This window comes from Geotrypetes seraphini, chromosome 14 (assembly GCF_902459505.1).
Source record: "Geotrypetes seraphini chromosome 14, aGeoSer1.1, whole genome shotgun sequence".
Lineage (NCBI taxonomy): Eukaryota > Metazoa > Chordata > Amphibia > Gymnophiona > Dermophiidae > Geotrypetes > Geotrypetes seraphini.
This window is the reverse complement of record NC_047097.1, coordinates 62,675,038-62,819,216: the sequence shown is the minus strand read 5'-3', so window position 1 is coordinate 62,819,216 and position 144,179 is coordinate 62,675,038. Positions and strand designations below refer to the sequence as shown.

The 144,179-nt window shown below is 44.0% G+C and overlaps 3 protein-coding genes across 11 annotated transcripts; 1 reads left to right on the top strand and 2 right to left on the bottom strand.

The window, feature by feature from the left end:
* Positions 1 to 26,924: 26,924 nt before the first annotated feature.
* Positions 26,925 to 50,254, bottom strand: TSEN2 (tRNA splicing endonuclease subunit 2). Of its 3 annotated transcripts, none has more exons than XM_033920932.1 (12): positions 50,117 to 50,254; positions 48,025 to 48,230; positions 46,899 to 46,980; positions 46,433 to 46,469; positions 44,273 to 44,804; positions 39,290 to 39,367; positions 38,454 to 38,504; positions 36,917 to 37,055; positions 34,551 to 34,587; positions 31,841 to 31,952; positions 29,696 to 29,785; positions 28,256 to 28,407 (listed from the first exon to the last, which is right to left on the bottom strand). In XM_033920932.1, exons 2-12 carry the CDS (start codon positions 48,211 to 48,213, stop codon positions 28,348 to 28,350), a joined length of 1,407 nt encoding a protein of 468 aa, XP_033776823.1. In that variant the 5' UTR covers positions 48,214 to 48,230; positions 50,117 to 50,254; the 3' UTR covers positions 28,256 to 28,347. The 3 variants fall into 3 exon arrangements, 2 of the variants coding, with proteins under 2 accessions (XP_033776823.1, XP_033776822.1); XM_033920931.1 differs by having other exon boundaries at positions 50,057 to 50,194; XR_004537010.1 differs by lacking the exon at positions 31,841 to 31,952 and having other exon boundaries at positions 26,925 to 28,407; positions 50,057 to 50,194.
* MRPL16 (mitochondrial ribosomal protein L16) lies at positions 50,255 to 62,320 on the top strand. Its single transcript, XM_033920941.1, has 4 exons — positions 50,255 to 50,391; positions 52,644 to 52,715; positions 57,117 to 57,271; positions 61,486 to 62,320. Exons 1-4 carry the CDS (start codon positions 50,328 to 50,330, stop codon positions 61,969 to 61,971), a joined length of 777 nt encoding a protein of 258 aa, XP_033776832.1. The 5' UTR covers positions 50,255 to 50,327; the 3' UTR covers positions 61,972 to 62,320.
* A 424-nt stretch (positions 62,321 to 62,744) lies between these two features.
* On the bottom strand, positions 62,745 to 137,312 carry STX3 (syntaxin 3). Of its 7 annotated transcripts, XM_033920940.1 has the most exons (12): positions 136,883 to 137,019; positions 112,104 to 112,181; positions 102,734 to 102,833; positions 93,486 to 93,560; positions 91,132 to 91,199; positions 88,657 to 88,765; positions 85,527 to 85,600; positions 84,178 to 84,312; positions 79,829 to 79,939; positions 79,608 to 79,718; positions 73,347 to 73,456; positions 69,230 to 69,368 (listed from the first exon to the last, which is right to left on the bottom strand). In XM_033920940.1, exons 1-11 carry the CDS (start codon positions 136,916 to 136,918, stop codon positions 73,367 to 73,369), a joined length of 987 nt encoding a protein of 328 aa, XP_033776831.1. In that variant the 5' UTR covers positions 136,919 to 137,019; the 3' UTR covers positions 69,230 to 69,368; positions 73,347 to 73,366. The 7 variants fall into 7 exon arrangements, with proteins under 7 accessions (XP_033776830.1, XP_033776827.1, XP_033776824.1 ...); XM_033920939.1 differs by lacking the exons at positions 69,230 to 69,368; positions 73,347 to 73,456; positions 79,608 to 79,718 and adding exons at positions 62,745 to 63,082; positions 64,356 to 64,454 and having other exon boundaries at positions 136,883 to 137,016; XM_033920937.1 differs by lacking the exon at positions 79,608 to 79,718 and having other exon boundaries at positions 69,224 to 69,368; positions 136,883 to 137,003.
* Between the last annotated feature and the right edge of the window lie 6,867 nt (positions 137,313 to 144,179).

The window sequence follows — 144,179 nt, the reverse complement described above, 5'->3', positions numbered from 1 at the left end:
GAGTCTCTATAGGTCAAAATTCCTGGAACAAATGGACTAGAAATGAAGATCGGCATCTACTACCGACCCCCAGAGCAGTCTGAAGAAATTGATGGAGAAATGACGGAGGAGATTAAATGCAACTGCAAGGGAGGCAACGCAGTTATCATGGGTGACTTCAACTATCCAGGGATAGACTGGAGCCTATGCATCTCCGGCTGCATTAGAGAGACCAAGTTCCTGGATGCTATAGGCGATTGCTTCCTGGAACAACTTGTCAAAGAAAATACGAGAGGAAATGCAATTCTGGACATAATTCTAAATGGATTGCGAGGACCGGCACAAGGTGTAGAAGTAGAAGAGACACTGGGAAACAGTGATCACAATATGATCCGCTTCGACCTGGACGCAGGGGCGAAACATCAATCTAGAATGACGGCCACGGCACTGAACTTCCAAAAAGGGAATTTACGAAGGGATGAGACTCATGGTGGGGAAGAAGATTAAGAAGAGGATAAGCACTGTAATAATGCTAGAGCAAGCATTGTCCCTTTTTAAGGATACAGTCACCAAGGCACAAAATCTATATATGCCATGTAACCGGTGAGGCTCACTGTAGTGGTGAAGGAAGCGATCAGAGACAAGAAAACTTCATTTAAGGAATGGAAAAGGTCATAAATGAATGAAAACTGGATTAAGCACAAACAACATCAACACAGGTGCCCTAAGGCGGTAAAAGGGGCCAAAAGAGACTATGAGGAAAAAATAGCCAAGGAGGCGAAAAACTTCAAGCCGTTCTTTTGATATATCAAGGGGACACGACCCACGAAGGAAGTGGTGGGACCGATGGATGACCATGGAATAAAGGGAGTGCTAAAGGAGGAAAAAGCCATCGCCAACAAACTGAACACATTTTTTGCGTCTGTATTTACCGAAGAGGATATACACAACATACCGGAACCCATCAGGCTATATGTCGGAAACGAAGATGGGAAACTGACAGGGTTGACGGTCAGTCTAGTAGAGGTATGCTGGAAGATTGATAGGCTTAAGAGTGATAAATCCCTGGGATCGGATGGCATCCATCCGAGGGTCATCAAGGAACTGAAAGGGACTATAGCTGAACTGCTTCAACTAATAGCCAATCTGTCGATCAAATCGGGAAAGATTCCGGAAGACTGGAAGGTGGCAAATGTTACGCTGATCTTCAAAAAAGGTGAGTCTGACCGTGGTACCGGGAAAGATGGTAGAGGCGCTGATAAAGGACCGCGTCATTGATCACTTTGATGGACACAATCTGATGAGGACCAGCCAGCACGGCTTCAGCGAAGGCAGATCCTATTTGACGAACTTGCTGCACTTCTTTGAGGGAGTAAATAGGCAGATAGACAAGCGTGACCCAGTCGACATTATATATCAGGATTTTCAGAAGGCATTTGACAAGGTTCCACCTGAACAACTACTTCGGAAAATTTCAGGCCACGGAATCGAGGGTGAAATACTCACGTAGATTAAAAACTGGCTGGAGGATAGGAAACAAAGAGTGGGGGTAAATGGACAATACTCGGACTGGAAGAGCGTCACCAGTGGGGTGCCGCAGGATTCGGTGCTTGGACCCGTGCTCTTCAACATCTTTATAAACGATCTGGACATTGGTACGACGAGTGAGGTGATTAAATTTGCGGACGATACGAAGTTATTCAGAGTAGTGAAGACAGAGGGAGATTGCGAAGATCTGCAACGTGACATAATCAAGCTCGAAAAATTGGCAGCGACATGGCAAATGAGATTCAACATGGATAAGTATAAAGTGATGCATGTCGGTAACAAAAATCTCATGCACGAATACAGGATGTCTGGGGCAATACTTGGAGAGACCTCCCAGGAAAGAGACTTAGGAGTTCTGATTGACAAGTCGATGAAGCCTTAATACATTAAACAAACATTTTCCCCACGCTCCTCCCAATTATTAATACAGTAAGACATATTGTGTTATTACAAGATTATAATTAAATAATTTTAATCTTCAAAATACATTTCCCTCCCCCACCCGGGTGTGTAAGGCAATCTAAGAAAAAGAAAGAAAGATACATGACCATTATTGTAAGTTAACAAATGTAGTCAATGGGCTCCAGACTTTATTAAATGCATTACTAAAGCCCAAACATTCCGCATTCATTCTTTCATATTTATATGTGGTACACACATTTGCCCACCAAAGTGTGTAATTAAGTCTGTCATGACACTTCCAGTTATGCGTGATCATTTGGATAGCTATTCCCGTCATGATTGTGTTTGAACTTTCAGGTATGGCGGTATATAAAAATAAATTATTATTATTAATAAAATGTTAGTGCAATGAGCTCTCTGTCATCGAAAGGTGATTCTCCAAAGAAGCACCTGCTTTTAATGAACAAAAATCATCAGCTGGTCCAGGGGTGCTGGTGCTGTGATAAGTGTAACTCGTAACATAACATAGCTTTATTCTTCTATACCGCCACAATCGGACGATTTCTAGGCGGTTTACACTGAAGAGAACTGGACAATCGGCAAATTCAAAATTACAAATAGTAAAAGTACAACATATTTCTCAAGAATAGTCAGAATAAACTGATTAAATTTAGTATGACTTCTACAGTCTTAATTTCTTTCTGAAAAGCGCCTAAGGTCAACCTGGCACCACCTCCATCAGGAAGGCATTCCAGGCATCCACCACCCTATCCTCGGGGTGTGCTGCGAGACGCCAGCCAGGAGGAGAGGCGCCAGCACTGATTAACTATGAGAGGCACATCCTGTATTCAGTCTACTGGTACCGGCTCCTCTCCTCCCAGGTTTAGCAAGTTCAGGGCCCCGTCTGGACCTCTGCACTGAGATTTTTTGTTCAAAACTAAGAGTTTGATCAATGATAGTGCTTGGGTATCTAACACGCATCACCAATTTTATAGGGGTACTCAGTGACAGGGCTTGGGCACTTTCTTGTTTGGATTGAGGATAAGACAATTCGGTTGCAGTCATGCACAGATGACATCATGTCTGGATTGAAACCAAGAGAGTAGGCAGAACCCTTCCCACTTGACGTAACCCTACCCCTGTGCGCCCCTGCAACCGGCCCCGCACCAATCACTGCATGACGCCGACCTTCTCTTCCCCAGCGCCGGCGATCGCAAGCGTCGACAAAGCCTCGGTCTTCAAGCGCCGCGGAGGCCTGCTCCTCCCACCAACAGAGCCGGCACACACCTGCTCATCCGGGTCCTCCACCGAGTCCCTGGCCCGAAACAAGATCTCCGCCTCACCGCCGGACGAACTCTCCTCCTCCGCCGAACGCACCGCCATGTTACACCATCTCCACAGCACAGGACATGCCGATGCACCGTAAAACCGCCCTGGAGGACCTCGGAAGGAGCTGAGTCCTCCCACATCCTGGCTCTTAACACCTCGCCTCCCCCGCCCATCACTGCCTCCCCCAATCAGTTTAAACATGTTATTTCTAATCGGTCCCATGCCCAATCCTCTCCCCTAGCTTATTTACTTCCTAACCTAACCCCCAACCCCACACCCCCGCCAATGGGCGGCACGCGGGCCCTACCAGCCCCGTGTTATATTCTGCCCATCAACACAAGGTCTCAGGAAGTACTGAAGGACCAGTTCCGGATGCTAGGAAGGAAACTGAAGACCAGCACACAGAGGATAGCATTCTCGGAGATCCTGCCTGTAAACAGGGCCGATGAGAAGAGGCAGATGGAGCTGCAAGAACATAAGATAGCCATACTGGGTCAACCCAATGGTCCATAAAGCCCTGTAGCCCGTTCTCACGGTGGCCAATCCAGGTCCCTAGTACCTGGCCAAACCCCAAAGAGTAACAACATTCCAGAGCTGAGATTGTGATGTCATAATGCCTCAGAACATCATTAGTGATGTTACAATGGCTTAATTGCCCTATACTTGACTCAGGGAAGAACATAAGAATAGCCATATTGGGTCTGACCGATGGCCATCAAGCCCAGTAGCCCATTCTCATGGTGGCCAATCCAGTTCACTGGTATCTGGCCAAGGAGTAGCAATATTCCATGCTACCGATCCAGGGCAAGCAGTGGCTTCCCCCATGTCTTTCTCAATAACAGACTATGGACTTTTCCTCCAGGAACTTGTCCAAACCTTTCTTAAAACCACTGAATGCCAGATGATCAGCCATTGTGATATTAGGAATCCTCTCTCCATTCGTAATATCATCCCCTCCTTTGTGGTTTCCAAATGCCAGTACAGTTTTCCCTGCAGAGAATCCAGAAAGCCTGTGTAGTTGGAATATGAGGCTAAGTTTTCCATATACACTTTATAGCAAATTTTCAACTAGCATAAAGCACCTATGCCAGAGATGTTCCCTTAGATTCAAACATGCTAGTTCAAGAAAAGCCAGGAATGTATGTGGTTTATTTCCCCAAGTGAATTTCACCAATAGGAATGCCTCTCTTAAATGCAACAAAAAAAGATCATCTGTGAACAGTAAGAGCTGGATTAAATGGTTTTAAGTGGCTCGATAATTGGTTGTACAATTAAAAAAAAATTAGGTGCTGCTGGTCAGCCTCCTAGACTGGCACATAGGTCCATGGCGCTTAGTGACACCAAAGCACGGAAGAGGGCGTGTTTAGGGGTGGTACCAGACTTTGACGTCACTGGGCGCCTCTGGCCACGATTCTGCAAGAACCCTAGGCGCCGGAAATTGTTGTTGTCAGGTGACATTTCCGGCGCCAAGGGGCCTTGCTAGCCACGATTCTGTAAGTGGCGCCTGTCCGTGATTGGCACGCGGCAGGCACTCGCTTACAGAATCAGCCTGTAAATGGACCTTTTAAGTGATCTGAGGAGAACAATTTTCAGACAGAGCAGTTGGTAAATGGCTTCGAAAATTCCACTTGTACTGATCGAGTTTCGAAACGTTTTAACCAGCCAGAAATGGCCGCTGACCAGTTAAATCGCTCGTTCGAGCCTATCTGCTCAGCGGCACTTTACAGGTTACCGCCGCTGGAAATGAGCAGTTAGTCCTTAATTGAAAACTATCACTTTTGGGGAGGGCTCCACACTTAATTGACCAAGGAACCGCATACATGGGACCTCATAACACAGAGTCCTGTTTCCACGGTAGGTTAAGTTCTGAATAGCGACTTAACTGGGTATGAGTTAGCCAGTTCTGCATAAACCAGATATTCCAATATACCCAAATAGACTGACTCCAAAAATAGAAAGCTGTCTACAGAGAGTGGTCAGATCATATATACTCCGCTCAGAGATATGAAACTCAAAACAGGAAGGCTAAAAAGCCACCTTTGTAAGAAGAGTTCACCTTCCAGTCATTGCGATGTTTACAACGGATCACTCTCTGAGACTAGATGGAAATTTTGTATCAAATGTTTCAATAAGTTAATTGCAACTGTTTCAATGGGCAATATCTTTAGAAATTCATCAATTGCTTCCAACAATCATGGTATGCATAGGATACATTGTCCAAAAATAGATGCATGCCTTTATTTATATCTTATGCATACTATGATTGTTGGAAGCAATAGAAGAATTTCTAAAGATATTGCCCATTGAAACAGTTGCAATTAACTTATTGAAACATTTGATACAAAATTTCCATCTAGTCTCAGAGAGTGATCCGTTGTAAACATCGCAATGACTGGAAGGTGAACTCTTCTTACAAAGGTGGCTTTTTAGCCTTCCTGTTTTGAGTTTCATATCTCTGAGCGGAGTATATATGATCTGACCACTCTCTGTAGACAGCTTTCTATTTTTGGAGTCAGTCTACTTGGGTATATTGAACTATTTTTCTGATCTCCCATTATAAATTGTTCCCTGGTTTTCTAAGGAAATAAACCAGATAATTCAGCACTGAACCCGGACATAGCCCAGCATTGAATATCTGCGAATAATGGTGGTGTCAATCAACAAAGCACTGATACCATCTGACTATTTACTCCTTAATGTTTAAACGCTGTGCGGGAGACTTTAGTGCATGTTCTCTCATCAGCAGTAGTCCAGCCGACTGTTTATTTACCATAACCTGTCCTTCTTTGCTGATGTAAGACCAAACAAAGATCACATGTGTGTAGGGTGCTTGGTATTTAAAGAAGTCACAGGTATTCTCTAGATCATCATTTCTGAGCTGAGCTGTGCTGTGCTGCAAAGGCTGCCACCATGTCATCCTTTACACTTTGTGTCCTGCTTGCGCTTGCTGTAAATGTTTGGGGACTTGATGCAGCACCAGTTGAGGGTGAGTGTAACGAGATAAGAAATAGGTATATTAAAATCAGAAAGATAGAAGATAGTCTGAAATATGTACCAGGAGAACAGAAAAAGCATAGGACAATTGACATCAGATGTCGTTATCTTGCCATTAAATTTGCTGCAGGAGAATGTGATAAAAGCAGTTAGCTTAGCAGGGTTTAAAAAAAGGTTTGGATAATTTCCTAAAGCAAAAGTCTATAAGCCATTGTTAAGATGGAATTGGGGGAATCCACTGCTTATTCCTAGGATAAGCAGCCACATTTTCTTTGCATATATGCTTTTCTTTTTCTTTTTTTAATTCTTTATCTACAACTTATTTCTTATTACATTCAAGTATAATTATAACTTGAAACAGATCCATAATTCCAAGGAAAATAAACAAAAAGAAGGAAAAGGTAAATAACTTATCCATTATTTAGTCCACCATAGTGAGAGAAATCAACAGGAAAATAGTCAGTGGAAATATATATAATCAAACAAACAAAATAAAAAACAGCAATACTCTGCATATCCTACAGCCAGTTTTATTTTGTTTTTTGTTGTTTTTTTTAACATTTTTAATACATTTAATTGAAAGTAACAAAATATTACAAAGAATACACTATCTCAAACAATAATATTATAGAATCATAGCTATACCCAACCCCTTTCCATCAATTATTAATATTGACAATATTAAACATCTTTAATATGAAGAAGTAATATCCATATTTTCAGTACCTTTTTTTATTTTGTTTTTTTAATATTGTTTTTATTGAGAATGGCAAACGGTCTAGACAGGCAAATACTTACCGTTGCCTTTCTGGCTCTTCCTGTATTGTTCCTGTTATTTTGCTGATTGTTTTTGCCTACAACCAGTTTTACGGGGAAGAGTGTGGCGCAGTGGTTAAAGCTACAGCCTCAGCACTCTGAGATTGTGGGTTCAAAACCCTCGCTGCTCCTTGTGACCCTGGGCAAGTCACTTAATTCCACACACCCCCCCCCCCCCATTGCCCCAGGTACATTAGATAGATTGTGAGCCCACTGGGACAGACAGGGAAAAATGCTTGAGTACCTGAATAAATTCATGTAAACCGTTCTGAACTCACCTGGGAGAATAGTTTAGAAAATTGAATAAATAAATAGTGTGAAAAGTTACAGCCTCTGAGAACCAGAGCAGGTACTGTGATGTCATAATGCCTCATTCCACCAATGCCTAACAGCCAGCCTCATCAGTGATGTCACAATGGCTGGATTGTCCTTCACTTGGATCATTTTTGCTACATTTTGATTTCTAGAGTGGTGCAGTGGTTAGAGCCACAGCCTCAGCACCCTGAGGTTGTGGGCTCAAATCCCATGCTGCTCCTTGTGACCCTGGGCAAGTCACTTAATCCCCCCATTGTCCCAGGTACATTAGATAGAGTGTGAGCCCACCGGGATAGACAGGGGAAAATGCTTAAGTACCTGAATAAATTCATGTAAACCGTTCTGAACTCACCTGGGAGAACGGTATAGAAATTTGAATGAATAAATAAAATACACATTATCAGGTATGGATACTGCATGCTCTTTTGAGTCTATAAATTCTAACCGTTGCCTAGGTTAAAAAAAAAAAACAAAAAACAGATACAGTAATTCTTATTCTGGTATGTAATAAAACATTTTACAGGAAACTTAAACAAAAATATCCCTCCCAGGCCAAGGACTCCTTTCTCTGCCTCTGAGATTTCTGAATGAATTCCTATGTAAGGCTTGGATGTATGCAATCTTTTATAGAAGGATAAATTCTATAACGCAGTTAAGGGGATGGTGTAGTATAAACCTCCCCTAAGTACCTTCTATACCAAAGTGGTTTGTCAAAAGAATTTTCCAGGCCCTCAGAGGTGCCGCCAAAACTTCAATAGACTTTCATGACTTCTGGCTTTATGCCCCCTATCGTCATCGGGTCTCTGGTGTATTAGTATTAGATGCACTATGCTTACCTTAATATATTTTCACTGAATTAGATGAATAAATTATATAGATTATAAAGTATAATTTACTTAATTGAGTGGTTAGCCAAGAGGGACAGAGTCGCCAACATGTTTCACTATTTTGGGTGGCCACGTCATGAAGAGCATATAGTTTTGAGGGATTGTGCCCTGAGGAGACCCGAACAGGGTGAAACATGTTGGCAACTCTGTCCCTCTTGGCTAACCACCCAAGTTAAGTAAATTATACTTTATAATCTATATAATTTATTCATCTAATTCATTGAAAATATATTAAGATAGAAACATAGAAAGATGACGGCAGAAAAGGGCCACAGCCCATCAAGTCTGCCCACTCTACTGACCCACCCCATTAAGTCTGAGTGCTAATGACCTAGTTCCTTAACTCGACCCTCGTAGGGATCCCACTGGATGTCCCATTTTTTCTTAAAGTTGAGCACGCTGGTGGCCTCGATCACCTGCACCGGAAGTTTGTTCCAGTGATCTACCACCCTTTCTGTGAAGAAATACTTCCTGGTGTCACCACTAAATTTCCCTCCTCTGAGTTTGAGTGGGTGCCCCCTTGTGACCGAGAGTCCCTTGAGAAAGAATATGTCGTTTTCCACCTCGACACGACCTGTGACGTACTTAAATGTCTAATACTAATACACCAGAGACCCGATGACGATAGGGGGCATAAAGCCAGAAGTCATGAAAGTCTATTGAACTTTTGGTGGCACCTCTGAGGGCCTGGAAAATTCTTATGACAAACCACTTTGGTATAGAAGGTACTTAGGGGAGGTTTATACTACACCATCCCCTTAACTGCGTCTGAGATTTCTGAGACATGTCTGGAAATATTCAAACATTAGAGCCTAAGAACTGATCATTTATATGACGAAAGTACATACATAATACATATTCTCTATCACTTTCCAATGCAAGAATAATCAATAAGGTTTTCCTCTCTGTTATAACTTCCAAAGAGTTCTCCAGGAAAGCTGATAAATTCATATCCATCACATTTTCTCCTTGAATCTCATTAGGATTAGGATTCTCTACAGGTGTTTGAAGTTAATTAGCTCTTACAATAGGAGGTAAATTTTCTGGTGGAATAGCCAAAATTTCCTTGAAAGATTTCCTTGCCATCTCCATAGGTGAAATCGAGGGCATTTAGGAAAATTCAGGAATCTCAATTAGATTGAGAGGCGACATGATCGAAACATTCAAAGTACTGAAGGGAATAGACGTAGATAAGAGCAGGTTGTTCACCCTCTCCAAGGTAGGGAGAACAAGAGGGCACTCTCTAAAATTGAAAGGGGATAGATTCCGTACGAACGTAAGGAAGTTCTTCTTCACCCAGAGAGTGGTAGAAAACTGGAACGCTCTTCCAGAGTCTGTTATAGGGGAAAACACCCTCCAGGGACTCAAGACAAAGTAGATAAAGACAGGTTGTTCACCCTCTCCAAGGTAGGGAGAACGAGAGGGCACTCTCTAAAGTTGAAAGGGGATAGATTCTGTACAAACGTAAGGAAGTTCTTCTTCACCCAGAGAGTGGTAGAAAACTGGAATGCTCTTCCGGAGGCTGTTATAGGGGAAAACAGAAAGTAGATAAAGACAGGTTCTTCACCCTCTCCAAGGTAGAGAGAACGAGAGGGCACTCTCTAAAGTTGAAAGGGGATAGATTCTGTACAAACGTAAGGAAGTTCTTCTTCACCCAGAGAGTGGTAGAAAACTGGAATGCTCTTCCGGAGGCTGTCATAGGGGAAAACACCCTCCAGGGATTCAAGACAAAGTTAGACAAAGTTCCTGCTGAACCAGAACGTACGCAGGTAGGGCTAGTCTCAGTTAGGGTGCTGGTCTTTGACCAGAGGGCCGCCGCGTGAGCGGACTGCTGGGCACGATGGACCACTGGTCCGACCCGGTGGCGGCAATTCTTATGTTCTTATGATTTTCAAAGCTTTCCATTTTTCTTGTAATAAAAGTTCTTTTTTTTAACCAATTCAAATTCTAAAGCTTTCATTTCACAAAGTTTTTCTTCCTGCTTCTCCAACTTTTCATTTACTTTTTTAAGAGCCCAATCCTGTTGCTCAGCTTAATCAGTAGTCCCATAATCAGTACTTAATGTGGAAAAAGACCATTTGAGATTTGCATCCATAACTGATATGGCCTGCCATAGGGCTTCCATATCTATCTTTTCAGGCTTCTCCAACACCGCAAATTTGATGTTAAGTCTTACTGGAAGCACCTCTCACCTCTACCCTGGTGTGGCTTAATTGACGTAATTCTCCAACCGCTCCGTCTCCTAACAAAGTTGGTGCAGCGGCCCTCCGTTGCTGAGGTCCGAAATCTCCTCTGGGCATCGGCACCTCAGACACTCCCTCTATTGGCTTGCTTCTGAGTTGGGGTAGAGCCAGCCTCTGCTCCGGTCTCAACAGCGCCCGATCCTGTTAGCTGAGTTCGCCCGAAGAACTCGGGCTCTCTCCCGAAGTAGGCAACGCAGGTTCGCCTGATCTTGCAAAGGCTCTTGCTATGGCTGTCTGCACCAATCGTTGCGGGGCTGCCACCACCACAGGAGGGTTGATAATATGAGGGGTTCCCTTCCTTTTCCCCATAATCAGGTATGGGGAGTGCCGTAAAGCGACGACGGCAGATCCAAAATAAAGGAGCCTCCCTCTCAGGCGTCCAATCCCGCTGCCATCTTCAATTCTTTCCCAGACACTCCTGCTTTTCTTTATATGAGAATAAAAATTCAAAATCATTTAGAGGATGTTGGCAGAAAAGAACCATTTGGTTTACCCAGTCCAAATGGCCCTGTTCTGTGTGATGCAAAAGGTTATACAGGTAAACTGACTGTATCCACCTTTTTGGATTTTCAGCTGATCAATAGTTCAAATGTTATTTTATAAGACGTGTGCATTTGGCTGATTTTTTTTAACAGATATTCTCAGACATTCGCTAGGTCTCAAAAACAAATCGATGCCACCTTACATAAAACTTAAGACGCTGGTAGGAATATAATGGGTATCTTAGCATTTAACGTACGCCAATGCGGATAGCGCATGTTGAATCGGTTAGCACCTCTTGATGAATTCTCCCCCCCCCCCCCCCTTTGTTATCACACACTCATTTTTGCACAAAGTTGCTACTGAAGCATGAGATGCTGATTAAAGAATGACACGGGGACAGATTTGTCCCTGTCCCCACAGGAACTCAGTTTTCCCATCCCCACAAGATTTTTCCCTGCCCCTGTCTTTGCCCCATTCCTGCAAGCTCTGCCTTAACCTCACAGGCCTTGACCACTTATGATGTTAAAGTGTTTGAGGCTTGTGCAGATGAGGACGGAGCTTAGGCACTGGTGGAATGAGGCATTATGACATCACAGTCTGAGTTCTAGAATGTTGCTACTTAGGATTTTAAAGAGTTTGAGGCTTGTGCAGATGAGGACGGAGCTTAGGCATTGGTGGAATGTGGCATTATGACATCACAATCTGAGCTCTAGAATGTTGCTATTTATGGTTTCAAAGGGTTTGAGGCTTGTGCAGATGAGGACGGAGCTTAGGCATTGGTGGAATGAGGCATTATGACATCACAAGCTGAGCTCTAGAATGTTGCTACTTATGATGTTAAAATGTTTGAGGCTTGTGCAGAAGAGGATGGAGTTTGCATGAATGGGGCAGGGACAGAGACAGAAATCGCGGGGACGGAACAGGAAATTGTGTTCCCACGAGGACGGGGGCATGTGTGTCCCCCATGTCATTCTCTAATGCTGATACCCCTCACAACTTTTTGTGTACTGATTTTGCAGTGAACCTGCAGCACCTTGCAGGGAAACGGGTTTAGAAATAGCATCTGTGGTAACGTTTCCCTTTATCTTTCTCCCCAGATGGCAAAATGTTTCCGTACAAAATTGTTAATCATTTAGACGGAATTCGACATAATTTATCCATCCATTCCACAGTGCCAAAGGATTCTAACCTGACGGAGCTGATAAAAAAAGCTGGTGAAATGGACCCCAGGTAAAAGATGGGGGAAATAGTCTTGCATTGAGCCTTAAAGTGGGAAAAGGATACAAGCAATATTCAAGCAATTTTAATTATTGGAAACAATTGGGGATTTCTGTGATCTGCTACCTGGCGGTCGACACACAGATACCGCTTCTGCTCTGGAGATCGTTTCTGACAGTGCATCGCAGCTTTGTGGCGCAGTGGTTAAAGCTACCGTGAGGTTGTGGGTTCAAACCCACGCAGCTCCTTGTGATCATGGGCAGGTCACTTAATCCCCCCATTGCCCCAGGTGCATTAGATAGAGTGGGAGCCCTCCAGGACAGACAGGGGAAAATGCTTGAGTACCTGAATAAACTCATGTAAACTGGTCAGAGCTCCCCTGGGAGAATGGTATAGAAAATTGAGTAAATAAAAAATGATTCAATGGCCAAGTGAATGTAGCACCGGTTTTAATGCCAGGAGTGACGGTAACTGCTCAGACGCTCATACGAATTCTATGAGCGTCGGCGCAATTACCGCCGCTGCCAGCGCCAAAACCCGCGCTACACTTTAGTAATGGAGGGCGTTAGTGATGATTCTAATCATTAGCATATTGGGCTCCTTTTACAAAGGCGCGCCGGCCGCGCTAGCCGCTACCACCTCCTCTTGAGCAGGCGGTAGTTTTAAGGCCAGCGTGGGGGTTAGCGCGGGACGAAACGTCTCGCGCGCTAGCGCGGCTTAATAAAAGGAGCCCTTTGTCTTTTTCAAAAAAATCTTTCTTCTTTTAATTACTTTTACTTCCTTTTTTTTTTTGGTGCCGCACTCGCTCCAACGCGGCCTGGCCGCACCTCCCGGCGTCAGGGATAGAAGGAAGCCCCGTAGGGGGCCGCCGTAGCACCCAGAGATAAAGGCATGGGGAATAACGGCCGGCGCCGGGCCATGTGGTGCCGCACTCGATCCTTCGCGGCGGCCCCCCCCCCCCACTCCCCCTCCCGGCGTGAGGGATCGAAACAACAAATCAATACGGGGGGGGGGTTTTTTGTATTTGTGGCCGCGAGTGCAGCGGTATGGCCCTCCGCATGCTACTTGCTCTCTTACCGGCACGGAGATGCGGATAAAGCTTATCGGCAGCACACAGGGAGGGTGACTTGAAGACGCTAGTCAGCCGCTCAGCCGAATATGCTGTGTAACAAGGTTAGGCGAAGTCGCTGGAGGTGGGCTGATGATGAGTACTATAGGAATATTCCTGCAGGTAAGAGAAGTCGCGTCAGTCTCCCTGGATCGCCGTAGGGAAAAGGGGCGACCTCCCTTCCGCTTCCCCTTCTTCTCCTAACCCCCCTCCCTCCCCCCGGCTTCCCTTGCTGATTGGTGTCTCCTTCTCCTCCTCCCTACCCCTTCCCCCCTCCCATCTTCTCGCTCCGGCTTCGGCCGATTTGGCCTCGCTCCTCCCTATACGGGATCGGAGCTTGTTCTTTAATTTAAGAAGAAAATCTTTTTACTGATGTCATAAATGCAAGTACAGGCAAAGAGTTAAACTAGATTAAGCAATGCATAACTTTTTTTACAAGTTTCAAGTTTCAAGTTTTATTCAATTTGATAAATCGCTTATTGCATACTAAGCGAGTAACAATTAAAAATATATTGTATACAACCTTAAGAGGGGGGTAAGAGAACACTAACTGACAATACAGATGAACTTGGGTACTTAAGGGAAAAACAAAGGTGGGCAAAAAGTTGCAAAATTGCTGTTTTTCAGGAGAAAAAAGAGCAAGAGCCAGGTGGAGGAAAAAACATTAGGATTGGGATAAAAATGAATAGAAGGAATTATTCTAAAGATTAAAAGAAGCTTTAAAAAGAAATATTTTAAGTTGGTTTTAGAATTGAGATAAAATGGATAAAAAGAATTATTTTAAAGATTAAAAGAAGCTTTGAAAAGAAATGGTTTTAAGTTGGTTTTAAATAAATTAAGATCTTTAACTTCTCTTATGTATAAGGGGAGAGTATTCCAGGTAAGAGGGGCCATAACTGAAAATATGTCGTGACGTCTGGTTCCAATGATTTTCAAGGACTTTACTCCACAAGATGGACAAGCCAAGAAAAGGAAAATATGCTTTTGAACAAGTTCAAATTTTGATATACCGCCTATCATACTTCTAAGCGGTTTTACAGAATAATAAAATCATTACATAATAGGGTAACGAACATCGGACTAACAGGGACAACAGGGTTAGAGGCAGGAAATCCATTTTAAAATAGTAAAGCAAGCCATGAAGGGGAAATACAAAAAAAAGGGGGGAGGGGAAATTCATCTGCAGATCAGAGCAAGAAGGACTCGTAACGTTAAGCGAAAGGGGTATTTTTTCAGTTCAAATATTTTATTCATTTTATAAAATAAATAAACAAAAGTATACAAACATTAATACAAATAATTAATACAAATATTAACTGCATGAGACAGTCCAGTTGAACAGACCTTAAGTAATATACAGGAAAAGAGTAATTATTATAAGACATTACAACCAGTATCTCATGTCAAACATATACGAGAGTTTATTATAAACAAACACTTTCACTAAAATGAAAAGATGTCACAAACAAGAAGAAAGCAGCACTGCTATAGTTCCAAAAGGCCTGGAAAGGCTCTAAAAGTGATTTGGATGAATTTTTTGAATGGTTGAACTCTAGACATTGTAACATTGAATTTAGCATGACCTATCACTCCAGTCATATTTCTTTTCTTGATGTTTTTGTTATCAAAGAAACAGGTTCCATTAAAACCACAGTATACAGAAAAGACACTGATAGGAATACTTTTTTGGATTTTTCAAGTAACCATCCGAATCCTCTGAAGCGAAGTCTGCCTACCTCTCAGTTTTTTCATTATCGTCGGTTATGTTCCGACATGGGAGATTACAAAACAAAATGCAAACAACTATACTCTCATTTAAAGAGCAGAGGATATCCTACTGGTGTTCTGAAAAAAGCATACAAAAGGGCGAAGTTCATTAATAGAGACCTTCTTTTCCTACCTCGTGAACCTGAATCCAGTGACAACATTGTCACATGTATTCTAGAATATTCCCCCAACATCAACATCATCTCCAAGATACTCAGACGTCACTGGACTATAATGGACTTTCATCCTTCATTGAGAGACATTCATTTCAGAATAGCGTACTCACGCCAAAAGAACTTTAAAGAACTTTTAAGTCCATCTGACATAAGAGATCCTTGTCCACCCACCACACTTTCAACTGGTCATTTCAAGTGTGGGAAATGTTCCATTTGCACTATTACTAAAGAACTGTCCAACGCCTTCATTCATCCATCTACCAATCAGAGTTTTTATCTGAAACATAGAACGTCCTGTACATCCACTTTTGTGGTTTATGTGTTCATGTGTTCATGTCCTTTAATCCAGTGATTCCCAACCCTGTCCTGGAGGAACACCAGGCCAATCGGGTTTTCAGGCTAGCCCTAATGAATATGCATGAGAGAGATTTGCATATGATGGAAGTGATAGGCATGCAAATTTGCTTCATGCATATTCATTAGGGCTAGCCTGAAAACCCAATTGGCCTGGTGTTCCTCCAGGACAGGGTTGGGAACCACTGCTTTAATCTACGTGGGTCAGACCACTCGCCCTTTTAAAACTCGAGCCATTGAACATAAGAGTTGTCTGAAGAACAATAGATTACAGGCACCTATGGTCACACATTGTTTGGAATTTAACCATCAGTTTACAGATATAAAATGTTGTGTGATTGACCACATTAAGGAGGGCGTTCCGGACAGACAGCGGCGTTTACTAAGAGCGGAACAACAATGGATCCACAGATTGAAGAGTGAAGACCCAGATGGACTAAATTCGAAACTGGAATGGAGTGCGTTCTACTGATTATTTTCAATTTTCAATTTTTAATTTTCAATTTCTGGATCTACTGACACAAAACATCAAAATATTCAAACATGAAAGTTCTATTTTTAGATCTACAGAAATATAAATATTTTCTTCATATATACAAAATCAAACAAAAGAATTTTTTCATCACAATATAATTTTGTTCTGTAAGCGCTGGTTTTCCAACAGTAATAACCTTTTGTCTATTGTCACTTCCGGGTTCACCACCCGGCAGTGTTATATAAATCCCAGTTCTGTCATGGTACGGCCATCTTATGATTTTGAGATGCAGTTGCGTCCTATCTTAAGGTATGTCATTAAGGCTTCTTTTAGTTTCTTTGGAAGCTGTGCATTTTCACCAGTTTACTGATTGAATTTTTGTTCTGATTCTGGTTTTAGTTTTGATCGGATTTCTTTACACCCTGAGGCAGCAGGCGAGTGAAACGCTGGCCATCGTCGGTGTACCGATCTACTAATCTAGATAAGTGGATTGTTATCCTCTATCTTTTGCACCGCCGCCCTGCTTTAAGTTCTTCACTACGGGGAGTCGGTCTGGAGGTTTTTTGCCAGTGAGGTGTTACGTCCAACCACCTTGGACCACCATTGTGGTGGTGGAAGGGCTCCTATCTGAGGCTTTTTCCTCCAGTTAGCTGAAACTCCCCTTTTGGAACTATAGCAGTGCTGCTTTCTTCTTGTTTGTGACATCTTTTCATTTTAGTGAAAGTGTTTGTTTATAATAGTATTGAGTTTCACAATTCCGAGTTTTTTCTTGAAACATATACGAGAGGCCAGTCCATACTACAGTGATGCCTTGGAATCCGAACTTAATCCGTTCCAGAACCCCGTTCGAGTTCCAAGGCAGTTTTTCCCATTGAAATAATGGAAACTGGATTAATCCATTCCTGGGTCCCACAAACTCAAATTTTTAACAGGAAATACACCGTGCAGGGCGTTCGGATTCCAAAGCAGAGTTCGGCTTCTGGGGCAAAATTTACTACAAAGAAAAGTTCGGATTCCAAAGCGTTTGAGTTCTGGGGCGTTTGGATTCCAAGGGACCACTGTATTTCAGTATAGAATATGCATGCGAAGCATGGAAGAGAATTTCCAACAAGCATCACTGAACGGCTTAAATAATAAAGGGGGGTAGGGAAGGGAGGAGGAGGGAATTGAGGAATTGAAAAAGGGGGTTTGAGTTTGGGAATGTATTGAGGTTCATAGTGGATAATATGGAAATATATTTTGGAGGAATAATAGAACTATATTTGACAAATATTTTTATTAATTTAGTTGTTATGAGTTTATTATGTACTAGTCTTATAGCCCGTTACATTAACGGATGCTAGAATATATGTGTGTGTGTCTGTCTTTATTTTTTTTTTCTCTCTCCTCAGCCGCTTTCTGTATTTCTGTCTTTCTTACTTTATTTTTTTTTTTCCTTGGCTGTCCACCACCACCCCTTGCCTGCTCCCCCCTGTCCATTCTCCCTTCCTTTTACCTCCCCTGTGTCCTCCACCACCCCATCACTGCTCACCTTATCCAGCAGCAGTCCTTCTCCTTTTGTTTTACCTCCCCCCTGTCCATCATCACCTCCTTCCTGCTCCCCCTGTCCAGCAGTAGGCCTGTCTTCATTTTTCTGCCCCCCCTGTCCATCAGCACCTCTTCCCCTGTCCATAAACCCCTTTTTCCTGCTCCCCCTGCCCAGCAGTATGCCTCTGTTCCTTTTTCTGCCCCTCCATTTCCCTGTGCTGCAGCATTTCCCTCCCACCCCACTTCCCTGTGCAGCATTTTCCTCCCACCCCACTTCCCTGTGCAGCATTTTTCTCACCCCCCCCATACCTTCCTCCTTACCTCCATGCCCTATCATTCTCTTCCCCTCTGCTCCCTTTCCTCCTTCAACATCATCGGGCAGCAGCAGCAGCAGCATTTATAATTAATTGCTGTTGCCGGCTTCAGGTCTTCCTCTCTGGCGGGTCCTGTCTTCATGAAAATATGAAGTAGGCAGGACATAGAAACGGGGCTGCCCCATGGTTGCAACGAGATGGATTTTAATTTTGGGGGGAAAGTCCCGGTTCTTATCTAGGGTGAAAACTGTTGAGTTCAAAGTTATACAAGCTGATCCTGCAATAACCAGCTTCCTTCACTACGACTCAGGCATACCCGGTCCTGTTCTTTTGTTCTTTGTGTTGGCAACACCCAGGTCACTGTGGTCAAGAGGTCAGGATAGCAGATAAGCAGGCTTGTTGCAGAAACCAGCTTTCTTCACTACGACACCTGGTCAACTTCTCTAACCGACGTCCACGTTATAGGTGCTGGTTAGAGAATCGAGTTGCCGCTGAGCTTATCGCGGCAAGAGATTTCCCTGCCATGATAAATTTAGGGATAACTCATTCCCAACCCTGTGAAGTCTACCAGCATGAGGGATGCCCAGTCCCTCCTGCCCGGTACCCCTCGAATGATCGCGGCAGGAGGGATGCCCAATCCTTCCTGCTGAAATCCCCACCCCCCCCATAGATCATGCGGCAGGAGGGATGCCCAATTCCACCTACCGGAGCACCCCCTCCCCTGTAGATTGCACGGCAGGAGGGGCTCCACAGCCATGTCTACTTACAATGTAGGCTAGCATTTTGCTGGCCTACATTTTATGTGTCTACTGCTGGCCTAGGGAGATGCGTACAGCTGCCTAGGTCCACCTAAGGCTACTCCTGGGCTAAATCACACCTAGACTTAGGCGGGCTTGCGCACCTCACTAGGCTCTCGGTGGCTCCTCCCATGTAGGCAGCCTGCCTGGGGAGGGTTTTTTTTTTAGGAAACGTGCGTCCCGATTGGCTGGTTAGAATCCAGGCCGTAGTGTGTCTGATGTACTATTTTTCACAAGGGAAAATCACACAATAAATTAGTTGGCTTGAGTTACAGTTCATATTCACATACAAAAAAATATTTCTTATCAGGCTGATGAGGCACACTGATAAAATCTGAGATCAAGACATGTTTACAATAAACATAATATCCACAAGGAGGGTGAACACTCCCGTGAAGGGATCAATTGAGATTTTCACCCCTATGGTTTAACATTTCACCCAAGTTCTGTCCCCAACAGTAAGCAAACTCAGGTATCTGAACAAATTGAGGATGAACCCCCAGGATTGGCCAAAACTTCACAAAGTGTTTCCGGTGGGAGATGAATGTGTACCTAAGATGATACCAACGTTTTTAATATTTATGGTTTTGATGCTTCACTATTGGGGAATGTGGAGTGGGTTACAGCTGTGTTTCTCAAGTCGGTCCTGGATAGGGTTACCAGATTTTTGCATGGAGAAATCTGGACATATGGCCCTGCCCTGTTCTGCCCCAAACCTTGCCCCCACAATGCCCCAACCCTGTTCCATCTCCAGCCTCGCACCCACAATGCCTCATCTTTCTTTTCCAACCTCTGGGCTGCATCTGGAGGGCCTCCAAGCATGCACAGATGCATGTGACATCATCCTTGTGTGCTCAGAGGTCCTTCAGATGCAGCCAGGAGGTCGAGGCTTTCCAAAACCCAGACAAACTACTGGGTTTTGGAAAATCCTCTCAGGCACCCGGACAGTCCTCTAAAAAAAGGACTAGTCCAGGTTTTCCTGGATGACTGGTAGTCCTAGTCCTGAAGTATCCTCTTGCCGGTCAGATTTTCAGGATATCCACAATGAATATACATGGAAAAGATTTGCATACAATGAAGGCAATGTATGTAAACCAATTTCATGCCCATCCATTGTGAATATCCTTAAAATCTGACTGGCAAGGGGGTACTCCAAGACCGACTTCAGAAACACTGGGTTACAGAACTGAGTGCATCTCTGGAGGAATGTATTGAACGGTGCTATGAAATAATACTTGTTCTCTGTGTGGCTGAAAGTGGATAAAGGGGTTTCTAGGTCCATTGGGAGAGTGTGATGCAGTGGTTAAAGCTATGGACTCAACATCCTGAGGTTGTGGGTTCAAATCCATGCTGCTCCTTTTGACTCTGGACAAGTCACTTAATTCCCCCATTGCTCAAGGTACATTAGATAGATTGTGAGCCCACCGGGACAGACAGGGAAAAATGCTTGAGTACCTCAATAAATTCATGTAAAGTGTTCTGAGTTCTCCTTGGAGAATGATATAAAAAAAACGGAATAAATAGTATCCTTTATAGTTGATTTAAAGGGGGGAGGGGTGTGATGTGAAGATATGTCACCTTGACTTGTTTCCTCCAATACATAGGTTGCCTCCACTGTGCCCCCCCCCAAAAAAAAAAAATACTTTGGTCAAGTGCTACCATTGGTCCTACCATGCCACGTCTGGGCTCTTGCTATGTTTCTGACCCTTGTACTATGCAAGATCAGTGTTGCAGTATGGGGGATGGGCCACTCTGGGCGCCATCGTGGTGGGTGTGCTGGCACCCATCCTCCTCTCTGCCCCAATCCTTCCCAACCCCCTCTGCCGTGCACCTCTTCCCTTCCCTTGTACCTCTTAAAATTTCCCAGCGCAAGCAGTATCACGAATTTGCTGCCTGCATTGGTGTTGGCTCTCTCTCTGACATCACTTTCTGGTCCCGCCCCTAGGAAGTGACATCAGAGGGAGAGCCGACATGACGCAGGCAGCAAGTTTGTGATGCTGCTCAAAGTGGGAAAATTAAAGAGGTACGGGGAATGGAAGGGCACATGTGCCCAGCAGGGGGGGGAGGGGGTGGAGAGAGCAGGGTAGGGGCACCACTCATCCTCACTACGCCACTGTGCAAGATAAACATGTATTTACAGAATAGCACTTGTTAAAATTTTGCATTTATGCTCATACGAGTATATGTGAACATACCTAAGTTTATGTGCATGCCGGTATTCTAAATATTACACGCACAGTGTATCGCTAAATTTAGTGCCTGTTTTAGAGAATTGCCTCCGTAGTGGCCAGCCCTGCATTCTAGCTCTGTTTCATTTTAATAGTCCCAATTTCCTTCTTTTTTTTTTCTCAGCCAAAATTAATCTCATTTCAACAATAGCAGAGATTTAATGGTCTTCACAAAAAAATGATGCCCAAAGCTTTGTTCTCCGCTGCAAAAGGCTCGTCTTCTCCTGCCTCTCAAACTCTCTATCTCTAGCAGGATGGTTGAAGTCTCTCCATGCTTCTGGATGCTCTTTCCTTCCATTCAGTCATGACACCCTACATGTTGATAAAGAGCTGAGAGAGGAGGATCTTTATGGATATCTTGCTTTGCATGAATAAAGTGATTATGGTAGATAAATAAAAGGGGTTCTTCAAAAAAGCCCTCTAATTTACTAATGTTCAATTTTATGTCTTCGGTTTAATCTATTAAAAGGTTTTAATTAGGAATTTTTATTTTGAATTCATTTTACATATGTTACATTTTTGTATAAATTCTTAAGATTGTTTCATTCTATATGTTTATTTGTAACTTTGGAGGTTGGGCTTGGGGAGGGGTGGGGGTTCATAGGGTTGATCCTGGACATTAGGTTTGTCTTTGGTCAAGGTAGGGGTTTTAATTTAAAGGGGATTAATATGGGGGGTTGGGAATGGAGGGTGGGTTGGATTTTATGGTTATATTGGTGTTATTGGGGGTGGGAATATGGGGAGATGATTTGGTTTATTAAGGATTTTGAGATAATGGAAGGGAAGGAAGGTTATTTGGGATGGAAGTTGACAAAGATCTTTATTTTTATTTATGGAGGTGATATATTCTGGAGCTTATTTTTATTTGATATAGATGGGGACTGGTGGCTGGGACAGTTCCTATCTTTAATTTGGATTTATATTCTTGGTTTTTATTTTTTCATTTTTGGTCAATTTTTATAATGGTGGTGAATTTTATTTCATGGAATGTGGGGGGTATTTCCTCTCCACTGAAAAGGAAAAAGATTTTACAAAGTTTAAATAGACATCATGCTTCAATAGTTTTTCAACAAGAAACTCATTTAACAACACAAGAGCAATGTAAACTTCTTACTTGGTGGGTTGGGGATTATATTGATGCTCCTGCTTAGAGAATGACACGGGGAAAAAATCTGTCCCCGTCACCGCCCCGTCCACGGCCCACCATCCTCTGCACCGCCCCGTCACCGCCATTCCCTTCACCGCCCCATCGCCGTCACTGCCATCCCTTTCACCGCCCCGTCACTGCCACTGCCATCCCATTCACCGCCCCGTCACTGTCCCCGCAGCATCCATATAAGCCTTAGTACTGTAATATTTAGCTTATTCCTTTCTTATAAATCAAAGTTCCTGCTGCTGAACTAGAGAAAGAGATGTTCAACTGGTAGGGCTTTGTTTATAACTTTTTATCAACACAACTAATATACTACTTTATCCTAAAGCAAAAAATAAATAAATAAATAGAATTTTTTTTTTCTACCTTTGTTGTCTGGTTTCTGCTTTCCACATCTTCTCATTCAATTCCTTCCATCCACTGTGTGTCTTCTCTCTGCGTCTTCCATTTGCTGTTACTGTGCCTCTTCCTTCACCCCCCCCCCAATTGGTCTAGCACCCATCTTCTTCCCTCCGTTCCCCCATAGTCTGGCATCTGTCTTCTTCCCTTCCAGCATCTTCTCCCCACTCTGTCTTCCACATTTCCCTTCAGGGTCTGTTCCTCTCCACCCTCCTTCAATGTCTGTTCTATTCCTTTCCACCACCACCCTTCCCTCCCTCCTTTACCATCTGTTCCTTTCTACCACCCTTCAGCTCCTCTCGCGTGGCCTATCTATCTACCTTCCTCCCTCTTATTTTCGTGCCACGTTACAATGTAATTTGTGCAAGCCACTGGAGCCTGCGAGCTCAATCCCTGTCCCATCCCCACAAACCATCTCGCTTCTGTGCTCCTATTTTCCCCATTTCTAATATCTCCCCTATGTATCTGCCATTGCCCCCACCCCTGTGTCCATATACCATCCCTATGGCATGTCCCCTTTATGCCTCTGTCCCTATGCCCCATGCACATAATTTCCCCTCTTTCTGTTACCTTCCTGTGTCCAGATTTCCCCTATCTTCCTCTTCCATACCAGTGTGCCTCTTCTTTTCAACCCCATCTAGCTTTTTTCCCTTTTTCTTCCCCCATCCCTGCTTCCAGTATCTGGCTCACCTGCCTGTCCTCCCCTTTCTTTCCTGCTGTGGGGTTTTCTTTCCGTCTTCATCCCCTTGGCCCAGAATCCTTTTCCCTTTCACTCCCATTTTGAATAACTCTAAGCTGTCTTAATGTCCCAAATCTTTTAGCAACTAGGGATAAATAGTTCTGCAGTAATTGAAGCTGAACTGTGTTCATGTCCAAAAAATCATGTTCAAGTAGAAAATGAGGTTGGTGGGAAGTTAATTTTCTCTATGTGAAGCGTAGACAAGAATTTAATGATTTAATTAGTTGTTAGCCCTTTTTTGCGAGAGGCTTAAATTGAGCTAAGCATTTTTCATAGCCCGACATTAAGATTTGGGGTACATCAAAGATTTTGACAGCATACAAAATGATAAGCAGCCCGCAGGCTCTGGAATTTTGAAGAGAGAATCTCCTTGGCATTTTTAACAAACAGGCTTCAGAAAATGGTTATATCCGTCCTCACCTTAGTTTGCAGCCTTTCTTTTTCGGTGATCTGCACACTTTCCCAAAGAGCCGCGCATACGCGGCTGCTCAAAGTTCAATCTTCCTGCTCTGCTGCAACTTCCTGTTTCCGGTTGCGTCAGAGCAGAAGATTGAACACTGAGCAGCCGCGCATGCGCGGCTCTTTGATAGCGTGCGGATCGCCGAAAAAGAAAGGCTGCAAACTAAGGTGAGGTGAAAGGAGGGAGCTGCTTAAGATTGATCGGTTGGGCAGGGGCTGCGGGGACCGCGCAAACCTTGATGCCTCACTGCGGAGACAAGACCATTCACCCCTCCATGGGGCGGTGAATGGCCTTGTCCCCGTCCCCGCAATGACTGCTATTTTTCTTCCCCCGGTTCGGCGGGCTACCCGCGGCTAAATGCGGTAGCCGCGGGTAAACCGCCACCGTGTCATTCTCTACTCCTGCTCTTAATAGAAAGGCAGGGGTTATTATTTTATTTTATAAAAAATTAGTGGTAGAAAAGATTCAAGTAAATATTGATCCGGGAGGGCGATTTATAATTGTAAAAGTTAAAATTAATGGGGTTAAATTGTGGCTTTGTAATTTATATGCACCAAATTCTTATGACAAGAAATATTTTTCAACAATTATTAATTATCTTCTACAACAGGATTCTTGTCCTATTATTAATTGGGGGTGACTTTAATAGGGTGGCAGATCCAGAAATTGATAAATAAGTACTAAGGGCTTCAGATATGTTAGATTTAACTAAAGGAATTTCCTTGTTTTGTGATTCTTTGAATTTATTAGATATTGGGAGGATAGGGGGAGAGGTCAATAGGAAAAGGGAAGGGGGTAGGAATTAGGGGGAGGGTATTGAGAGATGGAATGGGTATTTTGGAAATATATTTTGAAGAAATGAAAGATATTTGATGGAAATTAATATGATGAATTTTAATTTAATGACTATTTTATTGTATTATAATATTGTATATTTACTGATTTCTTCAATAAAAATGTTATAAATTAAAAGGTTTCAGCATTGTCAACGTATCAACGTGTGATGTATCAAGTTTTCTTCACACACTACTTGTTCTCTCTCTCTTTCATCTCCCTATTCTGTTCCAAATCCCTTTCTGGCTCTGATCTATAAATGAACATCCCATACCTGGTCTAAATGGGATTTCCTAGTTTCTGCTGACATAGAAACGTGATGGCAGATAACGGCCAAATGGCCCATCTAGTCTGCCCATCCGCAGTAACCATTATAGCTTTCTCTTCACAGACACAGTGATCCAGCAAATACATAGTAGGTGCAGTGGTGTCCAGGATCTCCCCCAACCCCCTTTTCAAGGCAATGGGGTATCTCTTAAAATCATTTTCCCCCCTTCATACCTCTTCTAGTTGTCACTGGCAGCGAGCAGGGTTTCCTACACTTTGCTTGTGTCGGCAGGAGTACCCACACTTTTTTGGCTTGTGAGCTACTTTTTTTTATTATTATTATTTTATTTTAGAAATTTTTACATTATTTAACAAGCATATCATCTTGTACAGAAAGTGCAATTAAGAAAAATATAATATTGAACATAACATTAAAATTACTTTCTATCTCAAAAAATTAATTCTTAACTTAATCACACACTAGTCCTCAAAATTAGGATCCAAGACTTAAGAAACGGAGTGATTTAAAGGTACAAAATAACAACCAAACGAAATCACATTATCTGATACTGAAAAGGAGCTAATTATTCCTTGGATGCTGATTTTTCTCCATTCCCAAGGCGCTTCGTGGAGAGGAAGACTATCAAATGAGCTGGTTCAAAAAACACATATTTCAAAGTATGATACCTTACTACACATTTACAAGAATATCTAAGGAAAAATAAACCCCCAATCTGGGTCATACCAGGTTTCAACATTAGAAATTCCCTTCTTCTCTTTTGAGTCTCTATGAGCTACTTTTAAAATGACCAAGTCAAAATGATCTACTAACAATAAAATTTTAAAAAACACAAAGCACACTGTACGCAGAGAAAGTCTTAATTATCATTTGTATTTGGGATTTTTTTTTCCAGAGGTCAAGGCAGATGACTTTAAAATATGCAATGTCACCTCAGTGACAACTATACAGAAATAGACAAATATACCCCCTCCCCTTTTACTGAACCGCGATAGCGGTTTTTAGCGCAGGGAGCTACGCTAAATGCCCCTCGCAGTTCCCAATGCTTAGGCTCCCTGTGCTAAAAAACACTATCGTGGTTTAGTAAAAGGGGGCCATAGTGCAAAATATAGACAGCAGATATCAATTCTCAAAATGAACACATTTTGATCACTAAATTGAAAATAAAATCATTTTTCCTACCTTTTGTCTGATTTCATGAGTCTCTGGTTGCACTTCCTTCTTCTGTAAATCCAATATTTCTTTTTCTGCCCCTTCTCCTTTTCTTTCTCTCTCCCCCCTGCCTGCCTTTCTTTCTCCCCCTGCTCTCCTTTATTTCTGCCTTTCTTTCTCTCTCCCCCTGCCTGCCTGTCTTTCTTTCTCCCCTGCCCCTCTTTCTTTCTCTCCCCCTGCCTTTATTTCAGCATTTCTCTCTCCCCCTGCCCCCCCAAGCAATCACGTCGATTTTTCCACTTCCCCGATTCTTTCCCTAACACCCCCCCCCCCCAAGCTACCACACCGATTTTTCCCTGCTTCCCCGAGCCAGGCCTGGTGCATACAAGCGTCAGGCCCACCAGCCTTGAGTTGCACCCCTACCCCCTATACCATGCTGCTGATGTCTGAATTGGTCATAAAAATTTCTATTTACTGATATTAAGCCTCAAGCCCTCAAATAGAGGATGATATTGGCCATTGCACCTCCTCTGAATTTATACAATGTATGTACTAGTACCAGCAGGGGATGTTATAAGGATTTGAGCAAAGCCTAGGGCAGGGCTACTCTCAAGGTCCACAGGCAGGCCAGGTTTTCAGGCTATCCACAATGCATATCCACCTTGCTCCCCTCCTCTCCCTCAGCCGATGTTCTGGCAAAATTCTTCACCTTGAGATGCTCCTTCCCACCTACAGTCTCCTATAACTCTCTGGTGCCCACAGACTCCAATTCTACCCTAACAGTCTCCAACCCTATCCCAGACGATAGATCCTGGACTACCTTTGAGCACGTATCCGAATCCTTGGTCTTCAATCTCTGCCTCAAACTGAAATCTTGCAACTGTTCCTTAGACTCATTCCCCTCCTACCTATATGAGAAAATTCCCGCACAGGCCGTCTCATCTATTACCAAACTCATAAACTCCGCCCTACATTTGGGCCTTTTTTCCCCAGAAATGGGTCAAATTGCCTTGACCCCACTACTGAAAAAATTTGTCCTAGACCCCTCCACACCATCCAGCTATCACCCAACTTCCTAAATCTAGTTGTCACTGGCAGCAAAGCAGGGTAGCTGAAAAAAGTGTTTGTTTATTTTGTTAGAGTCTGCAAATTGAAACTGCAAAACTAAAGTAACATTCTTTTCAGCCACAGTGATAAAAGAACAGCAGATTTAGGAAGTTGGTTAGGCTGAGAACTTTTCCCACCCTCCTTTTTGATCTGGGTCACTTTCTTCCTTCCCCACTTATAGGTCCAGCATCCTTTCCCCTTCACCCTGTGGGTCCACCATCCTGAAGGAAAATCTGGACCCATGGCCATGCCCCTAGGCCTGCCCAGTTCCATGCCCTATTCTGCCCCGTCCCTAAATGGCATCTGCGTTGGGAAGGAGGGAGCACCAACTTTAAACAAAGAATTTGGGACAGGAGGGAGTGGAGAATGAACCACAGGATGGAAGAATGGAGGGAGTGAGGGAAAAGAGATGCTGAGGGGAGGGGGTGGGAATAGAAAGGGAGAATTGAGAGGGCAAGAGATGGTGCACATGGGGCGATGAAGAAAGAATTGTTGAGCATAGGGAGAGAGAATTATTGGATATGGTGGTGGGAGAGGAGTGAGGTAGAGATGTATGGAGATGAGAGAGAAATGTTGGATGTGGTGGAGAGGGATACAAGAGGGGCCTCAAGGAGGTGGGAAGAATACTAGGATCCCAGTTACATACAAATAAGAATGGTATAAAAACCAGAACCCGTTCTTAACCCGGGTACTGCCTGTACTTAGTAGCTTCATTATATGCCCCCCTAGTCCTAGTATTTTTGGAAAGAGTGAATCAGTGATTCACATCTACCCTGCACTGATTAGACAGATTGTCAATGCCAGTAGATTTCTTCCAGCTCGTACTTGACTCTAGTCTAACGCACCTGTCATGCTTTTCAGCTGTGGCAGTAGCTGCCCTCTAAAGTTCTTGCAGAACCTGCTCCAGCCAAGCAGCAACTAGAGTGCCGAGCTGATCTTTGATTCCACCTCCTGGATCAAGAAAGGTGTTCCAGGGGAGTCAAGCTTCTAGAAAAGACAAAGTTCCACTGACCTGGAACAAAGCACATGCTACTAAGAAACTAACTTTATTTTCAATCTAGTTGCTATTTTTATTGATATATTTTAGCATGATACATCTGTGGTATCAATTCAGCTCACTTCATACATGTCTCTAAAAAAAAAACAACTTTGCTCATTACCATCAGACTTTTTAACTGAAATCACACAGATTGAAAATGTGACCCTTTTTATTTTTCAGTCTGATAATAATTCAAATGTTGTAGTCCTTCCAGGCACTTAAAGTTCTTCTTGCTCCATGCGCTCTCGAGAAGAGACCCAGCGGCTTACAATTAATTCCTGAAACACAAAACAGCAATAAATACATTTCATCTTGTTCTTATCCAAAATCTCACACCCTTAAAAAATGGCTGAGTTTCATAGATCTGTATTTTTGATAAATAGACACGCAACTCCTTGACACATTCCACTTATCAATCCCCACTGAGATCTTCCCCGAGAAATCATCACTCAGATTGTGACTTTTAAAGTTCACAGTTTGGCTATATGGGGCAATTTATACAGATAAAAACTCTGAACTGGCCAATCTGACTTGGGGGAAATTTATTTGGATTTTTTTCCACACCCGAGGAATCTTGTTCCCCTTCTCCCCCCCCAAAAAAAATATATTTTGAAAAATGTCTGTCTGCAGTATGCTCAGAACCCAAAACAAAGTAAGCTCTTGATCGATGGTGATAAAAACGATTTGATAACTATGGTGATAACTTTGCAACAAGAGACATTTTTTTCTTTTTCATGTTTTATTTTAGGGCTCCTTTTATGAAGCCGCGTTAGCGGCTTTATCGTACATACATTTTTAGCACGCGCTAACCCCTGTGCTAGCCGAAAAACTACCGCCTGCTCAAGAGGAGGCGGGTAGCAGCTAGCACGGCCGGCAAATTAGTGTGCGCTATTACGCGCGTTAAATCCATTCTGATAAACTTATGCAAAACAAAAACATGTGCAAACTACTTTTAGCGCATATGCTTTGTTATTAAAGTTACTACACTTCCCCCTCCCCATTCACGGTTTCTGCACTCGCAATTTCACATAATCGCGATTTTTTTTCTGGGGAGGGGGAAAATTTAAAAAAAACATATTTTTTACCTCCCTGCCGCCTTCCCGGCCTTACCTGGTGGTCTAGCGGGCTTTTGGGGCAGGAGCGATCTTCCTACGCTCCTGCCCCGTGCAGATCACCATGAGGAAATGGCTGTAGGGAGTTCCCGTCGTAGTCTCGAGAGACTACGGGAACTCACAGCAGCCATTTCCTCATGGCAATCTGCACGGGGCAGGAGCGTAGGAAGATTGTTCCTGCTCCGAAAGCCCGCTAGACCACCAGGTAAGGCCGGGAAGGCGGCAGGGAGGTGGGGGTGGGTCAGAGCTGGATAATCGCGTTTTTTTGCCATTCGCCGTCCGGCTCTGCCCTTATCCCCCGCAAATAACGAGGGAGAAGTGTATATCTGAACTCACTTGCACTTTATTTTATTTTGGGGATCTGATATACCACAGTTTGAAAGCAGAAACACCATACCCCATCAGTGTTTTAGTAAGCCAAAGTAAAAGTTAATTGAGAGCCAAGTTTACTTGCCTGAACTTTAATTCTTTTCATACAGTCTGGAAACAACAACTCCTGTTCACTCATATCCGATGGTATAATCAGGTAACAGAACAGAAGCTCCTGATAACAAACAATAAAATTTAATTTATTAATTTAAATATTTCTGTATCTAGGCAGGCTACAACAATACAACAAACAAAAAAAAATAATATACAAATAAGAACTCAAGCTCATATTAACATTACAAAATATATCAAAATCAGGAAAAACTGCTCGAATAAACCAGTGCATTTTCCGTTGCTTCTTAAAAGGGGATAATTCTGTAATGTTTCTCATAGGTCAGGCAATATGTTCCTTAACATCGGACCACTAATAGAACATGCATTCCTTGCTAGAAATGTTATAGCCTTCCAGAGGAACCAGTGTCTATAGCATATCAATAATAATAAAAGGCTAAGCGCGCATGCGCTTTTCAAAGAGCGTGATTCCTGGTGGCGTGAGGTGTGCCTCCATGCCGAATTTGATTTTCGAACACGGAGGCAGGCCAGAACATGGAGACACTCCCCCCTCGCCGTCACTCACCGCCAGAGTCTGCCGCTGATTTGGAGGGGGAAGGGGGGCACAGGTGCACCTGCCAGGATTTTCTCACCCTCCTCACCCGCCCGCCGCGGCTCCTCTCTCGAACCGCACCAGGCGGGGATCAAGAGAAGAGCTGTGGCGTCGGCTTTCAATTGAAACACGGGCGGGCGGGCAGCCCGCAGACAGGAGGCTGCCGAAGCTGGAAACAAAGCTTCCCGGGGGGGGGGGGGGGACGGCACTGCAAGCGACGGCGAGGAGGGAGTGGGAGCAGGCCGCAGAGGCTGTCGGTGCCTGCAGGCCGCCGCGGCTTTAGGCAGATGTCGGTGGAGGTAAGGGTTGCTGCTGGACATGGGACGAGGTGCTGATGGACGGGGGGGGGGCAAAAAAAGGAAGGGAGGCCTACTGCTGGACAGGGGAAACAGAAAAGAGGTACTGCTGGACAGGGGAAGAGGTGCTGATGGACGGGGGGGGGCAAAAAAAGGAAGGGAGGCCTACTGCTGGACAGGGGGAACAGAAAAGAGGTACTGCTGGACAGGGGAAGAGGTGCTGATGGACAGGGGGGGGCAAAAAAAGGAAGGGAGGCCTACTGCTGGACAGGGGGTGCAGGAAAGAGGTGCTGCTGGACAGGGGGGGAATCAAAACAAAGGGAGAAGGGCTGCTGCTGGATAAGGGGACCAGTGAAGGGGTGGTGGTGGACACGGGGGAAGAAAAAGGAAGGGAGAATGGACAGGGGGAGCAGGCAAGGGGTGGTGGTGGACAGCCGAGGAAAAAGAAAGACAGAAATAAAGAAATACAGAAACAGGCTAAGGAGAGAGAGAGAGAAAGAAAGAAATACACACACACACACACACACATTCTAGCACCCGTTAATGTAACGGGCTTAAAGACTAGTATTATTATATAGCGCCATGTATCTTCATTTGCAACTACTTGGTTACCTCTCCTCAATTTTATATCCCTCTCCATTTGCTTATCCAGACATTAAACTGACAAGGTTCCTTCCAGAATTCTGCAACTCTGGCCTCTAAATCAGATCATCGTATACGGGCATGACTTGATGACTACAATGCCCTCCAGGAGCTGTGAATGCTGCCTCTGTATCACCCTGGGCAACTCAGAAAAAAAAAAAGACCCAAGCTAGCCATGAAACTTTGCATAGCAGTGCACACCACCGCCACTGAGCTGGCCAGAAATGTTTTTAAATCAACGCATTAATGAAGTGAAGTGGATTGGAGGAGTAACCCAAGAACCAGGGAAGCCAGGCTTCATATCTCACAAATACACCCTTTGAGCTGGGACAACTTATTTAACCCTTATTTATCTCAGGTGTAAGCTAAGATCGTGAGCCCTCTGGGGCAGGAAAAAAACTGAATGTAATTCACTTTGAACTATGGAGAAAAGCATGTGCTAAATCCAGATTCCTTTCCCCTTTATGAAAGTCTGCTGCCTTACTGGCAGTACTGTACTTTATCCAGCAAAACTGGTAAATTCTTCCATAGAAACAAAAGGAGTAGACCCTGTAAACTGTCTTTACCCAGAATTCTGCCAGTTCATCATCGATCAAGAATTTCAATTGAAGAATTCCTACTGCATTACCTTGGAAACATTGAGAGTTGTTCTATTCAACCCAGCTAATGTCTTCCAAGTGAATGGTCTCCGTGGTGTTCCCTGGAAATGGTCGTCAACTAATTCCACAATTACAGAATAGCTGGAACACAAAAGGCACAACTTAGCAAAGGAAATCTTCATAAATTATACATACTACAGGCTTCTAAATTTCAGTTATAACCAAAATATCCTAACAAAATAACCTCTAAAGGGAATTGTGGGGGAGGTTTCAGTTAAAACTAGAAAAGGTTCAAAGAAGAGCGACAAAGATGATAAAAGGGATGGAACCCCTCTTGTATGAGGAAAGACTAAATAGGTTAGGCTCTTCAGTTTGGAAAAGAGATAGCTGAGGGGAGATATGATCGAAGTCTACAAAATTCTGAGTGGTGTAAGACGGGTACGAGTGGATCAATTTTTTACTGCCTCAAGATTTACAAAATACAGGAGAAAAAATCTCCCTAAAAACCCAAAACAAAAGGGTGAGGGGGAGAGACAGCTCGAACAACAAACTACTTTTTCACTCCGAGAATAGTTAAGCTCTGGAATGCGTTGCCAGAGGATGTGGTAAGAGCGATTAATGTAATTGGTTTTAAACAAAGGTTTGGACAAGTTCCTGGAGAAAAAGTCCATAAACTGCTGTTGAGACAGAAATGGGAGAAGCCACAGGGAATTAAATCTAATACACCTTTTTTTGAGTTTTAGAGTAGTGTTTCTCAAGTCGGTCCCGGAATAACCCCTTGCCAGTCAGGTTTTCAGGATAACCACAATGAATATGCATGAAAAAAATGTGCATATAATGAAGCCAGTGCATGCAAATCAATTTTATGCATATTCATTGTGGATATCCTGAAAACCTGACTGGCAAGGGGCCGACTTGAGAAACACTGTTTTAGAGCATGGCATTACTCACAAATGTTTGGAGTGAAGCAGTAGCCTAGTGGGCTGAGAACCAGAGGAACTGGGCTCGATTCCCACTCTGGCTCCTTGTGACCATAGGCAAGTCACGTAACCTTCTTTTGTCCCAAGTACAAAACTTGGATTGTGAGCCCACTAGGGACAGAGAAAGTGCCTGTATATAATATGTAAACCACTTTGGTTGTACCACAGAAAGGCAATTTCTCAAATGCATATTTAGCAGATCTTCTGCCATATACCTCTGGCTGTTGCCTTAGGTCAGGGGTGTCCAACCTTTTGGCTTCCCTGGGCCACATTGGCCGAAAAAATGTTTCTGGGTCGCGCAAACGCTGCAGCAAGACAGAGGAGGGAGCCGGCAAGACGGTAAACACCCGGGCGCAGCAGAGGAAAACACTGCATCGCCCTCGACCGGGGCCACTCAAAATACTTCAAGGGGCTGCAGGTTGGACACCCCTGCCTTAGGTCATCCCAGAATTTGGCCTGACATTACCCATCTTACTATATTATCCAATTGTCCAGACTACTGTACCCTTTGCACCAGAATTAGCTATTTTGGCTCCTCTGTCTGGAATAAGATACCATTATATTTTTTTGCAGACCAATACATACTCATCCTTTAAAGTAGGCCTGAACACTTGGCCCTTCAGACAGACATACTGACTGTAGTTGACTAAGCCTGAATGCCTCATTTGCTACCCTGATTGCTCTTAAATTGAAACCCCTGCGCTCTGTAAGGGTATCCTTGCATCACCCTTGAGGCCTTGCTAAGCCACGAACCATCTTATCTGAACAAAGACATCATGGATCCTGCCTGCTACTTGTAAACAAGCTGTTTTGCTCACAGTCAAGGTCAGCCTCCTGTGGTGGGCCCAGACTAGCTCTTGAGAAACTGTGTAGGACTGGGCTTCACAATGAAGTCCATCTTGTTTTTCTTATCTTGGCGAGACATTCTGTACCAGTCCTGATAAAGAGGGTCCATCTAGAAACTGCTTCGCCCTCCTAACCTGCTGAACGAGTCCTGATTGGTCCATGTCACTTGGACACGACTGGAGAGATTCTGCACCAGGCTGAACTCAGTTTGAGTTGGTTTTGGGAGAAACAGCTGTAAATCAAAATACACCTGCTGGTCTGCTTTGTTTGATTTGCTGCTGTGACCACTTGCAGGTCACTGCCTCTCTGTGCTATGGGAAGGGTATGGCGTGCCTAGGAGTTACATGTGCAAATTAGAGAAAGGGGGAAAGGAATCTGGATTTAGCACATGTTTTTCTCCATAGTTCAACCAGAGATTACACGTCTAACTGTCAACAGCTTTTGTTAAGGTGTAAGTGCTTATGCATAAGTTTAGGTGTGAAACTGCAAACTTATGCTACATGGAACTGCTGTTATGGACATCAATTCAGAACACACCATCCCAGTGCTTAAATTTCACACCATTCATAGAATTTACCCCTAAAGGCGAGTATATTAAGAAAAATAATTGTATTTGATTCTCTCCCTCTTTAATAAAACCAGATATGCTGTGTAGCTAAGACTGTGGAAAATGGGTTAAATATTAAAACTATGGGCCCAATTCACTATGTTTCTCTCTCTCTCCTCCCTGATCCAGGAAGGAGGAAAACTTCTGTCTTCTTTTGCCTTTTAGAAAGTTTAATTCCTGAATGCGAAAAGAAATAATTCTGCTGTGAGGAGGACAATGTGCTTGCCATTTTATAGAACATATCCAAAATGCTTTCTTGCACAGTTTTAAAAACAAACATGTAATAACAAAAAGGGCATTTCAAACCTGGCATGGTAAAAAGGTGGACCTTTACGATACAGCACTGAAAAATAAAAAAAAAATACATCTTACTTAAACTTTCTCATTTGATTCTCACTGACAGATGCAATTTTAATTGCTCTTGTTGAGGTATAAGGAAGGATTAGGTTATTACCTCAATAATCCTCTGTCTAGGTAGAACAGCATATGATTCCTTACAAATGGGCTGTGAACCCCAACTCACAAGTTGGATGATAGAAGACATCATTTTTCTCAGCTCCGCCTTCTTGCCTCTCAGAACATGACAATTTTTCCTCAGTCTATACCAAAGCAAGCAAAAATCCCTAGGATAGGAAATAACAAGGAGGAGTTTGGGGACTCCCTATTGCTGTGCAATAGGAATAGCTATAACAGTAACAGCAAATAACAGAAATAAATAAAACTTAGAGGTTGAACCAACACACCACCTACCTGTGAACCAACACTTGTGTAGCTCTACAACTGAACAGTGGGACTCAATCCCCTGCCATATATAACTTTTTGTATCTTCTCTTTTGGCTGTCTCAAGTTAAACCACTGGAACTACAGTCCAGACAATTGTCAAATGTGGGCAAAATCCATTCTGAACAAGGTGGGGCATTAAAAATCGTATGCTGTTCTATAGAAAAGAGAATTGAGGTAAAAATCTAATCGTTCCTTCCCAGGAGCCCAGAACGTGGCAGAGAATTTGAATATTTCAGCCACATCATCAATATAAGTAGTGTGGCCTAGAACAGCTCAGTATGCCAATGCCTAAGCTAAAATTAACCAACCAACTAATATCTACCCAGCAAAAACCTAGGAACCCACCAAGAGACATAATTCTCCTAGGTATACTACTATAAAACACATTTGGACAGAAATCCCAGGGATGTAGTCTTTCTTGAAGGGATGCATGACTGCTCCTGCAGGACTCAAGGAAGGAAATTAACAGATAAGAATAATTTCACATGCCTTATCATTCCACTAGACCAGTGTTCTTCAATGTAAGGCCCAGGAATCAATAGAGGCTCCCAGAGACCTCTGAGGTGACCCCCATCGTCTTTCTGGGTGTTTTTCTGCTACCCTGCCTCTCTACCCAGGCTCAGGATAGAAAGTAGATGGAGGAAAGAGCCACATGCTTGAAGGACAAGGCATTTCTCAATAGACAAAAGAGAATGCATTTTGAAACGCTCATAACCTTGAGAATGCCCCCCCAATGAAATTTGAAGGTGAATTGATGGGTATGGACACATACTAGTTAGTAGTGACGTGGCCCCATATGGGAAGATATCTGTTGGTTCTTCTTCAGCTTGTTAGAATCCAAAGTAGCCCCAGCTTAAAAATTAATGAAGATCATTGGCTAGACCAATCCAGACTAGTGAGATGTACCCAAGTTTTATCCCCAAGGATGGGAGAAAGGCAAGGCCCCCTCTATGACTACCCTGCCAAAGGGATAGTGGTCTTTTTAGTAATAGCCAATGTTAAGGCATCTACCTTAGGAAACACTAGCAGCCTATTTAGGTCCTCCTATAGCAGGGCATATGGGAATACCCAAAGCAATGGGCAGCCTGAGCACCATATCTGGAGTTTCCCACTCTGATATGATCAACTGCGAGACAGCCCTATGGAGGATAAAAGTCTGAGGGAGCTTACAGAGACCCTCCAAAACTGGATTGCAAATTAGACAATCTCCAGGATTATCCTTGAAGTACAGAACATCTCTACCACCTAGTCAATGAAAAAGGCAACTCTTCCCACTGACAGAGCCACACCACAGGAGATTCATCTTCCTCCTCCTCAGGGGATAGCTCTCCAGGATGAGGCGAGATCCCACCAGGGAAGTTTGGGGGAGGGGTGTCTCTTCATTCTTGAGACCTTCCCAGGTCTCTTCCCATGCAAACACGGCTGGGATTGTGCCCTTACCACTCTGATTTCTCACTGAGGTACCTGAAATTCCTGTTACCCTTGACAGTGTACCTCCTATCCTGCTGAATCAATCTAACCTGCACCATCTGCTGGAGGCAAAGAAATACAGTTATTCCAGGCTACACCACTCCTTATATCAGTAGTGTTACTGAACTATTTAACTTCTCTGCCGCCATCTGTTGATAGGTAGTGTTGAATGGTCTAGCAAGACAATAAGGAAGTTATTATTATTCCAAAAAGTAGTAACCCAATTAGTTACACTAGTCCAAAAAAATACCAAAATGCTGATGACAACTAACTAGTTATTTCAAAATCCAAATAAACTTCAAACATTACACACAGACAAGTGATGGGACGATGAGGATCAATAAACACGCCTCTGAAACTGGAAGAGGTCGAGTAGCTCTGACCATTCACACTGGTCTATTTTGACTGGCTGTACTCACGGAGATCTGTTCCATATTTCAGTCCTACTTTGGGCACCCAGCCCTTGCTTCGGAAGTAGTGATATGCCATATAAATGGTTTGGAAACTGGGCTGGATGATACTGAAAACTTCCCATAGCTTCAAAATTGTTAAAGGCTCCTAAAACCACACAAAAAAAATGTATAGCATCTAATGGCCAGACTGTCAGATGATCTTGCAAAGCATTGAGACCTGATCACTAAAACGATCAGTAGATACTCTTCAAAAAACAGCAGTATCCAGTATTAAGGATAGTTCAAATGCTTCATACTAAACAGGAGAAAATGGAAAATTTAATGAGAACGAAAAACCTTCGTTTTTTGAATTTTCCAATTTCCCATTACCTGGCCCCCCTGGAACTCTTGAAGAAATCTTACAGTATAGTCAGGTGGACATGTTCCAAACTGATAACTTCTATTAAATGCCCAGGAGCTCTAGGGAGGCAGGAGGGTGAAATAGATAAAATTGTGTCTCCAGATAGTCTAGACATTTCACAATTTTTGGACTCGTTTTTCTTTTTGGCTGAGGGTAATCAGTGATAAATGGAAAAGAAATGGCCAAATATGCCTGCCTTGATGGGACACTGATTGATTGTTCTGTTTTTTTTAAATTATTTTCTCTATATCATTGAAAGAAAGAGATATTTTATTCTCTTCTTGCCTCTTCTTGTTTTCCTTTATGGTTGGATAATTCTTGTATTTTGTTATGTTTTGTATGTAGCAAAGGTTAAATAAAGAATTTTTTAAAAAATAGATAAAGAGCAAAACGATTCTTACTAATGTCACCATTGCTTTTGTCAAGACTGGTATTCATACATAAGCCCCCAATTCCCACAGTTAAAAAACATATTTTATACATTTCTCTATCAGTCCCCCCCCACCCCCTTTTCAGATACAACTCAGGATTTTAAGTCTTTCTTTTGACAATACATGATTCCAGTGAATGGAAAGGGCTTGGATATTTTTGATTTTATTTTATTTTTTACAGTTCTCTGTCTTCAAACAAATCGTGTGAGTTAAATAAATATTTTAAAATTAGCAAAACCAAATGGATAACTAGGGGGCTCATTTTCAAAAACAGATTCTAAAAAAGACAGAATAAACCAGCACTTGGATGTCTTAAATAGTCAAAACATCCAAATGGACACTTTCAAAACTGACTTTCTAGATGTTTTTCTGGTAACTTTGTCTCCATGTGTCTAAATACTAAAGAGGTGTGCTAGAGTAGTGTTTTGGGCAGGATTAAGACGGGGTTTAGCACTTGGATGCTTTACAGCAAACATTTTACAAAACATCCAGGGCAAATTTGGACGCTTTGGGCTAGACCTGTTTTTAAATGTATACTTTTTATATGTATATATACTAATCACCTTAATATTTTAAAGATGGTAGTCAAAAAGTCAAACAATCACATGAACAGTAACAGGCTTCAAAGTGAACGCTCAGACCCACAACCGAACTCCAGTGAAAAATCACAGAGACAATTATTTTAGAGACCATCATAGCATGTTCAGCTTACCTCATTGTAACAAACTGTTAAACATCCCAAAGCATAGACCAAGAAAAAGGCCTGGGGAAAAAAAAAGCATGTTATTGAAACATAGATCAAGGAACTTGTACATTTTAGGACAGTCGTTAAAGCCTTCCAGACATAAGAGTTGCAGCCTAGTACACTGAGTTAGGTGCTGATCTTGTGAAGCTGTTTACAGGTAGATTCAGGGGCAATGTTAGGAAATTCTACTTTACGGAGAGGGTAGTGGATGCCTGGAATGCGCTCCCGAGAGAGGTGGTGGAGAGGAAAACGGTGACTGAGTTCAAAGAAGCGTGGGATGAACACAGAAGATTTAGAATCAGAAAATAATATTAAAGATTGAACTAGGCCAGTTACTGGGCAGACTTGCACGGTCTGTGTCTGTGTACGGCCGTTTGGTGGAGGATGGGCAGGGGAGGGCTTTAATGGCTGGGAGGGTGTAGATGGGCTGGAGTAAGTCTTAACAGAGATTTTGGCAGTTGGAACCCAAGCACAGTACCGGGTAAAGCTTTGGATTCTTGCCCAGAAATAGCTAAGAAGAAAAATTACAAAAAATAAAAAAAAAATTTAAATTGAATCAGGTTGGGCAGACTGGATGGACCATTCGGGTCTTTAGCTGCCGTCATCTACTATGTTACTATGTGGGAGTATGGATCATGCATAGCTCAAAGAGACAGACAACGGCACTGCCCATGCTAATTCCACATTAACTGTTCAATATGTTTTATTAAATGACCTCCTAAGTGTTTTTCTTCCACTGGGATCGGAGGAGAAAAAAAAATCTGAAAACCATTGTTTTGGAGTAATGTTTCAGAGCCACTTACCTCTTCCAGACTAAGTTGCAAATATTCAAAAAGTCTAAATGGATTTCTTCGGCATACTAATTTTTCTGTTTTTACCAACTAAAGAAAAATGGAAATACATACATAAGCTGAAGTCAGATGACAGTTGTAGAGTAAATATGTGTGTTTTAATAACATTCCTTAAAGTTTCAAGTTTCAAGTTTCAAGTTTCAAGTTTATTTGGATTTGATTAATCGCTTTATCTTAATTCAAAGCGATGTACAACTCAAAATTACAAGTTAAAAGTAATACAGATTAAGAGTGTGGACAAAACAAACAAAACATTTTTGACAATACCAGAAACAATTACGGTAAGGGAGGGATAGAAGTTACATTTTCATAAAAAGGTGGGTAAAACATTTAGGGAAAGTACATAAGGGAAGGAAGAGAGCATAATCTTGAAGTTATTTTATAGTAAAATTATTGTTGACTTATAAAGGCGTCAATAAATAAAAAAGATTTCAGGTTACTTTTAAATTTTCCTAGGTTAGATTCTTGTCTTAAATAATAAGGTAAAGAATTCCAGGTTTGGGGTGCGGTAACAGAGAAAATATATTGACGTCGTGTGTTTATAATTTTGAGAGATGGAATTGTTAACAAATGTTGATCAGTGGATCTAAGAGTCCTATTTGTTATGTAAGGGATTAGAAGATTATAGATAAAGGCCGGAGTTTTAAAAGATAAGGATTTGAAAGTAAGAAGGCTAAGTTTATAGATGATTCTATGAGCAACAGGAAGCCAATGAGCTTCCTTGAGAAGTGGAGTTACGTGATCAAATTTTTTTGCTTTGAAAATGAGCTTAACAGCGGTATTTTGTATAATTTGTAAGCGTTTAATTTCCTTTTGGGCTATGCCTTTGAACAAAGCGTTACAGTAATCTATTTTTGAGATAATGAATGAGTGGATGAGAATATTGAGGGATTTATTATTGAGAAACTGAGCAACAGATCGAATTTGGCGAAGCCTAAAGAAAGATGATGTTATAATATAGCTAATATGATTATGAAAGGAAAGTTTATGATCAAAAATAACTCCTAGTATTTTAATATTTATTACTTCTTGTAAGGAATGATTCTTGATAATAATAGGGAATTTGAGTTTGGGATTGTCTTTCCACGGAAACAGCAGTACATTAGATTTATTAATATTTAGAGCGAGCCTATTAGTATCTAACCAAGTGTGAATTTTCTCTAATTTCGCATTAATTTCTGAGGTATTTGATGGATTATCGATATCAATAGGGTGCAAGAGTTGGATGTCATCAGCGTAAGCGAAGACATTGAAACCAATAGATTGGCATAACGTTAATAAAGGTGCAAGAAATATATTAAATAAAAGAGGAGACAGTATGGAACCTTGTGGGACGCCATTTACAGTAGAAGAAACATTAGAAGTAGAGTTATTGAAGCAAACTGAGGAGGAGCGATCTGAAAAATAAGATTGAAACCAAGAGAGCACTTGGTCAGTAACTCCTAAAAGAGGTCTGAAATAGAGAATGACACGGGGATAAGTTTGGCCCCATGGGAACTCAATGTCCCCATCCCCGCGAGTATAGCCTTAATTTTATGACATTTTTGTAAAAAAAAAAAGACTCATAAAAAAATTTAACCCTACACATAAAAGTGCATAAGGTGATAAGAAAATATGTACTTTTATTCAGCCTGTAGTTAGCCATATTTTCAGAAGGTGTTTGGGCAAAGTGCGAGCAGAATCACAATGTACGCGCAATACGTGGGTATTTTATAATCTAACCCCTGGATTTTGTATACTGTGGCCAAAGTTGCACATGCAAACGTGTTTGTGTGCACAACTTAAGTTGAACAAGCCAATCGGCGCCAATAATTGCCATTTGGCTGTTAGCACTAATTATAGAATACGCTTAGAAAGTTGTGCACGTAAATTCTAGTGAGTATATCTCAAAAGGGGCGTGGCCCGGGGGGAGGAGCATGGGTAGGTCACGAGCATTCCTAAAAGCGAGGCACACTGTTTTAGAGTATACTTGACATGCACAACAGGTGCAGGCATTTAGGCCTGATTTTCACTGACATAAATTCCTGTGCCCAATACCCCCTTTTAGTGCAGGGAGCCACGCTGAATGCCCCACACTGTTCCCGACCCTCATAAAGTTCCCATGAGCGTCGGGAGCAGCGCGAGGCATTTAGCGTGCCTAGCGCAGTTTAATAAAAGGAGGTCTAAATGTCAGTTGCGTGGACCGGTGCTTCGCATGATTCTATAAACTGCTTAATTCTGGAGGCGGTTTATAGACTTGCACTGACCTGTTAGGTGACATACTGTATATAGAATTTATCCCTAAATGAACACATTTACTCCAACTCCTGAACTTGTCTAAGTACATGTAGCGACTTTTAAGCCACAACTGATGTAGTTTGTTTGATGCTATCTTAAAAAAACAGACATCTACATATCTTTTTATTAAATAGCCTCAAATTAGACAACTACTATGTCTCATCCTACTATGTCTCATCCTACTATGTCTTAACCTTATTATAAAACAAACCTCCGCATGGAGAGCAAAATACCTTTCAAGTAATCGGATGACATTTTTGGAATAATACAACAATGTGAAAATTTAAAATTTCTCAAATCCAATCTAAGTACAGTGGTGCCTCACACAACGAACTTAATTGGTTCCAGGAGCAAGTTTGTTATGTGAAACGTTCGTTATGTGAAACGCGTTTTCCCATAGGAATACATGTAAAAAAAAATAATTCGTTCTGCAGCATAAAATATGCTAAGATGACATAAAAAAAGATAAATTTTTGATTATTATTTTTATTTAGATACATCTAAAAACATAATTGTTTTTTAAAACAACACACATTTTTTAAATTTAAAGACAGACTAAGTAGAGTCTAATTTTACAGTGAGAGAGGGCAGAGTCTCAGCGGCAAAAACTGGGACTTAACTGTTCATTTTTTTTTTTTTCTACCGTATTTCCCCGATGATAAGGCAGGGCTATCAAATAAGACAGCCCCCCCTTTTTAGAAAAAAATGTAAAATAAGGCACCCCCCCGCAAATAAGCCACCCACCGATACCTGCGCTTACCCGAATCGGGTGGTACGGTGGGTGACTCCGTGTGGTCCTTGGCACCCCCGACACGATCGGGGCAAGAGGGAGCTCAAGCCCTCTTGCCCCCCCGACTCCCCGACACGATCGGGGCAAGAGGGAGCCCAAGCCCTCTTGCCCCCCGACTCCCCGACACGATCGGGGCAAGAGGGAGCCCAAGCCCTCTTGCCCCCCCGACTCCCCGACACGATCGGGGCAAGAGGGAGCCCAAGCCCTCTTGCCCCCCCCCCGACTCCCCGACACGATCGGGGCAAGAGGGAGCCCAAGCCCTCTTGCCCCCCGACTCCCCGACACGATCGGGGCAAGAGGGAGCCCAAGCCCTCTTGCCCCCCCGACTCCCCGACACGATCGGGGCAAGAGGGAGCCCAAGCCCTCTTGCCCCGCCGATTCCCCAACTCCCCGACAATATCGGGCCAGGAGGGAGCCCAAGTCCTCCTGGCCACGGCGACCCCCTAACCCCACCCTGCACTACATTACGGGCAGGAGGGATCCCAGGCCCTCCTGCCCTCGACGCAAACCCCCCCTCCCCCCAACGACCGCCCCCCCCCAAGAACCTCCGACCGCCCCCCCCAGCCGACCCGCGACCCCCCTGGCCGACCCCCACGACACCCCCAACCCCCTTCCCCGTACCTTTCTGTAGTTGGCCGGACAGACGGGAGCCAAACCCGCCTGTCCGGCAGGCAGCCAACGACGGAATGAGGCCGGATTGGCCCATCCGTCCCAAAGCTCCGCCTACTGGTGGGGCCTATGGCGCCTGGGCCAATCAGAATAGGCCCGGGAGCCTTAGGTCCCTCCTGGGGGCGGGGCCTGAGGCACATGGGCCCAACCCGACCATGTGCCTCAGGCCCTGCCCCCAGGAGGGACCTAAGGCTCCCGGGCCTATTCTGATTGGCCCAGGCGCCATAGGCCCCACCAGTAGGCGGAGCTTTGGGACGGATGGGCCAATCCGGCCTCATTCCGTCGTTGGCTGCCTGCCGGACAGGCGGGTTTGGCTCCCGTCTGTCCGGCCAACTACAGAAAGGTACGGGGAAGGGGGTTGGGGGTGTCGTGGGGGTCGGCCAGGGGGGTCGCGGGTCGGCTGGGGGGGCGGTCGGAGGTTCTTGGGGGGGGCGGTCGTTGGGGGGAGGGGGGGTTTGCGTCGAGGGCAGGAGGGCCTGGGATCCCTCCTGCCCGTAATGTAGTGCAGGGTGGGGTTAGGGGGTCGCCGTGGTCAGGAGGACTTGGGCTCCCTCCTGGCCCGATCGTGTCGGGGAGTCGGGGGGGCAAGAGGGCTTGGGCTCCCTCTTGCCCCGATCGTGTCGGGGAGTCGGGGGGGCAAGAGGGCTTGAGCTCCCTCTTGCCCCGATCGTGTCGGGGAGTCGGGGGGGCAAGAGGGCTTGGGCTCCCTCTTGCCCCGATCGTGTCGGGGAGTCGGGGGGGGCAAGAGGGCTTGAGCTCCCTCTTGCCCCGATCGTGTCGGGGAGTCGGGGGGGGCAAGAGGGCTTGGGCTCCCTCTTGCCCCGATCGTGTTGGGGAGTCGGGGGGGCAAGAGGGCTTGAGCTCCCTCTTGCCCCGATCGTGTCGGGGAGTCGGGGGGGCAAGAGGGCTTGGGCTCCCTCTTGCCCCGATCGTGTCGGGGAGTCGGGGGGGGGCAAGAGGGAGCCAGGCGGAGAGAGGGCAGTTAAGCGCAGTGCCTGCGCGGAAGGATGCAGCTCGGGCGACTTCGTTGTGTGAAACGAAGTTCGTTGTACGAATCAAGACATAAAGTTCGTTGTGCGCAGCGTTCGCTGTGCGAGGCGTCCGTTATGCGAGGCACCACTGTAGTTTTGATACAATTTATTCATGTGGGTTACCAAACGGAAACAATACGACACTGAACATTTTTTTATAAAACTCACTTTTCCTTTGGCCTCTTCATCATCTTTCGGCTGGTAGTTTGCTTCTTCCTGTACTAATACGTACTCATGATCACATTCCTTTGCTCCGGAAGGATCATGACACATCTGAGGAACATCCTCTTGAGCTTTGCAGCCACAGTTCACAAGGTCATCATGCCTTTGACAAGGTGATCTGGCTAAAGCTTCCTCGTCCACTGTATTCAATACATCCAGGTTATACTCAGCTAATGGGTCATGAGTGGGAAGCCCTTCTAAGCATAGCTTCTTATGGCTTCCCCCATGGCTTTGATCTTCACTACTAGGGACAGCCGAGTCTCCATTAAATGTCACTGCAGACATCACTTCTTTAACATCTGCTTTTCCTATGTCTGGCTCATTGTGAAGTTCAGTACACGACTCGGCAGCCTCTTTCTCTTTCTTAAGTGGCAGTTCGAGCGGCTTTATATAATTCTCCAGGATACCATTAGCTGCCTCGTCATTCAGTCCTTGTCCTTTCAGTAGGTTTCTTGCCCACTCTACATGGTGCCAGTATCTATGTGAAGAAAATAGAGCATAAATTGCAGCACCATATCTGGCTTAGGACACAAAAAGGCTTGAAGCGATCCAGAGGAGGGCGACGAAAATGATAGTAGGTTTGCGAAAAAAGATGAATGAGGAGAGACTGGAAGCTCTGAATATGTATACCTTAGAGGAAAGAAGGGACATGGGGGATATGATTCAGACATTCAAAAATGTGGGGAGGTGGAGGAAGTGGGGGGGAGGGACCCTGCTCGAGACCCGCCGGGTTTGACACCCCCGAGGTTGGACGTCCCCCAAACAGGGCCCGCCCAAGCTTTGTCCGGCCAAAAACAAGGACTAGAAACCCCCTAAACAAATTCCAACAGCCCTACCAAGGGAGATGGGTACAGATCACTCAACACCTGCTGGAGACTGAAGTAGACTGATGAGAATAGAGAAGGGGATATCTTATGTACTATCTCACAGTTTTGTTTTCAGTCTCCACCTGCTGGTCATGATTGGATATATACCCATTCGTAAAGATTAACCTCTACTGGTCTGGAGAATGCTAAAGAATGTAGTTTTCAGAAGCTCTTAGTGGTCCAGTTAACTTATTCCACAATGTTACTCCTATGAAAGAGATAGCGGAGTACCTAGTACTCTCATAGTGTGCTGTTGAGAAACCTGTAAGCAATAATCGTACTGCCCCTCAGATCGCAGTGCTCTGCGTGGCCTATAAAGTGCCATAGCCTGTGACAAATAATATGGGATCCCTTGGTGGATGACCTTAAACACCAACACTATTGCCTTGAAAACAATACGTGATAGTACTGGCAGCCAATGAAGTTCTTTTAACCACGGGGTTATATGGTCGAACTTTCTCAGACCACAAATCACCCGTGCAGCAGCGTTTTGAATCATCTGCAGGGGTTTGCATTGTATGGTCATAATCCCAAGATAAAGGGTCCGATTAACACAGCTGAAAAGACAAAGGTCTCAATATCCAAACAACAAAATTCTGTTGTCAAAAGCAAGCCTTACCATTATCTTATCTTTATTAAAATTTGATAGACCACTGAATGGCCAAAATGACATCACAGCGGTTCACAAAGGTTGGACTGAATTCTATATATTGCACCTAAAAAATTGGCATGGAAAAAAAAATGTCCAAGTGTTATTCTATATGCAGTACCTAAAGTTAGGCGCGGTTTATAGAACAGCACTTAAATCCGGAAGCCATGCCTAACTGATTTTGGAGAATCCTGGGTTTTCTACATGTCTCACATTCCTGCTTCTTTTGTTCATGTAACCGTGAGGCGCTGTTCTCCTTTTTCTGGTGCAAAACCTTGCACCTAAAGTTATGCATAGACACCTCTTATTCTATAATTATGCTCATAATTCTGAGGAACGCCACCGATCCACCCATGATCCTCCTATTTCCGTACCCCTTTAATGGCACCAAGTGTAAATTTCATGTGCGGATCCCATGCCTAAATTTGTGTATGTAAATTTAAATTAAAACCAATTAACATTAGTAATTGCTTAAGAAGCCTATTAGCGTAAATTGCCTCATTATTCAATTAAGCTGCATATGAAAAGTGGAACCAAATTTGAGTGCACAACTCAAAACACCATTTATAGAATTTGGTTGTACATACTTACTTATGTGACGTGATCACAGGCATATTCATATTATAATCTACAACAAAACAGACAAAATGCATTTAATTGTTTTTTTTCCAAAGGTTCTCAGGGAAGGTATGTCATTTTCTCTGGCCGAGTCTTCTTTAACTTGGCAGGGGGAGGGGTTTTTACTAAAGATTAGTGCAAGTTATCTGGAGCAAGACCCATAGGAATAAAATTGAGTCCTGTGGCAGATAATACGTACTAATCTTTAGTTAAAGAACCCCTTTGGTTCTAAAGATAGTGACAAAGACTTTACTTCCACAATTCCAGGGATCAAATTCCATGCCTGTTACGAAACTTTTGAATTTTCTAGAACATGGAAGTCCTTGCATAAAGTCTGTGATACCGGACTGGAAAGGATTCAGTTTATGTTTTAAGAACAAGTATCATCTGGATTATGCTGACCACTTCAACACCCCTGAACAAAAACATACAGATTTACCTTTCAACTGTGCAGCCAATTTGGGGTCTGAAATATTGTATTCTGGTCTGCTTCTGGACAGAATCCCTTTTCCAAAATAGCCCTTTAGCATAAAATAAAGAAATTTAGTGTACACCAAATAAGCAGGTAACCATCCTCCCTGTGACTATACACCATTATTATATAATATTGCACACCCTCCAAATATAAACCGTACTTCTGAAAGTAAAGCTATTCCCCTGTTATCTCTGAAGCCCTCAAAGCAGTAATGTTCTATTACAGAGTAAAGGTTTCTTAAGCTGCTCATCAGGGAATGGGAATTCCATTTGTATTGGATCAAATAGATTTTATATTCTAAGGCCTGGATGCAGTAAACATAATCGCTAATGCCGACTGGATTGCTGTTGGCCGATTCTCTGGCCAATTGTGGAAGAGCGATCGATGTACCAAAAAAGATTGCATGAAAATGATTCACGTGGAGGTTCGTCGTAATCCCCATCTCTCGCATCCGGTTGATTGCAAAGCCGGCAAAGGGAAGCCCAAGCAACTGAAAGGATGTGCGAAAAGTTTGCAGGACACTGACCTAAAGGATATAAGGGGTTTCTTCACCATCCATTATTAATGAGTAGAAAATATATTCTCCAGTGCTGGAAAACCCCAGATCCACCTACAATAGCACATTGGCAAACACTGATGATACAATTTGTTTCCTTGGAAAGATTTTCAGTAAGAGACAGACTCCACAGTAGAAAAATGTTTTTGCTCAATTTGGGAACCTTTTTGGAAGAGTATGACCCCCTAAGGCATGAAGTAGATTGCTTAATAATTAACAATATAATGTTTGTTGTTATGCTATATTGCTTACATGTGCTTGAACTAGTCTTGTTAATTTATTGAAGAGGGGTGGGAGGGAATTCTTTATATCAAATAATAAAACTGTACAAAGAACATTAGTATTTGTATTTTGTTGTGTTCTTTATTTTATTTATTTAAAAATATTTATATTCCTCATATCACAAGAATCTATGCGGATTACAAAATACATACAGATCCATTAAAACAAATGGTCATACATCAGAATTACAGTTAAAATTACAATAAACTACTACAAATACACTTCAATAAAAGATTTAAACATAAAAAGTACCTTTCCATACAGATGCTCTATATCCTCTGGGTTCCTCACAATCACATTGTTGTTATGGATTTCAGCATAACAAATCCTGAAGTCTTTTACATTAATGTCTCCTTGAGATGTCAGGACAGGGAATGCAGCTTCATAAGATTCAAAGACCTTTTTCTTTCGTTTTGGTGCATGGAAAACTGCTTCTGCCATTGTTCAAATGGTTTCTCCTACAAGAACACACAAAAAAAATATATTTCTTCACAATGTAAATAAAGACAACTGTTTATAAAATTAAATAGAATTTATATTTGGCATGAGCTGTTTTCTTTTTCTTGATTGATAACAGAGCAAAATTCAAACTTAGTAATAACTTGGATTTTCATAAAGTCTTTCATTTAATCCGGGAGGTGGGTGAGAAGATTAAGGAAGTTGAGGGGAAACAAACCAACCTAGAGGAAAAGTGAGCTTATTCAAACTTTGTCAATGTGAACATTCTCTCAAAAGAAACTGTTATTAATCTTATGCCAGATCTAAAATGCCAAACTTGGATTTCCCAACAATTTCTGTGCTTAGTGATGCTAATGAAGTTATATCAAGCAGATCAACTAAAGGGAAAAGGCCAGCTTATCTTCATGAAAATTATTTGCTGGAATAAATTAGATGAAAAGTTGGTTTTATGAGAATATATAATTGCTCTGGTGGTTTAGAATGACATAATTCTGGGCTCGTTTTACGAAGGTGCATTAGCGGTTTAATGCGCATAATAGCGCACACTAAACTGCTGGCCGCGCTAGCCGCTACCGCCTCCTCTTGAGCAGAAAGTAGTTTTTCAGCCAGCGCAGGGGTGGCGCGTGATTAAAAGTCGCTAACATGGCTTCGTAAAAGGAGCCCTTTGTGTTGAGATGGGCAGGGGTGGTTTTAAAAAAAATGTCATAAACTTTTTTGGGGGTTTTGCCAGCTTGAATGTAAGCAGTTGGTTAAGGTAAATTAAAATTATGAAAAAATAAAAACCCCTGGGTGCCATATAGATTCTGGATTCCCCCCAGGAGGTGTTTGTGCAACAGTTTCAGTGAGCTGTGGAAGAAGAGTTGATTTGTATGGCCAGAAGTGGCCCAAAATACAACCCCCATCTTTCCCTGGCACCATCACAGAACTCCTGGTCCTATCTGCTCCTCCACACCAGGGGAAAACCCAAAGCCCACATAATACCCGTGTTGTTTTGTTTTAAATTTTTTTTTTTTTTTAATTCAATCTAAACAAATGGTTGCACTTTCCTAAGAGTGAAGTCTAAGAGAAGGAAATCCAGGTGTAGCCCAAACAGAAGGAAGCAATTTGAGCAGTCTTTCTGCTACTACCTTCCCATCACTAAGGGCTCCTTTTACTAAGGTGCACTAGCATTTTTAGCGCGTGCTACATTGCCCCGTGGGCTAACCCCATGCTACGCACCAAAAACTAATACCAGCCCTTTATCTACATGTACACGTGCTCTGAAACCTACGCATATACATTAGCCATCTAGTGGAGAGCACTTTTCAGCCGAATTTAGCCATGTTGCCTCAACTTTGTTTATAATAATAATAATAATAATAATTTATTTCTTATATACCGCGAAGTTTGAAGCGGTTTACAATAAAGATACGTTTAGTCAGTATATGGGATACAAGTGGTTTACAGTACAGATACATATGCTTTCAGAGGCTGCCTCTTGTATCCCATATACTGACTAAACGTATCTTTATTGTAAACCGCTTCGAACTTCGCGGTATATAAGAAATAAATTATTATTATTATTATAAACAAAGTTGAGGCAACATGGCTAAATTCGGCTGAAAAGTGCTCTCCACTAGATGGCTAATGATTTATCAAATATTTTGGGGTCTTCTTCATTTGGAAGGAAATCAAGACAGGTCTGGCTGACCCAAGGTCTATTTAATTGCTCCAGAAATCCAATTCCCTCCCCCATCTTGCTTTTTGCGCTGCCTCTTATGTCCCCCATGTCAAGCGCATCTCTTTCCTGCTCCTTTACGATCCTTGCACGCTCTCTCTTACACACCCAGGCCGGACGTGCGGCTCTTCCTCTAACACCGCAGCCATCGGCCCTCCGGCCACTCACCGCCAGAGGGGGGACCCGTCCCGAGCACCTCGAAATCGCCGAGAACGGAGCGAGCGCGCCAAAGCCCTAAAGTTCCGCCGGATTGCGTTTCCGTCCGGAACGGTCTAAGGGACGGACCCGCCTATCAGGATTCTTCCGCCGTTAACGGCGCGTGCGCTGATCGTGGTCGTGGTCGTGGTGGTGGTGGTGGGGGGGGGCCGAGGCGGATAGAATGCTGCTGTTGCTTCGCTGCTGCCGGCTCGCGGCCCGCTTCCCCCGGGCCCCCCGCGTTGCAGGTCAGAGGTCACGAGCGCGCGCTGTGGTTAACCGTCTGACGGCCGGAGTCAGGCCTGGGTTTGTGCTGTCTTGGGGAGAGCCGGCGTGTTCATGCAGGAGGCGGGAGACTTTGGGGCCGGTCCTTGTGTTAAACTTGCGTCCCAAAGCAGTGTGGTATTTCTAGTCCGGGGGTCTCAAAGTCCCTCCTTGAGGGCCTCAATCCAGTCGGGTTTTCAGGATTTCCCCAATGAATATGCATGAGATCTATGTGCATGCACTGCTTTCAATGCATATTCATTGGGGAAATCCTGAAAACCCGACTGGATTGCGGCCCTCGAGGACTGACTTTGAGACCCCTGCCCGGGGGAAGGGAGTACAGGAGGGAGGGGACACCCTAGATCAGTGGTTCCCAACCTTGTCCTGGAGGATCACCAGGCCAGTCGGGTTTTCAGGATAGCCCTAATGAATATGCATGGAACAGATTTGCATGCTTGGCACCTCCATTATATGCAGATCTCTCATGCATATTCATTAGGGTTATCCTGAAAACCCAACTGGACAGGTGGTCCTCCAGGACAGGGTTGAGAACCAGTGCCCTAGATCATCTAGTCCAGTGGTTCCCAAACCTGTCCTGAAGGACCCCCAGGCCAGTCAGGTTTTCAAGATAGCCCTAATGAATATGCATGGAGCAGATCTGAATTCCTGGCATCTCCATTATATGCAAATCTCTGTCATGCATATTCATTAGGGCTATCTTGAAAACCCGACTGGCCTGGGGGTCCTCCAGGACAGGTTTGGGAACCACTGATCTAGTCCTTGGGTCTCAAAGTCCCTCCTTAAGGGCCGCAATCCAGTCGGGTTTTCAGGATTTCCCCCATGAATAGGCATGAGATCGATGTGCATGCACTGCTTTCAATGCATATTCATTGGGGAAATCCTGAAAACCCAAATGGATTGCGGCCCTCAAGGAGGGACTTTGAGATCCCTGTTAATCTAGTCCTTTATTCTTGAGCTGTTCCTGAAAAACTCCTTGACCCCCCCTTGTCCTTCCTGTTTGTAGGTGTGATTAGATCAGTGTATCTCAAAGTGTGTGCCAAGACTCTGCCTCCTGAGATTTCAGGTGTGCCGCGGTACACTGGGGAGGGAGGAGAGGCACAAGTTGACTGTCTACAGGACCTGACTGTTTCTGAAAGTCCCCCCTCTACTTCCTCCTCTCTCTCTCTTTTCCTCTTCCTCCTACCTCCTTACTTATACACTTCCCCCTCCGTATTCACGAATTCCGTATCTATGGATTCGCTTATTCGCGGTTTTAAACCTAAAAAATGCTTTTTCTTTTTTCGGGCTATTTTAAGCCCTGAAAGCACCCCCTTAAGCCTTACCTGGTGGTCTAGCGGGTTTTTGGGTGCAGGAGCACTCTTCCCACGCTCCTGCCCCATGCACATCGCTCACAGGAAATGGATCAAGAGACTATGGGAGCTCAAGGCAGCCATTTCCTGTGAGCGATCTGCACGGGGCAGAAGCGTGGGAAGATCGCTCCTGCCTGAAAACCCGTTAGACCACCAAGTAAGGCTTAAGGGGGGATCTTTCAGGGTTTAAAATAGCCGGGGGAAGTGGGGGTTAGAGGCAGAGCCGGCCTGAATATTATTCGTGGTTTTTTCATATTCACGGCTCGGCTCTTCCCCTAAACTTGTCGTTAGGCCACTGCTTTTTTGTGAAAGATTGAACCACACTGGAGATTTAATTCATGGAATTTATTCATCTTGAATTAAATTCATGGACATTTGGCTGAAGAGAGATGGTTGGATAGGATGTTCTTACAGTGTTTCTCTTATTTGCTATCATTTAAGGTGTGCTTCTTCTTTGTGACTCCATACAGCGCTATGTACATCTGATACTGCTATGGAAATTAATTAATATAGAAATAATTAATAGTAGTCTGAAAAAAGGAAGGTGAAAGCTCTTTTAAGTCAAAATTGAAACTACCAGAGCAGGATGAAGCGGTTAAGTAGGAAGTGTCAGATATCTGCGTGGATTAAGTTGTAATTTTTTGTGAAGAAAGACAGCCTGTTATATTCTAACTCAAGTTTGCTTCTGATTTCTAATATAATTGGCAAAGAGTTTGCAAATAAGGGCACACAAAACTCGAGAGAAGGGAAGAAAGTAGGGATAAAAGGATTTATGCGATTGCCCAGTGCCCTTAGACAGTTGTCTCAGCTCCTACTTAACTCTTTGAAACATTTTATCCTTATTTGTAATCTTCTATTTCCTGTAGGTCCTGGCGAGGGTGTGAACAAAACTTGTTTTGCTAGATGGAAAACCTACAGCATCTCACCAGACTACAGTAGTAAGCATTTATTTATTTCATTTTCTATCCCATTCTCCCCAAAGAGCTCCGTATGGGTTACAGGTTAACATACATAATATAGTGCTCCCCGGTCATTCGCGGTCAGCGATTCACGGTCCTGGTCACTTGAGGTATTTTCCGACCGCGAATGACCAGGCTGGAGAAGCAGGGGAGAGCAGCCGGAGCACATGTTAAAGCCCTAACACAACTTAGCAAAAGCAGCCCTAAAAGTTTCAAAAAAGAGACGGGATTATATGGGACCAATGATGGCTCAGGAATTGGTTGTATTGACAAGATAAGTTCTATAGTCAAACAACTATGAGCACTTGAGGTCACCATTCCCTATAAATATAAAAATATAAAAGATGTTGTTTATTTTTAAAGCACTGCATGATATTTTCTTTGAGTTTGACATCTGCTTTGAGAACTTATAGCAAACACCTCACTAATAACTTACTAAACCTTAAGTTTATATACCGCATCACCTCTCGGCACGGTTTACAAGAACTTAAAAGATAGGAAGAGAAGTTAAAAAAAAAGGTTTACATGAACTTATATATAGAAGAGTAATTATAGAATTATTGTAGGAATGCACATTCACTCAAATCACAATACAAAGAAATTATAAAAAGACCACACAGTGGAGAAAACTTATTTGGCTCCTTGATTTATTAAAAAAAAAAAAATTGGATGGAGCTACTTTTATCATAGGTCTGTCAAAAAACTTCACAACATAAATAGTAATAACTCACGTTCAGTCTTAATTTTCAAAAATGGGAAAGGGGAGAAAGGGATTAGAAAGAGGTCTGTTCAAAAAGTTCCAGCACAGTTTGATTTGCACACCAACGGGACAATCTTTTGAAACATGCTACCGTGTTTCCCCGATGATAAGGCAGGGCCATCAAATAAGACAGCCCCCCCTTTTTAGAAAAAATTGTAAAATAAGGCACCCCCCCCCCCCCCGCAAATAAGCCACCCACCGATACCTGCGCTTACCCGAATCGGGTGGTACGGTGGGTGACTCCGTGTGGTCCCTCCGTCTACCGCGGGGGTCGGCAACCTGCGGCTCCAGAGCCGCATGCGGCTCTTTTCCATCTTTGCCGTGGTTCCGGTAGTGTGTCACGCAGGCATGCAACTTACAAGTCCGGCGTCGCGGCGGGAAATAGCCATGCTGAGCAGTGAGCTCAGCACGTACACAGATGAAAGCCTTGCTTGCTGATTGGTCCGGCGGCCGTGCCGTGCCGCCGGACCAATCAGCAAGCAAGGCTTTCATCTGTGTACGTGCTGAGCTCACTGCTCAGCATGGCTATTTCCCGCCGCGACGCCGGACTTGTAAGATGCACGCCTGAAAAAGAAATCATCCTGGCCGGGGTCGGTGTCATGCTCCGGAGATCTACAGCCTTCCTATCTCCCTCTCCCTTCTACCTGCTTCCGGCCACATCCCCTGCTCCGCGGCTCTCTTCGGCAACTCAGCAGCAGCGATCGACACAAGCTTCTGACGTCGGGGCCTACCCTCTGCGAGTCCCGCTTGTTTCAACTTCCTTTTTCCACAAAGGCGGGACTCGAAGAGGGAAGGCCTCGATGTCGGTAGCTTGTCTTGATCACCGCTGCTGACAAGTTGCTGAAGAGAGCCGCGGAGCAGGGGGGTGTTGCCAGGTGCAGGTAGAAGGGAGAGGGCCAGATGCAGGACTCGTGGGTGAGGGAGCAGAAGAGAGAGAGAAAGGATAGAGATACAGAGGGGACATGAAAGGGTAAATAAGGCATCCCCCCGAAAATAAGCCCTAGAGCATATTTTGGCCTTCCAAAAAAAATAAGACAGTGTCTTACCATTGGGGAAACACGGTAGGTGGCATTGAGTAACTTGAAACCTCATGAGTAACCTCCTTTTTTTCCATTTGTTGATATCTGTTTTCATCTCTGAGCTACATCAGTTTTTAAGAAAGTGTGTTTTCGTGATTGGCTATTTTTCATCATGTGCGACCTCAATGAGCAGCACTACAGCATGAAGTTCTGTTTTAAATTGGGTAAGACCGCTACAGAAATTTATGAAATGTTGAAAGTGGCTAATGGGGAACATGTCATGAGTCATGGAAGGTGTTTTGAATGGTATTCACGCTTCAAAAGTGGTCATGAATCGGTGGAAGACAATTCGCGAACTGAAGACCATCAACGTCAACTGATAATGATCATGTTGATCAAGTGAGAGTTCTTGTGTTTGCTAATCGGCGATTGACTGCTAGAGAATTGTCAGAGGAAGGCAACATCTCCATTAGTTCATGCCACAACATTCTAACAGAGAAGTTGGAGATGTCTTGCATTACGGCAAAGTTTGTTTAATGGTTGATGACCGACGACCAGAAGAACAACCGCAAAAAACGTGATGACAGTTCTTCCCCAGATACCTTACTCTCCTGACTTGGCCCCTACTGATGACTTCTTGTTCTCTAAACTTAAATCCACAATGAAAGGAAATTCAACACCATTGAAAACATAAAGCAAAATTTGACGCATCAACTTTTGGCAATTCCTGGTGTTTCCAGAAGTAGAAACGACATTAGGATAAGTGTATATGTAAGGAAGGGGAGTACTTTGAAGGTGACCCAATGGAATAAGTTGTAAGATTGTTTAATACATTTTTATAAAATCAGTTCTTGAACAGACCTTGTATATACCACCTTTTTGTAGTTTAGAACCACTTTCAAAGTGGTTTACATACAGGTACTTCAAGCATTTTCCCTATCTGTCCCAGTGAGCTCACAGTCTATCCAATGTACCTGGGGCAGTGGAGGATTAAGTGACTTGCCCAGGGTCACAAGGAGCAGCATGGGATTTGAACCCACAAGTTTAGGGTGCTGAGGCTGTAGCTCTGACTACTACAATTCACTGTCACCAAAACACCAGGTTTAAAATAAATCCTTTGAGTAAAACACTGTGTTTGGATTATCTATAAACTGTGAAAAAGTTCTCCGTACCCAATCTCCTGCATTGGAGCCACATGAAGATTAATTAGGGACCATCGTCACACTTAAATGTCTTTTCTTGTGTCTCTCTCATATCCTAGATGAAATGTATTTCTACAGTTCAACTTTTAATATTCTAATAATATATGGCAAGGCTCTTATCTGTTTGATGGCAACACTAAACCTAGTGTCCCTGGTACGAGACACCCAGAAGTGTGCTTTCGTCGGCACAATGACATCGCACACATGCATGACATCAGCGCGCCACTGTCAGCGCATACGCAAAGGCCCTTCAAATGGGCCTGGCGCTGAGAAGGACCTGCGCTGGAGAGAAGGGCCGGCAGAGAGAAGAGGTGCCGGCGTTGGGAGATTGCTTACAGAACGTGCCTCTTCGCGAGAGGCACGTCCTGTAGACAGTCAGCTGGTGCCGGCACTTCTCTGCTTCCCCAGTATACCGCAGCACACCTGAAATCTCAGGAGGCACACAGTTTGAGATACACTGATCTAGGATATGAGAGTTATACTAGTCAAAACTTAGGTGTTCTCAGCCTCCATCTGCTGTAGGCATGCATAACACAACATTTTGCTTCATTAGATATAGGAGGATCTTCCCCACACATACACACACACACCTATTACAGAGAGGTTTTATATAATATGGCAAGCTGGTTTCTTGGTATTATTTCACAGCTTCAGATGTACCAGCTCCAATCAGGAAGACACTTCATATTCCCTGTATTTTGAGACATAGAGGAGGGGATTTGTGTCTGTGGTCAACAAACATCAGAAAATACACAAGATGTATAATTTCTTGTTTTATGCTGTATGGTTCTAGTGAATCTTGTTCTTTTGAAACATAAATAAAATAATTTCCTAAAAGACTCTCTATTACATTCTGTTTGGATTCTTGTTTGTGGATCACAAGCAAAAAAAGACCCTCAACAAAGGGAATTAACAACACACTTTAGTTAACAACATTCACAATTAAATACATCAAACAAGATCTTAAAAAATTAATGCGAAACAGAAATGTTTTAAGAGCATCTGAGCCATCCAGTATTAGAGGTAGAAAGTTCTATGTCCTGAATAAGCCAGTTCTAGAGGTGAAAGGCTGTTAACCTTTGCCAGTTCCCTAATCTCACTGTTGCGATTGTAGTGATGTACCGTAACTATTATTTTGTGGGAATGTGTGGCACAGTGGTTAGAGCTACAGCCTTGGCACCCTGAGGTTGTGGGTTCAAACCCTGTGCTGCTCCTTGTGACCCTGGGCAAGTCACTTAATCCCACCATTGACGCAGGTACATTAGATAGATTGTGAGCCCACCAGAACAGACAGGGAAAAATGTTTGAATACCTGAATGTAAACCACTTAGATAATAAGTGATATATAAATACTAAAATAAAATAAATTGTCATGCTTTGTTTTCTTTTTCGATGGCAGAAGTAGCTATTCTTCAGCCTTCGAAGCTGAAGGTTATAGAGAGAGCTCCAAACCTGGCAATCCCAAAGAAAGAGCCAAAAAACTTGAAAGACATTCGTGGCCCAACGATCGATCCCCAAGCCAGCACTTTCTGTGACGGTGACTACGGCATTGTGGTAAGCAAGGAAAAGGAGGGTAGCTGGGACGACAGTTTCTTAAAGCTTTTTATACCACTAAAACTGGCATACAGAGCTGAGTGGTGTACAACCTAAAATGAATATGAAGTAGAAACAGGAACTGCAATATGTGGGAGTGTGTGGGAGTATTCACACTGAATCATCCACTTCGTAATACTGCTTTATTTGTCGCTCCCCCAGTTCAAGGTTGTATCTATAAAAAGTTCCAGCAACGCTTGCTTGCTTTTCAGGCAGCTAGTTGGGACAAAGAGTTACGCATTTTATTCAGAAGGTCTTGTTGTTACACACATTTCAGAAAGTTATTAAAATCATTCCTATTCACGAAATTTTTAGAGAACTAAAATGATTAACGATTATTCTGTAGTTCACTGGAAATGTCCAGTCTTTTGTGAACCGCATCGATCCATGAGGTTTTGCGGTCTATAAATGTGATGTAATGTAATGGTGCAGTAGTTAGAACTACAGCCTCGGCACCCTGCGGTTGTGGGTTCAAATCCCGCACTGCTCCTTGTGACCCTGGGCAAGTCACTTAATCCCCATTGCCCTAGGTCAGGGGTGTCCAATGTCGGTCCTCGAGGGCCGCAATCCAGTCGGGTTTTCAGGATTTCCCCAATGAATATGCATTGAAAGCAGTGCATGCACACAGATCTCATGCATATTCATTGGGGAAATCCTGAAAACCCGACTGGATTGCGGCCCTCGAGGACCGACATTGGACACCCCTGCCCTAGGTACATTAGATAGAGTGAGAGCCCGCCGGGACAGTTAGGGAATAATGCTTGAGTACCTGAATAATTTGTAATCTGCATAGAATTGTAGGATATGCGAAATATAAATTATTTAAAATATATATATATATATAAACGAAAGGACTGGGCACACCCACACAGAGAGACAGAATACAACCAGTCACTGTTGTCCTACTGTCAACCTATTCAGGGAATATATTGCCACCGAAAGGGGAATCATTCAGTCCAGAATGTGGGCTAAATGTTAAAAGGCTTTTTCATACCAAGTTTTGATTCCCATTTTAAATCCAAGTTTAATAAAATTTGATTTACTGCTTAAAAGATGGGAAAACATAATTAATACTTGACTGAAACACATAAGAAAGAGTGGTAGAACTACAGTCGTTTATAGGAAAGAGAGACAAAGGGGGAAGGAACCTATACTCTTCCTTATTTAGTTAGTTATTTATCTTTAGAGTATTTAGTGGTCTAGGATGGAAAGGATAAATGTTGTATGCGTCCTTCCATACCTTTTATCAATCTTGTCGCTCTTTTCTGGACCCTCTCGAGTATCGCCATATCCTTCTTGAGGTATGGTAAAGCAACAGGGCTAAGAGCAGTACTTCAAATAGCAGTGTGCCAGGGTCTGATGAAATTATCTGTAGGTCACTTTTCTTTTTCACCAGTGTATTTTAGTAATTTTCACCCTTCTTTTGGCATTAGATGATGTGCTCTCACGTTTTTTGCATTCTCTTTGGAGTCTTGGACAGACCAAATCAGCATTGCTGAGTTGAGGGTGAGAATGGGGAAGAAGATATAGTAGAAAAAAAAAGGTCTGGGAACCACCTCCCTGCACTGTCCCCTCATGAATGCCTCAAAATGTCTTACCAGTTAACTATAGCATTTGATACATAGGAGCTTAGAAAACTCTTTAGATGAATTCAAAATCAAACTCAAAACCTTCCTTTTTAAAGACGCCTATACCTTGTAAACCCCCATTTTGACAACTACTGTTCTTCCTCTTTTGTAAAACCTCTTTGCCAACCAAAACACTTCTTTTGAAGCAACCCCCCCCTTACCAATTGTTCTTCCCTCCCCTTTTTGCCTCCCTTTATTTTTCATTTCGATGTATTTAATAACTTTCCTCTCCCCTTGTTTCCCTTCCGTATCATGTACATATATGCATATGTTTCCCTCCTTTTAGCTTAGCCATACTTTTATTTATTTATTTTTTTATTTATTTATATATTTATTTTTAATTTTTATATTCTCTTTTATTGTTAACCATTTAGATACTTGTATGATAAATGGTATATCATAAATAAAGAAAATTTGGAAACTTAGCTGTAAATAATAAATGCAAAAGATAGTTAAAAAGCAGGGCAGTATTGATTCTACATGTTTAAAATTTTGTAAATTAATTGCACTTACTATAGAACATAAAATCCCATTTTGATGTCTTAAATTTGACATTTTCATCATGTCCCTTTTGAAGCATTAACCTGTGACCTTTATTTACAGCTACTTGGGCATATTTCCATAGGGCCAAATTCTATAAATGGCATCCTGATTGTAGGCAGTGGTAGGCGTCTAACCAGCCAATTGGGACGCACGTTTTCTTAAAAAACCAAGCCGAGGCAGGCCTACACTGTAGGCATCTGTTGCAGGTATAGGGAGGCGCCTAGGGACGCTTAAGCTCGCCCAAGGCTGGACATGGTTTCGTCCGGAAGTGGCCTTAAGCGAGCTTAAGCGGCCCTAAGCGTCTGAAATGGAGGCCAGCATTTCAAATAGAAGCAGCCGCTAAACCGATTGCTGTAAGGAAATCTCCCAGCTGTGATGAGTTGAGTGGCCGCGACAGGGAAACCCTGAATTCCACTGCAAGCTGGCTGGCAAGCAGGAGGGATGCCCACCCTCTCGCTGCCACCCCCAAACCCTCCCAAACGGTTTGTGGCAGGAAGGATGCCTATTCCTTTCTGCCACAAGCCCTGAAACAATTCCTTTATAATGTCACTGGGGTACTAATAGTTAAATATTAGTGGAAGTCAGAAAAATATTAGAGTTCAAATAAAAGAACTGTCTTCTCATTCAAATTGGTAACCAAACTTCAGGATTGCAACCGTCACGTTTGAAAGTCACTCAGAGGTATAGAGTTCTTCAAGAAGAGAATTGCGCCCTCTAGTGATGAACCAAAGTATATTTTTCAGTCGTTGCAACTTTATTAGTTCTGGTTACGCTCCAAGTTTGATTACAAAAGTAAATAAATAAATAAATGTCTTTACAGTCTTTCAAACACTTGTATGAAAATACTTTGTTTTTTCTTATCTTTACAAATCTTTTCAAATGAACATCGCTCTGTGAGAAAATTGACGGTTGCAATCCTGAAGTTTGGTTACCAATTTGAATGAGAAGACAGTTCTTTTATCTGAAACAATTCCTGGCAGGAGGGATGCCCACTCCCTCCTGCCGGCATCCCCCCCTGAATACTGGTTACACTGTGTAACAGAGGTTTGAGGGCATGACCTATAGTGATTTGGGGTCGCTGAATTCAAAACTGACCTTAATTTTTCAGTATAACCCTCTGATTTTTGACAAAAGAGCATTCTCGCTATATTTTCTAATGCTTGGAGTAAATGTTATAACAATCTCTGAAATATTCGATTTTTTTTTTTGGCTAAAGTATTCATTTTAATGATGATGTAATAATGTACTATATAATTAAATTATTCTGGGTGAGGAGGTGGAGCTGGAATATGCAGGCCTCTCTGTAGGCCTATTGCATCAGCAGCAATTTTCAAGCTTCATCAGCACAGTTGAGATTAAATCATCGATTTTGTATCGGGGTTTTGGCTTCTTAGTTAAATCAGCGCAATGTGTTACTTTATGACTTCTCATGCTATAAATATTTGCGATTTTGCTCAAAAACTATACGTGATAGGGGGAAAGCTGAGGCTATTTTCATACACAGGAGGTCAAATTCTATAAAGTGTATCTCATTTTCTTCTTGCCCCAGAAAAAAAGTTAAAATTTGTTGCGCAGTGTCCACTGAATATTTGCCTTTAGCGGCTAGCCGCTAACCGGCTATGTTGAACAATTTAGCCAACTAGCCGTGAATATTCACCCCTCCCCCCCCCCCCCCCCGAATGTTCAATGTCAGTCGCCGGAAACAGTGCAGTATTGAATATCCAGGTTGAGCACACTGCCTGGCGCCAGCTAAAAATCACACCATTTACATTTATGTACAAAAATCTGTGTGTCGCCCAACAAAAAAGTAAAGTTTGTTCTTTTTCTTTGCCATTTCTTTATATCCCTTTCTTTATTTTTTGTTTACTTAATACCACTCATCTTTCTTGGTAACAACCTGCATCTTTTCCTTTCCTTTATCTTCCTTCCCCTACAATTCTGTTTCCTCCCTTTCTTTACCTCTTTTTTGTCTTCCTCACCCTCTTTCTCTTTTTTTTCTAACAGGCATTGGGGGGCGGATACCTCCGCTGGGGTCACTTTGAAATGATTCGACTGACCATCAACCGCTTCATGGATCCCAAGACTATGTTTGCACGTTGGCGTATCAATGCTCCCTATAAGCCAGTGACACGTAAAAGCCTAGGACAACGCATGGGTGGCGGCAAGGGTGCCATTGACCACTATGTAACACCCGTGAAATATGGTCAGATAGTGGTGGAGATGGGCGGGCACTGTGAGTTTTTGGAGGTAGAGCGTGTCTTGACAAGAGTGGCAAAGAAACTACCATTCCGGGCAAAGGCGGTGAGTCGCAAGATGCTAGAGGAGATGCACCAGGAGGAGGAGCGTATGAAGAAGGAGAACCAGAACCCATGGACCTTCGAGCGTATTATCAAAAGCAACATGCTGGGTTTACGCAAGGTACTCAGTCCCTATGACTTGAAGTTTAAGGGCAAATTCTGGGGCAAGTTCCATCTGAAAGATCGTGTGTAACACCCAAAGACATTGGCAAGATTTGCAGTGCCCAGGTAATAACTTGAGATGAATTTAGAAGGGGTTGTCAATGTTCCTTGTTCTTATTGGTATGAGGAGGTCCGTAACTGCTGTCAATCATGTGATTAAGAGTTAGTCTGTATCTGTAACCTATCTCCAGCTGGAATCAGCATGCTGAAGACCTGGAAAATAAACGGGGAATGAGATCTTTGAGGCCTGGAAGAGAAAGGTAGGGCAAGGCGACCCCTTTTCCAAGATTAATTTGTAGAGTACATATTTGAGCAGAACTGTAATGACAAATAAACCTTTAGCACACACGTTCTATTAAAAGTCATTTGGTTTATTTTGGGATGGTGGATGAGAGAGTGCTTTCAACTCCTAACTCCTCTCACCTTGGGTTTTGCATCCCCAATCCTCTATGTCATCTCTTCCCTGTCCAAGTTACATTGTAAGGTCTTCCAAGCAGGGACCATCTCTAAATGTCACAATGTATAGCGCTGCGTACGCCTTTCAACGCTATATAAGTGAGAAGTAGTAGTAATGGGGTTCATATTGTGAAGCTCCCATTGTTTATTGTACATTTGATATCTCGCTTAATGCAGTAGTTCAAAGCAGCTTACAAATTAAAATGAAATTAGGTACTTGAGAAAAACTGCCCTATCTGTCCTGAAGGCTCACAATCTAGCTCAAGTACCTGATAAAAAAAATATAATACAATTCCAAGGTGATTTGATTGAGAAAAGCGAGTCAGAAAGGATGAGAGACAAAATGCTTCACTGGCCAGTAACTGTAGTAAAACTCCTGGCTCTCCCGCTGTCTGCAGCCTTGGAGAAATCGCTTTAATCGATTGTGATTCAGGATGTCCAGTTCAAATTTAATGCCACTGTATGGCATGGGAAGGATTTGGGATATCAACTTGGCTGAATTTTGACTGTTTGCTCGGGATATTTTGGGGGCCATCTCTCTCTTATGGATCGTGAAAGTTGACACATGCAGCAAGTAAGATTAGCCAGTTGATAATCGTGCTTTTTTGAATTGATATAGTATCTTCTTAAATCTTGCACTATGAAGAAGAGGCTAATGTTTTGGTCGGTGCTGGACATTTTAGGTCCTACAAATAGAAAACCGAAGTTAACACCAGTTCTAAGTTTGCTTTTAGTATTACCCTGCTGCTAATTCTGCTGATGGCTTCCTAAGCCTGGAAATCCACACATTAGTTGTGTCTTAAAATGTATCAGTTAATCAAATCACATAGAAACACACTAACAGAGATATAGGGTATGGTTAGGAGGGGAAGATAATATAGGCTAGGGGAGGAGGACGAGGAGGGGTTTCCAGCTGCTTGAAGAACTAACTGGTTGCTGGCTGGGGGGGGGGGGGTTGTTGAAACTGTTCAATGTAGACATTCTATATTGAGAATATTGGACTGTTGTGATAGAACAATGAGCCAAAACAGCTCAGAAAACTATGTTGCATCTATTTTTTTTCCAATACAAAATATTGAATCCAAAAAAGAAATGTATTGTCATTACTCATTAAGGGTCCCTTTATCAAAGCTTAGTGTGTGCTAAGTGTCACAAAGCCCATAGATATAACATAGGATGCACAGCATTTTTCACATGCTAAACTATAGTAATAGGGCCCCTAAGTGAGGTGAAACTTAATGGAATTGATTTGATCTTGCCCCCCCCCTTTTGAATCTCTAAGGCAGGGGTGTCAAAGTCCCTCCTCGAGGGCCGGAATCCAGTCGGGTTTTCAGGATGTCCTCAATGAATACGCATGAAATCTATTTGCATGCACTGCTTTCAATGCATGTTCACTGGGGAAATCCTGAAAACCCGACTGGATTGCGGCCCTCAAGGAGGGACTTTGAGATCCCTGAAGATGGTTAGGTGCTGAATATCACGTAAGAGAGAGTCAGCCTCATAAACCTGTATATTCAATGTCAATGCCCAGAGATGGCCTAGCATTGAATATCTGGGAGTAGCACCAGCTTCAGCTAAAAACAAACAACCAAAATCCCACTCACTGCCACCAGCTGATATCTACCCTTACGCTTTCTAGTTGATGGAAGGCAAAATGACTTCAAGATCACAAGGAACATTAGTTGGAGAAGCAGGGTCCGAACCTTGGCTTCCTTGGTTCTCTGTTGCTGTCACCACCTGGCTAATCCTCCACGCTGCCATTTCCATGACTGGCCTTCTCATACAGTTGACGTCCCTGTGCAATGACTAATGAAAGCCCCTCTTCTCTACCCAACTCCCCCATAATATTTATACAACAAGCCCTCTTTCCCATCCCTGACGCCCTCAAGTAACATTTAAATTAATTTCTTAACCACACCCAACACCCCCCTCAGTTACCTTCACATGATAGAGTCTCACCAGTTCATTGCACCCACTTCAGGCAAAAATGCCCCCAATTGTGGAGGCGACGACGATGACGACGACGACAACACAGCAAATCATGATCATAATCTTCTTCTGCTCATCCCACAATAGCAAAGAAGCCAGAGAGAGGAAAAGAAACAGTGATAAGATGTATCCAGAAAAACCAAGGCACTCGCAGAGAAGGGGAAGAGCAAGATTATATTCATCCAGTAAAGAGGGAAAGATATGGATATTTTCAGAGCATGGAGAAGAGAATTGACAAAAACTCTGATATCTTTTGTCACTAGAGATGACATTCAGACATAAAGCACTAAAGACTGGCAGCTAGAGATTCACAACCTGAGAAAAAGCATCCAGAGCAAAAGGGAGAGGCGCTGGCAGGGAAGATAGGTGCAGTGAAGGAGTCCAGTCATACCTACAGGAGTCTTTTACCAATCAATATACATTCCTTTATTTTAAAATTCATAATTTAAGAGTAAAAATCAATTTCTATTTACATTTCAAAACAGATGTAGAGATAACAAGCAATATGCAGAAACACAGATGCAACACTGACCGACTGAAGCAATTTTAAACACCAGGTGCTACTTGAGCATATAAGTGTATAGAATATTCTTGCACTTTTGTGGGTGAGCATACAATTTACACGTGTAAGTGGCAGCAAGGCTACTGCCTGCCATTCTGCAAGGGCTCACGTAAGTGGCATAAGAGAGAATTCTATAAACACAGCTCAAAATTTGACGCCAGGAAAAAACATATCATACGATGGCGCCTTATAGAGAGTCGCGCCTCCAGGAAAGACAGGCGCCAGAAATGCAGACCAGAGTTTTCAAGGCCTACATTTCCGGCGCATGTCTTTGACTGAAATCACGCCTACGTAGGTGTTTTACGGCACCTAACGCCACTTCCAGCGTTAGCCATACCCATAGTGGTAGTAGGCGTTGGTAGGTGCCTCTGGAGGTGTGATTCCGGTGCCTTTTGTTTAGGCGCTGGTAGGCACTTTAAATTTTATGTTAATTGCTGTTTCAAACAGCATTTCCCAATTAACTTAGGCCCCGGTAGGGTGCCCACAGGTGCCTAAGTTTAGGCGTTGTTAATAGAATTTCCCTCTAAGTGTGATTCTATAGTGCAGTCATGGTTAGTGCTGATTCACTGTCTAACCTTAAGCACCAGACTTACGCCTGGTGAAAATACTGGCGTCCAAGTTATGTCCTCTTTTTAGAGGACTGTCCAGACTCTCGGACGGACTTTCCAAAACCCGGCATTTGTCCGGGTTTTGGAAAGCCTCGCTGAACTCCAGCAGGATCATGTGATTGGGTTTCCCCAGAGAAAAAATATGGTAACGCTGGAATGCGCTCCTGAGAGAGGTGGTGGAGATGAAAACGGTGACGGAGATCAAAAAAGCATGGGATGAACACAGAGGATCTAGAATCAGAAAACAATAGTAAATATTAAAGAACTAAGGCCAGTACTGGGCAGACTTGCACGGTCTGTGTCTGTAGATGGCCGTTTGGTGGAGGATGGGCTGGGGAGGGCTTCAATGGCTGGGAGGGTGTAGATAGGCTGGAGTGAGCTTTGCCGGAGACTTCAGTCGTTGGAATCTAATAACCGTACCGGACAGAGCTTTGGATTCTTGCCCAGAAATAGATAAGAAGAACGAAATAAACCAACAAATTTTTAGATTGAATCAGGTTGGGCAGACTAGATGGACAATTCGGGTCTTTGTCTGCCGTCATCTACTATGTTGCTAACCCTGCACTGGAGCCACATGCTATAGCTACATGCACAGCTTTGTGGCCATGCCTTCGTTTGAATTATGGACCAGCAGAGTTAGGTGCCATGCCTTATAGCAGGGGTGTCAAAGTTCCTCCTCGAGGGCCGCAATCCAGTCGGGTTTTCAGGATTTCTCCAATGAATATGCACGAGATCTAGTTGCATGCACTGCTTTCATTGTATGCTAATAGCTCCCATGCATATTCATTGGGGAAATCCTGACAACCCGACTGGATTGCAGCCCTCAAGGAGGGACTTTGACACCCCTGATCTCAGCTGAGCGCGAGTCCTCTGCCTATAGTCCTGCCAGTAGAGGACATTGTTTCACTATCACATTTTCAATAGACTCCAGAGAACCTGCCTCTCCCTAGTGATAGAAGACACAATATTGAAGTACTGCCCCCAACTGACAGCAATGCAGCTACTACTACTATTTATCATTTCTATAGCGCTGAATGGCGTATGCAGTGCAGTACATTTTGACATTTATACACGGTCCCTGCTTGGAAGAGCTTACAATCTAACTTGAAAAGACAGACATGACATATAGGGCTGGAGAAGCAGAACCCAAGGTGAGAGGAGTTAGTAGTTGAAAGTGCTCTCAAAGAGGTGGGCCTTGAAAACTGCCAGAGACGGAGCCCACTGTAGGGATTCGGGCAGCTTGTTCCAAGCTTTCAACACTAGAGGACGTCCACCCAGCTTAGAGTGGCTGTCAGATGCACGCACCCCCTCCTGTGTTTACAGGAGTACTCCAAGTCTTTGGCTGGTGTGGATGCCATCATAGAGTAGGATCTCACGGTGCGGGCATTGTGGTGCTTAATAGGTGCCCACTGAAAGAACTGCCTCCATAGGGGCGTGACTCAGGCAGAACAGGGCAGGCTTGGGGGTGGGGCCATGGGGGCCGGATTTTCGTTCCCGAAAATCTGGTATCCCTAGCCACGTACATCTAGCGGCACTATAGAAATCGTTAGTAGCAGTAGTAATTTCTTCACAGACACACGTGTATCTGATCTAAATAAACGGTAGTACACTTTGCTAATTACACCTTTGCAATGGTCGATGTTAACAAGAAATTAAAGCTTAAAAAATAAATACCAGGACTTATGTAAATCATATATTGTTCAGCACCCCTATAGTATAGATGCTGGCACTGAATCTGTGTATAAGGCAGTGACCACTGCCACGGCTATTCTGCAGATTTCAGCTGAATACTGCTACTATTCAATAATGTCTAGGCTCCTCCCCTTCACTAAACTGATAATATAAGGCTTATTAGAGGGATATATGCCTGACACAATCCATATGGTGGCTGAAAATCCAGAGGCAGCGGATTTACATGTTTACCAGCTGCTGAGGAACCTGTAATTCCATTTGAATAGGGTCTACATTATTTTAAGTGTTCCTAGACCTCAGTTCCCTATTAAAGATGGGCCCTGTTCACCTGTAGAGCAGTGGCTTCTTGAATCCAGCCCTTGAGAAGCCCAAGAGGCCTAGTGCTTAAGTAATTAAAAAGTATCATGCTATTAAAACAACCCTATGCAAACCCATTATATGATTATTCAGAAACGTGGTGGAAGCTCTTGAAGATTGGATTTGGGATAAATTCAAGGACCAAAGGCTAATCACCACTGACCCGGCATTGCACAAGGTAGAGATCATTTCACTCTACAATGGGGGGTTGCAGTTTCAACTGACAAATGCTTTGGAGGTAGGACAGAGGTTGAAGACAGTTCCCTCATTCTCTTCCAAGACCTGACACCTTAGATCAGGGGTGTCAAAGTCCCTCCTCGAGGGCCGCATTCCAGTCGGGTTTTCAGGATTTCCTCAATGAATATGCATGAGATTAGCATACAATGAAAACAGTGCATGCAAATAGATCTCATGCTTATTCATTGGGGAAATCCTGAAAACCCAACTGGATTGCAGCCCTCAAGGAGGGACTATGACACCCCTGCCTTAGATCATGCAGGTCCCAACAGGTATCCAATATGTTCATCACGGAAGCAAGCTCCATTCAACAGACAAAGTATTTAGCTTCAAAAAGGTATACTCGGACTTTTTACTCCATGTCTTTCTTTGCTTTTAACATTTTTTTTTTCTGTGACAGCTTCACCAGCACTTACTGCATGTGATCTGTTAATCTCAGCCCAGTTCCTAGGCATCTACAACACAAAATCTCCATCAACACAATTGATACAAACTGGCAAGAAAGACCCCAGCCCTTGAGATCACAGACATCAAGACTACCAACTATCTCACACTGTAGCTCCATCTGTGCCACAAGCCACAGGACTCACTTGCACCTCTGCTCTAGATCAACTCACTCTCTCTTCGTCAACAAGGGAAAATGGTCATAGAAGATCTAGTGCAGGGTTACTAGGTGACTTCTTGAAACGTTTGCTCCAGTCTTGGCTCTGAGGTTTCTATGTAAAAGAACAGGGTTTGCAGCCTTGTTGTTGAGATGACTGGTCTACAAATCTCTAACACGCATTGAAAATAGATAGCGAAACCCTCAGCCCCATATCCTAGAACTCAGAGGTCATTTTTCTCTGTAGCAGAAGCCCTGAAGGTCTCTAGAAGGGACATCACCCCTCTGCAAGAGAGCAAATACCGCACTGTGAGCATCTACATTAGAAGCTACAAGTTTCCCGTAATGTTAAGGAGATCTAACTTAGCTGTGTGCCTAGCCAAACTTACCAGAGTGGGAAAGCTCAAAAAAACAAAACAAAACCCCAACAACCAAAAAAACCCACTGAAGCAGACTTTAGAAGAAACCTGAGAAAACAACTCATCATAAATTACACACATGAAAGGTCCCTCCTACTGATTAAAAATGCAGTTTAAAAAAAGAGACATCAACAGGGAGTGACCACAATACAGCTACTAAAGGGAAGACTAAACACAGAATGTCTGACGCAATTATAAAGGAAAAGATATTTGTGAGGTAGGAATTAATCCCATAGATTCCCTCCATGATTCCATGATTGATGGAGCGCTTGGGACAGGAAGAACATGGAGGTCCAGCAACAGGAAATGACATCACATGAAAGGCAAAGTTCTATTGGGAGTGCTGAACTTGTTGACGCTGAGGTCATGCGGTGAAGCAGGAAGGATCATCAGTAGGGTCCAGGGTGGGCAGGAAAGAACTTGGCGAGATGGTGAATACGCAGCAAGGGAAGAAGTCGCCATCATTTGTAGCACCATGATGGCGGAAGAGGAGGTAGGAGCAGGAGTCTGGTAAAACAGAAGGCAAACATGAAGCTCTCAGTCACATCTAACTGCACAAAAGATTAACTGGTACACCACTTTTATACCCTTCAGCACTGGGGAATAAGTGAAATATAGAATTCACCAATTATTCACAACATATTAGTTGCCAAGAGTGATGGTACGGCAACAGGAACAGCCGTCTCCTTATTTTTGGCCTTAAGAAATGGGAATATGTTACTCCCTTCTATCAAAAGCTCCCTTGGCTGGCATTTGAATCTAGAGTTCTGTTTTAAGTTTTTATGTTTTTGTTATAAAATAACATTGGGTGTGCTTCCGAGTTACCTTAACCCTCACTATACTAATAAGAGTTCTCGAAGAATACATTTCTTTACGTATCCCTCAGTAAAATTTTGCCAGTATAAAAGGTTCTGTGAAAGAACCTTTTCCTTTCAGGCGGCTAAATTAAATATTTGGCTCGCCAAGTTTGTGTTAGAAGCCTCTTCTTATCTTGATTTTAGAAAACAGATAAAAACTCAATTATTCAATTGGTTAGGGTCTTAAATACATTTTTTTCAATTTTATATTTTATTCTTTGTAATATTCTCCGCATTCTTTTACATCACATGTATTTTACATTGTATGTATTTCTTTCCACTCTATGTCTTTTAATTTGTTGAATTTTTTCTAAATAACTTGCACTGTTTGTATCATGTTCAATTGCTGTGAACCGCCTAGAACTTTCGGGTATGGCGGTTTATAAAAATAATTGTATTATTATTATATTGTACCCCACGGCAGCCACAGGAGCTGAAGCATCTAAATGCCTGCACTCCACGTAAATGTTTTTCAATTAAGGTAAGGATTAGATATTGCAAGTGTGGGTTTTTTTTAGTCATTTCTTTAGTAAGATCTTAGCTCATGCAGAGCTGGGTTATTATTAGAAATACCACAGCAAAAAAAGCCCTCACTCATCAGGGTTGAATCATCCAGAATTTCTTCTACTTTCAAAAAATCACAACAACCAGTTTGTAGTTACTTGTCATTCTTTATCTCTTTCTTTATTGTTGTACAGATATTGCTTGCCCCAACAGTTATATGCCCGACGGGACCCGTTTCGCCTTAGCAGGCTTTTTCAAGAGTTCCAGAGGGAGCACTCATTTTCAACATCCACTCACTCTCGGGGCAGGAGATAAAGAATTACAAGTAACTACAAACTGGTTGTTGTGATTTTTTGAAAGTAGAAGAAATTTTGGATGATTCAACCCTGATGAGTGAAGGCTTTTTTTGCTGTGGTATTCCCATTTACCTCACCTTCCGTCTTCAATACTTTTGCTGCATTAGTTATTATTAGAAATCCCTTTCCTTTCTTCACGGTTCTTTACCCAGCATCTCTCGGCTGTTTCTACTGACTCAGCATCCGCTCATCATGAAGGCAGGATCTGGAAATGCTGTAGCAATAGTTCAACTGTCATATAATAGCGATACCGAGAAATGGGATTCAGGATGCAAGCGAACCTTATTTCTTAGGGATCCACATTGATCAGGGGGGAAAAAATGTATTAATGTGAGCTAAAGCTTTATGGAGGGCCCATAAATTCCCCCAATTTATAATTCTGTGCTTTGGTTTCTAGACCAAGATTCATCAACATTTTGCACCCAAGTTAGGGTTACCGTATGGCTCCAGAAAAAGGAGAATGGATTGAGACATCAGAGTTTTACTTCCACTGAAAGCAATGGAAGTAAAACTCGGATGCCATATGGTAACCCTAACGGCAGGGGTCTCCAAAGTCCCTCCTCGAGGGCTGAATCCAGTGAGGTTTTCGGGATTTCCCCAATGAATATGCATGAGATCTATGTGCATGTACTGCTTTCAAAGCATATTCATTGGGGAAATCCCGAAAACCTGATTGGATTCGGCCCTCGAGGAGGGACTTTGGAGACCCCTGCCTAACGGCCTAACCCAAGTGGACTGAAAGCGGTGGGTTTTTGTTCCGGTTGAAACCAAATCTATGGCCAAAATGAATCACTCGTGTTTCAGCAGACCCAAAGCTGAAACCAAAACCTTGGCTCCACCCCCTGATCCAGCTCCCACCCTCCTGGGCTACTCGCCACCCCACCCAAGCCCTAGAGTCTAGTGGCCTCTGCTGGCTGCATTGTAAAAATGTTGGCAGCAACTTCCCACAGCAGCCTCATCAGACTGTCGCAGGAGGTTGTAGTCACCATTTGGGGGATTGAAAATGGTATGAGCAGGAGTGGTTGGGGATTGCTTCTGCCCATGCCAGTTCCCATCCCAAAATAGTGGCTGTAAGACTGCCATGGAAAGTTGCAGCTGCCATTTTTACAGTGCAGCCAGCGGGAGCAGGAGGAACTCAAAATGCTCTTGTCCTGAAAAGGCCACTAGACCACAGATTTTAGAAGGTAGGCTCAGAGAAGGCCTACAAGTGGCAGGTGGAGGAGGGCAAAGCTAGCCGGTGGCAGCGAAAATGCACAGGTATTTTTGGCCGAAACCAGATTTCAGGTTAGTTTCAGTGCTGAATTCCAAAACTGAAATTCGGTTGGCCTCTTAACAGCTTGGGGGATTTTATGTGCTTTGCTGGGTGACAAAGTCTCTACCTTTTTTTTTTTTTTTGTATTCTTAACATTTTCATGATATTACAATAGCAATATATCAGGAAAGGCATTAATTATAATGATACAAACAAATTAAGGCCCCCTTTTACAAAGCCGTGCAGCCGAGTGCCGCACAGCAAATGCCCCGACACCCATTCAATTCCTATGGGCATCGGAGCATTTGCCGCGCTGGCCCACACTGCCGGCTTTTGTAAAAGAGGGAGTAAATAATGAACATATAATATCTACACGATCAAGTGTAAAAGCTCACGTAAATGGAGAGACTGAAGAGAAAATTACCTGTTTCAAAATAAATTCATGAAAATATTGGATTAATACAATTCCGTCTACTGGGCTTGTCATATTTTAAATGAATTCCAAATCCAGCCTATGCACAGGTAATTATATAGGAACTTTATCCATTAAGGCTGCAAGCCGTTCTGAGCTCGTTGGAAAGAACAGGATAGAAAATGAATTAAATAAATAAAAAGAAAATTTTCTAGATGAAGCAGGTCAAAAAAATTATTGCTTCCCCTGCCTGGAAACTTGTGAGGGATTTTAATTGTAAAAAAAAGACTTCCTCCTGGCCTGTGTGGCGCAAGCCACGTCCAGGAACACACACACCCTTTGACCTCAAAAGAAAAGTTCTTCAACACCATAATCTTATCAATTTCTGCTGTGAACGTAACAAGGAGGGTGGCCCAAGTGTTAATAGTATCTGTTGAAGATTCAAGAAATTCTGTTAAATTAAAAGTTCTCCCCAGGGAGTCTCTACTTTTAAAGTTCTACCACTTCTGGGAGCAGGTCAGTAAATGGCGCCAGTTCCTTCCCCAACACGAGCTTCTCCTTTGAAAAAGAAGCCATATAGGAAAGAGAGGAAGAGGCCACCACATGAATCTGAAAGTGTGGGGGCTCCCACGCCCCACCTTCACTTCTGGCCTGCTGCCACCACTACCACTCCATCCTATGGAGAGAGATGAGCTGGAACAGGGAGGAGGTGAAGAATGACAACAAATTTATCTTGCCAGCTTCCTGAAAACTGGCAAGCTATCCAAACAGTAGCCAAACTGGGACAGACAGAAGGACCATCAAGCCCATTATCCTGTTTCCAACAGTGGCCAACCCAGGTCCCAAGTACCTAGCTAGATCCCAAGGAGTAAAAGAGATTTTATGCTGCTCCTCCTAGGAATAAGCAGTGGATTTTCTCCAAGCCATCTCAATAATGGCCTAAGGACTTCCTCTTTTAAGAAATTATCCAAGCCTTATCTAAACCCCGCTAAGCTAACTGATTTCACCACGTTCTCCGCCAATGAATCCCAGACTTTAATTACACGTTGTGTGAAGAAATATTTTCTCAAGAACCCAGCACCATCACCACAGTTCTGTACTTACGAGTGAGGAACATACCACTGTTATTTCTTATTCAACCCCACGGACAGTCCAATAATCAAAGCTATAATCGCCAGAATGATCACCACGATAACAATGATAATTATCAATTTCTGAGGAAAGGATACACAAAATAATAACAAAAAAAAATGTAAATCTTAAAATTTCATTGGGTTATTTAGGCAATTAAATGACGTGGAAACATTTGGTGTCGATCTCAGCTGTCCCTTTAAGAACTGAAAATAACAGTATCTGACCTCCAGATAACTATTCAATAAGCAGTTTCCTTACAGAGATCTCACTCTTGATATTAATCAGCTGGTGAAGGCAGCATCTCCCAAAAGGCGGCCTAAGAATATTTTGAGTGCTAAAATTGTAGAGCGTGCAGCTTCCGCAGTTCCAGCCTCTCCCAGCAGGTGGTGCTGTGGAGGCATGCATGATGCTTATGCATAAGAGACCTTATAAATGCTCCCTAATTCAAACATTCAAGACTTTCACCCTTTTTATTTTTTAATTAAACTTCATGCACACCAAGCATATTATTTTGACATTACAAGTGTATATATACATTCTTATGCAAAAGAATGAAAGAAAAGCTTAGGGAGAAAGACAGAGCATGAAACAGAAGCACAGAAAACAGTGACTGGGAAAGACAAGGGTCAGTGCCGGGAAAGCAGAAGATCCTGAGAGTACTGCTGTCTACAAAATACAAACTGCTGGGAATAGGAATATAGCACAGTCAACTTAAAGCAGCAGGTGTAACATGCCAGTAGTTAAGGCTTGGAATGGGTTCATAGACAAAGGCGCGAAAGACAAAGGCGCACCCGGACAATTGAGCGCAGCGCGGAGGCGCGCGCCGTTCAAAATTACTGTTTTTGGGGGGTTTTGTTGGGGAACCCCCCACTTTACTTAATAGACATCGCGCTGGCGTTATGGGGGGTTTGGGGGGTTGTAACCCTCCACATTTTACTGTAAACTTAACTTTTTCCCTAAAAACAGGGAAAAAGTGAAGTTTTCAGTAAAATGTGGGGGGTTACACCCCCCCAAACCCCCACAATGCCCCCACAATGCGGCGCGATGTCTATTAAGTAAAGTGTGGGAGTTCCCCCCCCCCCACGCCCCCCCCCCCATCAGAGCTCTAAAAACAGTAATTTTGAGCGGCGCGCGCCTCCGCGCTGCGCTCAATTGTCTGGGCGCACCTTTGTCCCGGCGCGCTTTTGACCTGATACCCTTGAAATGCATGTCTTTTTTGATGGCATTTGTATTCCATTTCTCACAAAATGTTACTGTTACAAGTTTTTGATAGTCCCTGCTCTTGAGTTGCTCCCATCCTTTTGTACACCCCAGGAAATTATTCACCAAAAATGTTCAAAATTATGCATAATTTCCTGGTATTCAACACAATCACTCAACAGTGAAAATTTATTCCACTGTCTTTCCATACACCATTCCAAATAATTATTTTTCAATTTTTTGGGTCCTCAGCGGGCCACCACACACTCAAATATTTTTCATAGTGTGAGGCTTTATGCTCACATTTGTCATTGGACCACTATTTGCTTTCAATTTTTTATATATAAATTACGTATTAATGTATGTATGCTAAAGGTACTTAGCTTGAAGTTTTGACGCTAGCCGGGAGGGTAGAAACATCCGTCACCAACATGTTTCGCCCATGGCTTTTAAGGGCTTTGTCAAGACACCCTCTCCCGTTCTCTACTATTGTGCTTCCACCATCGCGTCTCCGATGCACAATAGTAGAGAACGGGAGAGGGTGTCTTGACAAAGCCCTTAAAAGCCATGGGCGAAACATGTTGGTGACGGATGTTTCTACCCTCCCGGCTAGCGTCAAAACTTCAAGCTAAGTACCTTTAGCATACATACATTAATACGTAATTTATATATAAAAAATTGAAAGCAAATAGTGGTCCAATGACGAATGTGAGCATAAAGCCTCACACTATGAAAAATATTTGAGTGTGTGGTGGCCCGCTGAGGACCCAAAAAATTGAAAAATAATTATTTGGAATGGTGTATGGAAAGACAGTGGAATAAATTTTCACTGTTGAGTGATTGTGTTGAATATCCTCCATTCTAGAATCTATACTAAAGAGCCTGGTGTTTCATTAATTTCCTGGTATTGGCATAATGGTATTTTGTGTGCTCCAGGAGTGTTACTATCTCTCAGGGAGCAATATTATGTGTCTTCTGACTTCCTCGACCACCCATAAAAACCCATACTGGATCCCTTGTGCCTCCTCCTCCCCTTCCCCAACATCCCCCTCCCCCCCAAAAATCCATAAAACTCTTGAATGTCCTTTACCCTCCCTCCCCCAAAATCTAGGTTGGCCCAATGATCCCTTTGCAACCCTTCCCCTTCCAACAGAAAGACACTCAGATGGTCCATGCCCCTTTGCAACATTCCTGACCCTGTCTCCAAATAATAAAAAATGGTGGCCTAAGTGATCACATGGGAAACCAAAAACCCACTGTGGAGTGACGATGTTCCTGAAATGGACTTTACTGAAAATTTCAAAGTTCCAAAAGTACAATTAAGCAATCCACATAAAAACTTAACGGACCTAATCCTGATCCCCCTCCAAAAACATTCCCAACCTCTCCCTCCATATCCTGACCCTGTCTCCAAAAAATAAAAAATGGTGCATGAGTTGAGGAGGGCTCCAGTGGGAGTTTAGGGGCAAAATTATACAGAATTGCATGATTATATATGTCCTCAATTATGTAGGAAATTATGCCATGCATAATTGTTAATTCCCGGGGGTATAATTATAAATTTAAGTATACTGGGCTGGTCCTTAGAGCACGCCCCTCCCCTCCATGGCATAAAATTATCCTTCCTTTAATGTGATAATCAGGTTCCTAGACAAGGAGGTCACACAGGCACATGGGTTGCACTTATTTTATAAGTATGAGTATACAGTATGAGCATATTTTATAAAATATATCCATAAGTGCCTATCCTTCCCCTACTTCATCCATTCTCCACTCCCAGGAAAGCCCCCTGGATAGATTGCGTGAAGGCAAGTTCTTTTTCACCCAGAGAGTGGTGGAAAACTGGAACGCTCTTCCGGAGGCTGTTATAGGGGAAAACACCCTCCAGGGATTCAAGATAAAGTTAGACAGGTTCCTGCTGAACCAGAACGTACGCAGGTAAAGCTAGTCTCAGTTAGGGTACTGGTCTTTGACCAGAGGGCCGCTACATGAGCAGAGTGCTGGGCATGATGGACCACTGGTCTGAACCAGTAAGGCTATTCTTATGTTCTTAACTGCTTAACTATATGTATGCCCTGGCAATTTTAGAGGCGTCTACTTGTAATATGTAAAATGCTGTTTTATGTGCTCAAACGCTTATAAAATGACCCCTGCAAAGCATGATCTCAGCACGAACATAAGAATTACCGCTGTTGAGTCAGACCAGTGGTCCATCCTGCCCAGCAGTCCGCTCATAAGGCGGCCGTCAGGTCAAAGACCAGTGCTCTAAATGAGTCCAGCCTCACCTGCCTACATTCCAGTTTAGCAGGAACTTGTCCAACTTTGTCTTGAATCCCTGGAGGGTGTTTTCCCCTATAACAGACTCCAGAAGAGCGTTCCAGTTTTCCACCACTCTCTGGGTGAAGAAGAACTTCCTTATGTTTGTACGGAATCTATCCCCTTTCAACTTTAGAGAGTGCCCTCTCGTTCCCTCTACCTTGGAGAGGGTGAACAACCTGTCTTTATCTACTTTGTCTTGAGACCCTGGAGGGTGTTTTCCCCTATAACAGACTCCAGAAGAGCGTTCCAGTTTTCCACCACTCTCTGGGTGAAGAAGAACTTCCTTACGTTTGTACGGAATCTATCCCCTTTCAACTTTAGAGAGTGCCCTCTTGTTCTCCCTACCTTGGAGAGGGTGAACAACCTGTCTTTATCTACTTTGTCTTGAGACCCTGGAGGGTGTTTTCCCCTATGACAGACTCCAGAAGAGTGTTCCAGTTGTCTACCACTCTCTAGGTGAAGAAGAACTTCCTTACGAAGAGCTAAACATCCTCAAAGGAAGCTTAATGAAAGGTAGGAAAGTCTTATATTTAAAAAGAGAAACAAAAATCTGCTGGGACAGAGAGAAAATGATACCAAAACGAGCAGTGAACCCAAGAAGCAGTGAATTGCTGGTCTATTAAAGCTAGCTGGTCCTGCTGCATTTTAGGAGCCTGTGTGGGGAGGGTGGGACTGGATTCTTCACAGTGCTTGCTTTCTGGTTTTCCAGGTAAGGAGCAGCTAGGAAGGAGGTGGCAAATGAGAGGAGGTGGCAGCAGGAGTCTGAATAAGGAGTTTGTTCTAAGGCAGGGTAAAATAAGCCTAGATTTACTGTCTCCATTACAAACATAAATGAAAAAACTCATGACAATTTGAGCGTCAGAGCATTTACCTTGCCGGTCCGCAGCAGAAACCTCTACTGTGGGTTAGTAAAAGGAGCCCTCAGCACAGTAAAAATAGCAGCTCCTTCTCACCCTTTTGCTGGGTTTACATGAGTCCACTAGGGACAGAAGAAAAATATCTAGATATAGCAAAAACAAACCACTTTGATTGTCCCCTCAGAAAGGTGGTATATCAAATCCATGATCTGTTTTTTTAACATAGTAAATAGTAATTGGAATGCAATGCACAGGATGTGTTCTTTTCAAGCCAAATTGCTTCAGATATTAAGGTAAAAATGACCCCCCCCAAAAAAAAAAATAAAAAAAATCAATCAATACTTAAAAGAATACCACAGCCAACGGGAGGTTGACCCCGTTGAACTTGAAAAAACAAAGAGAGATTGAGAATGATGAATTATAGGGTTAATCCTCAGTGTGAGGTTACGAGCTCAAAAGAGAAAATCCCCATCAGGAGACCACTCTATTGCTCTGGATAGAAATCGTGAAGGGATTTCAGCCACACACCATCATCGGATTCGCCCTTGTGTGTATAAATAAACCATGCGACTTAAATAAAAAGTGAATTCAAAAAATACTTGTATAAATATATCTCTCACATGTCAAATTCAACCCAAGTTCAATGAATGAGGCCCCCCCTGTTTACTGACCAGAACTGTGGCATTGTAACAAAAAGTAGACAGCTTGCAAATGAGGTCCATTAGCTGATTTGCTGAGTGCGTCAAAATTTCGTGGTATACTCAGCTCCCTTCTGCTCTCCCACACTCTTGCTTAGGTTAAACCAAGCTTAGTTTCAGGGCACTATAAACCCTTCATGAGGAACCATGAGCAGTATAGGCAGACAACACAGAGACGCCGAGACGATATTAAGGTGACATCTTCAGCTGGCCTCAACTTTGGAAAGATAGCCCAAGCTACACAATCTGTACTGCCTCTGCAGGCATTGAGTGTGAAAGAGTAACCAGCGTAGGCACCAGCTTTTCAAAATGGAGGTAGATGCAAAATTCAACCCTGCCCCCCACCCACAATAGTCAGCAAAATTGGACATGGCTTTTATTGGGTTCAGTGCAAAATATTGCAATTACCCATTCCCTGTCATTCCCTCATCTAGGCCAAGAGCCACAGTGAAAACCCTTGGCCAGTCACCCCGAGTCTGGCCACTAGATGACAACCTTTTGAACCTCTGCCAGCCGCAGAAGCAGAAACCTGAATTTCAATTTGAAACACTACCTCTGAGCCACTGGTTTTATGTAACTAATTTTATTTTTGGCATATAATGTATTTTTTCCTCATTTTCCTGATGCATTTTTCACTGCGCAGTGAAAAAAAAAAAAAAAAAGCAAATAGGTTTTTGCAAGCAGTGGATGAGCTGACCTGAATTATAACTGAATTATAACTGAATTATAACCTGAATCTGCCTTATAACGTCCTCTGGAAGCGCATTCCAACGTGTGGTGGACACCTGGAATGCGCTTCCAGAGGACGTTATAAGGCAGAGTACGGTACTGGGGTTCAAGAAAGGATTGGACAAATTCCTACTGGAAATGGGGATAGAGGGGTATAGATAGAGGATTACTGCACAGGTCCTGGACCTGTTGGGCCACCGCGTGAGCGGACTGCTGGGCACGATGGACCTCGGGTCTGACCCAGCAGAGGCATTTCTTATGTTCTTATGACAGAAACTCTCCCCTATACACAGCTGGAAAGTTTCATTTTTATACTGAATTTTCAGAAATTGCTTTATTCCCTAGAGGAGAAAGGGGGGGCTTTTCAGAGACAGTAAATCTGGGCTTTGCCTTGCCTTTATTCCAAACCCCACATTGCTCTCTCTCACCCGTTTTGCCTCACTCTGATATCTCACGGCCTTTTTGGTGTCCGTGACGGCTCGCTCCACGAAGCCCACCGACTGGTCCATGTTGCTTTCGATGTGGTCCACCATGGCCCCCTTCGGGAGCGGCAGAAAATGCAAAGGAAGCGGCAAAAGGGGTGGAAAAAGAGAAAAAGAAAAGAGCAGATGAGGCCGGTGCCATGCCTTGTCCCCGCAGTGGGGCTCACCTTCCGCGCTCGACTCTGATACTTCACAGCCTTTGTGGTCTCCTCGCGTGCTTTTTCCACGTGATCTACTGCTTTCATGACGCTGATTTCTATATTATCAGTAATCTCACCCTGCAGAGAGAGCAATACGAGGTAGGGTTAATATCCAAAAGGACTTCGCTTCTCACCACTCATCACAAGCATAGCAATAGTACAAGTGTTTCTATAGTCATAGGATACAGAAAGGACTGCAGATATATAGGGGGGGGGGGAGAGTGGTGCTGCTATCCTAGAACTGTTCTTTGTATTTTGACTGGGAGGAGGAGAGGTTGCGATACTTGCTCAGCGAGAGACTGTCCTTTTTCATCGTTATCTTATTGTCTAGATCAGCGTGTCGCAAGCTTTTTTAAGCTGCCGGCACACTAATCTTGGGGCTGCGGCTGGAGGGCGGCCGGAAATGCGTGGCCTTCGACACAGTGACGTCACGCGCATGGGTGAGGTCATCCCGTTGACGTCTGTGCATGCGTGGATGTCCTCCAGCCGCGGCCCTGAGCCTCCTATTACCGCCGGTAGTGGTGGGGGAGGGGCGCTGTTGAAGAAAGGTGAGGAGAAGGAGCAGAGGTGCCGGCATGGTGGAGAGGCGCCGGCTGCCTGACCACAGGACGTGCCTCTTGCCGCAAGAGGCATGTCCAGTAAGCGGTCAGCCGATGCTGGTAGCTCGGGGGCACACCTCGAATCCTCCGGGGCACACAGTTTGCGATACACTGGTCTACATATTTTTATTTTTTGCTTTGTACTATTATAAATGGAGAAATATCAAGTTAAGAAATGAAATGTAACTGAAAACTACACAATGAGCAATCCATTTTCTCAGCATACAATGGAAATTACTCCCCCACCCCACCCCATCCCCACCACCCCCTTTTACAAAACCGTAGTGTGTTTTTTTGTTTTTTTTTGAGGGGGGGTTCGCTGGCCGTGGTGGTAACAGCTCCATTGCTAACATAATTCCTATGAGCGTCAGAGCCGTTACCACTGTGCTATGGTTTTGTAAAAGGGGGAGAAGGTAAGTGAAATGATAATGGTTTCGCAGTGAGAACAGTGAGAGCCTACGTTATACTGAGAACTGGATAAAGGATGAGAACGTGGATCTCTAGGGCCAACATCAGATTATTCCGCTACCTATAAGGGGGTGCTGAAAAGTTCTCAGCCCAACCAAGAAGGGAAGGACACGGAGCCATGAAACTTACAAGTTATTCCACATATTCAACACATTTGGCACATCGTGTCTGAAGTTTTTTTTTAACTTTTCCCCCAAAAAATACTCTGATGTCTGGCCAATGAAATACTGTTCTGCTGTTGCAATCACCTTTCAAACTCTTTTTAAGGTTTGGAAACTTAAAACATATGGAGCAAGATCTGGCGAGTAGGGTGGATGGTCTATGCACTGAAACCCCAACTGCGTCAAAACACCCGTCGTTTTGCCAGCCTTGTGAGCAGGTGCATTGTCTTGCAAAATGAGAACTTCTTTCCGCAGCTTCTCTCTCCTTTTATCTTTCGATGCCTCCTTTAAATCGGCACAGCGAGTTACAGTAGTATTCTGCATTAACTGTTTGGCTCCTTGGAAGATAGTCAGTCAGTTATTACAACACCTTCCTGATCCCATGACCTTGTCTGATGACTTTTGGGTCTTGAATTTCCTTGGCCTTGTAGAACCTCAGTGCCACCATTGCATGGACTGTTGTTTTGTCTCAGGATCATAGTGGTATAACCATATTTCATCAACAGTAACTAGTCGTTCCAAAAGGTTGGCACCAACTCACTGAAAATGCTGCAAAATCAACTTGGAAGTGTCCGCTCGATGTCATTTCTCAGACATTTAGCCACCCGCATGGCTGACAGCTTCTGCATACCCAGCTGCTCGTGGATTATACACTCAACACGTTCCCTGGATATCTGTCGTATCTCAGCAATTGTTTTAGCCGATATTTGCTGATCTGCCAAAATCAGCTCATGGTCGTGGTCAGCAATTTCAGGAGTTGACACTGTTTGAGGCCTTGCTGCATCGTCGGTCTCAAAAGCTGCACGTTGAAAGTTTGCACGCCACTTCTTCACTGTGGAGTATGATGGGCATTTGTCACTCAGGGTTTGCGTCATACATTCATGGATTTCCTTTAGAGTTTTCTTCTGCAGGAATAGGAATTTCATGATGGCTCAGAGTTCAAGCCACACTTTCGTTGACGTGGTTCAATCAATGATCTGAAACAATGTCAAAACATCGCATCACGAGTCTGCAAATTGGCACTTTGCAAAATGAAACAGCGCTCTTTTCAGCTACAGTGGCAAAATAATGCTCAGGATTTTTAGGAAGCTGGTGAGGCTGAGAACTTGTCAGCACCCCCTGGTACAATATATTGACCAAAGAGCTTCTCGTACAATGAGGAAGAGCAGGCAGAAATGAATCGCACGGTTCTGGGAGCCACCCACTCGCTCACACCGCTCCAGTCCCATCCCTTGGGAGCCAGTTTCCATTTGCTTTTTTTGAATCCTAGTCATTTTCTTTTCACACGCACTGCTTCAGCGATGGAGCGCAAGCCTGTACCACCAGGACAGTTGCCTGGACGCAGGACCCTTCAAGCAAAGCCCTGATGAGGAAAGCAGCATTAAAAGAAATTCTTACATTACCTGACTGATGTTTCTCCTCAGCATTGCATCGTATTGTGCATTGAAACAGAAAGAAAGCAATCTTAGAAACCTGTTCTCAATTGTTTGATATTAGAGAAGATTCTCTCCCTTACCCCCCCAGTTTGGATATCGGGGCTGGGAAAGGGACACACCCTAAAGGAGGAGGCTGGTACCCAGGCCCAGTTTGACCTCGGTTGTTGTGAAATTATCGGAGTAACTATTAAAAGGAAAGGGGTTGCGAGAACGGAGGCAGGATGGCTTTTACCTGAAAGAGGATGTGCCAAACAAATCTTAAGACATTTTGATTAGGTGGTCAGAGTAAATCAAGCCAAAGACGTGTTTCTTAATCTCACGTTCCTAACACGTCATACAAATCACAAACAGTGCTCAGAGAAAACGGTAGTTATTAGAGACCACATAAGAGCGGGGTCAAGCCCACTAGGCCGTATCTCATTTTCTCAGTCATTGCACTTTTGAAACATTTATAAGCTGGAAATAAAAATCCGGTCAATGTGCCAACGTTTAACAGTACTAAAACAGAATTTGTATTTATCTTTCCACAAGAGACCAGTTAAGCAATCCTCTCAAAATTCCACTTTTGTATTGTTAACCCTTTCAGGACCATAAGGATCGTAGGCCAATTTTTGTGGTTTTGACGACATTTTTATGGTAAAAAGGGCTTGCAGATGCCAAAAAATTGATTATTTTTGTGAAATATCATTATTTTTATTTAAAAAATCAAACTTCTGGCTTATGGACAGTGTGGCAAGTGAATCTTCTCGTCAATCTAGCAACGACGCTAATGAATGAATGTCGGAACCAGTTTGTTTACATAAAGGCAGTATCATATGGAATCCGTACATATCAAATTTAGAACTGTAGACTATCCCAATCAAAATTTATAGGATTTTAAAGTTATGGGACAAATATGTCCCTTGGTCCTGAAAGGGTTAAATGTTGGTACATTGACTGGATATATATATAATATATATATCCTTTAATAGATATTTAATTATGATTTTAATTTTCCATTTTGTAAAATCATTAAGATTAGCTTTGTAGTGTATGTTCTTTAGCTGACACGTCCCCCCCTGTTTTTCCTGACGTGTTTCGTATCCTTCTTTAGGGTCGGGGAAGACTCTCTTCATAAAGCACTATTGGCATGTCTGCTGTTCCACACAATCCTCCGCATACAATGATTGTTTACATTTTTGTGACTATTTGGAATTAATTTCCTTACGAGATTAGATCACTTATGTCTCTTTATCTGTTTAGGAAATCCCTGAAAACTTCTCTTTTCCAACAGGCTCTAGACGGATGCAAAAATTGAATCTTTTATTTAGTATCGTGGCGGACCAATTCATTTGGACTTTTTTTCTGTCTCTATTGTTTTCCCTCCTTTACACCAACTGTGTAAACCGAGTCGAGCCCCAGTACTTGGGGATGATTCGGTATATAAACCTAAGGATTGGATTGGAAGAGTGGGGAGATGCATAGTGCAGCAATGCCAGGCGCCACCGCCCCGGGCGCCAACCTCCCTCGTTACGCCACCGCCTTGCTGAACAAGATACCTGTGGTAGTAGCTCTTCATCTGTTCCCAGCCACCGGGCTGCCCATCCCTCATTCGTCTTTCCCCACTATCTATCCTCCCCGGTAGCTAAGGCATCTGATGTTTGGTCCCTTACCTGGTTCTCCACCAGCATGGCGATATCCATGAACATGTCATGTAGCTCCTTGATGCTGCTCTCTAACCTTACAATGTCCTTGTGCCGTGACTCGATCTCATTGAGAGCTTGCTTTGAGATCTGAGAGTCAATTATCTGAAGAAAGAAAGAAAATAAGTGAGCATCTCTAATCTAAAATGTGCCTCTTTTCTATAGAATCTGCTGCTCCTGTCCAGAAAAGTCTTTTATTTATTTATTTATATACCATTTATATCCTAAGTGGTTTTACATTCAGGTACTTTATCATATTTCCCTATCTGTCCCGGCGGGGTTCAAACTTTATCTAGTGTACCTGGGGTAATGGGGGGATTAAGTGACTTGCCCAGGATCACAAGGGGCATTGAGGAATTTGAACCCACAACCTCAGGGTGCTGAGGCTGTAGCTCTAACCAGTGCACCACACACTTTTAGCATGTACTTCAGTCTTGTGAGGGGGAGGGGCATGTGGGATTGGCTACAAAACCTTTGTGGTTTGTAAGCCACTCTGGGTGACTGCGATGTTAGGTGAGTTTTACATTTTGGCCTTGATTCTATAAAAAGCGCCTATGGTTAGGCACCTAGATCAGCGCGCCTAGCAGTGGCGTAGCGAGAGTGAGTGGCGACTGCCCGTGTTGGTTCCAGTCTCAAAATGGCTGCCGCTAAACTTCACGGTAGCCATTTTGATTATGGAGCCAGCAACAGCAGGAGTAACTGCCCCCAAAAGGCCACTAGACTACTAGGGCTTCTAAAGGTAGGCCCAGGGAGGGCCTTGGGGTGTTGGGAAGGTACATTTTGAGGTCAGGAAAGGTAGGCAGCCCGGGGGGGGGGACCCCGCAGTCTTCCAGGAAGGAAGGGGTTTGGTTTTGGCTGTAGCCGAAACCAAACATTGAATTTTGGATACAGATTCAGTTTTAGTACCCTTCTATCCTGACAGGTAAATATGTGGTACCCAAGTAAAATACCCACAGAGATTTGTGCCTGCTTCTTCCATGGATGTTTTTTACCCAACCGAAACAACACAAAACTATGCTCACTATTTCCTCCCTAGAGTCATTCTCTCCTTTCCCCCAGTAACCCCCACTCCACTGTAACAAAGATGAAAACATGAGCATCATTAAATAACATGCATACAGAGAAGGCACTTTTCAGACAGAGGATCTATGCGGATAAAACCCTTTGAAAAGGTACCATCCATTGCGTGTTAAATGTACAGCACGGTGTACGCCTTTCAGCGGTGTAGAAATGATAAAGAATAGTAGTAGTTCAATTCCTCGGCAGAAAGCCCTGCATTCCTGTAACAATTCCCCCACACCGCCCCCTCCACATCTTACCCCTGACGTGAAGATGGCCGGATTCCCGCTCTCCAGCATTTCTTCCAGCTCTTCATCTGTCGTACTTTTGCCGGCTTTTATTGCACACAGAAAGAAAAAAAAAAAAGGCCAGTTTGGAATACGTTCTCTTCTCAGCAAAGTACACCAGAAACGTGAGTGTCACATGCGTGCAGTTGTATTTACAATTCAGTGATGTAGTTAGACATGCAAATTTGAGTGGGCCTGAGCACAAAGTGGGTGGGAGAAACATTTTTCTTCCATCCCAATTCTCGGTCGTCATCCCCCATCCCCCCCAGCAACCCCAACTGAAATTATAAATAACTGAGTTGGCGGGAATCTCCAAGCTCCACTAGTAAACTAGGTTCTCCCCCCAATGGCCCCAATACTCCTCTTCATTCTGTAGTTGGTGGCATCATCCACGGGCCTCTAGCACTCTGATACCCCTGGTATGCTCAGTTATTGTGCATCTCTGGATACCAAACATGTGCAGGGGGCCAACGTGATGGTGGCCCATGGACAGTGCTGCTGACTGACAAGGGAAGGGTTCCGGCCACTTCAGCTGGCAGGGCTAGGAGAACCCTGCCAATTGTAATAAGGGTGCCGCAAATTTTTGTGGGTATGAGCCCAAAGTGTTGAGCCCAGGCCTACTTGGGCCCACCCACGGCTATGCCACTGTTGCAACTCAACAAAATGTTGAAAATACATTGCCTTAAAGATTTCTCATTGCCAGCTCTGGAAAAGGAAGGCTGGAGAGGGTAGGCATCTAATATAATAAGGAAAATATTCTAGTCGATTCATTAAACAGCTTTGCATGTAACGAGGGGAAGGCATGAACAGAAAGTGATATAGTTGGAGATGACGTGAAGTCTGTAGTATTACGGCTGCTGGGGAAAATGAAATGGATCTTGTGATCCACATCTACCGTAGGCTACAGTAAACTCTTAACCCTTTCAGGACCAAGGGACATATTTGTCCCATAACTTTAAAATCCTATAAATTTTGATTGGGATAGTCTACAGTTCTAAATTTGATATGTACGGATTCCATATGATACTGCCTTTATGTAAACAAACTGGTTCCGACATTCATTCATTAGCGTCGTTGCCAGATTGACGAGAAGATTCACTTGCCACACTGTCCATAAGCCAGAAGTGTGATTTAAAAAAAAAAAAATAATGATATTTCACAAAAAAAATCAATTTTTTGGCATCTGCAAGCTCTTTTTACCATAAAAATGTCGTCAAAACCACAAAAATTGGCCTACGATCCTTATGGTCCTGAAAGGGTTAAAAGATAAGATGCGAGCAGGAAAGTCAATGAAAAAGAAACATGTAGGAATAAAACCAAGCAGGGCCAGAAGAAAGGCGTTTGGGCCGCACCGAGATTGATTCACTTCCCAGTGGGGATTGAGGAAAATTCAGAGACTGAAGTCACACAAACAGCTTAAGTGTGAAAGCGGAAGATGTCACAATGCAAAGAAAAACAGCTGAAGCTTCACTGAAACCAGTTTAGATCTAAATGAAAAACCTTCTTGTTTAAAGACACCTTTGACTAGTAACTACTCTTTTAAAGATGCTGTATAATAGCAACTGTCCTTCTAAGGACAATCCAGCTTCCCTTCTTTTGGTCTTTCCCCTTCCTGTTGTTCCTTCCTTCAGTGTCTCTTTCCTATAATATGGTAGTTCAACCCCTCTTTTCCTTTTGTACAAGTTTGTCTGTTTGGTTAATTATTCCCCAAATACGTTTGTTAACTTGATTGTTTTTATTGATTAATGTACACCACCTAGAAGCTTGATTAGGCAGTATAATAAAATTTTAAATAAACTTGAAACTTGTGTGCTAATGGCCATACGTTTGTATGTTTTAGTTCATGTACAAGGGTCCATTCATAAATAATGCACACTATATATATTTTTTTCAAGTGTTTCTTTACAATCCTTCAATATAGTCTCCCTGCTTTGCAATGACCGAGTCCCAACATCTGGGAAGCTTCATTGTTGCATCTAAGACACCGTTTTAGTTCAGTTGCCGAGTGGCTCGGGTACCGGCGGAAGAAAGCTCTTCCAGAGATGCAAAACAATGTCCACGCATAGGTTGTTTCAACTTTGGAAAAAGGTCGAAGTCTGGTGGTCTCATGTCTGGACTGTAGGGAGCACGAGGTAACACCTCCCAGCCGTATTCGTGTAGTTTCTCACTCTCCAATTTACTGATGACGACTCCAGACTACAAATTGTTTAGAAAAGAAATAAAAAACATCCTATTCAAGAAATCCTTGAAGACAAACTTTAACACCGCAAGACTCATCCCAGTTCTCTGAAGCAACTCGCTCTACTCTTCAATTCCTCTGGACGCCAGATAACTTCTTTTGTAATCCGCCTTGAACCGCAAGGTATTGGCGGAATAGAAATCACTAATGTAATGTAATGTAACATTCCCTATGTGCGGGTGAGCGTTGTCGTGAAGAATGAGTGGCTCAGCCAAGAGCAAATGAGGTCGGATTTTGTGCATTTTTCTGCGCATTTTTTACAAAAAAATCACAATAATACACTGCTGTGACACTTATTCCACTTGGAACTTTTGTCTGTGATGATGTTGCCTTCATGATCATAAGCAAAAATCATCATTTGTTTGAGCTCGTCGAAATTTTTTTGGTCATGGGGAAGATGGAGCTCTCCACTCGTCATTGAAAAACTACACAAATACGGCTGTGAGGTGTTACCTCATGCTCCCTACAGTCCAGACATGAGTCCACCAGACTTCGACCTTTTTCCAAAGTTGAAACAACCTATGCGTGGACATCGTTTTGCATCTCTGGAAGAGCTTTCTTCCGCCGGTACCTGAGCCATTCGGCAACTGAACAAAACGGTGTCTTGGATGGAATAATGAAGCTTCCCTGACGTTGGGACTTGGTCATTGCAAAGCAGGGAGACTATATTGAAGGATTGTAAAGAAAAATCAAACAAACATGTACATTAAAAAAAATAGTGTGCATTATTTATGAAATGACCCTCATATTTCTGTGGATGTTTAGATCTGATCGGCTTATCTGCTTGGCACGTGTGAATGTTTAGATTTGCGTTATATGTGACAGTGTTTCTGTTGATGTGTGCAGAGGCATGATCGCACATACTGATTTCCAGCTGCCGTTGTATCCTGCCCTTGCTGCGCTCTCTGAAGTCCACCTGTGCCTCATTGTATTTGGTCATGACATCAACAAACTTCCTGGACAGAACGGAGTGCTAAAGTGGGAACAAGAGATACAAGTTACAAACAGGTGCGCACCCAAACATCTCTGCTTTCCTAGCACACAGCGTTATAAACCAAATGTACCTCGTGAATAAAGCTCACCAGGACAGCTGTTATTAGAGTCTTGTAGGCAAAACAGGGCAGATTTTGAGAAAGAAGATACAAATAACCGAAATCAAATCAAGAAATACGCAACATTCACCCAAGGAAGGGCTGTGTGTGGCTCACTGGTTGAGCTGCCCGCCTCTGCACCCAGAAGTTGTGAGATGAAATCTCAATGCTGCTGTTGTGACCCTGGGCAAGTCACTTAATCCTCCAGTGCCCACTGCTTTGAAATGCCAAAGCCACAAAAAGGCAACATACAAGAGCAGAAAAAAACAAGAGTATTGAGAAGAAAAGGAAGATGAGAAGAAAAATCATGGAAAACTCTGGTATAAAGGAAAATACACTTACAAAGTCCTGGCATGATGCAGGTGAAGCATAATAAGTCCTTTGGATAATACTAAAGGTGAAGAAACCAGACCTCAAAGAAGAAAAAAACCCTTTTCTCCCTCCTGCTCTAATAAATCAGAATATTAAAAATATGTTCAGAATATTATGTATTAGATATAAAAGTGATATTGTGTATTCATTAATTATATTTCAATATTTTGTACACTTCATGTAAAATTTGAAAATGAATAAAAATTATTAAAAAAAAATAAATTTAAAAGACATTTCTTACTACATTTGTCAGCTGGCATATACTGATTGGGAAATACCCTACTGAGCTAGCTGCTAGGCTAAGCGAAACTTATGAGAAACAAGACTTAACTCTGTAGCATGGCAAAAGGGCTCACACCCGGCAGGATATTATGCAAAGATGAACACATCTCATGGTCAGAAATAGAATTCTCAAGAACATCATTTAGCAAGACATGTCTTGTGATAACGAAGCAGGGAGGGGGGTTGAAGCTCGGAATTGCTTATATGGTAAAGGAAAGGGGCATTTGCGGGAAAAGGTTAGGCCTTACGGTAAACTGAACAGACGTATAGCGTGACACAAATGTATAAGCCAATAAATGAATCTACTTATGTAATGACGTGTAAAGAAATATCCAATAAAGATGTATCATGTGATTTAGACCAACGTGGTGTTAACACCAAGAAAGGTATAAAAACAGGCCTGCAAGCGGAAGTAAGCAGAACAGACGTCAGTGGATCCTCAGGCCTGAAGATCACATTCTGTTACTCTATATGCTGAATGATTTATTCTTGTAAGCTGTTACTGATTTGCTAATAAATATACTTATCGATTAAAACCAGTATATAGCGTGTGAGGTCTCTATCTCAAGGCAGGCCTAGACAGCGGCCTACTTCAGTGTTTACCAGCAAACACTTGTACAAGGAAGGACAAAGCCTTAGAAAACTAATCAGGTGCTTAGTATTACCATTTTCCAATCATCGGCTTGAAAAACCTTCCTAAAAACCTTTATTAATAATTCTTAAATTGTGATTAACTTCATTGAAGTTCTCTGTTAACCTTTCAAATCACAATCCAAAATCGAAATGAACTTATGGTTTATGGCTTATTGAGGCCCCTCGTCGGACTGTGGCCAGCTTTACCACTCTCGTTTGCGTCTCAGATAAGTGACTCAGTGATTGTGATTCACCAGATGTTTTAATAAGATTTATGGATTTGTAAATATAAATGTGCATTAGACACAAACACTTGCCCTCCGTTATTCAGCACTTTTTAATCAGTCAGAAATGCATTTTTGCGGCCAACCACTAATATTCATCAGGTGATAACCAGTTATCTCTCACCGAATATTTGCAGTTAGCGTCTACTGCTAAACTGGCCATGTGTGTCATATAATTTATCTGGTTAGGCGTGGATATTCAGCGCCAGACCAGATGAGATTAGCAATTGAAAGGTGACATTGGGGGTAGGAAGGGGAAGAGAGTTGCTCAGATGGAGGGTTTGAAGGCAGTAGGATTGGATCATGAATCTATGAGCTGACAGAGAGGCAGGAATGGCGGTTTACTGGTAGGGAGGGGGGGTTTGCCAACCCTGAAGCTAGGTATTCTAGGCCAGTGTTTCTCAACTCGGTCCTGGAGTACCCCCTTGCCAGTCAGGGTTTCAGGATATCCACATATAATTTACATAAACTTGATTTCCGTACCCTGCCTCCATTATATGCTAATTTATTTCATGCATAGTCATTGTGGATACCTTGAAAACCCGACTGGCAAGGGGGTGCAACAGGACCGGGTTGAGAAACACTGCTCTAGGCCGCCACTTCTGCTATGTAATGGTTTGGGGGGAAAATAGAGAAAGAGAGGAACAGATGACTTCAATGAGGTACTCCTAACTTACTTGGGATTTTCGTATTCGCAGATCTGCTGACGATCGGGTATCATCACGTTCCATGCTCTGCTCCATACCTGCCAACAGAAAGAAACACGTTAAGAGCACAGCCGCGGTTTTACACAACTCCTCTTCACACTCTCTACGTTCACAGACTCTAGTTTCCCCTTGGGTTCTGGTGCTGTAGTGCCCTTTGTATGAACGCTTATGGTCACTGTTTTGTTGTTTGTTTGTTTTTATGCTGGGACTGGACTGGATAAATTTGCTTCCTCTTCCCTTCCCTTGTAATCATATTGCCCAGGGTGAGATAATAACCTTATGCTCAAAGAACTGTCCATGGCGGCGCTGGTTAACTTGCTGAACAGACATTACTTCCACACCCTTGCACTATGTCCAACGTGTCTTCAGCACTGCACCACCGCCACCCCTCCCCCCATCCACCCGAGGACATGAGCAAGGGTCATTCCTTGAGGAAATGCTAAGAAAAGGGAAGGGTAACCTGTTAGACTAGAGAAGGAAGGAAAAGAAATAGGGCATGGAAAGGGGAGCAGGATGGAGAGAAAGGTTACGCAGAACAGGGGTAAAGAGAGAAGCACGAGTGGAATATACGAGGTGCTTGGGAAAGTTAAGCCTTCCCAAAAGCATTTTCCAAATCCTCAATGAACGTATACCAAGAATAGAAATTGCAGGACATCTTCGGGGCAGCGCAGGTCAGCACAGATGAGAGACGACGTGGGGCCAAGGAGTGCCCATCTTGCCAGCAAATTGGGGAAATCTCTACCTTTCAAAATAACTGAATTATGGAACAATATTCCTCTGGGCTGAGGCTTTCGTAAACATCTAAAAGCTTGGTTATTTTCTAAATTGGAAAATTTTTCCTGTCTCCATTACTGTAAACCAAGTCGAGCTTTATTTTTATAGAGGACAAGGTCTATAAACTTAAGCTTCAGTTTTTATATTCAGGTATAAAAGGAGCACACCCGAACAGCTAGTGGAAGTGATGGGATCTCTTCCTTGACACCTTTTGGAGCTGGCTGGTATGCAGCACCACTGCCAAAATCTAACTGCAGGCCGGCTTTACTGGTCTTGTGGATCATGAGGCCAGCCCATGAAATTTTAAAATACTGCCACCAGGATTATAGCGAGGAAGATGTGAGGCTGGATCAACTGGCGGAACTCATCCCACATAAGAAAGAGGGAGGGGGGGGGGGAAATTAGCAAAAGGACTATACTGTAAAGGAAACAGAAAAGCAACAGCTTAACTCGGTGTGGCAACCCAGCAGCCTCCCCTAAGGTACATATCAGGTGCTTCCTAGGGGAAGGAGGAATGCCCAGACAGAAAGACGGGGGCGGTCCGAGGAATGGAAGTCCCATTTTAAAACCCTGAGTTATCATGATTTTAGTTCTCTCATGTTTTATATTTTACTATAAATTTGTCTTTTCTGCATATTTGGACTAAACTGTAAACTCTATAGAGGAGTGTGGCAAGGTTGTGGGTTCAAACCCACGCTGCTCCTTGTGACCCTGGGCAAGTCACTTAATCCCCACCGGGACAGACAGGGAAAAATGCTTCATGTAAACTGTTCTGAGCTCCCCTGGAAGAACAGCATAGAAAACTGAATATATAAACAGTGTGAAAAGTTTCAGCCTCTGATCACCAGAGCTGGTATTGTGACATCACAACGCCTCATTCCACCAATGCCTAAGAGCCAACCTCATCAGTGATGTCACAATGGCTTGACTGTCCTGTACTTGGCTCACTTTCGCTACATTTTGATTTCATGAGTGGTGCAGTGGTTAAAGCACTCCGAGGTTGTGGTTTCAAACCTGCGCTGGTCCTTGTGACCCTGGGCAAGGCACTTAATTACTTAATTAATTAATTACTTAGTTAATTACTGAAATACCTGACCCACTTCCCTCCTTCCCCTCTCTTGCCCTTTCTCCCCATTGTTCCCACATCCCTTAAGTTAACTCAACTTGTACGTCAACTCAACTTGTACTCCACTAATCTTATGTAAACCGCATAGAACTTAACGGTATTGCAGTATATAAACTGTTATTATTATTATTATTAATTCCCTCATTGCCCTAGGTACGTTAGATAGATTCTCCTAGGGGAGCTCAGAATGGTTTATATGAATTTATTCAGGTAAACCATTCTGAGCTCCCCTAGGAGAACAGTGTAGAAAATTGAATGAATAAATAAAATATGCAGAAGAGATTGTCTTTGGCGTGTGTCTGTACAGGGTTGTGCTATAGAAATGCTAAGTGGTAATGACATGTTGCATAGATAAAAGGAAGAGACATGAAATGAAGGAATTGGAGAATGAGCTGAGAGGAAGGGTGCATTTGTTGTCGCTTACTCTTTAGTCTGTTTCGGACATTGTTGGCTAATTTCTTGATGTCGGTTGTCAGCTGCTCCAAGTCATCCTTTGTCTCTAAGAACAGAGAACAAGTCCAGTCAATCATTTACAGTGAAGAAGCAGAAAGCACAAAGAGAGAGCCTCAAGGAGGCCGTGTAATTCCCAAATCGAAGGCTAACCAGCCAGGAGTGTCACCAGAAAGCAATATTTTGGATTGGCGGGCACTTATTTCCCCCCTGCTATCTTAGTTCCCTACCAGATTATTTTTATAAAAATGAAAATACTTTAGCTGTGAAGGATCCCTGAATCCCAACAGATGAAGACTTCCGGGGCGCGCTGCCTCCACTTAGAAAAACGGAAGAGTCGGTGACACCAGCCCAACAGGTGCATATGCCCAGCTATTGCACGTGAACCAAGCACGGGCCAGAACTGAGCAGTGCCAGCCTCTGAAGCTTATCACTAACTGCCACGCTTTTCTGACAGGGCAGCGGGCTCTGGATGCCTTCAACTGGGAGGTCTTAGGGATCCTCAAAAGCTACACCAAGGTGGCTGGGTGGGTGGGCCCAAGGCAAAACTGGACAGACCCAGGCCAGCCCGTGGCTACATCCCAGCTGCCAGCCAGTAGAAGCGCTCAATACAGATGAGAGCAGCTAGGGTGAGCAGACCTAGACAGGTCCTCTTTTTAGAGGTCATGTCTGGGCATCCGGATTACTTTTCAAAACCTGGCACTTTGTGCGGGGTTTGAAAAGCTTCCAGCTTGGGACCGCGACGGGAGGGCATCTGCGCATGTGTGTGACATCATCGCGTTACGGTTCATAGACAAAACCGCCAAAGACAAAGGCGCGCGCCGACAACTGAGCGAAAGACGGAAGCGCGCGCCGAAGAAAAAGAGTGTTTTTAGGGGCTCCGACGGGGGATTTTGTTGGGGAACCCCCCCCCCCAATTTACTTAATACAGATCTCGGCGGCGTTGTGGGGGGTTTGGGGGGTTGTAACCCCCCTCATTATACTGGAAACTTAACTGTTTCCCTGTTTTTTAGGGAAAAAGTGAAGTTTTCAGTAAAATGTGGGGGGTTACAACCCTCCAAACCCCCCACAATGCCCCCACAACGCGGCGCGATCTGTATAAAGTAAAGTGGGGGGGGGTTCCCCCCCCACACCTCCGTCAGAGCCCTTTAAAACAGTCATTTTCTTTGGCGTGCGGCTCCACGTTGCGCGCGCCTTTGTCCCGGTGCGCTTTTGACCTGACACCTCGCATTACACCTGCGCAGATGCCCTCCCAACACGTCTCCAAGCACGAGAACAGGTTGAGGGGGGGCGGGGCGGGGCTGGGGAGGCAAGGCCTGGGGCGGAATGGGGCATAACTTGAGTGGAACGGGACACGCCTGAGAGGGCCTACGGGTGGGGCCATGGGTTCGATTTTTAGAGTAGTAAAATCTGGTAACCTTAAGTGCAGCGATCCAGCAGCATTGCAACTGATGCCATTCTTCTCACCTCCCCATCTCTGCCAAAGTGATAGGGGCGTTCAGTAATTGCAGACAGGAGAAGATCTTATTCTGCTCGGTTAAATTGCTTCTAAGAATTTTTTCAGGAGTGATTAATTTGTAATTCCAATTTTTATGGTGTTGTGGGGGGGGGAGGGTAAGTGATCACTGCGGCAGTGTGTGGGGGTCTGTACTTTGTGTCTGCCATGGTTATCTGGTCACTTTGAATACCGTCTGGGCACTTAGACCTGTTTTTACATCGCCTAAGTCACAGCGTACAAGTTCTGTCTAGGCAGTCTCGTTAAACTTTCAGTTATACTTGCAGTATGACTTAGGGCCTCTTCTATCAAACTGCGCTGAATGGCCCGCGCTGCTTCCGACGCTCCTAGAGTTCCTAGGAGCGTCGGGAGCAGCACAAGCCATTCAGCGCAACTCTCTGCACTAAAAACTGCTAGCGCAGTTTGATAAAAAAGGCCCTAAGTCTAGGTCAGCCCACATCCCGCCCGCACCTCTCCTCCTAAAACGCTCCTTTCAGCTCCAGGCGTACAGCAGCACTGGAAAGGCCTAAGCTGTTTTTAGATGCATCTAAAACCCATTTCGATTATCGGCACTTGGATGATTTGTCTTTTTGATCATCCAAGTGCCAATTTAGGCGGGATTTTAGACGTATTTCCATTTCGATTATGAGCCCCTATGCAATAGGCATCTGTCATTTTTTGTTTGACATATTTGGATGATGGGTGTGTGAATAGTGAGTGGGTTCTCCTGTGCCTGGTTGAAGAGGATTGAGTTTATTACATTACATTACGTTAGTGATTTCTATTCCGCCAATGTGGTTCAAGGCGGATTACATCAAAGTTATCAAGAATTACATTAAAAGTTTGAAGGAATAGCATAAGCGATGTCATAATATTTTACTTAAGAAGTATCAAAGAGTTGTCAAGATCTTAAGGTGATAAATGTTGGGTAATAAGAATTACCAAAGAGAAGTCAAGATGTTACGTGATAAGTGTTGGGTAAATTAGAAGCATTTTAGACTTTGTTGGGTACACTTCCCCCTCCCCATTCGCGGTTTCGGTAATCACGGTTTCACATATTTGCGATTTTGGGGGGAGGGGGAAAAACAAACAAACCATCCTTAAGTCTTCCCCCCGGCATCCCGGCCTTACCTGGTGGTCTAGCGGGCTTTCGGGGCAGGAGTGATCTTCCTATGCTCTTGCCCCGTGCAGATCGCCATTAGGAAATAGCTGTAGGGAGTTCCCGTCGTAGTCTCGAGAGACTACGGGAACTCACAGCAGCCATTTCCTAATGGCGATCTGCACGGGGCAGGAGCGTAGGAAGATCGCTCCTGCCCCGAAAGCCCGCTAGACCACCAGGTAAGGCCGGGAAGGCGGGAGGGAGGCGGGGGTGGGTCAGAGCCGGATATTAGCGGTTTTTCACCATTCGCGGTCCGGCTCTGCCCCTATCCCCCGCGAATCCGGAGGGAGAAGTGTAGTTAGAAGTACATTAGGGTAGTTAGAAGCACATTTATGGAATCGGATAGATGCCTATTGCGCAATTAAATTTTTTCCCGAAATTACTGAGCCTATTAAGGGTATTTCACAAACTAAGTTTTAGGAATTGCTGGGAAAGGAATGGAAGATACTCGTAAAACAAATATCATAATATCCCTGTATAGCTGAATCCCTGTGTGACTGAACCTTGAGAACTAGGTGCAATTTTGGTTGTTGCATCTCAGGAAAAAAACAGAATGAAAATACAAAAGTACAGAGAAGGGCTTTCAACTTGAGGAAGCTGAGGGAGAGATGTGATAGAGGACTATAAAATCACAAGAGGCGTGGAAGAGGCACGTATGACTCAGTTGTTTACTCTTTCGAAAAGTACAAAGACTAGGGGACAGGCCATGAAGTTACCAAGTTAAAACCAGTTGTAGAAAATATCTTCCCCAAACTTTTTATTGTTTAAAGAAATATGGGGTCCGTTGGAAGCATATGTTAAATAGAAGACTGATTAAATTGGTAAAATCCTTAATTCTTTGAATTTTCTTAATTTTCCACACACATCCAGATAGGGAGGGAGGGAGGGAAAGGGAGGGTGTAGGGTAATTTGTTTTAATTTTTGTTTAAATACAAGTGCTGTTAATTGTATGCATATCTGATTGCACTTTTTGTAAGTCTCGAAAATTAATAAAGAATTTAAGAGAAAAAGAAATATCTTCCCCCTGTGACCATATGGCTCCAGAAAAAAGGGGACGGATTGAGACATCCGGGTTTTACTTCCATTGAAAGCAATGGAAGTAAGGAGGACAGATTGAGACATCTTGGTTGCTTTCAATGGAAGTAAAACCCGGATGTCTCAATCCGTCTCCTTTTTTCTGGAGCCATATGGTCACACTGCCGTGCATAATAAAGCTCTGGAATTTAGTACCAGAGGATGTGGTAAAAACCAGCTAGTGCAGCTGGTTTCAGAAAAAGGTTCGTCTCAGCTATCTTCTTGGGGGGGGGGGGATCTGGTTGGGGTACTTGTTGACAAAACTGTTTAACACTGATTTGGTATTTTGGGAAGGTTGGTAGCTGAGGGCTGCTCCTGGGTGGGCACTGCATTGTTGTTTCTCTTGTATGTGTCTTGCAAGTAGTGTTCTAAATGGTGTCAGGTCAAAAGCGCGCCGGGACAAAGGCGCGCACAGACAATTGAGCGCAGCATGGAGGTGCGCGCCGCAGAAAATTACTGTTTTTAGGGCTCTGACGGGGGGGGGCATGGGGGGAACCCACTTTATTTAATACAGATCGCGCGGCGTTGGGGGGGTTGTAACCCCCCCACATTTTACTGAAAACTTCACTTTTTCCCTGTTTTAGGGAAAAAGTTAAGTTTACAGTAAAATGTGGAGGGTTACAACCCCCCACAACGCCGGCGTGATCTCTATTAAGTAAACTGGGGGGGGCTCCCCAACAAAACCCCCCGTCGGAGCCCCTAAAAACTGTAATTTTCTTCGGCGCGCGCCTTTGTCTTTTGCGGGGTTGTCTATGAACCGTTCTAAATAAAGCATTATTTAGAAGGAAAAAAAAAAAAAAAGGGTTGTCCAGCTTCCTGGAGGGGGAATCTATTTTTTGAGATCCTACCAAGTACTCGTGACCTGGATTGGTCACTATTGGAAACACTGGTTTTGATGGACTTTTGGTCAGATCCAGAGTGGCAATTCTTGTGTAAAAGAAATAGTCAAGGAAGCTCTGGCACCCGCATGCAATCTTCTGTTTATCTTTAAAAGGGTTGTTAATATCTGCTTTGTTTGGCTTGTAATATAACCTTTTGAAGTTTTATGAGCGTGCTGGTTATCTGCCTCTTCTTTCCAGGACTGTATGTTATCACAGTATTGTCCAAATTTTTCAAGTACAAGGCATGTCTGCTACTGCTCCTATGAATTATTTCTATAGCGCTACCAGACGTATGCAGCGCTGTACAGAGTCACAAAGAAGACAGTCCCTGCTCAGAAGAGCTTACAATCTAAACAGATAAACAGGATGTCATGGATACAGTTAAAGGAAATGGTTAATTTGTTGGCTGGGTTGGTGGACAGTGGGGAGTAGGGTTATGGATTGAAGACTATATCAAAAAAGTGATCTAGGACAGTGTTTTTCAACCTTTTTACACCTATGGACCGGCAGAAATAAAAGAATTATTCTGTGGACCGGCATCGGTCTGTGCGTGGTCCGGCAGTTGAAGAACACTGGGCTAAGTCGTGGGCCAGATCCCGCCCCCATAATAGTACTAATTGCACTTTGTAAGTCCTTTGCCTCATCTGGAAGCCTACCCTCGCAACGTCAGAGAGAAGGCTTCCGGTTCACGCGCAGGATGCTCGTAGGAGCCACTGCCCATGGCTTTGTGCACTGAATCAGTTAGGAAGAGGGAGCTGGTTCAAAGATAACGCCCCATCGATCGCACCATGGACCAGCGATTGAAGAACACTGGGCTAAGTCGTGGGCCGGACTCCGCCCATCTCTATCCAATCTCCACCCCAGACCCCGCCCCCCTTAATAGTACTAATTGCACCTTGCACGTCCCGTGCCTCATCTGGAAGCCTTCCCTCTGACGTTGCAACGTCAGAGAGAAGGCTTCCGGTTCAGGCACAGGATGCCCGTAGGAGCCACTGCCCATGGCTTTGTGCACTGAATCAGTGAGGAAGAGGGAGCTGGCTCGAAGATAACGCCGCATCGATCGCACGGTGGACCGGCGGTTGAAGAACACTGATCTAGGTCACACTGATCTCTCGGTAGTAGGCAGTGTGGATATGAGAGAGGGAAAATGCTTGAGTACCTGATTGTAAAACCGCTTAGATAACTTGATAGGCGGTATATAAAATCCTAATAAAACTTGAAACTTGACTTTTATGGCCAAAAGAAATGCTATAGAAGCAGTGAAAAACACCATCAGAGGCTGGAAGGACACAAAGGAGGCATAGCTAACCCCCCCCCCCCCCACACACACACACACACCCAACACACACACACACAAATTTTTAGATTGAATCAGATTGGGCAGACTGGATAGACCATTCGGGTCTTTATCTGCCGTCATCTACTATATTACTATGTTACTATCTCGGGAGGAGAAAGAAACATAGAAACATGACGGCATATAAAGGCCAAATGGCCCATCCAGTCTGTCCATCCGCATCCACTATCTCCTCCTCTCCCTATTGGCTAAGGCTCTTAACATTTGCATCTCCTCTTTCTATTGGCTAAGGCTCTTTACACCTGCATTATGAGGTCATAGAGCTGCCCATTCGCAATAACTATTATCTCTTTCTCTCTCCATGAGATCCCACATGCCTGTCCCACACTTTCTTGAATTCAGACACAGTCTCTGTCTCCACCACCTCTTCCGGGAGACTGTTCCACGCATCTACCACCCTTTCTGTATAAAAGTATTTCCTTAGATTACTCCTGAGCCTATCACCTCTTAACTTCATCCTTTGCCCTCTCATTCCAGAGCTTCCTTTCAAATGAGACTCGACTTATGCGCATTTACGTCACGTAGGTATTTAAACGTCTCTATCATATCTCCCCTCTAGGAAGGACAGAGACGTGTGCGACTACACTTCTCCCTCCGTATTCGCTGTGATAGGGGATTAACAGAACTGTAAATACTGAAAACCCGTGAATAACTTTTTTATATGTTATTCGCTGTTTTCTATTAAAAACCATTATGAATATGGTGAAACCGCAAATAACATGGTGGTAGACCTGGCCTGTTCCTGAAGGAGATGCAAAACACGGTGAAGAAAGTGCCGGGAATCAGCGATTTTCTCTGTAAACGCTGAGAATCAGCAATTTCTCCATGCAAGCTGATGTAATTTGGGGGGAGGAGCCAGCAAGCTAAAAACCGTGAATAATCGAAACCGCATATGCTGAAAGAATCTCCTGCTTGTTCAGGAGCCGCTGCCGATGCTACTCAGTGCTATGACCAGTGGCGTAGCAAGGGGTGGAGGGGGTCAGTCCGCTCTGGGCGCCATGTTGGTGGGGGCGCCAGCCCCCCTCCTCTCTGTCCCCTCCAGCTCTACCCACTCCTCCACTTACCACGCACACACACCCTTTCCCCGTACCTCTGTTCACCGCCATAAGCAGCAACTTCAACGTACTCCTCGCGACCACGTCAACTCTCCCGCTGACATCACTGCCGTGCCTAGGAAGTGGCATCAGAGGGAGAGCCGCTGGGGCTGCGAGGAGCACACCGACGTTGTTACTCGTGGCGGTGAACAACTAGGGGTGCGGGGGAAGGGGAGGGGGGCCTGCGCGCGGAAGGGGGGATCGGGGCGGAGACCAAGGCGGGGGAGGGGGCGCCAGCACCAGGCAATTTAAACTTCTGCGGCACAGCAGTTCAAAACGCTGTGGTATTTCATCACTCCTTCACAACTGGTTCGGACGGTTCCGCTGGATTATCTCTGTGCCAATCATTAACTTTTGCATTCTTATCCTTGATGAAGTGAAACGCTGACTAAAAACTCCTCTCACTTCTCCAATGAAAAAATGTGAAGATAACCTTAAGGAGGGTCAGTATTGGGGCAAGAAGCCTTTTCTGGATGAAAAGCCACATTGGCCCTTGCGATGCTGCACACGCTGCTGGGTTGAGAGTCGGCGTAAGCGAAAGCAACGAGGAGGGGAGGATTTTGCTATTGTTATCCTTGCTTTAAGACGACAGCAACGTAGCATTGACTTGAGAGCCTATTCATTTAATCAAAACACCGTCTGTCCCAATTCAGTAGATTCTCAAGACTCCTGAATTAGCCAAAACATGTACATGGCGAGTTATTGGATGAATAAAGTGATTTGAACATTGGATGAGTAAAAGGACGTTTTTACAATAGGTTGTGGTCATAAGTCTGATTAGGACAATTCCACCCTTTATTTTATGTATTTGACACACATACGAAAAACACACACTCATACACGAAAAACACACACTCATACACGAAAAACACACACTCATACACGAAAAACACACACTCATACACGAAAAACACACACTCATACACGAAAAACACACACTCATACACGAAAAACACACACTCATACACAAGAAAACAGATAAACACACAAATGACCTATACATGACAGACACAAAACCAAAAAAATACACAAATAATTTAATCAGACATAGATATGTGGTTTTTTTCACACACACACACACATAAAAGGCCAGAAAGAATCTGTGTTTTCTTCACTTGATTAAATCTCTTTTATTAATTAAAAAAAATAAACAAACCTGAAGCATCAAAGCAGTTTTTTGCAGTTTCTCTTTCCTCTCTACCCACAACCAGCACCAATTTTCTCACATCTCCTCCCACCCATCCATGGCCCAACCACAACGGTGGCATAGCTAGGACTCGGTGAGCCCTGGGTGGGAGGACCAAGATAGGGCCCCTACCCCCACGCATGTGTCCCCCCCCCCCTCAGGTCCAGCAGCTCTCCATTCCCAGCCAGCGGGGCCTCCTTTCCGTTGCCATGTTCCACCATTCTGATACAAATTCCTGTGAGTGGGACACAGCAGAGGAAAGGCCAGAGAGGCAGCCTTTAGCGCTGTTGCTGCCCCTGCAGAAGCTGGGTATGGGGGAAGGAGAGAGTGGTACCAGACCTGGGCATATGGCGGCCTCTACAATGGGCAGCCCTGGGCATTTTGCTCAGTGGTTGCTAGACCCTGGGCCCTGCCAATGTAACTCCCTCCCCAGCACCAGTGTCCTCTCTCTGCCCTCCCCCCACCCAGCAGTAGTTTCCCCAGATCTTCTCTCTTCCTAGCCCTGGCTGTACCCAGCAGCTTCCCCTAGGCCCCCTTCCCCACTCTTCCAACTGTAAAACCTACCTCCCTTTTTGTGCATATTTAGTGACATAAAACTTTATGCAAAACTAAGCAAATATAAAACACCTGCAGTCCACTCATTAATTGCCATGAAGACCACCTATACTACAATGTTTTCCGAGCTCCTACATTCACGCACGTACACCCGGATTAATTCTCAAAGCACCTATTTCCACATGCAAAACACTATTTAACACACTCACTCCTTAAAATTGCCCCCAGCATGCCCTGCGATCTCCAGAAGGAACCTTTCTGGGGAAATGAACATATGAAGAATGTGAGCTGCACGTCTAAGAGACTGGATTCATCCCAGCATGCAAGCAAAACCAACCCATCCGGCAACCCTACCAGAGAAGAACACGGGGGAAGGGGGGGGGGAAGGAGAGAAAGAAGACAACCCGCACGCTGTACTCACTTTGCTCCGGGATGGGCGCAGACAGGATGACACTGTAAATCTTCTTTGCTCCTTCCACATTATCTGAAATTTTGTCAATATTCTGCCGGATTTCTTCGATCTGAAGAAAGAAAAGTGAAAAGTGAGGAGCCTAAAAGAAAGACCGAGGAAGATGAAAGAGACAATGGGAAGAGTTTCTTTCCTGTGCTTTTGCTCCATATTCCCCGGCAAGAACATTATATTCATGTGTGAGAATATTGCATTATATTGTATTGGCTGATTTATAATTACTAATGGTTTATTTCAGTTAATTTGCAGTTCCACCTTCTTTCTTTCTTTCATTATATATATATTTATCATTATATATATATATATATATATTTGTGAGCAGGGAAATTTGTATAAACTATTTGTTTTAAACTATTACAGAAGTTCCTATTTTGTAAGATGAAACATGGGAATTAAGTTCTTATGATAATTGTAAGCGCTGGTCGCTGACATGTTCTCATTGTCTGATCTGTTTGTATTTTACGTAGAGTTGCTTTAATCGTGTATCAAGGCAACAAAAACAAAAAAGGGGAAAATCCAACTTTATCTGCAAAAAAAACCACCAACCGGAAACAAACAAAACAAGCTGCAGATGTGTACAAGATGCAGGCAAAATTTATTTGTGACAAATTAAAAACTTAAATTATATAAAACCCTTTTACCAATCGAGGGACCCGACACGGTCCGTGTTTCGGACAAACCTTCGTCAGGGGTCCTATGGAGGTACAGATACAATACAAAAATCATTAAAATTATAAGAAAATACAACAAAATTATATGTGTGTAGACAAGATGATGTTGTGTTACCGTGCTACCAAAGATTGTGATGAAATGACAAGAGATAAAGATGAAATCAAAAGAGATAAAGAAAAGCATGCAATAAGAAGGACTGCATACAAAAAATGAGACATCAAAACAGACCATTGTGATTAACAATGATGTGAATGACAAACGATAGTATCGCTATGGAAAAACATAACTAACTTTGGAAAGTTCTCTTGTCATTTCATCACAATCTTTGGTAGCATGGTAACACAACATCATCTTGTCTACACACATATAATTTTGTTGTATTTTCTTATAATTTTAATGATTTTTGTATTGTATCTGTACCCCCATAGGACCCCTGACGAAGGTTTGTCCGAAACACGGACCGTGTCGGGTCCCTCGATTGGTAAAAGGGTTTTATATAATTTAGGTTTTTAATTTGTCACAAATAAATGTTGCCTGCATCTTGTACACATTAGAGAATGACACGGGGAAAAAATCTGTCCCCGTCACCGCCCCGTCACCGGCCCACCATCCTCTGCACCGCCCCGTCACCGCCATTCCATTCACCGCCCCGTCACCGTCACTGCCATCCCTTTCACCGCCCCGTCACCGCCACTGCCATCCCATTCACCGCCCCGTCACCGTCCCCGCAGCATCTTTTGGGATCTTTAACTCATCATCGCTAGGACTCGAATCTGAGTCCGTGGCACCTAACATAGAATGGAATTAGTATGGCAAAGTAATGAAGAATGGTCCAGCAGCCCCTACCCTCCCTCCACCTCACCTTATATTCGTTCCGAGTTTGCCGGCTTCCTTTTTCCCTAGCCGCACGCGTTCAAAAAGCCGTGCATTTAGCCAGCTCCCTCCCTCCACCTCACCTTAAATTTCGAGTTTTCCGGCTTCCTTTTTTCCGAGCCGCACGTGTTCAAAAATCCGTGCACGCGCGGCTGCGCGAGTCAATCAAACTTCTCCTCTCCTGCAACTTCCTGTTTCCGGTTGCGTCAGAGGAGAAGATTGATTGACTCGCGCAGCCGCGCGTGCACGGATTTTTGAACACGTGCGGCTCGGAAAAAAGGAAGCCGGAAAACTCGAAATTTAAGGTGAGGTGGAGGGAGGGAGCTGGCTAAATGCTACGGGCGGGCGGGCGGTGGCTGCGGGGACCGCGCAATCCTTGATACCTCACTGCGGAGACAAGACCATTCACCGCCCCGCGGGCGGTGAATGGCCTTGTCCCCGTCACCGCAGCGACTGCTAGTTTTCTTCCCCATTTTCGGCGGGTGACCCGCGGCTAAAATGCGGTGGCCGCGGTTAAACCGCCACCATGTCATTCTCTAGTACACATCTGCAGCTTGTTTTGTTTGTTTCCGGTTAATTGTGTATCAACCAATACCATATTTATCGTCTTATCTCCTCACACTCAGTACAGCCCAGATGGCAATATGGTACAGGCAGGAGGCAGGCTGAAGTCTGACTTCCCTCTCCATTGAGGTCTCTATCTGGCGAACAGTTTTAGAACTCGTGCCTATGGGCTCCTTTTATCAAGCCGCGTTTAATACCCTGCGCTGAACCACCGGCCGCGCTAGCCGCTACCGCCTCCTCTTGAGCAGGCGGTAGTTTTTAGCCAGCGCGGGGGTTAACGCGTGATGAAAAGTCGCGCGCGTTAACCCCCGCTAGCGCGGCTTGATAAAAGGAGCCCCGTAAGTCTTTGCTGGTGGAGATAAAGTGGCGATACGAGCCCGAGAGGATTCACCTAAGTTGAACTGTATTTTAGCTGCTTGATCTTAGACTGTGACTTTTTTTTTTGGACTTTTCTTTTATTAGATTTTTCATATCTTGTTATTTACTTTCGGAGATTTAAAGCACCTTGTAGTCCTTTTCCCCTTTCTTTGAATGCACACCTGCGCTTTATATTTATTTGCACTGAAAAAATTTTTTGAAATAGGGGAACTTATGATGTACAGGGCAGTGTTCGTTTACGGCTCCTTTTACTAAGCTGCGATAGCAGTTTTAGCGCGCGCTGAATTGCCGTGCGCACTAGACCTTAACGCCAGCGTTGGGTGAATTTCATGAAAAGGCAGTAAATAAATCTCCCCCCTCCCCCCCCCTGTTACAGGATCTATGGTGAACCCGTTGCATGTAACTAAATCAGAAAATCAAAAGTCCTCGTGCCTTGAACCTTCCTCATCATCAACCAGGTGATGAGTGCAATGCACTGACTGAAATCTCTTAGGACGGTGGTTCTTAAACATAGAAACATAGAAACATAGAAATAGACGGCAGATAAGGGCCACGGCCCATCCAGTCTGCCCACCTCAATGACCCTCCCCTACCTTTCTCTGTGAAGAGAACCCACATGACGATCCCATTTTGTCTTAAAATCGGGCACGCTGCTGGCCTCAATCACCTGAAGTGGAAGGCCATTCCAGCGATCCACCACTCTCTCGGTGAAAAAGTACTTTCTGGTGTCACCATGCAGCTTACCTCCCCTGAGTTTCCATGGATGCCCTCTTGTAGCCGTGGGACCTTTGAAAAAGAAGATATCTTCTTCCACCTCGATACGGCCCGTGAGATATTTGAACGTCTCGATCATGTCTCCCCTCTCTCTGCGTTCCTCGAGAGAGTATAGCCGCAACTTATCCAGCCGTTCCTCGTACGGGAGGTCCTTGAGTCCTGAGACCATCCGGGTGGCCATTCGCTGGACCGACTCCAGTCTCAGCACATCTTTGCGGTAATGAGGCCTCCAGAATTGTACACAGTATTCCCCTGTCCCAGGGGATCCCCAGTCACCTCTATTAGATGTAAATCTGCCTCATGCATATTCATTAGGGATATATTGAAAACCTACCTGGCTGGGGGTTCCCCAGTACGGGTTTAAGAACTACTGTTTTAGGACACTTCCCTAACAAGATTGTCTAGTAATGCTTCACAAGTAAAGGCATAACAAGATCTTGCAAAACGCATTAAGGCATTTCTAATCTCAAGGTTGTGGTTTCTCCTGTTTTGTGGCATGGCATTCTTTTTCAGATCAGGATGACAAGCAAATAACTTCAGGCAAAAGAATTTGACCTACTGAGAGAAACCAAGAAGTTTCCTCGAGACTGCAAGAGTGGCAGCTGGTTATGACAGTAGAGGAAGATGCATGTCAGAGCACACTCTGATCTAGGTCAGTCCATATTAGGAGAGACAGGAGGCAGTTTGTATATGAAATGGAGAATGACATGGGGGCAAATTTCATTTTCCCACCCCGTCCCGGCGAGTTCTTTTCCTGTCCCTGCCCCATACGCCTTATGACGAAGACCGCACACCATTTTAGTAGCCTTCCTCTGGACCGACTCCATCCTTTTTATATTTTTTTGAAGGTGCAGCCTCCAGAATTGTACACAATATTCTAAATGAGGTCTCACCAGAGTTTTATACAGGGGCATCAATACCTCCTTTTTCCTACTGGCTATACCTCTCCCTATTCAGCCTAGCATCCTTCTAGCTTTCCCCGTCACCTTTTCAACCTGTTTGGCCACCTTAAGATCATCACATACAATCCCACCCAAGTCCCGTTCTTCTGTCGTGCACATAAGCTCTTCACTCCCTAATCTGTACATAGAAACATAGAAGATGACGGCAGATAAGGGCCATAGCCCATCAGGTCTGCTCACTCTACTGACCCACCCCCAAGTCTACTATCCTAGGGATCCCACTCCTGGTTACAGGTTCCCTTGGCTTAACCCTCTAAGGCAGGGGTGCCCAACGCGTCGATCGCGATCAACCAGTAGCTCAGGAAGGCAACGCGAGTCGATTGCGGAGCCCAATCCGGGCTCTGTGATAGACTCGTGTTGCCGTCCTGATCTACGGGCCGATCAGCCTTCCTCTCCAGTGTTCTCCCTAGGGCCTTTTAGCTGGGCGGTCCGCCCAGCTGTCATCTGCCGCTGCTGAACATTAAACCCCCCCCAAAAAAACCGGCTTGGAGATTTCAGCCCGTAGCGAACTTATGCTCCGGGCTCTAACGTGTGCGTGCCGGCTTCTCTTCTCTTCCCTCCGAAACCGGAAGTTATGTCCGGGGGGGGGGGGGGGAGAAGGGAAGCCAGCACGCACATGTTGAGAGCCCTGAAGCAAGCGTTCGCTACGGGCTAATACGGGAGACAGGTTAGTGAAGCATTTGTTCTTCTTCCTGCCGGGTCCTGCCTACTTTCTGTTTCCACGAAGGCAGGACCCGGCAGCATTTCCCCCAATAGGTTGATCACAATCTTGGGCTGATCAGCCTTCCTCTTCCCGACGGCAGAATTGACGTCGGGGAGAGGAATGCTGGTTGGCCGAAGCAGGGAGAGTTTGGGGCCTGTTATTGGTGGCGTTTGGGTCCTGGTCCCCGATGGTAATGGCAGTGGCAGTGGCTTGGGGGAGGGCAGGGAGAAAGAAAGAAAAAGGGCAGGCAGGGATACAGAAGGAAAGAAGAGAAACAGAAAAAAATGAAAGGGAGGCAGAGAGAAAGAAAGGGCAGGGAAGAGGAAGGAAAAGTTGGGGGAAGGAATGAGGTCTGGAGGAGAGGAAGCATACAGGCTAAAAGAAGGGAAGAAAGATTGTATGCACAGTCAGAAGAAGAAAGTGCAACCAGAGACTCATGAAATCACCAGACAAGGTAGGGAAAATGATTTTATTTTAAATTTAGTGATCAAAATGTGTCTGAATTTATATCTGCTGTCTATATTTTACACTAAGGTCCCCTTTTACTAAACTGCAATAGAGGTTTTTAGCGCAGGGAGCCTATGAGTGTCGAGAGCAGCGCTGGGCATTCAGCGCAGCTCCCTGCGCTAAAAACTGCTATCGTGGTTTAGTAAAAAGGGAGGGGGGTATATTTGTCTATTTTTGTATGGTTGTTACTGAGGTTATAGTGCATAGAGTCATCTGCTTTGACCTCTTTGAAAAACCCTGGAATAGGAATGATGATTAACATTTTCTATGCGTACAGTGTGCTTTGTGGTTTTTTTTTTTAATTTTATTGTTGGTAGATCATTTTGACTTGGTCATTTAAAAAGTAGCTCGCAAGCCCAAAAAGTGTGGGCACCCCTGCTCTAAGGGATCCCACATGGGCATCCCATTTGCTCTTAAATTCTTGCACGCTGTTTGCCTCGATCACCTGCACCGGGAGCTCGTTCCAAGGATCAACCACTCTCTCGGTGAAGAAATATTTCCTGGTGTCGCCATGAAATTTCCCGCCCCTGAGTTTGAGCGGATGCCGTCTTGTGGCTGAGGGTCCTTTGAGAAAGAGAATCTCTTCTTCCATCTTGATACAGCCGGTAATACACTTAAACGTACCGTTCCCTCAGTTTTTTGCAGCCCAATTGCATGAGTATTTAGCAGCCCGGGCCGCAGTAGAAACTTCTAGCACGGCGGCACCCTGAGAAAGACTATGGCTGAGGCGGACCACCCCCTTTGCACACACACACCCCTTACTACGCCAGTGCCCCAAACTATGAGCTTGCTTGGACCTCCCATCTAGATGGTCTCTTACTGCCTTTCACATCCTCCTGACGCTCCCTGTTTCTGAGGCTTGTGGTGAGTGAAGCTTTCCCAATCAAATGTTGACTGAGCCATATAGTCGTTCCTTGGTGATTGAACAAATACGTGTGGAGGTGATTCCCCCTTCATCAACAGAACACAACACTATAAAACGAGCAGGATTAACTTGTTTCCTGTTGCTACACTGACTAAACTGAAAGCATGGATGGTTAAAAAAAAAACCAAAGAAAAAACCCCCTCATCTCTAACTTGTGGTGCTCCTGATACATAACCTGTGTTTTTACAGGCCAGTGTTGGATAAAAGTCAGCGACGGGGGTTTTCGGAAGCAGCTGGATGCGAAACGCGTCAAGGCCCGTCAAAGGTTTTGTCTTGCTCCAGGGCAGACAAGTGTTTTTCTTTAAAACTACTTATGCTAGATTTAAATAGCAAGTCACGGAAAACTTATCAAATGAGAATCCACGTCATGGGCTGGGATTGAAAACGGAGAGATTTTCTGCTGCTGGAACTATGCTCTAAGCCTGGTCTCTCGCAAACCTTTTTCCTGAGCACTTAGGAACATGCTAAGTAACCATTGAGGACTATTATTGCTTTCTGCCTTCCACTTAGGTGCCATTTATAGAATCAGGGCCTGGATCTCTAACTCATCAGTCTATAATTACTCAGATCATCCTTGGAATTATTTTACAAAATCAGAATTAAAATGGTTCCTTTCTAGTCCTGAAGTACAAAGGCAGATGGTAGCAGATCCACAATTTCATACTCAGGTTCCTTGAGAACTCTTACAGTGAATACCATCAGGTACCTGTGATTTGCTATGTAGTTTATCAATATGCTCTGTCTAGTACCTCTTCTAGATTCATGCAGATTGGTTCTAAAATTTATACCTCCCCGACATCCTACACAGTAAAGACTGTAGAAAAGAATTTGGTTTTCAACTCTTTTTGAAGTGCTCCTTTTACTTCTTAAAGAAACAAACCACCAGTAGTGGGGAAAACACCAGCTACACAAACAATACAGAATAAATCAAAAGTGGGAGTGAATAATGGACTTCCAAGCCAAGGAGGACACAGTTGACCAGGAACATACTGGGAATCACACATATAACAGACCCAACCCAGTACTGTGTTTCAGAGAGAATATTGCCTGCCTCAGGGGTCAAAACACACTGCATCACCAATAAACCAGGTAATGAAAACAGAATTGTTAAAAGGTCTCGCATATATAGGCGCACAATTCCGTGTAAAGTCAGTGGTGAACACAAGTGATTTTTGTCTTGTCCAGCTTTATTAATGCATCTAACTTGCCAGTATTATTTACAGTATATGATCTTGCCAGGTTTTATAAGTCTTCCTCTTTTCCTCATTTATCCCCTCCCCCCCCCATACACAAGCTCAAAATCTTCATCATTTCCCTCTAAGGCAGGGGTAGGCAATTCCCAGTCCTCGAGAGCTGGAGCCAGGTCAGGTTTTCAGGATATCCATAATAAATATGCATGAGATAGATTTGCATCTCAAGGAGGCAGTGCATATTCATTGTGACTATCCTGAAAACCTGACCTGGCTCTGGCTCTCAAGGACCGGAATTGCCTACCCCTGCTCTAAGGTAATATAACAACAGGGAAAACTTTTTTTTTTTAAACCGTGCACATGTATTCTTTTTACAAAACGTAAAAATACAAGTGCATATTTTTTGTCCTATCCAAACTATATCCTTATGACTTATTTCTGTATGTACTGTATATCTCTGTGTGTAAATTGTATACATCAGGGATCTCAAAGTCCCTCCTTGAGGGCCACAATCCAATTGGGTTTTCAGGATTTCCCCAATGAATATGCATTGAAAGCAGTGCATGCACACAGATCTCATGCATATTCATTGGGGAAATCTTGAAAACCCAACTGGATTGTGGCCCTCAAGGAGGGACTTTGAGACCCCTGGTATACATGTATAAAAGGTGATTTCAGAAAGTTGGTATTTACTTGTGGAATTAGGACTTTAGTAGGTTGTTTCGTAAGAAGTCTATATGAGAAGTCCAAAAAGGCACCTATGTGCTTTTATAGAACTGCTATTACTACTACTAAACATTTCTATAGAACTACTAGACCAGGGGTAGGGAACTCCGGTCCTCGAGAGACGTATTCCAGTCGGGTTTTCAGGATTTCCCCAATGAATATGCAGGAGATCTATTTGCATGAACTGCTTTCAATGCATATTCATTGGGGAAATCCTGAAAACCCGACTGGAATACGCCTCTCGAGGACCGGAGTTCCCTACCCCTGTACTAGACCATACACAGAGCTGTACACTAAACAAGAATGAAATGGTCCCTGCTCAACAGAGCTTACAATCTATTCAAGACAGACAAACAGATCTACAGAGTTACGGGGTGGGGGGAAGGATGGCACGAGCGTGGCGTGGTGGCGGAGAGGTGCCATGCCCCCACCGACATGGCGCCCAGGGCAGTCCATCCTCCCCCCCTTTACTACACCACTGTTGGCATACCAACTCAGGAATGTCTATTCCAGGCATATGATGTAGCAAGATAGAAGGGACAGTCTGGAGTTGGCAGTAGAGGAGAAAGAGAGACTTACTCGATGAGCGAAGTTACTGGGGAGGAATGTAGACAGAGGTAAGAGTGGATAGATACTGAGCAGCTACAGAGTTGATGCACTTGTAGGTCAATAAAAGGAGTTTGAACTGTATGCGAAAATGGATAATGAGCCAATGAAGTGACTTAAAGAGAGAGCTAATATGAGAATAGTGACACCGGCTGAATATAAGTCGTGGAGCAGAATGGTGAGCAGATCGACGGGGAGACAGATGGTTTGCTGGGAGACCTGTGAAATTGAGAAGCAAGTGGGAGGTGATCATGAGGGTGGAGATGGGTTTTAGTAATGTGGTCGGAAAGGAAGGGATGAATTTTGGTGATGTTATAGAGAAAGAAATGACAGAATCAGCCACAATAATGCGTAAAACAAGGTTTTCCACATGGAAAAGCAGCTTTATAAAATCACTCCCTTAATCTTGTACCGAGGTTAAACCTAGCAGGCTTGCCCTCACCTGTAAGAAAAAATCATCCATGAAGGCTGCGTTGTCAATGGCGATTTCTACCTCTTCCACATCATCTGTATCCTGCGTCTGAAAGAGAGGAGAGTCAGTACCCAAGAACCTAGAGTTATACTTCTGAGCATAACAGGATCCACCAAGAGTAAAGGAAAAAAAAAACACCCTAGATTTTCAATTACATTTAGCGCAGACAAACATGTATTCTGGATTACTGACTATGGTATAAATGTGTCTGTGCTGAAAACCATCTCAAAACACTCTGTATTGTAACACCTTTACAGAAGCTCATGTATTGTAACACCATTACAGAAGCTCATGTAAACTGCTCTGAATTGACTCCCCAGTCATAGAAGCTTTCAATAAACGAACAAACCATGAGCATCTTTGAAGCACGTCTCCGGATCAGTAACTCATGAAGGCCCTGATTCTATAAGCATAGGCACCGAGGAATGAGGCGCATTGTGCATGTCAATCTTAAATTAGGCGCCATTTATAGAATCGGGCCTAGCAGTGCCTGAAATGGATTTAGGCGCCAGTAGGCATCTGAACCTTAGGTGTACCCTATTTATGCCAGGGATTTCTTGGCCTAAATACCGGTGCCTAACACGCAAAGCACCCCCCCACAATCTGCCCCTAGCTACGCCTACTTTTTGGTAGGCACCTTTGACTAGATGCCTACCTGAAAGCGGTAGACGCCTACTGAGTTAAACGCCTACCACCCAATTAATTTTAATTTAAGCCAATTATGAGGTGCTAATTGCTTGTTATCGGCGCTGATTAAGCTTTTTAAATAATTAACCTGCCCTTTTGCAAAACCGTAGCACTGTTCTTAGCGCTTACCCTGGCGGTAACATCTCCAACACTCATAGAATTCCTATAAGCGTTGGAGCTGTTACCACCGTGGCCGGCACTAAGAACCGCACTATGATTTTGTCAACGGGGGAAGGGGGGGTAAGTTAGCTAGGTGTGCCGATCTAGGCATCTAACTTTAGGCATCTTTTACAAAACCAGGGCCAAACAGCCTAAATATGAGTAATTCTGAAGCGGAGGAAGCTGCAGGAGCTTCCATCGCAATAATATTACATTTCAGGAACATACACGGCCACTTCTCTGGTAGGTGATCCAGTAGCTCTTCTTTTACTTGGGAAGCTAATGGCTGTTTTCAAAACTCTTGCAACCGCATTACGTGTGTACAAGCTTTTGCGCTGTTTACAATCTTCTCAAAAACAACGATTGGATATTTCTTCTTTTAGATAGTTATTTAGAGAGAGTCAATGCTTCTGACTGACGGAGTGAGGAGGTGGAATGAACCGCCTGAGACTGAGGCAGTGTATGGTAAAAAGGGAGCCCCGTGTGATGTAAGGCATAATTTCTGAGTATTTACATATGGATTGTATGAGCTGACAATAAGTTGTCTATCCGGTATTTACAGAATGAGTTTGTACATATACATATGTTTGGAAAAGGCTTACTGTGACGTTAGTAAGGAATTGCAAGTGCCAGGTTTCTATTTTTCTCCTACTTTCGTTGGGACCCTACTTCTGCTCTCATTTTCTCTTTCCACCTCTTTGTGCATCTCTGTTTGTTACCCACTTTTTCCATCTGCATTTTCCCTTCTCCACCCCTCACACTTTTCCTCTATCTCATTCTCCTTCACTGGATCTTCTGATACAGGACAAGCTGTTGTGCTAACTTCTCCAATGCTTCTCTCTGATTTGCCAACCTCATAACATATAACATAACATAAAACTCACTTTTATACCGCAATTACCACTAAGTTCTATGTGGTTCACAAAAAGTTATGAGTATCTTGGCATTACCTCGTTTGAAGGAAGAACATCATTAGCTCTTTAGATTAATTTAGGCATTAGCTCTCAGCTCTACAGTTTTATATCCTTGACTATTTTCTTATTTTATCCCAGGACAAGCAGGCAGCATATTCTTGACTGATGGGTGACGGCACCGACGGAGCCCCGGTACGGACAATTTTAGAGTGATTGCACTCTAAGAACTTTTTAGAAAGTTCTAGCTCGGCCGCACCGCGCACGCGCGAGTGCCTTCCCGCCCGACAGAGGCGCGCGGTCCCTCAGTTTCTTAGTTTCCGCGGAGCTAAGAAGACGCGTTTTCAACAGCTGTTGAAATTTTTTCCTAACTTGCCTTCCCGCTCGCGTAAACGTTTGGCTTCATTTGCCTTTTTTCTTTCTTTTCTTGTGTTTAAAAAAAAAAAAAAAAAAAAAAAAACTTTTATTTTTTTCTTCAATTTTCGGTTTTCCCCGGCGGGGCCTTCTGCCACCATCGAAGCCTCGGCCTTCGATTTGGCGGAAGCCGTTTTTCCTTTCATGCCCCCTCAACCGGGTTTTAAAAAGTGCCAGCGGTGTGCTAGGCCTATATCTCTCACGGACCCACACAACTGGTGTTTACAGTGTTTGGGTCCTGAGCATCAGGCCTCTTCTTGCACCCGCTGTGCTACTTTAAAAAAACGGACATTAAAAAATCGCTTAATTCAACAGCGATTGTTGTTCGGTGCCGAGATGTCCGACCCCGTTCCTTCGACTCCGGCTTCGGCACCGATTCAGTCGGCACCCTCGTCTTCGACGCCGCGTGATTCCACACCGGCATCCCAACAGTCAGGTAAGCCGGCTAAGAAGCCTTCCCCGCTGGAACGTCTTCCGGCCTCGAGTGCAGTGAGTCCAATCCTGCCGCCTGTAAGACGCCAGCGGAAGCGCTCCGCCCCTATAGAGGTGAGTCCCTCGACATCGGGCTCCTCATCTCCGGGGCGTCGAGCGGCACCGCAGGTACCGCAGAAGAAAAAAGCGGTACCGGTGCCATCCCTCGATGACCGCATTACGGCCATCCTTCAGGTGCAGCTTAAGGAGCAATTAGAACGACTCCTTCCTGCTATCATGACACCGAACCTTCCGGTGCCAGTCCGCACCGAGCCATCGGTACCGGTTGTGGAACAACCCGTATCGATACCGATTGTGGAACCCGTGTTACCCGCTTCCACTGTTTCGGTACCGCTTCACCTAACCTCATCGGTATCGATGCCAGTCCTTGCACCGGAGCCGAGAGCTCACCATCAATCGGTGCAGACTTCGGCACCGGTGCGACCGATAACTTCTCCGGACACGGTATCGATGAGGTCGGGTAAGTCGGTGCGCAAAACCCGACACATGCAAACGTCGACACCTGAGTCTCGGGACCATTCTTCCCATGTCAGGGACCCTGATCTGTGGGGAGACTCAGAGGAACCCTTTCTTTCCGAAGGAGAATGTTCCTCAGAGGAGGAGGATTCGGCTGTCCCTGACCCATCCTCCAAACAGGCCACTTCCTCTTTCTCTAGTTTTTTGAAAGAGATGTGTGAGTCCTTGTCCATTCCTTTGGAGGCTGAATCCAAAAGTCTAAAGCTTTTTTGGATGCCCTTGATTTTGATCAGCCTCCAAAGGAATTTTTGAAACTTCCCCTTCATGATATCTTGAGGGAAACTTTCTATAAGAATTTAGAGACTCCTCTAACTGTCCCAGGGGCCCCACGTAAACTGGATTCTCTATATAAGGTAATTCCCATTCCTGGGTTCGACAAACCTCAACTACCACATGAATCCTTATTTGTCGAATCCACCCTTAAAAAGACTTCAGGAGCCAGTGTATATGCATCTGTCCCTCCTGGCAGAGAAGGAAGGGCCATGGATAAATTTGGTAAGAGGCTCTACCAAAATGCTATGTTAGCAAATAGGGCTAGTAATTATGCTTTTCATTTTTCTTTTTATTTAAAGCATCTCCTTACCACCATGGCTTCTTTCGAGAAATATCTTCCTTCACGAAAGCATCCCGCTTTTCACACATGCTTGTCGTCTCTTCTCCAATTGCGTAAGTTTATGGTTAGATCAATATATGACACCTTTGAACTTACATCCAGAGCGACAGCAATGTCAGTAGCTATGCGTCGTTTGGCCTGGCTTCGGGTATCCGAGCTTGATGTTAACCATCAAGATCGGTTAGCCAATGCCCCATGTCTAGGGGATGAGCTCTTTGGGGATTCCATGGACTCAACCACACAAAAGCTCTCTGCTCATGAGACGCGCTGGGATACCCTGCTCAAGAATAAAAAGAAGCCTCCTCCGCCAAGACCATACAGGCAGCAATCGGCCTATCAACGCCGCTTCACAGCTCGTCCATTGACTACCACTGCTCAACAACCTAGGCGTCAGAGGCAACAGCAACGTCAGCCTCCCAGACAACAGCAGCAGCAACAAGCTGTAAAACAACCTCCTCAGCAGAAGTCACAGCCCTTTTGACTTCATTCTCCGCAGTATAGCCAGTATCCCTATTCCTGCTCTCCTGCCTCAGCCTATAGGAGGTCGACTTTCTCTGTTCCTCAGCCGGTGGGAAGTAATCACTTCGGACCAATGGGTCCTCAACATCATCCGCCACGGCTATTCTCTCAACTTTCAGACTCTTCCACCTCAAAACCTGCCAAAAGAGTCTGCTTTGAACAGTCCTCAATCGGCCCTCCTTATTCAGGAGGTCCAATCCCTCCTCCTTCTGAACGCTATAGAGGAAGTTCCTCTAGATCAAAAGGGGCAGGGATTCTACTCCCGTTACTTTCTAGTTCCCAAAAAGACAGGAGATCTCAGACCCATCCTGGATCTTCGCGATCTCAACATTCATCTAGTAAAAGAAAAATTCAAGATGCTTTCTTTAGCCATCCTTTATCCCCTTCTAAATCAAAACGACTGGCTATGCTCCCTCGATCTCAAAGAGGCTTACACTCACATACCGATCAATGTAACCTCAAGACCATATCTCCGATTCATGATCAATCATTGTCATTACCAGTACAAGGTGCTGCCCTTCGGTCTTGCCTCATCTCCAAGGGTATTCACCAAATGTCTCATTGTGGTAGCGGCATTTCTACGCTCTCACCACCTGCATGTATTTCCTTACCTGGACGATTGGTTGATCAAAGCCACTTCTGCTCAAGCGGTCCTTCTGGCCACCAACCAAACCATCCAGTTTCTACAACTTCTGGGATTCGAGATCAATCTACCCAAATCTCATATCATTCCCACTCAGAGACTTCAATTCATTGGAGCGATCCTAGATACACTCCTCATGAGAGCTTTCTTACCATCCAATCGTCTCCAGACTCTTCAGTCTCTATGTCACCAGGTACTTCCTCTGCCGTCCATCTCAGCAAGACAAATGATGGTACTCTTGGGACACATGGCATCCACAGTTCATGTCACACCTCATGCCCGTCTTCACCTGCGCACTCCTCAATGGACCCTTGCTACCCAGTGGTCCCAAGCGTCGGACCCTTGCTCACGACACATATCTGTGACATCATCTCTTCGTCAGTCTCTTCAATGGTGGTTGGTATCCTCAAATCTATCCAGAGGTCTTCTGTTCCATCAGCCTCCTCATCAACTAGTCATCACCACCGACGCCTCTCTGTATGCATGGGGAGCTCACTTGAACGAGTTCCAGACTCAAGGTCTTTGGTCAGCCCAGGAGAGGAAGCATCAAATCAATTTCCTGGAACTCAGAGCGATGTTTTACGCCCTCAAGGCCTTCCAACACCTTCTCTTTCCTCAGGTCCTTCTGTTGTGCACAGACAATCAAGTTGCGATGTACTACATCAACAAACAGGGTGGGACAGGCTCTCGCCTTTTATGCCAGGAAGCCCAGAAGATATGGACTTGGGCCATAGATCACCATCTCTTCCTGAAAGCTATCTACATTCAGGGGAAACAGAATTCCTTAGCGGACAAACTCAGCAGAATTCTCCAACCTCACGAGTGGACACTCGATCCTGTAACTCTACAGTCTATCTTCGATCAATGGGGCACTCCTCAGATAGACCTCTTTGCAGCTCCTCACAATCATCAGCTGCCCCTATTCTGCTCCAGACTTTACTCTCCACACCGTCTAACAGCAGATGCTTTTCTCCTCAACTGGTCGAATCAGTTCCTGTACGCCTTCCCTCCTCTGCCTCTCATGTTGAGAACCTTGTTCAAGCTCAAGAGGGAACGAGCCACCATGATTCTGATTGCTCCAAGGTGGCCCAGGCAACATTGGTTCTCCCTTCTACTTCAACTCAGTTCCAGGGAACCTTTTCTTCTTCCTCTGTTTCCTTCTCTGCTTACGCAACAGCAGGGAACCCTTCTGCATCCCAACCTCCAGTCTCTACACCTGATGGCTTGGTATCTCTCGGGCTGAACTCGACTGATACTCTTTTATCTCAGCCCGTTCGTTCCATTCTGAATGCCTCCAGGAAACCAGCCACTCTACAATGTTACCATCAAAAGTGGACGAGGTTTTCTTCCTGGTGTCTTCTTCATCATCTTGATCCCACTTCCCTAGCGGTGGAGACGTTGTTGGATTATCTTCTTTCTTTGTCTGATTCTGGCCTGAAGTCCTCTTCCATCAGAGTCCACCTCAGTGCCATTGCAGCTTTTCATGAGCCAGTCCATGGAAAACTTCTTTCAGCTCATCCCCTGGTGTCCAGGTTCATGCGTGGGCTTTTCAATGTGAAACCACCTCTTAAAGCCCCTCCGGTTATCTGGGATCTCAATGTGGTTCTTTCAGCTTTAATGAAGCCTCCATTTGAACCTTTAGCTACTTCTCCTCTCAAATTTCTCACTTGGAAGGTACTTTTCCTTATTGCTCTTACCTCTGCCAGGAGAGTCAGTGAGCTTCATGCACTGGTTGCAGATCCACCTTTTACGGTCTTTCATCATGACAAGGTGGTTCTGCGTACACATCCAAAGTTTCTCCCCAAGGTTGTTTCTGAATTTCATCTCAACCAATCCATTGTTCTACCGGTTTTCTTTCCAAAACCTCATTCTCATTCTGGGGAACAAGCTCTGCATACTTTGGATTGTAAAAGGGCTCTTGCTTACTATCTGGAGCGTACGAAACCCCACAGATCAGTTCCCCAACTCTTTCTATCCTTTGATCCGAATAAATTGGGACGTCCTGTTTCTAAACGTACGTTGTCTAATTGGCTAGCAGCGTGCATCTCATTCTGTTATGCTCAGACCGGACTGACACTGGAAGGTTCTGTCACGGCCCATAGAGTCAGAGCAATGGCAGCATCTGTAGCTTTCCTCCGTTCCACTCCTATTGAGGAAATCTGCAAAGCTGCTACTTGGTCCTCAGTTCACACTTTTACATCTCATTATTGTCTGGATGCATTCTCCAGAAGGGATGGTCACTTCGGCCAATCTGTTTTACAAAATTTGTTTTCTTAATGGCCAACCTTCCCTCCATCCCTCTTTTTGTTAGCTTAGAGGTCACCCATCAGTCAAGAATATGCTGCCTGCTTGTCCTGGGATAAAGCACAGTTACTTACCGTAACAGGTGTTATCCAGGGACAGCAGGCAGATATTCTTGCGTCCCACCCACCTCCCCGGGTTGGCTTCTTAGCTGGCTTATACTAACTGAGGGACCGCGCGCCTCTGTCGGGCGGGAAGGCACTCGCGCGTGCGCGGTGCGGCCGAGCTAGAACTTTCTAAAAAGTTCTTAGAGTGCAATCACTCTAAAATTGTCCGTACCGGGGCTCCGTCGGTGCCGTCACCCATCAGTCAAGAATATCTGCCTGCTGTCCCTGGATAACACCTGTTACGGTAAGTAACTGTGCTTTCTCGCATTTTGTTAATCTTGGATCCTATTGTAGGACTTGAGTAAAGTTAACATATTTTTTTTTTCTCTTTTCTGATGTTGTAATGTCAAATTGATGGAATTTGTTCTTATGTTTAACTTCTTTCTGTACAAGTTAATATGCTTGATATAAGTTTGAAAATGATAAATAAATTAAAAAAAAAAAAGTTATGAGTACAGTACAACAGATGAGAAAAGAGAGGCAGAGTATGCCTAATTTTCAAAGTATTCAATAAAAAGATACGTTTTGTAAATGCGCTTCCAGAGGGCGTAATAGGGCAGAGTACGGTACTGGGGTTTATGAAAGGATTGGACAATTTCCTGCTGGAAAAGGGGATAGAAGGGTATAAATAGAGGATTACTGCACAGGTCCTGGACCTGTTGGGCCGCCACGTGAGCGGTCTGCTGGGCACGATGGACCTCAGGTCTGACCCGGTGGAGGCACTGCTTATATTCTTATGTTCTTATGGGAGAGGAGGAGATAGTGGATGCTGTGGATGGGCCATTTGGCCTTTATCTGCCATCATGTTTCTATGTTACTAAAGTTCTGTGACATCACAATGCAGGTGCAAAGAGCCTTAGCCTATAGGAAGAGGAGATGCAAATGTTAAGAGCCTTAGCCAATGCACTTCCAGAGAGCATAATAGGGCAGAGAACGGTACTGGGGTTCAAGAAAGGATTGGACAATTTCCTGCTGGAAAAGGGGATAGAGGGGTGTAGATAGAGGATTACTGCACAGGTCCTGGACCTGTTGGGCCGCCGCGTGAGTGGACTGCTGGGCACGATGGACCTCGGGTCTGATCCAGGAGAGGCATTGCTTATGTTCTTATGTTCTTATGTTACAACACGTCAAAATTGTAGATAAGAATCAGTCGACATAATTAAGGAATTCAAATCCTTAACCCATAGTGCCGCTTCAAAGGACAGCCGAAGTTGTTGAAATCTTTTAAATTTACAGCCCTTGGCAGACAGAAAAGAGAATAGTGCGTGAGATTTCCTGGAATGTTTGGATTCCAAGAGACAGTAAAGGATTAAAGGATTCCAAGAGACAGTCTGGAATTAAGCCTGCTAAAGCCTTAAAACAGAAACATCCAAACTTGAACTTAATCCACGCTTCAATCGACAGCCAATGCAATTGACGATAGTAAGGTGTAACATGATCCCAGCTGCCTCTTCTTCATTCCCCCTATCCCGATTCATGACATGGAGGAGTAGCCTAGTGTGGTGACCCATCAAATGGGCGCATGACCATTGCGCCCTGACAAATGCACGCAATGAATGGAAAGTGACCCGACAATTGTGCTCCATACCTCCCCAATCACAATCCACAGCGGATACTATTTTGTCTTTTTGAGGGTGGGGGACCCCCACACACACACACACACACTACACTTAAAAGATTCACTTGCTATCTAGTGTTAGGGTAAGGTTTACATGATGATTATGGGAACCCTTTACATACGTGGATATCTGGAAAGCCCTGATTTGCTCAGACTCCTCAGGCCCCGTCCCTTGGGAGGGGCTTGAGGCACCTCAGGCCCCTCCCAAGGCGGGGCCTGAGAAGTCTAAGCAAATCAGGGCTTTCCAGATATCCACGTATGGTAGATTCAGATTGGTGTGCGCATTTCACGGGGCGCAATTGTCGTGCAGATTTGTCGGTGTCCCGCCTAGTGAGCACCAACTCAGGGGCGTGGCCACCACCCCGGCTCACCTCTGCTCCACATTACTGGAGGACATCTGCAATGCCGTCACCTGGTCCTCTATCCACATATTCGCCAAACATTCCTGCCTCGACAGTGCACCTTTGAGCACATGGTCTTACAAGTTTAAAGTTATTTTTTAAAGGACAGCTCCACTGACATCGGGAGCTGCCCAAGGAAAACCAGCAGCTGCAAGGAGTTACATCTTGTGGAGGGCTTTCCGTGCCAGCATTATGACAACTTCGGGACGGGGCATCCTGTGTCGTGCCCGGCTATCTCCTCCTCCTTCTTGCTAACTCGCGAGAACTGACTGCAGCCAATTGGGGAGCAGCACCGGACCAGGCAGGAACGCGAACGGCACGCACCTGCCTTCTGCGCTGCTCTGCCCAAACTGAAGAAGAGCTGACCGGCGAGGGAGACAGGCAGGAGCGTGGAAAGGGGACTTAAAAAAAGGTACCAGGGGGGCTGCCTATGGGGGGTGCCTCTGCTGCCTACAGGGAGGGGGTGTCTGTGCTGCCTAGGGAGGGGGTGCCTATGCATTTTTCGCTCTATAAGAATCCAGTCCCAGCCTACCACTAGACTACCAGAGGGGGTGCAGGGCAGGGCAGTGGGAATTTTCTTTTTCTTGGGTTTTCCTCCTCGACAGGTGGGTGTGTTTTATGGTCGGATGCGTCTTATACAGCGAAAAATACGGTAATCTTTGAATTTAATTCTGAAAGGCGTCATCAAAAAGGAAACTTTTAAGGATGTTATTCTGTGGGGCTTGCCTACATACTTATTATGAACCTATTAATTCAGAAAGTACACAAGATAGGCCAGATCAAGTGGCAGGAGTTACCTATTGAGATCAATAATGATTGTCAGTCATAAGCCTGCAGCACAGAAGGAAGATGAGAGAGGTCATGAAGCAGTTACAGAGAGATGGTGAAATATAAATAGCCTCATAAGCCCCCCCACCTCCCACACACACGGCTAATTCCCTTTGGCTTAAAGTTTACAGTGAAGAGGGTCTAAATCCCTGAACAAGGAGGAAAAAATGCTGGGCAAAGCAGGCTGTTCTGGAATCAGTCAACTGGAGAACTCAGGTGATATCAAACCAACGTGGGACCAAATGTCACAATGGCAGTCAACTGAAAAATAGATAACTGAGATGCTACAAGATACAGAGGCTTGTAGAGCAAGAGCAAGAATCCACAATAATGTTCCAGTCCTTCCTGGAGGACAAAAAATGAACAGTGTAGATGCCCACTATTTCTGATCATGCTCCAGCGATGATGCACTGACTGGATGATGCGTCATTATGGAGATTCCCTCGAGGACTGGGGAAATATGTTTGCTTTCCAAAAATTCTTTCTCTAGAATTGGGAGGAGTACACCATTAATAACCAACAGCGTGCAGACATCCCTGAGCTTTTCTGGGAAGCAGCCAAAGCTATAAAGGCGAGGGAAAAATCTCATATATGAAATTCAGAAGTAAAAAAATTAATCAAGAGATAATCATCTTCACAAGGGAGTTCAGACAGATTAAGCTACAGACGGTGATGGAATTAATGCTCACTCACTAATGCAGCACACAATGAACTGCTCCACCAAGAAATACAGAAAACCCTGACGTACAGTTAACATCTTTTTTTATTTTTATTTGGGAACAGGGCAGACACGTTTGACATACTTTATTCAGACAATGCAGGATCTGCACCTTATTCAAGATATGACAGATATCATCAGAACTAAAAAGTTCTTTTTTTTAATAATTATTTTAATCACTCACAGATACAAATACAAGAATACAGCAAACCGGTACACTCAACAAAAGCACCCCATATCCTCATGAACAGTGGCATTAATAAGATTTTGAAGAGTTTTATAAAGGCTCTATCAGAAACAAAGTAGAGATAAGCAGGATCTAGATGATTTTTTTCACTAATATATATGTCTTCCTACACAGAGAGAGGAAGACATTAATATGCTATATGATCACTTGAGAGGAGAAGAAATTATTACAGCAACGAGACAAATGGTCATTGATAAAGCACCTGGCCCTAATGGGCTACCAATAGAATTTTATAAGCTGCTGGGACTCCATGTGGTGCCCATAGTTCCAGAGGTGTTTGAGGAGTCTAAGCAATATGGACATTTTCCTCACTTGTCTGATAGGGTAGCAGGCCAATAGGAACCATATGAGGATCAGGGGCCCCCTCAGAAAATATATATGAAGGTTTATTAAGGCATAAACTGTGAAATGAGCCATAAGAGCAGAGCTTTGCTATGGGGTCAAATTCTTGGGACTGAAATGTTATGTTGATTAAATTGTGTACAGCTTGATTGCACTGTGACCTGATTTAAAAAAAAACAAGTATTAGCCTGAAAAACTGCTTGCGTATGAAATGCACATCCTGGACATCTGCAGGAAATCATGAGATTGTCAGCTCACTAGGGAAAGAGAAAGTCCCCACATATAATAAATGGAAACTGCGTTGACTGTGCCACAGAAAGGCAGTATGTCAAATCACATTACCTCTTGGTAAAATGTCTACATTTTCTCCAGAATATATTGGTAAAAATAATGATGAAAAAAAAAAAAGATTTGCAATCTAATATAATAAAACCCTAAGCCGCGCATGCGCACTCTTACCTGCGTGCTCCCGTTTTCCATGTGCTGTAGGTCCCCGCAGGTAGGAGTGCGCATGCGCGGCTTAGAATTTTGTCGGCTTCAGGCGGCATGGAGGCTGTCGGCCGCCGGCGGCTATCGGCGGCTGTCGGCGGAGGGCAGACCTGAGGTAAAAGGTGCTGCTGGACAGGGGAAGAGACCGGGGGGGGGGAGAAAAAGGAAGGGAGGCCTACTGCTGGACGGGGGAGCAGGAAAGAGGTGCTGGGGGGAAGAAAAAGGAAGGGAGGCATACTGCTGGACGGGGGAGCAGGAAAGAGGTGCTGATGGACAAGGGAGAGATTAAAAAAAGGGAGAAGGGCTGCTGCTGGATAAAGAGAGCAGTGAAGAGGTGGTGGTGGACACAGGGAAGGTAAAAGGAAGGGAGAATGGGTGGACAGCCGAGGAAAAATAAAGACACAAAGAAAGACAGAAATATAGAAAGCGGCTAAGGAGAGAGAGCGAGAAAAAAATAAAGACAGACACTCACACATATATTCTAGCACCCGTTAATGTAACGGGCTATAAGACTAGTAGTGAAATAAGATGCTTAAAGAATTTCTCTGGAGGTAGGAGAAAGTTGAAGATGAAATCTGTTATTACAAGCGCCAAGGGAGGATGGAGGAATCCAGGTGTATGAATTTATAATAGGTAACTTGTTTACTCAGACAGGCAAGAAAGAGAGATTGGACAGGAGAGACTGACAAATATTGCAAAGTAAAGCCATGTACTGGCGTATGTTTTTCAAGTGAATGGGAAAGTTCAAATTCAAGTTTATTCGTATTTGATGAATCGCTTATTCGGTTTGCTAAGCGATGTACAAAATTGTTAAAAGAAGTAAAATTACAAAAAAGACAAACCAAATGACAAAATTCTTGAAGACAAGACAAACTTGAATTGGGAGGAAAGGAGGGGAAACTTACAACTTTTTTAGAGGAAATAGACAAAAAAGGAAGAGAACAATGGGGAACGGGAAAGATAAAAATCTGAGAATATTTAACAAATTAAAATTTAAATGTTAAAAGCATCTTTAAAAAGATGAGATTTTAAGGATTTTTTAAAGGAGGTGAGATCCTTTTCATTTTTAATATATTGTGGTAATGAGTTCCACCATTGGGGGGCCCATTACGGAGAACATATCAGATCTTCTCGTGCCTACTATTTTCAGAAACAATATGCTTTTCATTTCGGTGTGCTGGGCATGAAAGATGGGTAGAAAATGGTATAACATGATGAAGAGAACCTCTCCGTACCTGCCCTTGGTGAGAAATGGTAATTTTCTCCTGGGAATGCAGGGAATAGGATTTAGAGCTTGGTGGGAAACAGGGATATATATGTTTGCTACAGCAATTGATGGGAGTACCCCAAGTAGCAAGCTTCGAGCTAAAGGATGTCTGGATATCGATATCTTAAATGAGCCACTATGTTCAACAACTGATACGCCAATATCCTTCAACCTGGGACCATAGGCCCCAACATTTCTAAAACTAGTTGGGGGTACCAAGCACAATATGAATTATCCTTTTCTGGACACAATAAAGGAGCTTACTCAATATTGGGGGTGCATAGCACCTATAGAGCTGGCTCCTATGCTTTGGATAATAGTGATTTTGATCAGCTATGGTCACAAGAGGGAGTAGCGAAAGTATTTATTATAGGGAGTATGTGCAAAAGCATAGGGCTTCTTCATTCCAACACAACATCCAGAAATGATTTGAAGACATACATGGGGGATCCGATTATATGGAGATTGTGTTCCTGGAGGGGGGAGAGGAGGGGATGGATTAGTGTGAAGTGTGAAACTGAGAGAGAATGCACTATGAAATAATATATCAGCTTTATAAGCCTCCCAGAGGGGTTAGAAGGTGAGGAAGGGAGAACCAAGCAATTGTCCACAGTGTAATAGCCCAGAAGGGATTATTACTACAACTATTATTATTTATCATTTCAATAGCATTGAAAGGCATGTACAGCACTATACATTTAATAAGCAATAGATGGTTCCTTCTAAGAAGAGCTTACAATCTAATTTGGACAGACTATAGGATTGGTGCTGTATATTAACAACAATAATCCAAGTTTTATAGTCTGTCCCTCCAAAAGAGCGATTTACAATATAAAATACAGTTTATTTATTTGAGCATTTGGTTACACTGCCAAATAATCCAAGGATATCAAGGCAGTTTCCAAAAAAAAAAAAAAAAAGGTATATATAAGTTGAGTCAAAGACACAATAATGTAGAAAGGATTTCTTGCTCTTACAACCTTGAGCAGACGGAAAATTAAACAATGCATGCGATTCTCTCCTGTTTATGGAATGCTTTGAGGAATCTATCACCCCCCTATCTCTTCCTTTCTTGTGCTGCACCCATGATATATCAGACTTTCAGTTATGAGTCTATAAAATACTAAGTGGAGTGGACCAACCTTTGAGTTGATAACCACGGGGAACGACATGGAGAGAGAATAGAGGAAAGCTGCCAGCGCTTATGTTGGGCTGTGCTAGGGAAAAGGTGCCGGGCCACGGGGCCCCTTGGAACTGTGGGGCCCAGGGCAGCTTCCCTGTTTGCACCTCCCTCTCCCTAGCGCTGGCCCTGTTTGCATGCTATTTGCACTGAGCATAGCTCATCAAGTCAAAATTGCTCCCAATCCGGTGTTTTCTATCAGGTTGCCAGAGCTTTGTGCATCCTGCCCTAGGGGATAACAGGAAACCTTGAAGAACACCATAACTCGGTACCCAAGTTTTGGAATATTCTGCTAAACTTTGACCTGATAAGACTTGCTTCTCAGAAAAGAAGAAAACCATCTTCATAAATTTCCCATAATGTAAATGGAATCAAGAATACAAATAATAATAATAATAATAACAACTTTATTTTTGTATACCGCAGTACCACAACAGTTCAGAGAGGTTTACATAGACAGCGATGTTACAGAAAAGATTTTCAGGTTACCTTAGCAAGTCAAGAGTAGTCAGATATATCCAGAGGCATATCAGAGATACAAGGCAGGAAGGGAGTCAGAGAAACTTATCAAAGAGATAAGTTTTGATTGATTTCCTAAAGGTTTGGTAGGAGGGTGCATTTCAAATGAGGGTGGTTAGATATTTGTTCCATTTATCTGCTTGGAATGACAGAGATCTATCAAGGAATCTCTTGTAGATATAGTCCTTTAAGGGCAGGAAGGCACACAGGTAGGCGCTATGTGTGCGGCTGGGGCCTGGAAATTCAAAATGGTGCAACTGTCATGGCAAACAAGGACAAATGCAGAAGTCCAGTTGTACTAAATAAGGCAGTTTTATCTCTACCGGTAATTTGTCTAAGTACATTAGTTTTAAAGCAAGCAAACAGCTCTCTATAAAATATTCTGTCCTCAATCCTGGTTGCATAAGATCAAGAACATTAAAACACCAGGAGTAGTCTTGGAACTGCATTGAAACTACTGCATCAAGTACCAGCCAAAAAAAGGAATGTCAGCTAATGGTCTAAAATTGGAACAAAGATGTTTTTTTCCTCTTTTTTTTTTCCCACCTTTTAGGATTAAGGTTAGGGTTAATAGTATTGCTCCCAGGGAAGCTGGAAAAATGTCCTGTCCTAGGAGAACAGCCAAAGAAAATCTTAAAATGGGCGCTCTTTCAACAAATGTGTGGGACTGGGATCAAACAAACAGTTTCCCTGGCTGAATTTAGCTATTAATTTCTCTAATTCATCAGGTACAATCAAAGTAAATTCATCCCACATGCAATGTGCCAAACTACTTTTTGTAGTATCCTTTAGACCAGAGGTGTCCAAACTCAGCCTTCGCCAGGCTGGCTTTCAGGATTTCCACAATGAATACGCATGAGATCTAGCATGGAGGCAGTGCATGCAAAGAGATCTCTCGTACATGTTCATTGGGAAAACTTTGAAAACCCGACTGGATTGCGGCCCTCGAGGACCGAGGTTGGACACCCCTGCTTTAAACTTTGACAAAACAAGTGAAATGACTTTACCACAAATTTTTCACTGAAACTTCTGCAGGTTTTCACTGTAACGTAGGGACTTCTCAAAAAGGCCAACCATTGATCAACTCACTGAGTTAGGCCAGCAATTGTCTAAGGCTCCCATTCAGTTACCCTCTACTTTTGTAACCTTAGTGCCATCGGCCATTTTGATTTCTAGAGTGGTGGAGTAGTTAAAGCTACAGCCTCAGCACTCTGAGGTTGTGGGTTCAAACCCACGCTGCTCCTCATGATCCTGGGCAAGTCACTTAAACCCCTACTGCCCCAGGTACATTAGATAGATTGTGAGCCCACAGGACAGGCAGGGAAAAATGCTTGAGTACCTGAATAAATTCATTCTGAGTTCCCCAGGGAGAATGGTAGAGAAAATTGAATAAATAAATAGCATGAAATGTTTCAGCCTCTGATAACCAGAGCTGGTATTGTGATGTCATAATGCCTCATTCTACCAATAAGAGCCAACCTCATCAATGATGTCATAATGGCTTGATTGCCCTATACTTGGCTCACGTTTGCTACATTTTGATTTCTATAGTGGTGCAGTGGTTAAAACTACAGCCTCAGCACCCTGAGGTTGTGGGTTCAAACCCACACTGCTCCTTGTGACCCTGGGCAAGTCACTTAAACCCCCTACTGCCCCAGGTACATTAGATAGATTGTGAGCCCACAGGACAGGCAGGGAAAAATGCTTGAGTGCCTGAATAAATTCATGTAAACTGTTCTGACCTCCCCTGGGAGAATGGTATAGAAAATCAAATAAATAAGTGTTGTTGCAGTTAGCTGAATATAGGTGGTCCTATGGTGGGATTAATGTTGCAGCCTGGGGCTTAGATAGCAAGATCCCCTAGAGCACTTGGAAAAAAATTTGGGCAAGCGGTGAGTTTGAAAGAGGGGGCACTGGGATCTGTCCAGGAAGCTCTTGGTAGACTAAATGAGAAAGTGGAAGCAAAGGAAGGTAGACTTGGATAAAGGATAGTGCCACAATTCAAAATGAATTGAGGTTGCCCAATGTCCATTGAATGTGCCTTCTGAAGCTCTTCCACCTTTGCACAATGTTTTTTTTATATATATATCTTGTACAGTGTCGTAGCCCTCAGGGAGAGGACCTGAAACTCTATCTTAAATCAATCACAGGTCTCCTTGGATAGTTTGGACCTTAGGACTATGTTAGAATGTTCTGGAAAGGGCAACATTCAACATTGCTTAATTAAGGGTAAAGTTTAACCCACAACCAGTCATAAGAAGATAAAAATTAGCCATACTGGGTCATAGAAACATAGAAATAGACGGCAGATAAGGGCCCACGGCCCATCTAGTCTGCCCACCTTAATGTCCCTCCCCTACCTTTGCCCTGTGAAGAGATCCCATGTGCCGATCCCATTTGGCCTTAAAATCAGGCACGCTGCTGGCCTCAATCACCTGCAGTGGAAGACTATTCCAGCGATCAACCACTCTTTCAGTGAAAAAGAATTTCCTGGTGTCACCTCGTAGTTTCCCGCCCCTGATTTTCCACGGATGCCCTCTTGTTGTCGTGGGACCCTTGAAAAAGACAAATAGTTCATCAGACAAATAGTTCATCTAGCCCAGTATCCTACATCTGCAGTGGCCAATCCAGGTTACAAGTTCCTGACAGAAACCCAAATAATAGCAACATTCCGTGCTATCGATCCCCCATGTCTGTTTCAATGGCAGACTATGGGCTAGATTCACTAAGCCCACCGATCGTGTTTGAGATTGTATACCGACCCGATTTTCCTCCGATCCGATTCACTAACTTCGTGGCCGATCTTCCTCCGATCCGATCCGCGCATGCAAATGAGGGGAGACGGCGTGCAAAGTAGAAAGGGCCTCGAGGCCTCGATTCACTAAACCGATGCAGGCACACCGACCGGGCTGGCTGATCCAAAAACAAACGACTGCTAAGGACCAGTCACTTGTGCAAAAACCCTGCTCTCTGCCCCGACTCTCCTGCTCTTGCTGCCCCGACTCTGTGGTTTTAACCCGTGGGTTTAAAACGGGGCCGCACTATGGCATGTTCTGTTAAGTGCGGCCCCGCTTTAAACCCACGGGTTAAAACCACGGGCTCATGAAAAATTAGTTTCCAGCTCTGTTAAAAAAAAAAGTTTCTAGCTCTTCCTTGCGTGGAGAACATGCGCAAACCATCTACAGGCTTTTCCTCCAGAAATTTGTTTAAACTTTTTTTAAAACCAGCTACGTTTACCACTGTTACCACATCCACTGACATGTTCCAGAGCTTAACTATTCTCTGAGTGATAAAAGTTCCTCCTATTGCTTTAAAAGTACAGTATTTCCCTGTAACCTCATCGTGTGTCCGCCTAGTCTTTGTAATTTTTGATGGAGTAAAAAAACGATTCACTTGTACCCACTCTACACATCTCAGGATTTTGTAGACTTCAATCCTATCTCCCCTCAGCCATATCTTTGCTAAGCTGAAGAGCCCTAAGCTCTTTAGTCTTTCCTCATATGAGAAGAGTTCTATCCCCTTTATCATCTTGGTCGCTCTTCTTTGAACCTTTTCTAATTCCTCTATATCTTTTTTGAGATACAGCGACCAGAATTAAATGCAATACTCAAGGTGAAGTCACACCATGGAGCGAAACAGAGGCATTATAACATTCTTAGGCCTCCTTTTACGAAACTGCGATAGCAGTTTCTAGCGTGGGAAGCCGCGCTGCTCCCAACGCTGAGTTCCTATAAGCGTCAGGAGCAGCGCGGGCCATTCAGTGCGGTTCCCCCGCGCAGGAAACTGCTGTCGCAGTTTTGTAAAAGAGGGGGTTAGTCTTATTTACCATTCTTTTTCTAATAATTCCTAGGATCTTGTTTGATTTTTTTTGGCTGCTGCCGCACATTGGGCGGAAGGTTTCAGCATAAAAGTCAGCTTCCTGTGCCTCGCAATATGGATAACATAAGAACATAAGAATTGCCGCTGCTTGGTCAGACCAGTGGTCCATATCCTGCCCAGCAGTCCGCTCATAAGGCGGCCCTCAGGTCAAAGATTAGTGCTCTAAAGAGTCCAGTCTCACCTGCGTTCGTTCCAGTTTGGCAGGAACTTGTCCAACTTTGTCTTGAATCCCTGGAGGGTGTTTTCCCCTATAATAGACTCCGGAAGAGCGTTCCAGCTTTCCACCACTCTCTGGGTGAAGAAGAATTTCCTTACGTTTGTACGGAATCTATCCCCTTTCAACTTTAGAGAGTGCCCTCTCGTTCTCCCTACTCTCCCAGAGCCGTTCTGAATGCCTCCTAACCCACCCTCTCAGCATATGAGGAAACCAATCCACCAGTTATCACCTAGAACTCCAACAGCCAAGCAAACACTGGCCACTTTAGCTTAAAATAAAAAAAGCCAGCCAGGCTCACCCACATGAGGGCCATCACTGACCATTTACCAAGTAATCCTGGGATCACTACACACTTCAGGGAGGGTCATTATAATAATGAATAATGATGTAGGATGTAGGGTGCAGAGAGCATCGACAGCAATTGATAAGGAAAGCAACATGACTACCGTAATTTGCTTTCCTGCTGTGTTTTCTTATTGTGGTGGTTGTCATATTTTTAGATGAAGGTTTTATGTAATAATAAAAATAACTTAATTTTTATATATCGCAGAGCGGTTTTACAAAAGAAGAGACTGTATACATACAGCGATATTACAAAAGGTTCCAATATTTTATTTTATTTTAGGAGTTTGTCTTTATTTCTATTCTTTAGGACCCTTGAAATAGGTTTTGCCAGCCGAAACACGGCCCGTGTCGGGTCACAGTAGTTTTTTTATGTTTGGTGTGGATTTATTTTACCATTGTTTGAAGGGTCATTTCATAAATAATGCACACTATTTTTTTTTTTTTTAATTTACATGTTTGTTTGGCTTTTTTGGGGAGAGGGGTTAAAGTATTTCTTTACAGTCCTTCAATATAGTCTCCCTGCTTTGCAATGACCGAGTCCCATGTCCGGGAAGCATCATTATTCCATCCAAGACACCATTTTTATTCAGTTGCCGAATGGCTCGGGTAACGGCGGAAGAAAGCTCTTCCAGAGATGCAAAACGATGTCCACGCATAGGTTGTTTCAACTTTGGAAAAAGGCCGAAGTCTGGTGGACTCATGTCTGGACTGTAGGGAGCACGAGGTAACGCCTCCCAGCCATATTCGCGTAGTTTTTCAATGAAGTGAAGAATGAGTGGCCCAGCCAAGAGCAGCTGAGGTCGGGTTTTGCGCTTTTGACAGCACATTTCTTGCAAAACATCATGATAATACACTGCTGTGATACTTCTTCCATATGGAACTTTGTCTGTTCAAGAGCATCAGCCATGAGTTTCACTCATCGTTCATCGGTTGTTGATTTCGGCCTTCCTGGTCTTGCATCAGCTTTTTACTAAGCCACGGTAGAGGTTTCTACCGTGGCCTGGGGCGCTAAATGCTCTGACGCTGCTCCGACACTCATAGGAATTCTATGAGCGTTGGATCATTTAGCGCTACGGGCCACAGTAAAAACCTCTACTGTGGCTTAGTAAAAGGGGGTAAAACAGTTCTTTAAACTCCTTCCTCCCTTTAAATAAAAACAGAAGGCAGGTCTGTGACCATTCCACACAGATTTCTCCCTTCTTAAAACCCTCCAAGGCCCCTTCAGAGAACATGTGCTCAGCCCAGGGCTTATCCCGCTGGAGTCTGGCAGGATTAAACTCTGTCACCTTCCCACACTCCTAATAGAGATCTCCTTGTGTTTTTACACTTCTCCCTCCGGATTCGCGGGGGATAGGGGCAGAGCCGGACCGAGAATGGCGAAAAACCGCGAATATCCGGCTCTGACCCACCCCTGCTGTGAGTTCCTGTAGTCTCTCGAGACTACGACGGGAACTCCCTACAGCTATTTCCTAATGGCGATCTGCACGGGGCAGGAGCGTAGGAAGATCGCTCCTGCCCAAAAGCCTGCTAGACCACCAGGTAAGGCCGGGATGCCGGGGGGAAGACTTAACAATGGGTTTTTTTATTTTTTCCCCCTCCCCAAAAAATCACGAATAAGTGAAATCACGATTACCGAAACCGCGAATGGGGAAGGGGAAGTGTATGCTCCGCTCAGTGGCATAGTAAGTGAGGTGCGGGGGGGGGGGCGGTCCACTCTGGATATGGTCTTAAGAGCACAACACCCCTCCTCCTTTCTAGCCCATCCACCCCCCACTCCTCTCCTTGCCTTCCCCTGGTCATTTTTTACTTCCCGGCATGAGGTTGCTGCCCGCGTCTGCATCGGCGCTCTCTCTGATGTCACTTCCGGGACCCACATCTAGGAAGTGATTTCAAAGGGCAAGCTGACGTCGACAAAGTTAAAAAGGTATTGGGAAAGGGAAGGGGTGGGGGAGGGGCGCCACCACCCCAGATGCCACTCGCTTTTACTACACCACTGGTTCTACTACTATTATTTCTATAGCGCTACCAGACACACACAGAGTTGCAAAGGAGACAGTCCCTTCTCAAAAGAGCTTACAATCTAAACAGACAGACAAACAGGATGTCATGGATACACTTAAGGGGGAATGGTTAATCTGCTGGCTGGGTTTGGGGGCAGTGGGAAGTACAGGACAATCAAGTCATTGTGACATCACTGAGGTTGGCTCTTATTGGTGGAATGAGGCATTATGACATCACAATCGCAGCTGTGCTTCCTAAAGCCTGAAACTCTTCAAACTACTACTATTACTATGAATTATTTCTATAGTGCTACCAGACGTACACAGCGCTGTACAGAATCACAAAGGAGACAGTCCCTGCTCAAAGGAGCTTACAATCTAAACAGTATGCTCTCTCTTCCTCTTGCTCAGTAATGCTCAATCTTCCTTGCACAGACACATTTGGGTTGATTTTGATAATCCCTTCCTAAATCCCTTCAAGCTAAGCATGGGAGTAAAGGGAGACAGCAGGATAATCTGTAGGATATGAAGAAATATAAATAGATCTAAATATATTTTATACACATGCATTCAAAAGCTGACAGACCAGAAAAGGAATGGAGTAAAGAAGCTAAAGCTGAATCTGCCCCCCCCCCCCCCATCAGCTCTTGCATATTTCTGCATAACCTCAAGCCTCACTATAGACAACATGTCTGACGTGACCCATCTCTTTTCACAGTGCCAGAATCAGGAAGGACACTAGGGCTGTTTATTTCTAGACACACGCAAACTGGTCTTATCCCAGTAAATGAATGTCAGCTTACATAAACAGAAAAAGGAGCAGCTGGGTAAATGAGCAAGTGCAGACCAGGACAGGTGATGGGGCAGATCTCCCCTCTCTCCTGCTTTTCCTTGCAGTTCTCTGCTTTGGCTAACTTTCCCCTGGATGGCAAAAGGCAGTACACAGAAACTACAGAAAGGGAGTCACTCTGTCTCGGTTTCTCACTCACCGCCTTGAGCTGCTCCAACCGGTCCTTCATGGTCCCAGCTCAGTCCTGGAGGGGGAGGGACCCGGTCACCCCGGGACCCCTCTCAAGTCACCCTCCTGTCCCCAGGAGAAAGGTCCAAAGAGAGGAACTGCAGGAAAGAGCTCTGTTTGTCCAGTCCAGGAAGTCCTTGCAGAAGTCAGGGCAGGGTTGGGCTCCTTCCTCTCACTACCTTTCCTTTGCTCACTCCAGGGGAGGAGTGTTAAGCTTCCAGCCTTCCTGATCTTGAAGCTCTGAGCCTGTTCTCCGCCCCCCCCCCCCCAATCCACTCCCAGACTAATCCCCATCCCCGGCTCTCCAAGGTCCACCTAAAGCCACACAGTGTCTTTCATTCTTTAGAGAAGAGCAGGGCAGAGCTGTAATTAAAAAAAATATATAAATATACAGTATATATATATATGTGCATCCTGAGTTTGAATGCCCTCTTTTAAGCTAACTGTCCCTTCCCTCTCTCCCTCTATTAGATTTGCATTTTACTGAAAGGCTTTTTCGGATGTCTTCTCTGAATCCTGCTCCCCTCTTCACGAGTTCCTACTCTTAACAATTGCAAAGTTATAAATGTAATGAATTCTAACTTTGAAGTGTTTTGTATCTAGTTCGCCTAACTTCTGTTCCATTAACTGGTATGCGTTCCGAGTGCAAATCTACTCCCATTCATCTTTAAAGCTCTCTTTAGGAGCTCTTCCACCTACCTGTGCACTAGCAATCTAAGCAAATGTTTAAAGACACATTCCGCCATTACTAATCCTTTCCCCTCCAAGTCTCATAGTATTTATTAATTTTATTTATTAAATTTTCTATACCGTTCTCCCAGGGGAGCCCAGAACGGTGTACATGAATTTATTCAGGTACTCCAGAATTTTTTCCCTATCTGTTCTGATGGGCTCCCTCTCTATCTAATGTACCTGGGGCAAAGGGGGATTAAATGACTTGCCCAGGGTCACAAGGAGCAGCATGGGATGTGAACCCACAACCTTAGGGTGCTGAGGTGGTAGCTCTAATCACTGTGCCACACACTCCCCACTTGATGGTCCAGTATCAAGTACCTTGACATTCCATCCCAGAGCTGGCTGCAGGCATTTTTGAGACATGATACAGCATTTGGAGGGGTTTTAGGTTCAACTGCTGTACAGCGAGTCTAAAACCACTTTCTGTTCCAGCTCGAGACTAAAATGCAACTGGGCTTTGATATTCCAGTGAATCGAATAATAGGGCTGAGTCATTTTTATTTCTGATTTCTGTCTCATTCTGGTACTAACCTTCTAATTCCCAGATTTCAGTGAGCCAGAGGAGCTGTTGTAATAAGAAACCAGGAGGTAACTGGGCAAGTTACTTAATCCTCCATTGCTCCAGGTAGAAAATAAGTACCTGCTTATTTGTAAATCACTTTTGAGTGTGGTTGTATAACTAGAAAAAGGCGGTATATACAAGTCCCAGTCCCTTTAGCACAGTGGTCTCAAACTCACGGCCCGGGGGCCACATGTGGCCCGCCAGGTACTATTTTGAGGCCCTCGGTATGTTTATCTTAATCACAAAAGTAAAATAAAACAGTTTCTTGATCGTGTGTCTCTTTAGCTATAAATGACACTATTATTATTAAGATTTAGCCAAAAGAAAAGATTTACAAACTATAAAGAGTTTTACCTCATGCAAAATTGTCATTTCTTTAATAAGACATTAACTATTTTTTCTGCGGCCCTCCAAGGACCTACAAATCCAAAATGTGGCCCTGCAAAGGGTTTTAGCACATCTACAGGTAGTACAGCCAGAGTATGAATACCGCACAGACAACTGAAGAGTGCCACAGAAGCACTCCAGTGTGGAAGGTGGAAGTTCTGTATACTACAGCATAACATCACATCAGCAACTTGAAACACCCACAGCATGAACAGATGAAGAGAGACCAAGAGGCGACTGTGACACCGTGAGACACGCGAAACATGAGCAAAATACAGTATGAAGAATGATTTCAGAGGAAATAGGGGAGGGGGGGGGGGAGATGCAATTACTACGTAAAGAAATGTGCACAAATTTCACAGGCCATTATTAAAAAGAGGGGGGATGAGCATAAGTCATCATAGACCATCGAGGAAATAGTTATGTGGATATTTTGAGCAAGGTAAGTAGTAGTTCAGTTTTAAGAGACTTTAATCCCTATCATATACAATATGTGGATTTAGGCCCTAGGGTTTAATACCCAGAGGTTTCCCTCTGAAAAGATGATGAGAGCATAGGAGCTAGCTCTGTAGGTCCTTAAGCACTCCTAATATTGAGTAAAGTAGACTGTGCTCAGGAGGGTTGATTTTTAGTACCTCCAATGATTTTGAAAAGTTGGTTGTGGAACACATAAAAACGGTGGAAATCACAGATGACTTTAGACAGCCCGACCAAAAAGCAGCCACATACTCTCTTCAGAATCTTTATACACTTATCCAAAAGCTACACACACAAAAAAGGATATCAAAGTAGTTGTTAAGAGGTTGGAAGTTAAAATGTCCTTCCTCTTATATTCTTTTTTACTTTTTAAAATTAAGTAACGTTGTTTGGGGGGGGGGGGTCTGTCCACATACTGTATTGCTTCAGTAGAAGTAAAATACAGGAAGTAGATCCGCTGATGACGTCAGAACGTGTAGAGAAAAATCACCAAATGCCAAAGAAAATAAATAGAGCAAAGGGCAGGCTACAGAGCAGAAGCGCCTACACACTGCTTTAACTTTCGTACTAAATTGTAGCATGCAACACGTTGCAGCTACATTCCCAGAAGAAGAAAAAAATGCAACCCCTCTCTTAGCGTAATTAATGGCGTCGGAGCTGACGTACTGGAACGCAGAAGCACTCCGGCCGCCTGACTGCCGTGACGTCACAATCCCTTGGTTTAGGGCGGAGTACGCGGCGCGAGGCTGCGCGTGCGCGCCCCCTCCCCCAGCACGTGACCAGGGAGCCCTAAGCTGCTGTAGCGAGTTACTCTTGCGTTTGAGGTGGTCGGGACGGCTGGAGCCCGTGGACGCCGGTCTCGCGCGCTTGCTGCGTGCGTTATGGGTGGAGAGCTGAAGGAGAATTGTTGCTTCCTTGGGCTCCGAGTGCAAACGGAATCACCTGATGTTAAGCGGCCAATGGCAAACCTGTGCGCATGTGGGCAACAAGTAGATCCGCCTCAGCTCATTAGAATTTTCAATGTACACTTCTCCCTCCCCATTCGCGGTTTCACATATTCCCGATTTTTGGGGGAGGTGGAAAAAAGAAAAAAAAAAAAACATCATTAAGTCATTCCCTCCCCCCCCCCCCCCCCAGGCATCCCAGCCTTACCTGGTGGTCTAGCAGATCGCCATTAGGAAATAGCTGTAGGGAATTGCCGTTGTAGTCTCGAGAGACTACGGAAACTCACAGCAGCCATTTCCTAATGGCGATCTGCATGGGGTAGGAGCGTAGGAAGATCGCTCCTGCCCCGAAAGCCCGCTAGACCACCAGATAAGGCAGGAGGGGGGTGGGTCAGAGCCGGATATTCACAGTTTTTTGCCATTTGCGGTCCGGCTCTGCCCCTATCCCCCGCGAATCCGGAGGGAGAAGTGTACATCTGAACATAACAATAGCCTTAATGGGTCAGAGCAATGGTCCATCAAGCCCAGTAGTCCATTCTCACGGTGGCCAAGCCAGGTCCCTAGTACCTGGCCAAAACCCAAGGAGTAGCAACATTCCATTCAGAATCCTAAAGAATAGCAAGATTCTGGAATCCCAAAGAGTAACAAAAGATTCTGGAAGCCCAAATAGGAGCAACATTCCATGCTACCGATCCAGGGCAAGCAGTGGCTTCCCCTGTGCCTTTCTCAATAACAGACTATGGACTTTTCCTCCAGGAACTTGTGAAAAAAAAATTTCCTCCTATTGGTTTTAAGAGCACTTCCCTGTAACTTCATCGAGTGTCCCCTAGTCTTTGTAATTTTTGACAGAGTGAAAAATCGATCCACTTGTACCCGTTCTACTCCACTCAGGATTTTCTAGACTTAAGTCATATCTCCCCCAAGCCGTCTCTTTTCCAAGTGTAGACCAGCATAAGAGCATAACAAGAATAGCCATACTGCGTCAGATGGTCCATCTAGTCCAGTCAAACTCAAACCCTTTGCAGGGCCACATTTTGGACTTGTAGGTACTTGGAGGGCCTCAGAAAAAAATAGTTAATGTCTTATTAAGGAAATGACAATTTTGCATTTGTAAAACTCTTTATAGTTTATAAATCTTTCTTTTTGGTTAAGTCTTAATAATAATATTGTCATTTATAGCTAAAGAGACATATGATCATTACTTTGTGATTATGATAAACATACCGAGGGCCTCAAAATAGTACCCTGTAGCCCCCAGATCGTGAGTTTGAGACCACCGATCTAGCCCAGTATCCTGTTTCCACAGTGGCCAATCCCGGTCACAAGTACTAGAGAATGACATGGGGACAAATTTTTTTCTTGTCCCTCACAGGAACTCATTTTCCCATCCCAGAGTTCTTTTCCTGTTTGTGCCCCATTCCTGCATGCTCTGTCCGCACCTGCACAAGCCTCAGAAACGTTAAAATCATAAGTGTTGTAGGCTTGTGCAGTTAAGGCAGAGCTTAGAGGAATGGGGGCAAGTCAGGGACGGTGGCAAAACTCACGGGGACAAATTTGTCATTCTCTAACAAGTACCTGGTTCACTTAAACAGCAGCGACATTCCATGCTATCGAACCCCAAACAAGCAGTGGCTTCCCCTATGTCTGTCTACAAAAGATTATAAACTAAAAACAATTTAAGGATGATAAAAAAATTTATTTGACCAAGTATTTTGAAAAGAGATAACTTTTCAGTTGAGTTCTGAAATATTTATAACAAGCTCCAAACAATAACAATCAAAATTCTCTGTTGTGTGAAGCTGCTTGGAATGCTAAAGTATGGTCCAGAAATTTTTTACTTTAACAGCCCTTTACTGACGGAAAGGTAAACAGGGCATGAGACTTTCTACTATTTTTATACGATGCTGGAGAGAACCTATATATAAAGCAGAGCGGTACCATAGTTTCAAGTTTATTAGTATTTTGATATACCGACCATCACGTGCATCTGGTTGGTTTACAATAGTAAAAAGATAAAAAATAGAAAATAAAATTTTTTTTAAATAAAAGTTAAATCTAAGTATAAGAGAAAATAAAATGTCTATGGAAGTAGGGGGAAGAGGGTCATGACAAAGACTTGATTACAAAGGATACGAAATAAAGGAAAAAGAGGGAAGGGGAAGATTTTTAAATTACATTGTATAAATAAAAATAAAAATGAGGGAAGAAGGGAAGGGTAAAACAGAAGGAGAGGACAGGGTATCGCTTCCTAGAAGCATTTTTGTTTTCCCGTGTTTGTTTGGGGATTCAGTTGGAGTTTTGGTAAGCTTCTTTGAAAAGGAGTGTCTTAAACTTATAGCAAAAGCAACCCAACTTAAAGAAAACACAAACCTCCATTGGCAGCCAATGAAACTCAATAAAATGGAGTCACATGATAATATTTTTTTTTAAGACCGTAGATCATTCTAACCGCTGTATTCTGAATCAATACGAGTCGAACCACGTCTTTCTTGGGAATTGTTAAATACACAATATTACAATAATCCAAAAGACTCAATAATAAAGATAGTACCAGAAACATAGAATATGACGGCAGAAAAGGGCTATAGCCCATCAAGTCTGCCCACCTATTGACCCACCCTCAGACTTTATCCCGCTAGAGATCCCACATGCATATCCCATTTCTTTCTAAAATCCGGCACGCTGTTGGCCTCAATCACCTGAAGAGGAAGTCCATTCCAATGATCGACCACCCTTTCGGTGAAGAAATACTTCCTGGTGTCACCATGAAATTGCCCGCCTTGGATTTTCAGCGGATGACCTCTTGTGGTCGAAGGTCCTTTAAGAAAGAAGATATCGTCTTCCACCTCGATGCGGCCCGTGATATATTTAAACGTCTCAATCATGTCCCCCCTCTCTCTACGTTCCTTGAGCAAAAGTTAAAAAAAAAAAAGGTTTAATGGTATAGTTTCCATAGCGTGTAATAATAATAATAACTTTATTTTTGTATACCGCAATACCACAAAACAGTTCAGAGCGGTTTACAGGTTAAGAGACTGTACATTTACAGCGAAGTTACAGCATGTCAGAAAACAGTTCAGCATATCAGAAAACAATTCAGAGCAATTTATGCAATGCAGGTGCAGAGAATTAGTTAACAAGTGTATGGTATAAACCAGTGACAATTACAAAATGATCCAATCGCTGTTGTCAGGGGGGGTGCCAACCGGGGAAGAAGGGGAGGGAGGGGAGGCGAGGTTGGGATTATTAGTTTGGTAGGGAGGGCGGGGGTTAGAGGAATTTATCAAAGAGGTATGGTTTGAGAGATTTCCTGAAGGATTGATAAGTTGGGGCAAGAGAGACGAGGGTGGGCAAGCAGTCATTCCATTTGCCAGCTTGGAAAGAGAGGGTTTTGTCGAAGAATCTTTTGTAGGTGTAATAACCCTCAAGTCCTAACCTACCAGTTTTGCTGTGGTGTCCTGGCAAACAATTTGACCAAGTTTTCTTCTGTTGTGCTCCCCATTTAATAGACCACCTGACCCAGTGGTGTAGCGAGGGTAAGAGGCGCCTGCCCTCTTCTCCGCCCCCTCCTTCCCCAAACCCTTCCTGCCATGCATGTGCCCCTTCCCTTCCCCCATACTTCTTTAATGTTCCCGGCGCGAGCGGCAGCAGCATCATCAACTTGCTGCCTGTGTCGGCTTCTTCCTCTGACCTCACTTCCTAGTAGGCACGGGTCCAGGAAGTGAGAGGAAGAGCCGACACTGGCGTGATAACAGGTTGGGGGCTGCCGCTTGTGCCAGGAACATTACAAAAGTACGGGGAAGGGAAGAAGCACATATACACAGCAGTGGGGGGGAGTGAGGGGCGGAGAAGGGGGACGGGTGTCTGCACCCTCACCAAGACAGCGCCCGGGGCGGACTGCCTCCCCCCGCCCCTCTTACTACAAGGACCAAAATGTAATTATCCTTGATAGGATACAAATGTACTGTTTCTGCTCCTTCAAACCTCAATCTTTTTCCACAGTTAGATCTTTGGAAGGGTGAGGCTTGCATGAGATTTCTGATAAACTTCAGAAGTGTTTGCTTAACCTTCATTAAGAAACGCCAAAGTGGAGAAGTTTGTCACATTTCTTCTCAGAAAATGAACTAAAAATAGGAAAATGAAAGGAGAAGTTTAGTTATCTTGTTTCATCTTGTTTTTGTCTTTTTTTATATATATATATATTTTAAACCATAGTAAACATACAGCAAAGTGACATTTTTCCAACAAAGATAATAAAAATGTATGTAATTATAACAAAAGGTATATCTTGTTGATCACATCACTCAAAAACCACATTAAATGGATCCAAAATTTCCTAAGTGGAGATAAACTAATATAAAAGAAATAACTTTACGCAATTTTCACCTGATGAGTTACAGGATACAACTATATTTCAAAGAGAGCCAACAACTGAGGGGGTTCCATCTGGCGCCCCTATACTTTGTGCTGCTAGGAAGGTTTAAAATATACTGTATATATATATTTAACTAGTTTTTTAGGCTGTTACATTAACGGGTACTAGACTTAGGCATTTCTTTCTTTCTCTCTGCCCCATGTCTGTCTGTCTTTTTTTTTTTTCTTTCTCTCTGACCCGTCTTCCCAGTAGCCCTTCTCCATTCCTTTTACCCCCTTCGCTGCTCCCCTGCCCAGCAGTAGCCCTTCTCCATTCCTTTTACCTCCCCCCTTTCTCCCTTACCTGCTCACTGTGCAGCATCTGTTAGGCTGGGCTGCCTCGGGGCTTTTACTAGGCCGATCCGCTTCGCATTATTGAAGTGGGCCACTGGTCCAGTGGTGAGGAGAGGTGTCGTCAGAAGTCAGCCAGTATTGCTGGGGAAACCGCCACACTCGTCGCAAACTTCCGAAGACTCCTACTGCGCATGCGGCGACATGGAGCCACAGATCAGGGATCACGGCTGCATGAAGTTTCAACTGAGCATGCGCGCTAAGGGTTTTATTATAGTGGATAGACTAATACCTATCTATGCATTTACAAGGATATCTCAAATAGGTACCACCAATCAAGCACTCCTGGTTATAGCAATAAAAACTGCCTAGAAACATCTGGGAAAAATTTGAATTCTAAATGCCAAGAAAGTCTTATCCCTATTTTCAAAATGCATTCTCAATGTCCAAATCTTACCTGGTGCCAACACCACTGTAGCTAGAGGTGTAGTAATGAAGACTGTCCATCTGCCTCATTTCTGGAAACTTCCTGCTCCCCTTTGGAGATCACCCGGAGCTGTGGCAGCAGCTGGAGAATCTACCAACACCAGGGTCTCCAGCTCTGACACTGGACTACCTTGAGTCTTACTTCTTGGCAGCATCCGCTGAACTGCTGCCCTGCGGCTGTGAAGGAGGTACTCTCTGGTTGAAGTTAAGCATAACATCAAGCCTAAAAAGTCCCACGGGCTCTCCATTCATCCCGTGTGCTTCGTAAAGCTGGCCACCGGCTTTTCTAAGATCCTGGTCCTCACAAAACTTTCCGTCAGGCTGACAATGGGGGGGTCATGGCCAGTGGTGCCCTCTTCCTCTATCCCCCACTGCCTCACGCGCACCCCTTCCCCGTATATTTTTAATTTCGGTGCAAGCAGCAAGGAACTTGTTGCCCGCGTCGGCTTCAGAGCTCTCTTCGATGGCAGTTCCTCCTGGAAGTGACATCAGAGAAAGCGCCAAAGCCGACGCGAGCAGCAAGATCGTCACTGCTTGCACTGAATTTAAAAAGGTACGGGAAAGGGGTGCACATGCAGCAGGGGGAGGAGTGGTAAGGGGGGCTGATGCCTCGAGGAAGACCGTGCTCGGGGCGGACTGCCCCCCCTTTTACTCGCCTTACTACGCCACTGGTTATGGCTGCCCTTCCCTCTTCGGCATCTCATAGCCCAACAGGTATATGAGGCCATCTTGGATTCATCTGATGTGTTTTGTTTTTTTAGCCAGTATCCTGAATCGGTTTGCAAACCGGTTCCAGATTTTTTCGATAGTTGATCCAGTCCAGGTTTTATCCTATTGCATACAGGGACTTGTAGTTGTGATTTGCAAACTGGATTCCCTAAGAAAAGCAAGATTACAAATATCTGCATGCAGTAGGGTAAACCCAGGGCTGGATCAACCCTTTCAGACTTGGAACCCTAGCAAAGCTCAACTGGTTGCCTAGCTGACATACCCATAATGCTTTAAGCAGAAAGAAGCACCGAGGGAGGACCTGATTCAAAAGCTTACCATAGAAGTAAGACCGATTGTAGCCTCAGCCTCAAATACACAAAAAGTTTCTCGGGGAGGAGGGGCTTTTACCGATCCAATGCAGCCACCCAGAATCTTATACAGATGTATTACAAGGAGCTTATTAGTATTAAAATGAGCACTCCTTGTAAAGCACAGCTCTTACTATACAAAATTTTCCAGCAGGTCTGGAGCTGAATTTGGTTTGAAAAGGAACTGTATGTGCTTGTTTTCTGTGTGTGCGCATCCCGCGTCTAACTAGGTCCTGACCATA

Excerpts from the sequence above, each read along its gene's own strand:
- TSEN2 (XM_033920932.1), bottom strand. The coding sequence starts at position 48,213 with ATGGCAGAAGCAGTTTTCCATGCACCAAAACGAAAGAAAAAGGTCTTT. Across the intron at positions 44,805-46,432 it reads CCTGTGATCACGTCACATAA|ATACTGGCACCATGTAGAGT; the intron begins GTAAGTATGTAC and ends TTCTTCACATAG. Across the intron at positions 29,786-31,840 it reads CAACTCTCAATGTTTCCAAG|GAGCTTCTGTTCTGTTACCT; the intron begins GTAATGCAGTAG and ends GTTTGTTATCAG.
- STX3 (XM_033920940.1), bottom strand. The coding sequence starts at position 136,918 with ATGTGTTCCACAACCAACTTTTCAAAATCATTGGAG. Across the intron at positions 93,561-102,733 it reads TGCGCCCATCCCGGAGCAAA|AGACAAAGGATGACTTGGAG; the intron begins GTGAGTACAGCG and ends CTCTGTTCTTAG. Across the intron at positions 88,766-91,131 it reads TGCGAATACGAAAATCCCAA|CACTCCGTTCTGTCCAGGAA; the intron begins GTAAGTTAGGAG and ends TTCCCACTTTAG.
- MRPL16 (XM_033920941.1), top strand. The coding sequence starts at position 50,328 with ATGCTGCTGTTGCTTCGCTGCTGCCGGCTCGCGGCCCGCTTCCCCCGG. Across the intron at positions 50,392-52,643 it reads CCGGGCCCCCCGCGTTGCAG|GTCCTGGCGAGGGTGTGAAC; the intron begins GTCAGAGGTCAC and ends TATTTCCTGTAG. Across the intron at positions 57,272-61,485 it reads ACGGTGACTACGGCATTGTG|GCATTGGGGGGCGGATACCT; the intron begins GTAAGCAAGGAA and ends TTTTTCTAACAG.